Genomic DNA, 131,676 nt, shown 5'->3' with positions numbered 1-131,676 from the left:
GTTCGACCCCGTAGTCAATAGAGGTGTTCGGTTGAACAAATTCGGTGTAGTAGATGTCAACGGTGGCCGGAGGTACAACAAATTCGAGCCATTCATCTTAGCTTCACAAGCAGACCAAGTTAGCTTCCTTCCATACCCACGGATGAGAGAGTCGGGTATAAATTGGTTAGCCGTGATCAAAGTTACACCTCGAGGACGAATCATCGTAGGAGAAGAACCACCATTGCAAGAAGAACAAATAAATGAAGTTCATGAACCTGAACAAGAAATTGATGACATCCTTCTCATTGATCCGCATAATCACGAGTATGAAGATCTTACCGAAGATCCCACGGAGGAAGCTGTTGAAGACGAGTTTCATGTAAATGATGATGTTTCAAGTGATGACGAGAATGTCGATGAATCCGATTAATGTATTTCATATTTGTATGAGTTTGATTTATTATATATAATTAAAGATAATGGGAGTTTATTTATAAATAAGATATCAACATTAATTATAAGTAAAGGAATTGTGTTTTTATAATTTTCGGTTTGGATTAGAATGAATTGCTTGAGGTTAAAGGATAGAAGTGTTTGATATATGAAGTAGAAGATAAAGAAGATGTGGTTTGGGATTTGGGGTTTCGTTTTAGGGGTTTAGAGACATTCGTCGTACTTTCCACGTTATCTCACGGGTTTGAGGTTTGGAGATAAGAAAGACAGGGTTTGAGGTTTGGGGTTTAAGATTTTAGGGGTTAGCAAAAAAAAGCCTCGCTATTTGCACGTAATGTCGATGATAAAAACAAAAATCGTCGTAATATCCTCGTTAAATTAAAGAAGCGGACCTCGCTTATTCCACGTAAGACCAAAACGTCGTAAGAGACTCGTTAACTTACGTGGAATGAGCGAGGTTCGCTTTTTTATTTTACTTTTCGTCGTTAATTCGTCGGTAAATATAAACTCTAAACTAAAATGAAACCCAAATCCCTAAACCCCAAATGTGCAAACCCTAAAACTCCCCATCCTACTTCATATAAACTAAAAAAAAATTAATTTTCAGTTTTATATAAACTTAAACCTTTCAAATTCAAAAAAATATATATATTGAAGTTAAAGGGTTAGAAATATATGAAGTATAAGATAAGAAATATAAGAAAGATAGGGTTTGAGGTTTGGAGATAAGAAAGATAGGGTTTGAGGTTTGGGGTTTAAGATTTTAGGGGTTAGCAAAAAAAACCTCGCTATTTGGAAACACATATGACGAGATACGTAACTGTAGCCCACATAAATCTACATCATTTGTATTCAAATATCTTCTTCTCTTTTTTTTTTTTGTTTTTAAACTTTTCATATATGATTTGTAGAGTGTGTTTGATTTGTTGTGTGATATCTCAAATTCAAAATTTGTAAAATTGTTTTCCAACGTATTAAACCTTTCAAATTCAAAAAAATATATATATTGAAGTTAAAGGGTTAGAAATATATGAAGTATAAGATAAGAAATATAAGAAAGATAGGGTTTGAGGTTTGGAGATAAGAAAGATAGGGTTTGAGGTTTGGGGTTTAACATTTTAGGGGTTAGCAAAAAAAGCCTCGCTATTTGCACGTAATGTCGATGATAAAAACAAAAATCGTCGTAATATCCTCGTTAAATTAAAGAAGCGGACCTCGCTTATTCCACGTAAGACCAAAACGTCGTAAGAGACTCGTTAACTTACGTGGAATGAGCGAGGTTCGCTTTTTTATTTTACTTTTCGTCGTTAATTCGTCGGTAAATATAAACCCTAAACTAAAATGAAACCCAAATCCCTAAACCCCAAATGTGCAAACCCTAAAACTCCCCATCCTACTTCATATAAACTAAAAAAAAATTAATTTTCAATTTTATATAAACTTAAACCTTTCAAATTCAAAAAAATATATATATTGAAGTTAAAGGGTTAGAAATATATGAAGTATAAGATAAGAAATATAAGAAAGATAGGGTTTGAGGTTTGGAGATAAGAAATATAGGGTTTGAGGTTTGGGGTTTAAGATTTTAGGGGTTAGCAAAAAAAGCCTCGCTATTTGCACGTAAAATCGATGATAAAAACAAAAATCGTCGCAAGAACGACGTTAAATAAAAGACGGGCCTCTGTATATCCTCGTTAATTTGCTTGGGCCTTGCGACGAAACGAAAGACGGGCCCACGTAAAATCGATGATAAAACAAAAATCGTCGCAAGAACGACGTTAAATAAAAGACGGGCCTCTGTATATCCTTGTTAATTTGCTTGGGCCTTGCGACAAAACGAAAGACGGGCCTCTGTCTTTCCTCGTTATTTTGCGACGAATTTTCGACGAACACTAATCCTATATATAGGCGAAACCGCAGCCCTCTTCATTTCCTCTCTAATTCCTCTCTACAGCCTCTCCATTTCCTCTCAACATGGTAACTCTCTTTCCTCTCTAAGTAGTTTAGGGAATTTAGATTAGGTGGTTAGTTTAGGGAATTTAGATTACAAAATTAGTTTACAAAATTTAGGTTTCCTCATTTTATTAATTACGTAGTTAATACTGTTCATAATTTTTTATTTACTCTTGACTTTAATTTAGAAATTTAAATTTTGCAGACTATTCGTAGGCACCAGCGTAGTGCTCACTACTCGCAGATGTTCGGTCCACTGGGTAGTCGGTTAGACCCGCCTTCACTTCCCGGTTCTTCTTCAGCTCCCGGTTCTTCGGGTCAGCAGGAGACCGTCCCCGAGACTCAATCTTCTCGGAGAGTCTCGCCTTCTTCTACGGCATCGCCATCAGTTCCTCATGTGCCTCCTCCGGTAGCTCCTCCTCCGATGCCAGCTCCTCATGTGCCTCCTCAGATGCCCGCCCATCAGGTTCATGCTGATTTGATGGTGCCAGCGAGTTGTCCTTACTCTCAGTACACTGTTGAGGACATTCTCGGTTTGCCAGGCAGAGAAGGCTTACCGATGATAGACCCCGACCGACCTGAAGGAACTCTTTGGTATGTATGTTACATTTATTTTTTAAAATTCATTTGTGACTTTAATAAATATTTAAAACTTTGAATTTGTTTTTTTTTTCCAGGTTTGGGGTTGATAACTGCCTTGCAACAGAAGTAACCGAGACGATTAAAGGTTACTTCTCCATGGCACATCCCAACTGGAAATCCACTCCGATCTACATCAGAAGGACGTGGTTCAAGATTTACGCTGTAAGTTTTTACAATTTATTCCTGATTTATATTTTTTTAATTTTATTTTTCTAAACTAATTATTAATATATTTTTTTTTTGCAGCAAAAATTTAATTGGTCCATGGGGGTCACTGAGAAGGTGCGGAAAGAGTTTATCGACAAGGCGAAGAAACGTTTGTTGGACACGGTCTCCAACTAGAAGGGTGACTGGATCGTGAAGGGCTATGAGCGGGGCAAACCCTCAACCATCACCACGGACGTGTGGGATGGCCTCATCCGTTACTGGAGGGATCCTGATGCCATGAGAGTCGCCCAGTCTTGCTCCGCCTCCCGTAACTCGGTAGATGAGCACGGCCACAGGGCGATGCAACATAGTACGGGCCAAAAGCCACACGCCCGCGCCCGTTTGGAAATGGTACGTAATTTAAATATTTAACTTTTTGATTTTTAATATATATATATATATATATATATAATAAAAACTTTCTTAACTATTTTTAGGCCAAGGAGTTGGGACGTTTACCGACTCTTATGGAGCTTTTCGATCGGACCCACAAGAACAAGGCGGGCGCATTTGTAGATGAGAGGTCTGAGAAGATCTACAATGATGTGGCAGCTCGTATTGACGAGCGTGAGACCCAGCTGGCGCAGGAGTCCGCCGACGGATCACCCGTCGTCTTATCCACAATAGAAGTGGATAGAATTTACGAGGAGGTAAATTTTATATAAATTTTTTATTAATTCCATTTTACTTTAAAATTTAAATTTTAATATATATTTTATTGTTTTTTAAGGTCGCTCCTAAGAAAAAGGGACGTGTGTTGGGGATTGGTTCCGTCAACGATGTTCCGAGAGCGACTTCCTCTTATGGCCAGAGACGGGATGATGAAGTCTCTCAGCTGCGCGACGTGTTGGAGACGACACAACATCAGCTGTCGTCGACACAAAACGAGATGGCCTCGACAAAATCGTCGTTCACAGCTCGTATGACTGGTCTCGAGAACTTCTTGGACGTCATAGCGGCCACAAATCCGGAATGGGAGGCCATGTTCAGGACCATGAGACAACAAAACCCCATTCCAGGCGAGACATCCGTGCAAGTCAACGAGGAAGATCTCTCGAGAAGGAGCGAGGAATTCTACGACGCGGCAATGCAGCATTAGTTTTTTTTTTTGTTATTGTATTTTAAAATTCAAAACTTATTTATATATTATATAATTTCATTTTAATTCGGCCAAAAAAAAATTTTCTATTCGATTTAATTTCAATTAAAATTTTATTAATAAATTAAATAAATATAATTTTTATTTATAAATTCAGTAAATAGAAAACAAAGTAATTTCGTCGCTAATTCCCGATGTATTAACGAGGAAAATTAACGACGAAATATCGAGGAATAATTAACGAGGATTTTACGTGGATTTAGTTACGATTCTATTACGACGAATTTTTTTCGTGTTCCTTACGTTTTTATTACGACGAATTTATTTAGAGGTTTTTACGGGTCTTTTACGACGAATCATTTACGAGTTTCTTACGAGGAAGCACAACGACCGCGTTACGTGGAAACCCCACGTGGTCTTTACGACGAAAACTTAATTCTTCTTTACGAGGAAAATATAACCTCGCTAATTAACGAGGAAATGGCGACGAATCTTCTCTTACGACAATCATATAACGACGAAACGCCTTTCATCGCCATTTCCTCGTAAGCCTTCTGTTCCGAGGAAATAACGACGATTTTGGCCGTCGTTAAATTTGTGTTTTCTTGTAGTGCATGCGATTAGCTAAATTTTATAGTTTAATTGTTGGAAAGTTGGAAAAGTGTAAATATGTATTTTTATTTTTATATTACTTATTGGTATTGAATTTATGCTTAAAGATTTATTTTCTTGAATTCATGATGTAATGTTTTACAACATGTTTTCGTAGGCACGTGTTATCACTAGGATGATTATTAGAATCTTTAGAAAAATAAGTTGATCCATATAAATATATATTATGATTTTTATTAAACTAACTATCAAATTACTTAGTAGTGTACAAAAGAATTTTATCATTTTTTTTCTTTAAATAAAAGCTACGGAATAACATAATATGATTAACATATATATGACAATTAATGATTATGAATAATGCATATTTGATAACAACTTTTGTATCATCTCTCATTTTTGTTTAATTTTATATTATTAAAAGAAATTAAACAACCACATTAAGTATATAATAAAAAAAATTAGATTTTCTGTTATATATTATATTCTGAATTTTTTAAACGACTATAAATTACTAAAAAGGTAAAAGTCCACACTGAAAATTTTATGATCAATAGTTTAATTTTTTGTTCAAGCAAAATATAAATGATCATAAACCGTATGAATATGAAGTCTCATTAATAGATATTTATATTATATATATATCATTTGAATTAAATTATATACTATATAAAAATATGTTAATTTAAAATTTTGTATTGAAAAATTATTGAGATCTTAATATTATATTTTTAAATTTATATTGAAAAATCTCACATTAAAAGTTTTGTGATTAACGGTTTAAATTTTGGTTACATCAAATATAAAAATGATAATAAAATTATATGAGTAGGAAGTGTCAATAATAAATATTTATATTAAAATATACTATATATATATTTATGTCAATATTATAAAAGTTTAATTATATACCAAATAAAGTAAATAAAATGATAGTTTTATTTATTTACCAAAAACATGATTGTAAATAAATTAAAGTAATTGGTTTTGACTTATTTGCTTACTCTAACGTATATACTTGTATGTATACAAATTATTTTTTATTAGGTGTTTTGTAATATGTTTTTTGATCCTAACAATCCCAGAAATACACTTCTTCAAATCAAAGTGATTTTTTTATATTGGAAGTACTATATATATATATATATATTATTTCATTCAAATTAAATAATTTAGTCTTGATTTTTGTTCCTAAAAAGATTTTAATGAAATATCATGACAAGATTCTAATCACCTCTTTTTGAGTTTATTCGAAGAATGAGAGATTTGATCATTCATCTAATATTTGTTTCTCTTTAATACCCTATCTAGCTATTATAATTGTAAGAATGAGATATTTAAATTATTTATTATAAGTTTTTTGATTTATCATTTAATAAATCTAAGAGTTCTTAGTTTATACATAGTTTACATATACTAAAATGGTAAAATATTATATTTTTTTATCATCGGTATACTCTTAAGTAACTAAACCTCAAAAACGTAAGTTAATAAAATAAGTAATTTGTTTTGTTGTTCTAGAATAAGATGATTTTTAGACCGAACTGGTGAATATATACTAGACAAACATTTATATTTCGAGTCTGCACTTATATTCTATAACAGCTTGATATATTAGATTTAAACACTAACCTGTGAATAGAGTTTCCCGGTGATTTTCTTCAAAAAATTGATTCTTAGATATGTATCTGGAGTGGTACTAATTTTTATAGATGTACATCTTTTTTAATAGACACTTATGTAATTCACTGAATTCATATAAGAAGTTAAAAAAAAAAAAAGAAACATAACTTATATCAGTGAAACATAAACGATAACGAAAGCACAATTTTATAGAGGTAGAAAACGAAATCACTTATGGAGAGTCAATAGTAAACACATCGAGAATAGAAAACCTAATCCGCTTTCGTCATTTTACAATCGATGTTGCCTATCTGGTTTTGGTGGTTTGTGTCGGACGCAAAACATAATTTTCTTTTGTGCATTTGAAGTCTTAAAAATAACTAAAATGGGCTATAATTTTAAGAGACCAACATTTTTATTCTTCATTTTATAGTTGGTAAAGATTGTAGAGTTGCAAAATATTAAAACTATTTAATAAACAAACAATATTATAAAAATCTCACTTCATCTAGTTGTACATTTATTTGGATACACTAAACTTAAATTTAAAAATGATTTAAATTGGTATTTCTATATGCGTTGTAATCCGCAAAAAAAAAATCTATTTTTGCAAAATTCGATTGCATAGGGAAATTCCCGAGTTCATTGGGATCTTCGATAGTGCCCAAAATTGAATCCCTGGGGGAAAATCACATTATCACGCCACTCGCAGCGGATATCAACGATCCTGAGACAGTAAGATGACAGCTCTTCCGTGCCGAAAACCCTACAACTAAAGGAGTCACTCAAACAACAAACCATTAGATTGAGAACCAGCAAATCGTCGATCTCCAGAACTCAGTACAAGATATTACCTCAAAGATCCATAAAGTAACTAGTTCAGCCCCCGAGGTCAAACGTGTTCTCGCTGCAACTTTAAAAACTCCTTTCACAAAGAAAATCACTGACATCAAAATTCATCAGACGAACAAACTACATGTTCTGTCCTTCTCAGGCCACTCCGATCCTACGGATCACATAACCAAATTTAACATAGCCATGGAACGAGCGTACTTTACCGACGAAGAGAAAGACGCTGGATACTGTCAACTGTTTGTGGAAAGACTCAGTGGACATGCATTGATCTGGTTTTTTCATCCTAACAAAGATTCCACCATCAACTAATGTGAAATGCAGTGTGCAAGATGTGGATCTGATGAGGAAACAACAAATAATGGAAAGCGTTGAGGACATCAAGACGGTTTTTGGTTGTTTTGTTGGCTTTGTGTTGAGTAAAATGGTCCATTGTGCTTTTCATCATCTCCTTCATGTTAGTGGCATCCGTTGCTGGCAAGTTCCCTCCTGTGTTGGTTAAATCATCGGCAGTCATAATGATTGATCTTTTTTCTTGGCGTTACTTTCAAATTTTCCCACAGATGACACCAACTGTTTAATCTGAATTCGGAAAGTATCAGGGGTATGCTTGAATTCGATTGTAGGTTATTTGAAAGATGCTTTATTTAAGATTGAAAAGACGATTACAAGGAGATTTGATCGAGTTTGTACAAGAGATGAGTATTTCGGCAAGAACAAAAAGATTAATGTAAACCCTACCTCTTATGGCGAAAAAATTAGAAATTTTCGAATGAATCTATCTCGGTCCTAAAAGTCTTTCTTTTATATGTATCCTCTTTCTTTTTTCTCATAAGTCGGCCTAACTTTGTGCTGAATGCCTAATTGGGTCGACATCTCTTGACCTGGGCCCGATTATGTCTATTTGATAACCGTTATTAGAGGGATGTGATTCATTTCGAACAAACCTCCATTGTCAATATATAATGGTAAACAAGCTGTCTTCATATAGAGTGCCACCTTATCCAATCTAACAATACTAAAAGCACAATATACTCAATGGTAAGGGTGTACACGTCAGCCAAATATTCAGCACCAATCAAATTGACACATCAGAAAAACAATTGATTCTTACAACCTTTATTGACTTAAATTTTTCTTATCCCCACGAATCTCTTCGGTTCATACCTGCAATTTTACAACGGTTTCTTCCTCATTTAGTTGCATTAATAAATTCAACGCTATGACCTTACGATTCCCTTTTTCAACTCATTCCCTATTTGATATAAATATAGAGTGATGGCGGTGAAGTTCAATCCCTAATCATAACTGTTGGGTATCACCTATTTAGATTTTAAATGTTTTTGTTTTCTTTTGATCTTTTGAATAAATTTGTAGTTTTTGACACAAAATTCCACTGTCTTTTTTCACTCAGGTACTAGCGCCGTAAGAAGTTGGTGGGTTCAACGAAAGCTTCACCCTTTCTGAATAAATGGCGACTCCTTTAGGCTCACTGCAGGAAATTGGTTTGAAGGGCGTATGAATCAGAAACCGTGAAATAATAAATATGCTATCAATCAAAATCTTTACATCGCCTTGGTGAGACTTTTTCTTTTATTTGCTTCAAGGATTTGAAATTGCGAAAGCATGTTTCGTGAAGCGTTGGACTCTCTTTTACATGATGTCTCTTCCATTTGCTCATAACTCTACATCTATTGTATTCTTGGGAACAACGAAGGTCAAATATTGGTGAATGTGGAAGTTTGATAAAAGGAAAGTTAGTTACATCGTATAGTTTGTGACCTTCTTTTTGATCTGACATTTGTTGGTCAAACTCTTTCATGGAAGCTCTTATGTCTTTGGGGAAGATAAAGGCACTGGAGGAGTCTTTCGCTGGATGTTTAGCGGAAAGATCCGGGAAAAGTCGTATCTTCAACATTCTTTGCAATCAATTATGTATTTTTAAATCCTTAGCAGATTTGACATGCTTGTGTTTTGGGTTACTCTTACTTTTTTTGAGAGCCATTAATATAAGCTTCTTACTCTGTTTTGTATCTGCTTGGGTTCAGGGCATAGTTGGATTTGATATTTATCTGGCAGCGACGGTGTGTTCCTGGCTGCGATAAATTTCTGGTTGTTTCTGTTGTACACTGAATTTTACACCTGTGACTCTGAGTGTTTTGATCTTGACAGGAAAATTGAGAAAGTGTAGAAATTCAGTTTGTGGATTACATCCGGTTAGTGTTTCCTTCTCTTCAGTTTATCAGTCGACGTGATCTACATCTAAGTCATGTATCAAATTCATGTTTTCCTCTTCTCATGTATTGAGTGTTGAGGTTAGGATGATGAGCTACACCAATCAAATCAGAAGGAGAGCTGAGGAGGCAGGTCATCTGTTCTGAAAAAATTTAGCATCACTTTAGGATTGTAGAATAGTCACCGCTTTGTTTTTAGTATCTCAAATCTGACCTAGATTCTATGATTTTTCTTTTGAAGTTATTCTATGACATATATATCTATCATATTTTTTTAACTGTTTACTAAGCCCTCAAAAGTTTCCTACCACAAAATTTAAAATTGTCCCCTAATTTCCAGGTAAAGTAACTTACAAAATCTTAACTTCCTTTGAATTCTATGTATGTTTAATGTTCGACGGATATTTTTTTTGCAGTTGAGGGCTCTCCTACAACAAAATCCGACATTGTATAGACTCTCAAGAAGCGCTACTGCAGCTTAACAAGACAAAGGAAGAGGTCATCCTACTCAAATTGTTCCTCCACCTTTGCCCCAAATGTTTTGAATGTCTGTAGAACTCTTCCGAGTCCCTGACACTTTGATTCTTGTGACTTTGTTTTATTGATGTGTTTTGTAAGAATGTTATCACGATTCTGCGAACGACACTGCTCTTACTGATAAACAAGAACTCGATGTTTCATTAATAGTACAGTTCCCGAACCAAATTAAGTTTGAAATATCTTATATATATATATAAAGTAGAGTTGTGCTCTGTACACAGCCCTCCACATCATCAAGAAGCATGAGGTTTTTTCTGCCACGTGTCATCATATTTTTAATCTTCTAAAGTTGCTTTCCGGCAAAATTAATGGGCTGTGTTTGTAATTTTTAATATTATGGCCTCAGGCCTCTTATACGAAACCCAAATCCACTTTTCCTCACCTTGTCTCTATCGTTATCCTTCTAGATTCATTTTTGCCTTTATCGTTTCAAGATTCCATGTTACCACAAGATCTTTGTAACAGACGAAGTAAATTAGAGCATTCCCTCCCCAGCGATTAATTGTTAGACGTTAATGATGGCATTCAATCGTAGAAATCCACAGCATCGTCATCCTTACAACGTCCCTACCTTTTTCATTATTTTAGGTACACTATATATGGAATTAGGGGGGTGTGCGCGGAATATTGTTTTATTATTGCTAAGAGCATGATTTTTTTTTTGGATAATGTAATTATGTTATCGTTTTTATTTGTTAAGATCATTATTTGATGTTTTTAGTTTGTTATGTAGTAGGTGATAAGTTAATATATTTTGCGTTTTTTTTTTTTGAATAATGTGTTGTTGTGTATATAGTACTTGTTAGTAGTCAAATGAGCCTCTAATGTAAACTAATATTGAATTTCAATAACTTTGCATCTACGCATTTGTTGATTCTAAGATTAACGGTTTCATCGTCAAAATTGTATTATATTTTTTTCATACTTTTGAAAATTATAATTTTTAAGATATTTTTTGCCCTCTCCCCATATTTTAAACTTGAGCCCTCACCGTCTATGTATTTCGTTACAAATCTGGTGTGCGGTGCTTCTCACCATCACCGGAAAAAGACTCACATTTTTCTCTTGTTCTTCTTGTCTTCTTCACCTATGAGATTATATGGTATTTGTTGCAGAACGGGTTTATGAGTTTTCAGTTGTTCGGTTGCTTCCCACGGCATTGTAGGCTGTTCCAGTCAATATTGATTGCTCCTCTTCTTCCTTAGATTTCAGCTGATGTTAGGAACTGCATCTCCTTGGTTGGGTCAGAGTTTATTCGTCTTTGATTTTGTATTCCTCGTCGTTGGCTTACCGTCAATAGTCTCTGCTCGTTTTGGTTTTCAAGATCCAGTTTTTGGTGTTCTGACTTCTATGCTCTCTTTCATATATAGCTCGAGGACGGCTCCATAGTTTTCTGATTTCGCTCTGTCTCCCTTTCCCTCTCTATTCTTGCATCTCTTTGCAGTTTTCATCGCATCTCTGGTAGCTCTCCCTTTCACCATGTTTGCCAGTCGAGATTTGGATAATGTTTTCGTTCGTGTATGCTATGTGGGCTTGGAAGGTTATTTCTGGTCTCAAGTTTAGTCTCTGATTTTTGGTGGTTGTCTTCCATTCTCCCTCTCTCAAGTTGCTTCTTTTCTTTCTATGTTTTCCTTAGTATATGTGTGCGGAGTTAGTCTCTTGGAGCTTTGGTCCCTTCTACCCAGAGCTTTGTGGTTTTTCAGTTGCATGCCGTATCGTATGTTCTTTTTTAGTCTGTGAGGTGTTTCTTTCTTTTTAGCTACTTGTTGTGATTCCGGTGTTTTAGGCATATATTTTCCTGCTTTTTGGTGGCTTTGGCCTTTCGATTATTATTCTTCCTTTGGCCCGCTTTTTTAGTTTATGTGCTGGTTGTCTAGTTTCTTATTCTTAATTTGATTATCTTATGATACTAATATTGAAATTAATATAATTTGTAAATGAAATAATAAAAATTAGTAAAAATAATAAAATGATGAAAAGTCTTGCTATTTTTAGGTGTGAATAAATTAAATATTTAAAATATATTTATATTATTTTATTTATTTCTTGAATTTTAGAGACCAATAAGTGTGAGAAGGATTAGATAATACACAATTAGAAATTGATGGAGAAAATTGCAATAATTTAAAAGAAAAAGAATTTAAATACAAAAAAAAAAAACATGAGGACACATGTCAACAAACCCCCCCTTTCCACATGTCATAAGAAAGGAAAAAGCCATTTTTATATATAAAGATTGAAAAGGAGGGCTCTGGTCGACTAATCGTCATGCTATCTCCAATGAATAATGTGAATCCTCAACTGCTTCTGTCTGAGTTAAAGGCTGGTCGGTATAAGAAATTTGTTGTTGCCCTTCTCCTCAGTTTTTGGGACGCAGAAAGTTGGAGAGAGCTTATGGTTCTGGTTGATTAGAAGGTATGTTATCTTTACTGAATCAGTTGTTTCGAAAACTCATTGTTGGAAAAGTGATTTGTAACGTTTGATTGTCAGAGTATTGCTCTATTTTTCAAGTGATTTTGAGTTTCAATTTTAGCGTCTATTTCTAGGACTCTAATGTGGGTTTGCTGTTTGATTTGCTTCCAATTTTAGGGGGAAACTCTGGCGTTCTTGAAGGCAAAAGTGTAAGGAAAGACTGATAATATTAGTTGCTCCAAAAGTGTATTCTAAGTATCGATGTTAATCATGTCTTTTTTTTATAAAGGGCGGCTGTATTCCTTGGTTACTGAAGCTAATGGTCAGCATCACGTGTACATGATTTTTATATCTTTTGTCCACTGAAATTTAGTTTGTAGATTATTAACCAACACTTTTTCTTCTTCGATCAGACAAATGAACTCTATCAATTAGCCGCTGTTGCGTTTTGTCTACTCCTAACTTGGGTGAGTCCTACTTAGCCTTCCTCTTTTCATGTTTTTCCTGATTAGTATTTGTTCATTCCTTTTTCATATATTTTTTTAAGAAAACAAGAACTCTGCTGTTAACATATTTGTTTGACTTGGCTTTTATGATTTCAGTTTAGTGATAAGCTATGGTTAAGTCTAGAACTATTTTCTTTTGCCGCAGGGGTCATGATATCAACTAGGGATCTCGATAAACATACATTGGGCAAGTAAGTTGTGATCATGTATTACCAAAAAGACTGCTTGCATCTACTTGTCTCTTTTTTCATCTCTCAGAACTGTTTTCTGTGTTCTCTCTGATTTAATTTGATCATAGTCGAGGTTCTCATAGCAAGGTGAATGTTATGTCTAGCCTAGAAAGTAATCAGTTGACAAGTATGTAATGTTATACCCTTAAAGAGTCCATAGACTGACCCATGTGCTTTATATTTTGATTCAGATCGAACCATCCTAATATGTTGTATTAAACACTATCGCAGACATTTCCGAAAGAATTTATGTTTATGTGTCATGGGGCTGGTTGATTCTTTATTTGGAAAAGTTCCAAGGACGATGCTTGCCGTATGAGAGTGATGTTGTGTTTGTGGTTGTCCTTATGCTAATTTTCTTCTTAAGTTTTGTACACCGAGTGACTGTTGAAGTTATGTATACGAATGAACTTTAGTGAGTATGATCAACCAAGAAAACAAAGTCGAAGATGGTGGTGATGAGAAACCCAAATCTGAAGTAAAAGAGACTAGAAACTCAAGGCATAGAAGAGACGAAGACGAGGATGGTCGATGATCTAAGCCGCCGAGGTCGCACTATCGTTCACGATCTAGAGATAGAGAGGGATATGCATAGAAGTATCCGGGAGCAAAGAGACAAGAGAGTTGATAGAGATCGCAAGAAGGGTAGACATATAGAAGAATTAAACTTCTTGGTTTTTTTTTTTACACTGCAGAATTAGGTAAATAAATCATTCTTATCTCCATTTCTTTCCTTCCCCATTCATTTCAACAAAATTCCATGAAATGCAGAGATTTCACTTTATACACAAATGCTGCTATACCCTCTTCACATTGTCTCTATTAATCAATTGTTCAGTTACATGGGGTTGAGTGGATCATCAAGGATTATCAGATGTTTGATGAATTTCTTTGGAAGAAAATGACCTGACTCCTGTTTGTTTTGTATTTTATATGGTTTTCTGGTTTATAAGGATGAACTGAGGAAAAAGCTCAACTCTCTATTCAGTGAGCTTAAAACGTCAGGAGCCAAAATGGCAACAAACATTTTTTGCGCTGTTGTTAATATGTCATTCAACCTTGTGTCCCATCAGCCATCAATGAAATTGTATCTGGTTCGGTTCGGACAATGCAAAATTGTTTTCAGACTGATTCATACTAGGTTTGAGTCAAACATAATACACCACTGCTCTGTAAAGCAAAATCAGTTGCTGTTTACTGAAGTAACACATGCAAAATTCGTGTCCCGGTTGTTAACGTAGTGGAACGCAAAAACTAACTAAAAGTTTGCTTTTCTCATATATGCCTTCAACAACAAAACTACAACATAAATGTGAATTTATTAGAAATGTCTAAATTATAATTAATATGTCATTTTTGTTCCAAAAAAAATTAATATGTTATTTTTCTATTCTGTATTTTAAATCCAAAATGAAGAAAACCAATTTAGAACAATAGAACGTCTTGGTTATGTAGTAATTCAATTAAATTTGTATCAAAGGTGAATGCAATTTTAAAGTAGATGTTATAGGGTAAAAATGTAAAGTAAATTTTAAAGGTATCATTTAATTTCTAAAGATCGTCACTTGCTTGAAATAATGGACGTCAATCCATTAAAGTGAAAGGCCTTGGAAATCTTCCGAAGACCCGTGAGGCATCTCAATCTCATCAGATATGAAAGGTGCAACCACAACTATGGTTGCAATGAACAAGGTAGTGATCACATTTAGCTTCACTTACTATTTTGATATGTCCTCTCACTTCTTTTTGACAAGTCTTGCTGTGTTTTCACATCTTCAACAAATGTCACCCATGAAATAAGCTAAAATAATAATCATTCCAAAAACATTTTGCACAATTGAATATAACTGTAAAAAAAACTCTATTCAATTTTAAGAGCATAATATTCATAAATTCTTGTGTAGCCTCATCAAATATTGGTTGTGTCATGTTTCTTTTTATGCATATATTTTAATTTTCGCTAATTTAAAAAAAAAGTTCAAAAACTGATGGACAAAGTAAATAAATTTTAAATATCTTCATATTTGCTTTATTTTTCTAAATATCTTCATATTTGCTTTTTGTACTGTCATTAACCACTATTAAATGGATAAAAAACATTTTTCAACTCATTAGACAATAAAATATACAAACCCGGCGCGTAGTGCCGGAATACCACTAGTTGTAAATAATAGATACAAGTCTGTTTCGAAAAGTCAGAAACAATTTGTCGTAGTTACTGTGTAATGTGTTTTCTACTAATTCACGAACCTTGGAAAAGCATTTTAAGGATGATGGTTGCACGTACAATCAAATAATTCACTATGCATAGTAAAAACTTTAAGTTAAGATTATTGAAAAAGCAAAGGAAATGTTACTCACATCACAGAAAATAACAATCTGCAAGTGGTTCCAGATGTAGCAAATCATAGAGGATTCCGAAAATATAAAGGAGTTAGAGCACAATGTCTAAGACACACGTTGCTTCTAACATCATTGCTTTCTAAAAATGCAGTTTGTGATATATACATAATAGCAAAGTGTCATCTAGAAAAGAGACAATGCTACTTCAAATACACAGCTTCAAAGTGAACTAATTTCTTGAACAAGTTTCAGGAAAATTGAAAAACTACTCCAAATACAAGACACATTTATAAAAAAACACTAGAATTTATTGACTCTATAAGTAGCAAACAGACAATGTGATTTGCAACAGGATCCCAAGAGAATGCTTTTTTCCAACAGAGAGAAAAAAAATTTTACTTATCTCTGAATCAAATTTGATAAATCCACAGATATTATTAAAAATCAGAAAATATGAAATCAGAAGTAAAAAAAAATACTAAACGATCCTACATGATAACTAAATGGACATCAACATTATAAGAATATACTAAAATATAAATCGAATCTAGAGATAGCTTTCTCTCATTCGTTATGTTTTTTTTTTTTGGAAAAACATTCATTATGTTTGTTGCACTATTCTTCTTTTATGGCCAAATATAATACACTTAAAAAAGTTAGGAAAATTGCCAAAATTACCATTTTCAAAGTACCATTTTTCATGTTTACACTAACCACTTTTACCCTCATCTTTAATGAAGGGTAAAAGACATTTATAACCTTTTGATTACCTTTGACAAAAAAAAAATGGTTAATTAATCTAAACATAAAACATCAACTCTAAACCCTAAATCATCAACTCTAAACCCTAAACCATGAAATACATCAACTCTAAACCCTAAACTCCGAAACATCAACTCTAACCCTAAACCCTAAAACTTCAAATCTAAACCCTAAAACATCAACTCTAAACCCTAAACTTAAACCCTAAACCCTAAATCTAAACTCTAAATGATCAACTCTAAACCCTAAATCATCAATTCTAAATCCTAAACCATGAAACATCAACTCTAAATTCTAAACCCCGAAACATCAACTCTAAACCCTAAACCCTAAACCTTCAAATCAAAATCCTAAAACATCAACTCTAAACTCTAAACGTAAACACTAAACCCTAAACCTTATATTTTTTCTGAAATACGAACCCTAAACCCTAAAACCCTAAACCTTCAAATCTAAACCCTAATACATCAACTCTAAACCCTAAACGTAAACCCTAAACCCTAAATCTTCAAATCTAAACCCTAAAACATCAACTCTAGGGTTTTAGGGTTTAGGGTTTAGGGATTAGAGTTGAAGGTTTAGGGTTTAGTGTTTAGAGCTGATGTTTTAGGGTTTAGGGTTAACTTTTTAGGGTTTAGGGTTTAGAGGTTAGTTTTTAGGGTTTAGGGTTTAGTGTTGATAGTTTAGGGTTTAGTGTTCAAGGTTTAGGGTTCAGAGTTGAAGTTTAGGGTTTAGGGTTTAGAGTTGATGTTTTAGGGTTTAGAATTGAAGGTTTAGGGTTTAGGGTTTAGAGTTGATGTTTCGGGGTTTAAGGTTTATTTAAAAAAAAATAGGGTTTAGGATTGATCGTTTACGGTTTAGGGTTCATATTTCAAAAAAATAGGATTTAGGATTGATGGTTTAGGGTTTAGAGTTGAGTTTCAGGGTTTAGGGTTTGAATTTCGAAATAGTATAATTCAGAAGAAAATTAAAAAAATTATTTTTTTATTTTTTTAAATTTTTATTTATTTAAATATTTATATATTATATATATAAAGAACATAGATATAAGAGTCTTTTGCCACTTAGTGAAGAAGGTATTTTTGAAAATGTTCATTTAGTGGTGGTAAAAATGAAAAGTGATAACATGAAAGTGGTAAACATGTAATTTCCCCAAAAAAACATGCCTACATGTAGTAACATTACACTCTCAATATTAATAAACTAATTAACATTTACATGCAAAAACACTTATGAATATAATAAATTATTAAGTTAATGTTACAGAAAAGAGAAACAAAGAGGAACATTAAATTAAAAAAAAAAAGAACATATATAATATATTTGCAACAAATTAAAATATATAAGTTAGTTGTAGCGCATAAAAATCTCTACTATTTAAGCTAATTTTAGCATTCTTAGAATGTATTTCATATAATAATTTTCAGATAAACAACATAAAACGTTAACTATCTGAATGAAAATATTATCTTAAATTCGTTCAAAGTTTTAAAGAATCATATTTATAAATTTAAAACTAAAATTCAGTAAAGTATTTAACTAAAAATTATCTCAAAAAGAATTTTGATTTCTTCTCTAAATGTATTATAAATTTCTATCAAAATAAATTAGCATTTATGTCCAAAATTCTGTCAAAACTTAGAAACTTTGTATACACTAAATAAAATAATTAATGAAACTTTGTAGCTTGCGAGGTGTACTATTGAAACAGATTATCATATACTATTAAACTAAAAAGATTAAAATATGTTTGTCGCTTTTGATTACGCTCAGTAAAACGCATTACAAATAACTTTTTAAAACTATTACCTCCAGTCTATATATATATATATGATTATATATGATTATATATGATTATGTTATTGTAATATTGTACCAAAACGTTTGTGTAAAGATTAGTTTAAGTTAAAGCATCACCAATCAATGCATTTTCAGAACGTTATGCAAATTTTAGAAAACTTCTAATTTGATTTCTGCTATTCCAACTCCATCTTGAGTTGTTTAATAATTAACTTAAAAGTTTAAAATAATAATGGAAGTATGTTTCTACTCTAACATACAAACAATATTACGAGGTTATATATTTCGACGCAATACCAATGACTAATATATCTGCATATGTGAAATGCATGTATCTATCCAGAGTACTTTTATATAGTATTAAATATGGAATTGTTTACATATTGAAATCTCCTACACATATCACATTTCATACAATAAATATTTATTTTCAAAATAATAAATACCAAACAAAATTTAGTATTGAAAGTAAACTATAGTTTCAAAAATGATTACATATTTAAGAATATATATATGTGTGTGTGTGTGTATGTATATGAAATGAAGGTTATTTACCTATCCTTCAAATAATAGTTTAAAATTAAAATCAGATGATGTATAAACAGATATATGATACATAAAAATAATATAAAATGTTAAAAAATGATTCCTACAATATTAATATAAAATTTAACTATGTTTACATCTAAAATATATATTAAAATAAAAATTAATGATATTTTAAACAAAAGTTTATAATCTTTCAAAACATTCATTCTACTTTGTTAAAATTATATCAAAATAAATAAATGTTAATTAAATCTTGATGTTTAAATTTACAATTAAAGAAATAATAAGTTTTATAAACAACCAAACCGCGCGCGTAGCGCGGTAAAATCTCTAGTCTCATTTAAAAAACAAATCATTTTCCACAGTTAATATTTAATACATAGTTTTCGTATTATCTACATTTATTATTGTGAAATTAAGGTGTTCATTGTTTGAACTAGTTTTTGGTTTTTAAATTTTGGCTTTAGAATGAAAGAATGAATGTGGCTGATTTAATTCTCCCACATAACTAGTTGAATGAAGGGATGCTTGTTTGTGAGAAAAAAAAAATTTGGTTTTGGATTTAAGATTTTAGTTTTTGGTTTTCATATTTTTATTTTTGATTTTTCAGCTTTTTGTTTTAGTTTTTAGTTTTTAGTTTTCAGATTTTGATTTTTGAGTTTTGGTTTTTTCGTTTTTTAGTTTTAAAAAGGAACTAATACATTTTGTAAAAGAAATACAACAAAAATAGCAATAAAATATTTAGAAATTACCATTAAATTTATCAAAATATAGTGATTTTTAAAAAAAAAAATACATTAAGATATTTTTAATTATTATATTTTTAAGAAACTTATAGTATACAAATATATAAATTATAAAATATCTATAAATTATAAAACATTTAAAAATATTTTAAATTATAAAATATTTATAAATTTATATATAAATATTATTTTATTTTACACATATGAAGAAGCACAAATAATGTTTTCACATTATTGTTAAAATGATATTTTATGAACAAAAACTTGTATAGGTATTTTTATCTTTATGAAAATATTATTTATTTGATTATTAATTATTTAAAATATAGTACTTTTTACAAAATGAAACCAATTTTCGTTTTTGGTTTTCCAAAAAGAAACCAATTTTCTACAGTCAAGTTTTAACTTTTAATTTTTTTTTTTCTAGAAACCATTTAATTTGCCAATCAAAATTTTTAACAAATAGTTTCCCTCAAATATAGGAAAACTAGTTTTTCAAAGTTTTAACTAATTTATGAAGAAAAACCACCAACTTTTATGGGGTTTTAGTTTTAGTAAGAAACACGAATATGATTTCTTTTTGTCGAAAAATTAAATTTTAATTAATTTATAATAAAATAAATAAAATTTTGGTAAAAATAAAACTTTCATAGAAGTTTTTTTACATAAACTATCATTTAAAAAATAATCTAAAATAATTGTTTGTTTTTCATTTCTGTAAAATGAATTTAGATATTTATATATAATATTAATTAATTATAAAAACATTTATTTATTAATTTCTATAAATCAAACTATTGAAGAATTATAATAACTATTAGATACATTTAAAATAACTTAAATTAATAAAAATATAGAAATTATTATTAAATATATTGTATTAAATTTAAAAATAAAATAGAAGTTTAAGTTTTATAAATAAAAATAATTTATATAACAAAATTTACAAATTGTGTCAAATTTTAGTATATATAATTTATAAATATTTTTACTTAATATTTAATATAATACTTAAAAATATAATACTTTTAGAACATGTTAATGTATTTTTTTTAGTTTATATAAAAATTTCTATGTTTTTATATATTTTAATGGGAACTTCTACATAGGTTATTGCTATTTTTGTTTAAAGTATCAGTTATTTTTTTTTAAACAAACACTACAACAAAACCAAAATCTAAATCTAAAAATTAAAAACTAGAACCAAAAGCAGAAACCCAAAAACCAAAATCTAAAAACCAAAAACTAAAATCTAAAACCTAAAAACAAAAATCTAAAAACCAAAAAATTAGACTAGTTCAAACACTCAATACCAAATTCGTATTTTTTTAAATTCACAAAAATTGGTTTTTGGTTTTTCTTCATAAGTTGTTTAAAAAATCTTGATTGGCAAATCAAATAGTTTTACAAAAACAAAAGAGAAATTTCCTGTGATAATCATTTTTAAGTTTTTGTCACAAAAATAGTTTTCAAATAGAAAAATGACCAGAAGAAGTTTTATTAAAGCGTAAAAATACATTTATAACATAAAGTTAACTAATCTATATTTAGGGTTTAGAGTTAAGCAGTGAGATTTTGAGGATAGAGTTTCAAATTTTAAAAAATAAAAAAATTAAAATTAAAATTTTTAAAATAAGAAGAAACTATTTTGGTTATTTTCCTTCTTAGGACTATTTATGTGACAAAAACTTAAAAATGAGTATTTGGTGCCCAAAACAAAAACCAAAATCTAAATCTTGAATGGATGATAAATGGTTCTTGGAAAAACAAAAATAAAAAGACTATTTCAAAAACTACAAGAAATCATCACCTAAAGCATGTTGAACATTGTATTATCTTAACTATGTTTTTGGAAAACCAAACCCAATGGTTGACTGACCAATATTTATTTGGTTTTGAAAACCATTTCGTAACTTTGAAAATCCAAATTTGAATTTTGGAACATTCGTCAACCCTAATTATAACCCTAGCAAAGAAAACAAACCCCAACTACACGAATATCTTTTAATTGTAAATATGAAAGTTGATCCGCGCGCCAGCGCGGATATGAATTTTCAGTTTTTAATTATTTATTTTATTAAATTATGTATTTGAAATATTCGTTCATATTATATTCATTAAGTAAATATTTTTTTTTTGCATCTTAAACTATCTATTTTTTTTACGAATGTGTGATATCATATAAAAAATATAAAAAATGATTATAGAGTTAATTAGATAATTTTAAAAACAGTAATTTTTCTTTTGTGTGCGATATCATATAAATAATGATCCGCCTAGTTAACAAAAATCAAGATTATTTTATGTGTAATTTTTTTTATTTTGACCATTTCCTTAAAACTATATTAAATTTTACATATTTTAATTAGAATATTTTTAATATCTTTACCTTTTTATTTGAAATGCAACTCTATATTTTTTTAACAATTATAACAAAATATTTTAAAAAGTATTTTTAGAATTTGTTTGAAAAATATGAAAATTACATTTTAAATTAAAATTATTCTAAAATATGATAAGTTTTGATGTAAACGAAAACTCAAATTATGTCAAAAATAATTATATTCAATGATAATAACAATTTTAATTGATTATTTTAAAAAATATATATTTATAAAAATATTGTTTGAAAGAAAATTCATTTATCTTTCAAATATAAAATTAAAATATTATAATTAAATAATAAAAAATATAAATAAAAACCATAAATTTAGCAAATGACAACTAAGTTATATTATGCTAAAATTTTCTTTCTAACAATTTATCAAATGACAAATGAGTTATGAGCAAATAATACCATATAATTTTTAAAAACATGGCCATTCTTAAATATTTTTTGAATAAATAATTATTTTTAAATTTAATCAACTGAAAATAATACCCGTACGATTGTGTGAGCCAAATTCTAGTTTTATTGATGCATGTCATATATTAGTGCTGCATATTTTAGGTAACATTTTTAAAATTACGCACGTAAGGATAACTCATGAGTTTTTTTGGTTGATTAAATGACATTATGTCTAAATTTATTTAAAGATATTTCATTAAGGTAACTGAAAAAGAAAAACAATAAAATAAGAAGTTTAAATTTATTTAAGCATATTTCATTAATGTAACTGAAAAGACAACTAATAAATTAGGCAGTTTTATTCGTTTTAGGATATTTCATAAATGCAACTGAAAAAGACAAGCAGAAAAAAAAGAGATTAATTAATGAAGTAAGAATATTTTTAAATGGGTACTTTTCTTTTAATGATATAGATAAGAAAGTTGACCTAAACAACCAGTTTAATACGGTACGTACTATGACTATCAAAAACGTCGATTGACGTTAATTAAATTATATACTACATCATTCAATACTTTCACAATTGTCAATAGTATGGTTCCTTTTTTCTTTGCTTGTTCCGACTAGTACACAAAAATATTTATTAAAGTTGGATAATATCCATGTTCTAAAAATCGACCGCCTAGCCGCCTAGGCAGGGCGGCCGTCTAGGCGCTAAGCGTCACTCTTCTGCTTCTATTTATGCCAAATCGGTTTAAAAAATCGGATATCCGATTTTTTTCGCCTAGACCGTCTAGCCGCCTAGGCGGCCACCTAATCTATTTTTTTTATTTTATTATTTTTTTTATTTTATTTTAAATAATATTTTTATTTGTTTATTTGATCTAAAATTTTATAAATATCATTTATATTCATAATTTTAATGAAAATTACACTATATTAAGTTTATATATTCTATTTGTGTGTGTTTATACAATTTTAAACATGAAAATGTATTAATGTTATACACAATTAAAGATTAACATGTTTTATAACATAGTAAACCATCTAAAAATTCCGCCCTGCATAATTTCTGATTAATCTCCGATTTTCTCTTTAGGCGCTAGGCCCAACTCGACTGCTCGACTAGCGCCTAGCACGTTCCCTGAACAGGGGATAATATGATCAAGTTTCTTGAGAAATCGACAATTGTCAACTTTTTATTTTGTGGTAAAAGACAATATCAACTTAAACAAGTTAGAGATGATACTGACGTTTCTAGTTTTGATGTCAAAGAAAAACGACGTCTCTAGTCAATGTCATATGGACAACAAAAATAACAATTTTATTGATCTTTATAATCATTGTAATCTAGCATATGGTGATGCCACGTCCACCATCTTGACTAGGCATGGACATTCAGGGTCCCAATCGGATTTCGGTTTAGTCTAATCGGATTTCGTTTTTTCGGGTTTATCAAAATCAGCCCGTTCGGGTTATATGAAAATTCGGTTCGGGACCGGTTTGGATTCTATCGGGTTCGGATCGGAGTTAGTAAATCTTCAAAGAACCGATACAACTCGATGTACTTTCGGATTCGGGTCCCAATCGGTTCTTCGGTTTAAATGTACCTGATTTATATCTATTTTGTAACAAAAAAATAAGTAAAATCGGTTCTTCGATTTTAAAATATATGATTTGTACCTATTTTGTAACCAAAACATAAATAAAACCAGTTCGAAAAAAAAAAAAGAACATCAAATGTGATCATTCAAAATCAAATGAAAGGTAAATATAGTTATTGATCGAAAGAAAACCAAATAAATAAAAATATAAAACGAAAACCAAGTTCTCATGAAATGAAAAACATTATTCAATGAAAACAAAACCAAAATTTAAAAACTTCAACCTTCAACAGCTACCTTCAACTATCAATCTTCGTATAATAGATAACTAGATTTTGACCCGCGCTTTCAAAGCGCGGATTTATTATTATTATTTTTTTCAATTGACAAATATTTAGTAAATGTCACGATTTATTATTATTTTTTTTTTCAATTGACAAATATTTAGTAAATGTCACATTTTCATATATTTGTGTTTTATTTTATAAAAGACTTAAAAATTTTATCTTTATTTATCGTATTTCATTTTAAATGACTATTTATGTTAAAAAAAAATAAACTTTATTTTTTTAATGAATTAAGTTGGTATAACTCTGATAAATTAATTGAATTATGGGGTTAATATTTTAATTAAAAAATTATATACTTTTAATAAAGATTTATACTTTTCAATAAAAAAATTCAATTATTTTTATGAATGCTTAAATTATATTAAGAAAAGAAAAAAATAATAATTAAGAATAGTTGAAAAAAAATTATTTGAACTTGGACTCAATGGTCCAAAGGAAAAAAAAAGGGTGAGAATTGAATCTGATTTTTTAATAGGCCCAAATGGCCCAAAAGAGATTTGATTTGGGCTGGATCCAAAAATAATGACCCAATATAGATTTGTTATTAATATTACTTAATTGCCCTTAATGAAACATGCAATGTTAGTGAAGGAAACATGCCCCTAAGGTAATTATGACAATAGGATCCTGCTTTAATAGTATAGATTATTTTAGATGTTCAATATATTTGGAATACATATTAGGAATTGAGATTATGTTTGGTACAACGAGTTCTTTTTGGGAATTTTGAATGTTTCGGGTTCTATCGGGTATCCATTTAGGTTCGGGTTCGGTGCAGATAATACCCATAACCCAAAATACCATAAAACAAGATCCATTCGGTATTTATGCTGAGTTCGGATCGGTTCGGATTCATTTTTATCGGATCGGGTTCGGTTTGGTTCAGGTTTACGGTTTCGGTTTATTTGCCCAGCCCTAATCTCGGCTATAAATATGTTACTCTGGTTCTGAGTTCTCTCATCTCATAACCCATATTAAGAAATAGTTAATAGATATGGATATGTATCTTACGCACGTTTGTTTATGGACGACGCTGCTCTCCGTCGTTGTGACTTGGGCAATATCCCACGTCAGTAACCGGAGGAAGAAGACAACAAAGCTGACGGATACGACGGCAGGCCAGGAGAGAAGATACGGTGGTCCAGACGTCATCATCGTCGGAGCTGGTGTCGGCGGCTCAGCTCTCGCCTATGCTCTTGCTAAGGTAACTAAAATTGGTGTGACAACAGTGCCATGCCTAGGTATATATAAAGGCATGCATGTTATAGATTAAATTAACTAGCACAAATACTTGTGATAAATTAAGTAGCACTAACAAATCTATAATAAATTACCCTTTAGATTTGAATCTAATAGAGATTTATATACAAAGTTTTACTAATTAAACAACGACAAAAAGTCAAAGTTGAGGCCCTAAAATATACGATATAAATTGGGGGCCTAGAGCATCATTAACCCGGGATTCTTAGGATAGGGTTCTTAGCGGAAGTTAAGAAACTGTTTCTTAATTTTTAACTAAAAAAGCTAAGAACCGGTTCTTAAATAAGGACTTTAAGAATCGGTTCTTAGCTTTTTTAGTTAAAAGTTAAGAAACAGTTTCTTAACTTCCGCTAAGAACCCCACTCTAAGAACCTCGGGTTAATCATGGTCTTAAGGCGGTAGCCTTTTCCGTTACATGTTGTGCACGGCCCTGCGTGACAGTTAAGCGTCCAAGTATTGTATCGGCATCGCACTTTCGTTAATTATTTTCTTATTCTATTTGTTCGTGAACAGTTGATTAATTTCTTACACCGTATATATATTTGCGGTCGGAATATATATATTGATTTCGAAAGTTAGCAAAAAAGAAAAAAGAAAAAAAGAATATATATATTGATTTGTCAGGACGGACGCAGAGTGCATGTGATAGAGAGAGACATGAGCGAACCAGTGAGAATGATGGGTGAGTTTATGCAACCTGGAGGACGACTCATGCTAGCTAAGCTTGGCCTTCAAGGTCTGTCTCTGCTTCACTTTCATCTACATGTGCTTAAATTAAGACATATCGTCTCTTAATTTCTTAATTAAATTTTTGCGTCTATATATAGATTGTTTGGAGGAAATCGATGCACAGAAATCCACATGCTTGTCACTTTATAAGGACGGGAAAAAAGCCGTCGTACCTTTTCCGGTGGAGGACAACAACTTTCCTTATGAACCTACTGGTCGAACTTTTCACAATGGCCGTTTTGTCCAGCGACTGCGCCAAAAGGCCTCTTCTCTCCCCAAGTACGTATCTCTTTATGGCAGTCTCTTAAAATTGGGTATAGACGTACTAGGCGGTGTTTAGGTGCTCTGGGATGGGGTAGTCCACCGTACCATTTTCATTTGTATAATTCTTTATCCAGATTTATATAGTTCGACTGTATAATAACGTAGACATTATGCGGTTAGGTGTTCATCAAGACGGATTTTATAAGCACTAATATTCAGAAAACCTAAATTATTAATATTATTATATATTTTATTAATGTTATTGTTTATATTAATTATTACTTAATATATTTATATGATTATAGTTATTAGTTTAATTGTTTGCAAAATAATTTAAAATTTAAAATTTATCATCTTTATATAATTACGATGTTTTAAATTATTTATAATTCAAAACTATCTATATACGTTAAAATATATTTTATACATATAAATTATATTTCAAGTATATTTTATGTTAGCTTTATATAACTAATGTATATATATATATTAACCTTACATATATATTTTATGTAAAAATACATATCTGTTTAGGCTTCGTTTATGAGTCCTGCGTATACAGTTAGATGCTAGAAATTGTATACACAAATCTTTTACTACGTATTATGTTACAAATTACATAGAAAACTACAAAAGTGTAACTGAATTCAATCGATCGTATAAGAAACATGACCCATTTAAGTTTCAAAAAAAAAAACATGACCCGTTCCATACATTAATAATTTTGAGATAAGAGATCATATGAATATTTTGTGAGAACTAGACCCAAATAAGTATTGAATTGTAACTGATCTAATCCTCGAATATATATAAAACCGAATCATAATCCTTTCCCATGCTAATAATCCTGAGAAAGTTACTAATAAACGTTTCCAAATGTTTGTTCTATGAAATTAAAATTCGCGAGAAACAAACTAATTTGTTTGTGATATTTTGATTCATTATCTTGGTGAACCAAAATTAAGGTTGTTATCTCGCTATGCTATAACAACAATAGCTATTTAATTTGTATTTAGGAAATTTGCATGTATTCTATATAGTCAGTTTTTGAGGGCTGAGTTTGGCCCAACAAATTTACAAGACATAATTTAATAGTGCTAAATTTGTTTTTGGGCGGAAGAAATTGACTACTTATGGCTATTGCCTTCAGAATAACGTATTACTAGTCAGTTCATGGTAGATCTATATATTACTATACTTTTCAATAGCAATGTTCTTCCTTATAACATTGATTTATTCACCAAACATTGATTGGCAGTGTGCGGCTGGAAGAAGGAACGGTAAAATCTTTGATAGAAGAAAAAGGAGTGATCAAAGGAGTGACATACAAGAACAGTTCTGGCGAAGAAACGACGGCCTTTGCACCTCTCACTGTGGTATGCGACGGTTGCTTCTCGAACCTTCGTCGGTCTCTTAACAATAATGATGTGAGTGTTTGACTTTAAACCGACTAACTTCAATCTTATGCTAAAAAGTTAATCGCATAGAACTGATCATGTTATTCACTTTGATTTATATCCAGCTAGTTCATAAGCATCACTACTAATTTAATTTAATTTATTTTTAATTATAGGCGGAGGTTATGTCGTACCAAGTTGGTTACATATCAAAGAACTGTCAGCTCGAAGAACCTGAATACTTACACTTGGTAATGGCTAAACCGTCCTTCACCATGATGTATCAACTAAGCAGCACTGAGGTTCGTTGTGGTGTGGAGCTTTTCCCCGGACAAATTCCTTCTATTGCTAATGGTGACATGACCAACTTTTTGAGAAACACTATGGCTCCTCAGGTATGCATCAGGCTGATGATTAATATCTGCTCGTTTTAAAAGAACAAAATATATCAACTAACTTCATGTACTGTTATGTAGATATGCCATATATACTCACAATCTGATATTTAAAAGCGGTACATGCATGGGCCCATGGCTCCAGAATATGTAGTAACATCTCTCTTAACACGTACTATTTATCAGGTACCTCCAAAACTCCGCAAAATATTTTTGAAAGGGATCGACGAGGGAGCACAAATAAAAGTGATGCCAACAAAGCGCATGGCAGCTACTTTGAGCGATAAGAAAGGTGCGATTGTGCTGGGAGATGCATTCAACATGCGTCATCCATCAATCGCGTCTGGAATGATGGTTTTACTGTCTGACATTCTCATCCTACGTTGCCTTCTCCAGCCATTGGATTACCTCGGTGATACAAACAAAGTCTCAGAAGTTATCAAGTCCTTTTATGTTATCAGAAAGGTTAGCATAGGCCACGCACTAATCTTAACTCTATTTATAACAACCTCAACAAATATTGAAAATATATATTACACATGATTTTGTATGGTGAAGCCAATGTCAGCGACGGTGAACACACTAGGGACTGCATTTTCTCAAGTACTAATTGCATCGACCGACAAAGCAAAAGAGGCAATGCGACAAGGCTGTTATGATTACCTCTCTAGTGGCGGATTTGGCGCGTCTGGATTGATGGCTCTACTGGGCGGCATGAACCCTCGTCCGCTTTCTCTCATCTTTCATCTATTCGTTGTTACTCTGTCCGCCACTGTTCAACTGCTCTCTCCATTTCCCTCCCCTCTTGGCATTTGGCATAGCCTCAGACTTCTTGGTGTAAGTCATTATATCTTTACTTATATATATATTGCATATTTTTGTAGAAATGGGTTTTTACCGAAGTTTCCATCAATCTTTTTAGTTTACCTTTGCAGTTTGACCTTTTTTTGGGTGCAAGTCATCGTTTATTTCCTATATAACATTTTTTTTTTTTGAAAAATTTTTTTTTTTTTTTTTTTTTTTTTTTTTTTTTTTTGAAAAAAAAACTATATAACATTTTTATAAGTTGTTTTCCGACGTAAAGTTGTGAGTTGGTATATTTTAATTAGTTTTACACATAATAATTTGACATTGATTTTTCCTTTTTTCTCTTATTTTAGTTGTCTATGAAGATGTTGGTTCCTCATCTCAAGGCGGAAGGGGTTAGCCAGATGTTGTTTCCAGCATACGCAGCCGTGTATCGCAAAACCTATATGACAGCAACCACTATCTAAGCATCGTTACTCTGAAGCGCGAATAGTGCTAGTAGTAACGTATTTGTTAAAAATTGTATTGTAGTGTGTTTACTATTACGTATTAATATATACCTGGAAAATACCTGTCCGTATATTCTAGGCCAAAAAAGGATTGTAATAATAAAGAGACTTCGGCCTGAGGGCGGTTTAGTAAAGTTTCAATAAATAGTACTTATATGTCGCAGCTGACAGAATTCTGTGAAGTGTAAAGAGTCGCAATACCACCAATACTTGGGGCTGAGCAACCACCGAATCTATTTTAGCAGCTCTATGCACAAACTTGTGAGCTATGTTGGTCTACACTTATATTGATTACTTAAACTCTTACCGATGATGATTAGTACTTTCTCGCGGGTTAGTTCAATAGATTGCTAAACCGATATGCTTACACTACAAGGAAACACTATATATTCCAATGAAAAAATTGTCGTATCCCGATTTTTGGTATATAGTAGTGTATATTGAAATGCTTATAAAAACTGATTTGACTATTTTTGTTGAATATGCATTTATTTTTTCGTCACACTTCTAGAAAGAACTCTAGAATTAAGCGTGTTTGAGCTAAAGAAGTGGAAGTAGAAGCAGGCCCGGCCCTGAGGGGAAGCTATAGAAGCATGGGCTTCGGGCCCTAAAATATATATTTTTATTTAAGCTGTTTTTTCCAAAAGATGCTTTAGTATAGTGGCTTAAGTTATGTGTTAATATACTCCGCAACCTGAGTTTGATAGCCAATGTTGGCCTCTAGCGGCCCTTTTATTTTAATTAGCTTGTAGTCCCTTATAGGTCAGGGCCGCTACTGAGTAGAAGGATAGTGACCGTGATTAAAAATTTTGTATGAGTGAGGCCAAAATACATAAAAAGTCATGTAGTGATTATATGGTCAATAAACAAGTATTTGGAGCCTCCAAAACTAACCACATCGACTGTCGGTGAGGGCGGTCGGGCATTATAAGTGATATCAGAGCCGAACCCAGTTGAGTGTGGATTTATGTGTGGGCTTATACTAACATGGGTAACGATTCTAGAGCGAAACAAGACTTCCCGTTATGTGAGGAGGGGTGATTGTAATATCCTGGTTTGTAGTATATAGCAGTGTGTGTCGAAAGGATTATAAGAATTTATTTGGCTACATGTTTCACCAAAGTGAACTTATCGTTTTGGTCACACAATCATAAAGAACTTTAGAGTTATGCGCGTTTGAGCTGGAGTACTAAACGAATGGATAACCTATCAGAAGTGATTCACGATATCGTGCAAGTCGGGTGTTACACAAATACCGATAATTTCTTTCATCAGAAAATTTGGGTTACATTTACTAAGTATTTTCGAGAACATGCAGCTTTCATCGGAATATTCTTGGAACTTTTGATCATATCTTGGAACATATTGTCTGTATCTTTTCAAAAATAAAACTATTTATGATAAACATGATTGTCTGTAAGGCCTCAGAAAGGTGGACTCTATTCTTGTTTATACCGTGAAATATCTTTGAAGTTCTCATGGTTAGACTAACTGGGAGCTGAATCATTTCCGAGGAAATAACAATCAATACACTCATGGGAACATCATTTGTTTTCTCTTGCAGATTACAGACGGTGGCTGAAAGAATTCATAAGCTATGACAGGAGTCCTTAGAGTTAAAAGATAAAACAAAGTGAAATGTAGGAGACTCTCAAAACAATCTAATGTTGCGATAAAAAAATATGGCAATTTTCATGAACTCATCTAGTTGCAACTAGAAAAACAAAACATAGAAAATTAGGAGTTTGTCCAGGATGGAAAGGATTGATCGATCCCTAATCCTATGATCGACGATCCTGTGTCAATCGGAGTAAAATGCCAAAAGGAATGAATAGCTCGATTGAAGACTCTCACATAAATCTTGATCACGAAATCGATCAATCTCGAAGCCAATGATCGAGAGATCATGTGCATTTAACGAATTAATTTCTCAGATCAGATCAGATCCGAACCCACCAAGAGAATACCATTTTGATAGAAATACATATAAACCCAAGAAGAATCGTGTTTTAGTGCTGGCCACCCATTTTATGAGATATATACATAACTTTTAAAGATATATATCTTAAACTCTGTTTTTTTGTATATTGATATGCTCAAATTATCCTGAGAGAACTCTCAAAAATAAGAGATCAATTGTAATACTTGGTGATCGAATAAGAGAACTCTCTCAAATAAGAGATCAATAAATTACCCTAGCAGATCTATCAATCACAAGTTCATCAAAACCTTATTAAATCTCTAAATATAACAAGTGAATTACTCAAACACGATAGAGGAAACACAAATCATAATCTGAAATAATTGCATAAAAATTATGGGTAAGAAATACTAGAGTCCCAATCAATCTCTGAAGGATTTCTGATCCTTTTTCTAAAAACTCTCCAAGAATAATAAAGCGTAGCCTAAACAGTGGGTAGAAAATAAATATAAATATGTTAAACACGTCCAAGGGTTTCTTTGAGAATAAATAAATTTCTGGGGAAAATGCAATTTTGAAAGTCACGTGGGCCTCGTCAATCCACAACAGCGTCAATCGACACCATTGAAGCGTTGGTCGACGCTCACATTGTATCTCGACTTTACTTTCTGCACAGCAACGGTTTTCTTCCTTTTAAACTCCATTTTTTTTTCCATAATCCCCAAAGTACTCCAAAACTCACCTAGACATGTTAATGACCTAAAACAGATTCGAAATACATAATAAAGACTCTAAATGGCCTAAAAGTGATCGATCCTATATAATCATGCATTCCTCTTCTTCTTTCTCTTTTCTTATGTAATGTTTGAGTAGTTGCACAATTGAATTCTATGGTACTTAAAAGGACTTCAAGGGTTGTTGATTTAGGGTTGTGAGGTTAGGGATTTATCATGTGGTAATTCATCTATGGTTGTTATTAATGCTGAAACATGATCGATAACCTAGTTTTTGAGGCTAGGTTGTTTAACGCACAAAGTATATTTGATTAAATACCTAAAAGAATTGTATATTACTAAAATGTCCTTAACTAACATAAGTTGATGTTATTGCGTTTTGTGAACATATCAAACTTGATCATTTAATCCATATCTGAAATCTAAAATTCAACGAAAGTTAGTATTGAGGATTTTATAGCATAGGGAGTTAGTGCTACAAAAGTAGAACAAAGGGTGATGTTAGATGAGCTTCTCAAAGAGAATCCAATAATCACAAGGAGATCCTTAGAAGCAATGCTCTGGCGAACCTTGTGGCGCATCGAGCATCACTTAAAAAGAAGTGAGCAAAATGCATGAGATAATGGTTACTCATTAGCTTAAAGAAGTAATATATTGTGTTACACCAATCCAATAAGAAGGTATATGCGACTTGATTTTGAAATTCATGCTTTTGAGGAGTCATTTGCCTTATGTTGAAGGTATTACCATCATTTTTTTTGTTTTTTTGGTGCTCATTGATGAATGCTATGATATGATATGATATGATATGAAATGGTATGATATGATATGATATGATATGATATGATATGATATGATATGATATGATATGATATGTGGGACTAATATGCTAGATATCTTGAAGTAGAAAGTTCACTAGAGATTATCATGAACTATGTTTTGATATGAATTACATGTGTGCTTCAGATGATCTTGAGTTTGAATTTTTGATGTTTGAGAAATATAAACCTCTTTTCGAACTAGATGAACCATGGATGAATTTTTTGTAGACGAAATCTGAAATGAGATTGAAAACCCTGAAGTCGAAAACAATCACATGAGAATGATAAATATTGTGTTTTATTTGATTGATGGAGATGAAATTGACTATTTTGTGACAATCTTGTTTGAATTTGTAGTTGACTTTGTTTTTCTCCCAAATTCATTTGATTATCATGAACATCTGACCATTAGTGTGCATTTCATGACTCATTATACATTTGTAATGAATTTCTTGGATGAGAAATCTTTCTATTTCCTACGGAGAATAGTCTGATCCTTTGCACACTTTTTTTTTAGCAGGAAAATGACCAAGGTGTATCGGTTCAGCCTTTCAATTCTTAAAACTAACAAGCACATGTAAGTCAATCTGAAAAATATAAACAATCATCTTCATCAACATCAACTTATCACTCCTACTTGGGAACAACACTCAGAACGTCTAAATTGTCACTAAGAGGTAAACTCAAATTGCCATTAAAATGAACTACGAATGACTTGATCTCTCTTATTATAATTATTACATAGAAAATATTTATAAGGTGCAACTACAACTACCAAACACCACTAGTATTTTTGTTATCGCCAAGTTTTACATTTTATTGATCGAATGTAAATTATTTTGTTTGTTGATTGAATACGGTTTGCTCTGTTCAACATTTTTTTTGTACGAGAAACATGTATTTTAGGTACTTGAAAGTGCTTTTACGAATGGCAAAGTTTACAAAAGGGAAGCTTTATAGATCAAATGTATCTTGTTCTCTAAATAAGAAGATGAGCAAGTACATGAACCCAAATTTTTATTGTCGTCAGTCATCACATATGTCAGCCTTGGGAAGAAAATAGTAGAAGTGTCTGGAGAAAGACTAAATGGTCTTTGAATCGTTTATGTTTTCATGAATTAGAAGCTCACATTTGCTTTGTGTTATATACTACTCATTTTTCTCTCTGATTATGTAAACATTCTTCCATTATGAGCTTCATCTTTATCAAAATCTTTTGAATCGACTTGTTATATAAGTTTTAAACCAATTTATGAAATTTAACAACAACCAATCAAAGTATATAGTGTGTTGTTTCGGTCCATGTTCAGCTTTGACTTGTCGTCTGTGTTGCAGTTGGATATGATGCTAGAGGTCAATTCGAAAGCAAGAAAGAATTATGGTTTTAGGTTGAAGACGATGCACATTTTCTGCTTGTAAATAGATTACATAATGTTTCATTTTATAGTAAATGAAAACAATAAAACTCTAAATACACTCTTTAAATTTTCTGAACTAGATCTGGTTGTACCATAGATTGATGCCAAGTTGTTGCTAACCTGATAGAAATCTCCCAAGGAGTCGAGTCTCTAAAAGGGTAGAGGGGATAAGCCAAGACAACTTAGTGGACTTACAACTTTTACCACATGTATGTCAAACATGTCCCTCAATTTCTCTAAACGTTCACCAAGATTAATTCAAGGTGGTGGAACCACAAACAACTATTGGATGCCGTGAAGCATTAACCACAAGTATATTAAACCTAGGAGTTACGGCTCCCTTGAAACGTTGACTAGAGGAATTGGCTGGTCGAATGGCGCCACAAGTGAGGATGAGATTCTTTTGGTAAGCCGGCTGATCTTTAGAATCACACTAAAGATCAAAAGTTCCCAAAGGAAAAAAACATGAGAAACACTCTCAAAAGGTTTCCAAAAATAATAAGCAAAATTCTGTTTTATTTCAGTGGATATTTCAACTTATTTATAGTATTATTTGTACTAATTCTTCGACAAAATATGGTAAAAGCAGGCATAATAGATTCCTTGTAAATAAGCAATTACAATACTAAATCCAATGAAAATAAATGTGTTGTGGCTGCAGGCTGGCTCTTTTGACTCATTTTTGTCACTTCTTTTTACCTCCAAAATATGGCAAGCATTTTGGGTCATTTTTGGACTAGCAACATTTTTCAAAATGAGCTGGACTTGATAATATCCAGTGAGTTTTTTTGCTCTCCGTGTCCAAAACTTCATAAGATAAGCCAAAATGACCAAATCAATAGTTTTGAATGATTAATGGTGGACATGCAGATGTATTGATAACTCAATAGGTAGATAACTTAACTCCAAACTAGCAATGCTTTCTTTGATACCAAAATCCTCCAAAACCATTATATTCAACTCTTCTAAGGTGGAACCCGATTCCACAACTAGTAACCTTCCCCCTTTCTCTTCATCAACAGAGAATATCCATGATGTAGTTGCACCTAATTCCCATACACCACATGTCACATAGATATCCATCATAGAAGAAGAAGAGTTTGTGAAAACCAATAGAAAATTTTGATGAAAACCAAGGATAGAATGAAGAACAAGGGACTAGTTTCAATTCCCATTTTGGTTTTTTTTTGTAAAGAATATCGATTTTAGTCATATATAGAAATAAAAAAGATTCCCATATATTTTCAAAATATTTGGTAACTGTATTTCCATATATTTGACGATTTGTTCATGATTATTCGTTGGCTATAGATTCTACTCTATGTAGAAATAAGCCAAGTGGTTCGAAAGAAATTTCTATTAATCATAGGGTCCAACTGGTGATCACTTTAGGAATGGTAGGAACTACTGAAAATATAATCTAAAGGAATTACGAGAAAAACATTGAATGAATAATTATTCCTTATCTAATTTGACATGGAATATATTTGTGCTATAAAAATTAGAAAAAAGGAACGATGAGGAATTATTTAGGTCCTATATATTAGTTTCTATAAGTAATAAACGTTCCTTGTAAATGGTAAAATAATTTGAGAATGAAGTGCAAAGTAGTATTCATTGTCACTACTTTCCTCAACTATAGTCACCAGTAGTCACCAGTTGGACCCTTAGTATTTTGAGTTGTTTCTAGATTGCGTATTCACACAATTTTAAAGGAATGTGTTAAGATTAGAAGATGCATACATAACAAATTTAGGAAACTTTGAAATCTGTAGATATTGTATTCCCGAATGTAGAATACATATTGTAAGTTAGATTACTGATTTTTTATTAAATTAGATTTCCAAACAAATATGGAATTCAACTTCTACTATGCATTTTTGTAGAATATGAAATCTGCTATTCCTAAAAAGTTGAAATATTTACTTAAAAAGTTTAAGAATCCCAAAAATTACTACTAAATTGATATGAGTAATTTTTTTCATTGTTTATATATTTCATAATATGTTTGGTCTATAAAACTATTTATTTCAGTGGAAGCTCCATTAATTGAGGGTTCATTAATGTTTCTACGTTAGGAGGTCCAGGTTTCAATTTCCGGAAAAAAAAACAATATATTAAACAATTATACAGACTAAGGAGTAAATACTTACAAAGGATATTTAATGGAGTGCAAGTAAACCTAGTCATACGCGGATTTTCATAAGACGGCTCAAATGATGCAGACTTAGACATAAATTCTCATTTGGTTATAAAATCGTCTATGTATTCTTTTTATAATTGTAGTATCATAATAAATCAACGATAAAAACTTATTGACTCATTAATTTTGATAAATGGAAAAGGTAATTAAAATAAAAACATGACAAAAATGGTTTATCCCATTAGAACAATCATTGTGAATTTATGTTTTACATTTCTAATATTCCAAAAAATAAAATTGTGCTTTAAACAAAAAAACGGAAACCCTAAACATATTTGCAAATCATAGAACAATAGTTAGCATGGCGGATTGGCTAGGGAGACGTCGCCAGCGACAACGTCGTAAAAAAACTAGACACCGCAAAACCAAACGAGCAAAGGATGTTCGTGGAGATTTCATCAGCTCCATGCCAGATGAGATCCTTCACCATATTCTCTCCTTTATCGTCACCATCTCAGCCATCAGAACTTCTGCCTTGTCGAGACGATGGAGGCATTTATGGCGCGAGTTAACTTCTCTCTACATCCATGACTTTGGACCACAGGCTCGAGGGATAAACCAAATCCTTACTCACTACACAGCTCCCAAAATCATGTGCTTCCATCTTGGTATCTACAATGATAATCACTCTACTGCTCAGATTAATAGCTGGATCGAGTTCGCTATGTCTCGCAGAGTCCAGGATCTTTCTTTGACCTTCTTTAATCACAGGAAGTATACTTTTCCAGATTTTTTTAATCTTAGTTCTTCTATAGAACAACTAAGCGTAAAATTAAGGGATAGACATATGATTCCGGGAGCCACAGTGTCTTGGGAATCGCTAAGGAACTTGTCACTGCGCAGATGTCGTATTCGAGATGAATCCATTGTAAAGATTATTTCTGGCTGTCCAAAGCTTGAATTCTTGGCATTGTATTACTGCGGTGTATTTAATTGTCTTGACCTGAGTAAGTCACTGAGTCTAACAAGATTGGAAATGAAGCACCACCGTTGGGGTTCACGACCAACTAAAATTATAGCTCCAAACATCCATTATTTGAGATTGGAAACCTCGGACACATGTAATTTAGTGGACGTCTCTTCTTTGACTGAGGCTTACCTTGATATTGGCATTGATGGAAACTTTTCTTTCCGGGTTGATTTTCTTCTGACCATGGTGTTAAAGATGATAGCAAAAGTGCAGAATGTAGAGAGACTTACTGTTAGTAAAACAGTTCTTCAGGTTTGTCAGTTTTCTTTGACTTACGAACTTGCTAATTAGTTTTTGACGAATAGTTCTTGCTATGCTTTTTTTGATATTTAACTTTTGTGTGATTTTTTTCCCAATGGATTTGTTAGATTCTATCTGTTGCTGAGATCCGACGTTTTCCTTTCCGAGTGCTCAGAGACCAAACTTTGATTGTTAAAATAAAGTTTGTTCGATCTGTTATTCCTGGTATTGCATGGTTACTCCAAAATTCACCCGGCTTAAAGAAGCTTATAGTACACACAACGGACAAAGGCAGCATGATGGTAATATATCTTTACTAGAAACCTCTTTCATCTTTTTCTCTATAACAGAACTATGCAAACTAATAATAAGTAAAAAGAACATAAGAGCCATGTCTTTCTTTTTTGCTGAGCTAGTTTGCTACAAGATTCAGGCCTGACAAGATTAGTACGTATTTTGTAGCTCAAGAAAAAAAAAAGTGAAAATAATTTATAGTGCGCTTTTGGATTTACTTTTGATGTACTACAGGATGATGAATATGTTGACAGCTATCTGGATTCACAAGGCTTGAAATTGGATAAATACTGGAGATTGAAATACGGTGCTTTTCCTACCTCATGTGAGACGCATTCGATGTTGCGTTCTAAAGATTCAACGTGGAAACTATTGGCATCGTTCATAGAATGTCTGCTGAGAAACACAAAGACGCTAGAGGCACTGGTTGTATGGTTGGGAGGTTCTGACTTCAATGTAAAATGGTTTAAAGGGCTGCTCCGGATGGTTCCAACACTTTCTGACAACACTAATGTCTCCATTATGCTGAAACTAAGCAATTGCTAAGTATTTGCATCCGTGTTATATTTAACCGGTTATCTTTTACAGCACTTTGTAATGAAAGTATTTTTATTGTATATAAATTTCTGAGTGAAAGTTTCACAGTTGACTCTTCGGATGTTCTATCGTTTGTTTTTTTTTTGAATTTCATGTGTATTATACTTTTCTTTCTAAAAGCATTTTCAATATAAACTCCATTAATTCTTCCTTCATAATTAAATTATTTTTGCTCTCTTGTGAAATCTGTTTTTCATTCTTTATTTTTGACCAATTGATAAATGTTACGTCCAGTTATATATTCCCACGTTTTACTAACTAATTGTCATTAAAATACATATAAATATAGAGTTATTCTTCGGTTCACGAACTGAACCTGAAAAACACGAACCGGAACCGACCTAAAAATATCCGACCCGAAACCGAAGCAAAAATTTACAAGTATCATTTGGATCCAAAATTCTTTTACCCGAAAGAGCTGGAACCGAAATCAACTAACCGAACAGACCCAAGCCCAAAAAGAACCAACCCGAATAGACCCAACCCAATAAGAACCTATTTGTACCCTACTTAAAAATATGTATATCCAAACTATGATTTTTTTGTTTGTATTATATATATATTATTTTATGATTTAGTTGAAATATCTTTTGTTAACAATATTTATTATTGTTTTGTAACATTTTTAAGAAATATAAAGGTTTAAAATGTAAAATTTAGAGTATAAAAATGTTTTATTTTAATTATTAATAGTTTAATTTAAGTTATTTTGTAAAACTTTAGATATATGTGATAAATATCGACTAAATCTGAATGAGTTCGGGTATTGCGTGTCCTTTTCAGATCCTAAATATCCGAACCCGAACCGGACCAGATACAGATATCCGTGTCAAAAAAATGGAAGTATGGAATCATTTATATCTGAAAGAGTTTACACGTGGTTATAAGATTTGGTATCTTCATGGAGAAAGATTTGAGTATGGTAGTAGTAGCGAACCTCAAACTGTCGATAGGTTATATGAACCTAGCACGGATGCAGATTTTGGGATAGGAACTGTTCAGATGGTATATGATGCATATAGAGAAAATTTACTGTCGGGTGAAGAGGAAGGAGATAGACGAGAACAACCCAGTTTAGAAAATTTCTCGGGTGAAGAGGAAGGAGATAGACGAGAACAACCCAATCTAGAAGCCATGAGATTTTTTGAAATGTTAGATGCAGCTAAGCAGCCATTGTATCAAGGATGTAAAGATGGGCATTCACCTTTATCATCCGCAAGTCGATTGATGGCGCTAAAGACTGACTATAATTTGGCTGAAGAATGTGTGGATGCGATTGCAGATTTTGTTAGAGATGTTCTACCTGAAGATAATCTTGCACCTGGTTCATATTATGAGGTACAAAAATTGGTCGCTGGTTTTGGCTTACCATATCAGGTGATAGATATATGCATCAATAACTGCATGATTTACTGGAGAGCAGATGAGAATCGGGAGAATTGTAAATTCTGTCGGAAACCTCGTTATCAGGATACGAATGGAAGAGTTTCGGTGCCATACAAACGAATGTGGTATTTGCCGTTGACTGAAAGATTAAAGAGGTTATATCAGTCAGAACGAACAGCAGAACCAATGAGATGGCATGCAGAGCACTTAACAATTGGTGAGATAACACATCCTTCCGATGCAGAGGCGTGGAAGCATTTTCAATCAACATATCCAGAATTTGCATCTGAGGTAAGAAATGTGTATCTTGCACTATGCACAGATGGTTTCAGCCCATTTGGAAAGCATGGAAGACAATATTCATTGTGGCCGGTAATGCGACGAGAGTTTTTGTTCCTCTCAATTCTCGTTCCCGGGCTAGATCATCCTAAGAGATCACTGGATGTGTTTCTTCAGCCATTGATATATGAGCTGCAATTATTATGGGAGCACGGTGTTCATACATACGATGTTTCGCGGAAAGAAAATTTTCAGATGCGAGCAGTACTTATGTGGACAATAAGTGATTTTCCAGCATATGGTATGTTATCTGGATGGACCACGCATGGGAGGCTCTCATGTCCTTATTGCCAAGACAACACAGATGCTTTCCAACTAAAAAATGGTCGGAAAACTTGTTGGTTTGACTGTCATAGGAGATTTCTACCACACGATCATCCATATCGTAAGAGTAAGACATTGTTTACAAAGAACAAGAAGGTGTTTGACAGTCCACCTGAAAAAGTAAGTGGCAAAAAGTTGAAGGAACAATTAAGAGATTTTAGTGCAGATAGAACGCCAGACGTGGGTGGAAACGGACATGAACCGATTTATGGTGTAGGGGAACATCATAATTGGCATAAGAAGAGTATCTTATGGGATTTGCCCTATTGGGAGACTCATTTGTTGCGGCATTGTTTAGATGTCATGCATATCGAGAAGAACTTTTTCGACAATTTGATGAACACTATCCTTGATGTCCAAGCAAGACGAAGGATAACTTGAAGTCAAGACTGGATTTAGTTGATATTTGTGCTCGTCCCGAACTTCATGTTGATGAGCACAGTAAAGGTCCTATTCCCATGTATCGACTGGATGCAACTGCAAAAGAAGAGTTTTTTGATTGGATAAAACACAGTGTTAAATTTCCAGACGGTTACGCATCAAGTTTGCGTAATTGTGTTGACAAAAGTGATGGGAAGTTTACTGGCTTGAAGAGCCACGATTGTCATGTAATGATGCAGCGCCTCCTTCCTTTTGCGTTTTCCGCAATATTTCCACGAAATGTCCATGAAGCAATCGCAGATACTTTAAAATTTAACATAGTTAATTAATTGTCATATTATTTTTTAATGCTTATATATGCGCTTATGGAATTTGTTTTCTTTGTGTATGTAGGGATAAGTGATTTCTTCCGTGATTTATGCTCGAGATCACTCACATCAGATGGTATTCGCAATTTGGAAGTTAAAATACCGGTGATCATTTGCAACCTCGAGAAGATATTTCCTCCATCATTTTTTGATGTTATGGAGCATCTTGCTATTCATCTTGCGAGAGAAGCGGCACTCGGTGGTCCCGTGCAGTACAGATGGATGTATTTGTACGAACGGTATATGTTTCATCTGAAGAAGAAGGTCAAGAATTTAAGCAAGGTAGAGGGATCAATAGTGGCTCAGTGCATCAATGAAGAAACCTCAAACTTTGCTGAATACTACTTTCCATCAGAAGTTCGAACAAAAAGTCGAAAACCTGCACGGCATGATGATAGAGGTGAAAGGGCAACTTATTATGTTTACGTGCCAAACATGTTTACACAAATTGGACGACATAGTGGAAAGTCAACGGATCGGATCAGATACTTACCGTGGCTGAGTATGCTCATTTGCACACATATTTGCTTACAAACTGCGAAGACGTTCTTGAATAAGAGAGGTACATAGATTTAAAACTATGAATTATTTGCAATATTTTTGACACATATCTAACATTTTGTGTTTTTTACAGTATTTACTTGGCAGAGATGCGCTTAAAGTACCCGGATGCGACCGAAGAACAACTAGAACAACTCAAGCAAAACAACTTTGCAACATGGCTTTCTGATTATGTAAGTGTCTAATCAGTAATTAGTAGTAACAAATCATTTTACTTATTATCTTTAATGAATGATAACATTTTTCTTGTTTTTATAGGTAAGCCATTGTTTAGCTATTGGGCACCCACCTAAATATTGGTTACGTGAGATAGTTTGTGGTCCAAAATTTGTTGCGAAGTCATATCCGAGATATTGCACTCGAGGATATGCATTCAGAGTTCTTAAGGAAAATACTGCGAGGAGAACAGTTGATTGTGGGGTTTCTTCGTCATCCGGAGACGATGTGTACTACGGTAACGTACGCGAGATTTTGAAAATTCAGTACCCGGGAATGATTGGCATGAGATGTACTGTCTTCTACCGGGAGTGGTACGACAACGTTGTTGGTCGCGGAGTAAGCACTGACGCATTCGGTGTTATATCTGTACATTCGCGACGACGACTGGATTATTATGATCCATTCATTTTTGCTTCACAAGCTGACCAGGTATGTATTTTGAAATATATTTTCCATCTAAAGTAATCATATATAATTACTTCGACTTATATAATTTATAATATTTCAGGTTTGTTATATTCTTTATCCGCGGATTAGGCAAAGGAACGATCCTTGGATCGTTGTCATGTCAATAAATCCCAGAATCCGAGTACAAGGAGTATTTGATCCACTACAACAACGATTAACCGAAGAGGATGGCGAGATTGGAGAGTTTGACGAAGACGATTCAGATTCATCATGTTCATCATCAGATAATTCCTCAGATGCAGAGTAGATATCTCTTTTATGAATGTATTTGCAAATTACTTTTAAACGTTGTAGATTTCTTCTAAAAACAAATTATATGGGTTTGAAACGTTCTATATTTTTAATTTAAAAAAAAACAAATTAAATGGAATTGAGGTCATAAAAGTTGTAGATTTATTTTAAAAACAAATAAAGTTAATGTTACAGATTTTTAAAAATATATATATATATATATATATATAACAAAAGCATATATCAATAGTCAGAAACCACAAAATTAAGGTTTCAGGAGGTTTAACCTCAGGATTTCGACGGAAAACAGATGGAACCCTGGAATTTGAGGTTTCCGTCGGTATTCCGTCGGTAATTACCTACGCATTTCCGACGCATTTCCGACGAAACCCTCGAATTAGAGGGTTTCGTAGGAAATGTGTCGGTAATTGCCGACGGAATACCGACGGAAATTATCAATTTAGGGTTTTCGGTTTGTTACAGGTATGTTTTTTGTTTTATAGATGGATTAGATATCATATATAAGATAAGACAACAAATCTAACCATTATATTCTGACAATTTTAAAACTTTGAACATGACATATAATCAATCAATAAAAACCGTTCGAAAAACATCATACACTTTTAAGTTAGCTTGTGCCAGATCTCAGAAGTTGTAGTACTCAAATTAATTTTAAACATTTTTTGAGAATGTTTTATGATTATATAACATAATATATCGGTTGTAGAAAGGCGTATAACAAATATAAATCATTTCGATACCCTGTGTAAACTCTAAACCGTAATCCGTCGGTATTTCGTCGGAATATTCCGACGACAAACCGACGGAGTAGACTATACCGACGAAGTACAGACGGATAAGGTCTTCGGTATTAAGAAAATTTCCCGGGTTTGTTACAGGTATGTTTTTTGTTTTATAGATGGATTAGATATCATATATAAGATCAGATAATAAATCTAACCATTGTATTCTGACAGTTTTAAAACTTTGAACATGACATATAATCATTCAATCAAAACCGTTTGAACAACGTCATACACTTTTAAGTTGGCTTGTACCAGATCTCAGAAGTTGTAGTACTCAAATTAATTTTAAACATTTTTCGAGAATGTTTTATGATTATATAACATAATATATCGGTTGTAGAAAGGCGTATAACAAATATAAATAATTTCGATACCCTGTGTCAACTCTAAACCGTTATCCGTCGGTATTTCGTCGGAATATTCTGACGGCAAACCGACGGAGTAGACTATACCGACGAAGTACAGACGGATAAGGTCGTCGGTATTAAGAAAATTTCCCGGGTGAAACTGTACCGCGCAAAATTTCACTAAACTGCCAAAACTAAAATATCGACGGATTTCCGACGGTTAGATGAATACCGACGGAAAAACCCGTCGGGAGTCCGTCGGTTTTTTCGATGAATACATAAGAGAAAATCTCTTCTTCTTCCTCATTTCTTCCCCTTTTTTCTCTCTCTCCGCCCAACCTCTCCTCCTCCCTTGCGATTTTCGGCGATTCCCTCCTCCTCCCTCCCGATTTCCGGCGAAATCCTCCAAATTCGACCTCCTCTTTCACCCAATCATGTAAGATTTTCAATTCCTTTAAGTTTGCTCAAGGGATTTCAATGGTTACAAAGGGCTGGGCAAAAAACCCGAATCCGAAGAACCGAACCGAACCCGATCCGAAAAAGTAGTACCGAACCCGAACCGAATCCGAACCAAAATTGATTAAATATCCGAACGGGTTCAAAATTTTGGTATTCAGAGAACCGAAACCGAAACCGACCCGAACCGAAGTATTTTGGGTACCCGAATGTATCTGAAATAGATTTATATATCTAAATATATTAATTATTTTTAGATTTCATGTATATTAAAAACATCCAAAATATATAAGATACTTCTAAGTTGTCTAAAATACTTGAAAATATATACAAATAGCCAAAAGTAAATTTCTAAAATAGCTAAAATATACTCTAAGCACCAAAAATAGTTGGAATATCTACTGATTCTCTATCAAAATATTCAAACCAAACCAATTTATATGTTTTTTTTGTTTTTTTTTTTTTGACAACACCAATTTATATGTTAAGTTTAGGTATTCTGACATATGATATTCAAATTTATATGTAATATAGTATTTTATTTACAGATTTTGAGAAATGTAAACTATATATTGAATTTTAAAATTTTAAAAATCATTTAAATGGGTTATCCGAACCCGAACCGAACCCGCAAAGATCTGAACCAAACCCGAACCAAAATTTAGAAATACCCGAATGGGGCTGAAATCTTTAACTCCGAAAACCCAAAACCCGAACCGAACCCGAATGGGTACCCGAACGCCCACCCCTAGTACTTACAATGTTAGTTTTAGGGTTTATGTGATTTTGAGATTGATTAGGGATCTGGAAGTTAGTTTAGGGCCGGGATTGAAGTTTTGATTTAGGATTTGTGTGATTGAAGTTATAGATTTAGGGTTTCTGTAATTTGTATAAGGTTTTGATTTTTTTTAATTAAACGTTTTTAATTATATAAAAATCGTTTTTATTTATAAAAAATCATTTTACTTATAAAAAATATTTTTTCATTATAAAAATTCGTTTTTAATAGCTGAAAAAAAATTAGGCTATTTAAATTAATTAAAAAACACATTTTAATTATTATAAAACTATTTTAATTATAATAAAACATTATTTAATCATAAAACGTTTTTAAATAATAAAAAAACTTAATAATGTTTTTTTCTAGGGATGGACCACCTCCTCTTACACTTAGACGTTATTCTCGGCGTACTTCTTCACTCACTCAGAGTACTCAGAGTACGTCACCCGCTAGTAGCCCAGTTGCAGCTACCACTCCTCCAGCAGCCCGCACCCGTCCAGCAGCCCGCACCCCCCCCTTCGGTAGCTTCCGACCCTTCTCAAAGTTCAAGAGGAGGAGGATTGCCTACTACGATGACTGTTGAGGAGTTGGTTAGGCAACCTGGCCGAGAATCGCTTCAGCGCCTTGATCCAAATTATCTTTTTGTCCCAAACACCACTTGGTAAGTATTTGTTTTAAAAGGTTCTTTCATTTTATATTCATCTTTTACATTTAATTGTGTTTGGTTTTATTTTGTAGGTTTGATTTGTCTGGCAATGGTATCACCAACAGCCTTCTTAGGATGGAGTACACGATGATGCTAAAGCGTGGTTATCCAACTTTCTATGACATGCCTGACGAAGATCAAGAACTTTGGTTTCGGCAATTTGCGGTATATGTTCTCAATTTTTAATATTATAAAAAAATTTCTACAATTGTAACTTTCTAAAATTTGTTTGTATTTATTTTGCAGCAAGAGTTCAATTGGGAATCAGGGATTACAGAACAAGTGAAAATTGCTTTCCGCCGCAAAGCAGCTTCGCACTACACCAAGCAGATCAATGAGTGGAAGCAAAAATTCGATGTTGGTGAGGTCCCGAAGCACATCAACCCAGACGTTTGGCGGGATTTGTGTGGTCATTGGACGAAAGATGAGACAAAGTCTTTGTCGACAATCAACTCGCAAAATCGGTGTAGCGTGCGTGGTGGGAAAGAGATATTTGTCCACAACTTAGGGGCAACGAGTTTACAGACACGAGCACTTCAGCTAGTAAGTTTCTAATCTGATTTTCTTATTCACTTTTAAATATGTGATACTAAATATATTGTTTTTAGATGAAGGAAAACGGTGGGGTTCCCGTAGATGATTTTGCCCTGATGAAGAACGCCTATACCAACAAGAAGACTGGCGAGATTCAGGATGGACTTATTAAGGACGTAATCCAGCTCGTGGAAACTCGAAAAGAGAATCTCCTCGCGACTCAAGCTTCTATGTGTGAAGAAGGCGATCCTGCTTCTTCCAACTCCTTAACCGTAGAGCAACTCAACAACCTTGTTCTCAAGGTACATTCTAATTTCTTTTTGCTATGTATGTGTGATATGTATTCGTTATTTCTCATTCAGGCTGTTCCAAGGAAAAAGGGTCGTTATGTTGGATTGGCTCGTCCAACCGGAGGGGCTTCTTCTTCTTCTTCAGCTCACTATCCACCCGTTGATGAGCTTATGGAGCAGATTAAGACCAAGGATATGGAGATTGGGTTCCTGAAGAAGGGCAATGCTGAAATCTGGGTTGAGCTGCAGCAAAACTGAACGGCGATGGAGCAAAACAATGTTCTCACCCAGACCTTGTTGGAGAGGTTTAGGACCCGCTTCGGTGACGACTTTTAGTTGTTTTTTTTAATTTTCAAGAACTTTTTATTACTTTTTATAACTTCAATGTATAATAATGTTGAAGTTATTACTATAATGTTTTTAAATTCTAAATTATCAATTTTTTCTGAAATTAAATTAAGAATTATAAAAAATATTTTTTTTTAAATTAAAAAAGGAATACCGACGGATACAATTAGCCGTTGGAATTTCTATAAAACCGACGAACAGGATCTGTCAGTATTTTCAAGATATTCCGACGGACTAAAGTTGTCGGTTATGTTTTCAATTACCGACGGACATACTTCGTCGGTTTTTCTAGCAATACCGACAGATTTACTTCGTCGGTATTTTCTAAGTATTTTCTAGAAATACCGACGGATATTTGTCGTCAGAAGTTTTAGAAAAAACCGACGAAATACGTCCATCGGTATATCCCGACGAAATCCCGATGAATTTCCGGATACCGACGAGATGAAACCGACGAACATACTTCGTCGGTTTTTCTAGCAATACCGACGGATTTACATCGTCGGTATTTTCTAAGTATTTTCTAGAAATACCGACGGATATCTGTCGTCAGAAGTTTTAGAAAAAAACCGACAAAATACGTCCGTCGGTATATCCCGACGAAATCCCGACGAATTTCCGGATACCGACGAGATGAAACCGACGAACATGCTTCGTCGGGATTCCATCGGGATGAGCCTTTTCCGACAAGATTCTGACGGAGTTGTCCGTCAGTATCACGCAGTTTTATTGTAGTGATTTTTTCCTTCATAATTAAATTATTTTTGCTTTCTCTTGTGAAATCTGTTTTTCATTCTTTATTTTTGACCAATTGATAAATGTTACGTCCAATTATATATTCCCACGTTTTACTAACTAATTGTCATTAAAATACATATAAATATAGAGTTATTCTTCGGTTCACGAACTGAACCTGAAAACACGAACCGGAACCGACCTAAAAATATCCGACCCGAAACCGAACCAAAAATTTACAAGTACCATTTAGATCCAAAATTCTTTTACCCGAAAGAACTGGAACCGAAATCAACTAACCCGAATAGACCCAGACCCAAAAAGAACCAACCCGAATAGACCCAACCCAATAAGAACCTAATTGTACCCTACTTAAAAATATGTATATCCAAACTATGATTTTTTTGTTTGTATTATATATATATATATATATATATATATATATATATATTATTTTATGATTTAGTTGAAATATCTTTTGTTAACAATATTTATTATTGTTTTGTAACATTTTTAATAAATATAAAGGTTTAAAATGTAGAATTTAGAGTATGAAAATGTTTTATTTTAATTATTAATAGTTTAATTTAAGTTATTTTGTAAAATTTTAGATATATATGATAAATATCGACTAAATCTGAATGAGTTTGGGTATTGCGTGTCCTTTGCATATCCTAAATACCCGAACCCGAACCGGACCAGATACAGACCCAAAAATTACATGTATTTTACAGGTATTTTAATCATATATAGATCTTAACCTATCCGGACCAGAGAAGAACCGACTCGAACCCGGAGTGAAAATTTACAAGTATCTATTGGATCAAAATGTGTAGGATCCAAAGGACCCAGACCCGAAAGAAACCGACCCGGACCCGAAAGAAACCGGCCCGAACCCGACCCGAAGACCCGAACGCCCCGACCTAGGTTCACCACTTAAATTAACTAATAAAAAGCTGACATGTCATATCTTGTTTATGAAAATAAAATTAGAAAGTACAATTAATTGCCAAAAAAATTGAAATAGCAAAATTCTAAACCCTAAACTTTATAGCTCAAATTCTAAACACTAAACCCTAAATCCTATGATTAACACTAAACCCTATAACTCAAACTCTGAACACTAAACCCTAAACTGTATGATTAACCCTATATCCTAGGGTTAACCTAAATCCTATAGGTTTAATGATAAATCCTAGGTTTAATCATAAACCCTAGGAATTTAGTGTTTAGGGTTTATAGTTTTTAGGTTTTAGGATTTTTCTGACCGTGTTTTGGGTTTAGAGTTTGCTTCTCCTGCTCCCCCTTCTACGGAAAAATAGTTAACTCTAAACCTTAAACGCTATCAACAAATCTCTAAACCATATTAACAAAACCGTAGACCCTAAACTCTAAATCCAAGGGTTTAGAGTTAATCCTAGATTTAGGGTTACTCCCAGAGTTTAGAATTTAGAGTTTCGGATTTAGTGTTTAAATTTTGAGCTATAGGATTTAGTGTTAACCCTAAGATTTAAGATTTAGCGTTTAGAATTTGAGTTATATTGTTTAGGGTTTAGAGTTTTATAATGTTAAATTTTTTTTGGCAAATTTTTTATTTATTAGGAAGATATGACAAGGAATTTTCTATTGGTTATTACTTAAGTGGTGAACGCTAAGGGGTGAACACAAGACTAATTCATAAATATAGCTATTATGTAATTTTCAATTTATTATAACTTCGCCTCTACTTCCTATATTCCAGGGACCCATTACTTTCATTTATACTAAATATTTCATGTATACAATGTATACATTATATATGAGCAAAGAAAGAATATGACCATGAACTGTTCCACTAAAATATATATTACAACTACATCTAGTTAATCACATTATTCATGACAAAATCAGTGACGTCAAGCATTTCACTATTAGCTTGTTGTTTTCTTCGTGCCCGATACCACTATCTATACTATACTAAAAGAGGGATATAAACTCCTCTTAGAGTGTCCACATAAGCACAAAAAATCGTCCAATCAGATAGTCCGAAGTTGCCACGTCATCTCATTTATTTTTTCGTAAAAAATGAAAAAACATTACAAAGGAAAGGATCGAACCCGGGTTAGTATGACATAAATATAGGGCAGATACCACTAAGCCATTGAAACTTTCTTGGACACATATACAAGAATCACTAAATATGTAATCATACTCTTATGTACATTTACCAATGTTTTTAAACCCGACCCGGACACCAAACCGGACGACTTACCGGCTCACTGGGTCACTGGATCGACCGGGGATGAACCGCGGGTTAATAAATAAATTAATTTTATTAAATAATAATATATTAGCTATAAATATATAAAAACTAAACTTTGGATATGTATACATTTTATGTTTAAAAAGTATTTAAAAATATTTATGAATATATATATAATATTCATAAATATTTAAATAAGTGAATATAATCATTCAGTCTTTAAACTTTTAAAAGAAAAAAAAAATATTTTGAATGAAGATCTTAAAAAGTTGGAACTTGAGATTGAAAATCTTAATGTCTAATGTGAATAATAAATAAAACTTCAAATTCAAAATAAACTAAAAATAAAAGATCATTGTAATAAATTGTCAATAACAGAAATAAACTAACACCAAATCACATCAACTAATTTTGGTTCTCTCTACCATCGTTCAATTTCATTTTCTTCTGGTTGCATAATGAAATCTTGATCAAAATTTAAAAATCAAAAATATAAAACCGAAAAGGAAAATCTAACTTTTTTCGTCAGCACCTAACTTCTTAATTGGAAACTTAGAATATAAAACATAATTTAAAAACTAAAAAAAAAGTAAAAGTTATTTATTGGTCCAACCGGTATCGGATTCTGGGTTTTAGTGGGTTTTTGTGGGTTTTTGCGGGTTTCTAAATATTGGGTTTCGTGTTATATAATAAATATATATTATTTACTGATAATAAAAATATAGTTATTCATCTATCACAAATATCTATGCAAATATGTGAATCAAGTACAACAATCAAACAACATAATGATTTTCACAAAGAAAATTTAAAAATATATTTATGTTATGTAGTCTTATTTTATATTCTTTAAATAATGTAATATAATATTATACATTATTTTTTAGAATTGAAAAATACATATATATCAGTTAGACAAATTAAGCGATAATTAGACAAATTTGATTTTTTTTGCGAGCCAAAAGTTTATTATTAAATTAGCATCAGTTATTTCAAGATGTTTAAGAAAGGATGGACAAAAAAATAGGATGAACATAAATGATATATGAACTATAAATAGTACTTTGTAAAGCTGACTTAGATAACACATCTGCAAATCCATTTCCAGTGCTTTTTGATGCCTAAATTCAGTTTCTTCAGAGCAGTTGTTCCACAAAGAGATCGTATGAGATATTGTTTTGATATTCAGATTTGTTTCTTGACTGTTAAGAAGATTGATAACTGTAAAAATGTCTCATTCGAATATGATATGTCTATAACCGAATCCCCAACATCAGACAAGTTTATTTTAAAATTAAATAATTTTATTTTTCTTATATTATATAATAAATATATATTATTTACTGATAATAAAAATGTAATTATTCATCTATCACAAATAACTATGCAAATATGTGAATCAAGTAGAACAATCAAACCACATAATGATTTTCACAAAGAAAATTTAAAAAATATATTTATGTTATGTAGTCTTATTTTATATTATTTAAATAATATAATACAATATTATGCATTATTTTTTAGAATTGAGAAATACATATAGTATCTTATCCGCGCGTAGCGCGGTTAAAAAATCTAGTACTATATAAAATAACACCTATATAATAATACAAGTCTGTGTATATACAGCAGAAATTCTATAAACTATACTCGATAAATTAATAAACACTATAAATTAATAAATTCTCCAGGTCTCGAATTAGGTCAGTTCAAAAAATTACACAAATCAAGAAAATAATAAAATAATATTTTTTTTAGAAAAATATGTGTAAATATATGGTTCCATTAAAAGTATAAATTAATAATTTATATATATACATATTTTATATAAGTACAAACAAACATTGTATTGTTTTTATATGCAAAATGAAACTATATAAAACATATTTCATATACACAAAAATATAAAAAATGATATGAAAGTCAAATTTCAAAAAAAAATAATTAATGTATATAGGTAAAATTAATTATTTTCTTATTTTATATAAACGATATACTCTAAAATAGAAAAATCAAAAAAAGAAACATTTTATAAATTAAGAACTCTATAAAATATCATAGTCCCAACATAATTAATTTATAGAGCTTATACTGTAATATCAATTTAAAAATTTAGGATTCAAAACTATGACATTCTAAAATACAACTATATCATTCGGGTCTAACCATTCATCTATTTTAACTAAAATATAATTTATTTACCTATAAATATATATTTAATTAAAACAAAATAGCAATAATATATATATATATATGATATAATATATATATATATGATATATATATATATATATGAAACATATATTATATATTAACTATTATATATTATAATATAGTTAAAAAGTTTAAAATTAGTTAAATATATTTATATTTCTTTCCTCCCAGTCTAAATAATTTCTACATTAGCTACTGCCTACATATATTAATATATACAATACTGTTATCTATATTTTCCAGTATAAAAATTAATGGGAGCTTGACTTTATTGACTCTTTTATCTGAGAAAAGACGAAGCTAGATAGTTTTTTTGACAAGAAAAAATATGAGAGAGTAGAGAAAAAAAAAGAAAAAAAAATTAGTGTAAAATAGATTTTTAGTAATCCAGATTGTTCCTTATTTATTGGGCCAATAAATTGTTGTGGTGTTTAGCACAATGAATTAATTAGTTACTTAAAAAATAAAACCAAAGTGGGTTATATATATATTTTTAGTGGGTTATATAATATACTAGGGGCATGTCCGCGCTTCGCGCAGAATATTGTTTTATTGTTGTTAATTATTATTTTTCGGATGATATAGCTAGTTAACTATGTGATCGTCTTTATTTGCTAAGAACATTATTTGGTATTTTTATTATGTTATGTAGTAATAGGTGATATGCTAACATATTATGTGTTTGTTTTTTTAATAGTGTGTTGGTGTGGGTATAATAGTACCTTATTAGTGGTGGAGTGAGTTTGTGATGTAATGCATATTGAATTTCAATAATTTTACATTAAGGCATTTGTTGAATTTAAGGCTAATAGTTTCAGGGTAAAAATTAATATTTTTTCTAATTATTTGAACATTACTTTTTAAAGATGTTTTGTGTTCTCTCCCTATATTTTTACATTGAGCCGTAACCATCTATGCATTTCGTTTACCTTTCCGTTATGTTGTGATTCTCGCCATCACCGAAAAAGACTCACATATGTGCTCTTGTTTTTCCTCACCTTTTTCTCCTCTTTTTCCTTAGATTTCGGCTCATGTTAGGTACTGAATCTCTTTGGGTTGGGTCAGAGTTTAGTCGTCTTTGAAGTTGTTTTCCTCGTCGTTGGCTTACCATCGATAGTCCCTTCTCGTCTTAGTTTTCAAGATATGGTTTTTGGTGATCTGACTTCTATAGCTCGAGGACGGCTCCGCGATTGAATGATTTTGTTTTGTCTACCCTTCCATCTATGTTCCCTCATCTCGTTGCAACTTTCATGGCTGCTTGCGTCTCTGTGACTCTCCCTTTCACCATGTTTGCCACTCCAGATTTGGATAGTTTTCTCCTCCGAATATGCTCTGTAGATTTTGAAGATTGTTTCTGGTCTCAAGTCTGGGCTCTGGTTTCTCGGGGGTTGGCTTCCGTTCTCTTCTTCCCTTGCTTCCCTTGGTATAAGTGTGTGGTATTAGTCTCTTGGAGCTTTGGTCTCTTCTATCCAGAGTTTTGTGGTTCTTCACTTGCATAGACGTCTTGTTTGTGCTTGTTTAGTTTGTGAGGTGATTCTTACCGTTCGTTATGTATGTCTCTTCCTGCTTCGTGGTGATTTTAGCCTTCTGTTGATTATTTTTCCTCTAACCCGCTTTCTTGGTTCTTTGCATTGGTCTTTGATCACGCTCCTTTGTGTTCAAGCGATTGCTTTATCTCAAGATTACATTTCTACATTTTTCTGACTTTTGATTGTTCTGGCCAAGACACTCAATGATAATGTGGGGTAAGTTAATTTTCGTTCTTGATCGCCTTTGAGCTCTGGACCTTTATTGAGTTAGTGTTACTTTGGAATTTTTTTTCTTTATGATTATGGAGGTTTTATGTTTAGATTATGTGTTTTGCTTTAGTTTGGTTAATATTAAGATAAATATATAGTTTAAATGAAATAATATAAAACAGTAAAAAATAATAAAATAGCGAAAGTTTATGTTATGTTTAGCAGTGAATAAATTAAATATTAAAATACATTTATATTTTTTTTACTTATTTCTTTATTCGTTTTGCAATTTTTTGAACAATAAAATAGATTATCAAACTTCAAATGATGATAGTTAGTGTGAGAAGGATTAGATAGTGCATAATTAGAAAATAATGAACCAAATTGCAATAGTCTAAAAGAAGAAAGATCTAAAATGTAAAAAGACAAAAAAAGAGGACACATGTCAACAAACTCTCCTTCCACATGTCATAAGAAGAGAGAAAAGTCTACTTTATATATATAGATATAGTGTATTTATACTTTTGTTAAATGGGAGTCTATAATCTGGTATATCTGGAAGGCCCGAAATGATAAACTCTTTAGAGGAATAGACAGACACCCTATGGAACTAATTAGATATGCTGAAAGTGAATGCCAGGCTTGGTTTAATGCCAATGAGAGGATACCGGATAACCCACGTGAGCTGCACAATGAGGAACTCCAAGCCATAAGCTTGGATAATATATGTATGGTGGATGGATCATGGACTTCCATGGCACAGTTTAGTGGCTGCGGATGGGTCTGGAAGGATAGTCTGGGACAGACACAGCTTATGGGAATGCGCAACTTAAGTAGGAGAGAGACTTCTATGCATTCGGAAGTGGAGGCACTAAGGTGGGCAATGGAGAGCATGCTTCTACATTCTTCGTGTCAGAGCTTTGGAACAGATTGCAAATACCTAATAGCAATGATACGAGAACCTCAAGCTTGGCCAAGTTTCGCGACTGAATTAGAGGCAATAAAGACGCTCCAGCTATGTTTTCCAGAATTCAAGATCTCTCACATCCCACGAGCACAAAATAGAATATCTGATTCGTTAGCTAAATCTGCTAGATCCTTTTATAGGAAGCTTTGTTACATTGGTTGTTCTATTCCGGTCTGGTTACCCAGACCATCTCAAGTTCTTTGAGTTATAGAATGGCCGTTCGTTGTCAAAAAAAAAAAAAAAATGGAAGTCTATAAAAATAGGGGTACGTAGCAAATATTTCATTGGCTTGATCCAAGCCGATTGAAGATTTTCCACAGTTCGTCTTGAAATTTTGGAGGCTTAAAGCAAAAAATAAATGGAGACATATATACTACATTACTAAATTTAATTTTGTAGACTTTATACCACTAGGGACATTGCCTTCGCGCAAGCGCGGAGTTGTGGATAGAGTTCTTGTTTCATCTCAATATTTGCTAGGGTTATTGTAGTTTTGAATTTTGTGTTTTGAGTTGTTTTTCAATTTTTTTTAATTGTTATAGAGTTATAATTGTGATGATGAACTGTGTATGCATTGTTCTCCACTTATATAGGACTAAACTGTGTTAGTAATGTGATTGATATAGTTCGTGTTGTTGTTTGCTGTGTCACTGAGACTTATTGTTTGTTTGTCTTTTTAATTTGTTTCTTGTACTGTTGAGAGTACATAAATTATATTAAAGTTGTTGAGAGTACCTTTTGTTTTTGGATATTTTTTCTCCAGTTTAGTTGTGTAAGTTGTGTGTATTAAGTAATAATTTTTATTATCCTTATTATGTTTGTTATATGTTTTTATTTTATTTTTAAATTTGTTGCTCTTACCAAACATTTAAAACAAATACATGAAGACTTGTAGAAATAACTATAAAATGAGTGACAGTTCTGAGTATTTGGGCTTTAATGAGTTTTAAACAAAATTATGTATTTCTCATAAGAAGACAGTAGCATTGGCCAGTTGACATTGGACATGTATGCTATTTTTATAAGACAAGTGAGCATGTGGAAATGTTGTTACGCCTTTGTGTCTGTCGGGATTGGCCATTATATCTCCTGTTGTGGCTGTGTTTGTTTATCTTTTATTTGATGGGTAATATGTAAACAAAAATTATTGTTAGTTGTATTTATCAGAGTTCATAACTTACTCTGTCTTTTTTGTTTAGGTAATTTCATTGATCTTGGTTGTCGTCTTCGTTTTCTTCGTTGCGAAAGTAAGTCTGTAAATTGTTAAATAGCTGGCCGTGTAGTTTGTATTTGTTTAGCTGACTCGATGTATGTGTCGTTGCGAAAGTAAGTTTGTAAATTGTTAAATAGCTTGTCGTGTAGTTTGTATTTGTTTAGATGACTCGATGTATGTGTCGTTGAGTTTTAGTTGAGGTGATTGGTTTGGTATATTTGTTTTGAAGTTTATTTCTAAGATTAGACAAAAAAAAGAGGTGATCATTAATGATTCGTCTTTTTGGAATTCTAGTTTTTGGTGTTTTGATTGTTTGGGTTGTTGTGGTTTCTTTTAAGCTGTAAAATAAAGGTTTGTGTAAAATTAGTTTGATAAGTAAGGGAGATAAATAGACGACCACAGAATTTGGGTAAGAAATATTTTTGATTATTGATGTTAGCACAATATAAATAATAATATAAAAGGAATAGTGTGTTGATTGTTTTGTACGGATCAATGAGGAGACGGATAACGACTCGAGTTGTTTCTTTGCTAAGGTCAGAGCCTTGGACAGAACAGATTTGCCCAACCACATCTGCGAGTTTAAATATCAGTTATAATAATGAAACATATTATAAACCCAGATGCAATATGATAATATACCTGGGAGTTCTAGATTTGTGTTCGCAATCACTTGAAAATTGTCAAACAGTCTAATTATGATTGGAGATTGATCTCAGGAACACCCGTGATGACTTCATTAATAATAGTTGGTGAGATGAAACAAATAAGGAATGGGTGATCAATTATCTTGTACATGCTTGAGCACATAGCAACCTCAAAACGATCGACTTTCACAATGGAACCGGCTTTCAAAGATGGCATGTAATGATTAGCACGTCCGGCGGGAATAAACCCATGAATCACGAAATCTGCAAATAATATTATTTTACAAAGAATCAGAAAATCAGTTATATTAAATAAGTGTGATAAATCGAAGATTAACTTACCTTTTCATCAAGGAGGTTAGAAGCTATGCTCTGACTACTACGACCAACACGGAGAGACTCGAAGGTTGAGTGACGGATGCCGGGAACGCCGGTTTGAGGAACTGGAGAGACAGAAAGACATTTTCTAGAAGATCGTTAAAGCTAAGAGGAATCAATGAGTTTTGTGGAGATGCAGATTGGGTTCATCAAAGATGAGAATCATATATATAGGGTTTACAGAAAGGCTACAAATCATGAACATTTAAGATCAAGCGATTTAAGATGGGGAGATGAAGAGTTCACCAGTGAAAAAAATAGATTACGAACATTCATACGGCGCAACTCTGTAACTCAGACTTGTCTGAGACAATGATGAAAAGAACCTAAACTCATGTTAAACGAAGACAGTTTACAATATGGAAAAACTATAATTGTTGTTTTTTTCATATAACGTGATGAACCTCATTTAAAAATGAAACTCATAATACACTTGTAGGCCTGGCCCACAGAGAAAAGCGAAGAAGCAAAGGTTTCCGACCTTCATAAATATATATTAGTTTCGGCCATCAATGTACAAAGTATACTTTAGTTTAGTGGTATAAATGTTAGTGTTTATATCTCAATAACCCGGGTTCGAACCACATGCTTGACACTTTTTCACACTCTTAAAAATGGAACCCACCAAAATGCTGACGTGGCGGCTCAGGAATAAGGCAACTGTCTCATTATATTATAGATCTCTAGCTGAGAAAAGACAAAGCCAGATAGTCTTTTGACAAGAAAAAATATGAGAATTGAGAAGAAAAAAAAACGAGTGTAAAATACAATTTTTTTTAGTATTATAAATGTATCATTGGTTTTAGAACATGGTCGGCTCAAGAGTTTCCAAAACCTTGGCATAAAGAATGAATTAGAGACTTGTCTTTGAGACAGCATCTGAGCTTGAGAACTTTGATATATTCTCTGGCACGTTTGGCTTATCACGCCATTGTTTAACAATCAATGAATCATTGGAGAAGCAATGCGGTTATTGAGTCTAAGAGCTTACAGGAAACAAAAATTTAAAGATATTAACTTTGTCTCAAGCCCGAGTTGTCTTGAATACATTATCTTCGCTCATCATAGAATGTTTTGATCAAATGGTCCATATTGCTCTGTTTTCCTGGAAATGTGAGGAGAAAACATGCAACTACTTTGTAAATGTTCACAGAAATAGGAAATGTTCACAGAAATAAGAGTAATGATCAAAATACATGTAAGATGATTATCTCGTTGCATGTTCATAACAAGAAGATAAAAGACCTTTTCAGCGGTAATGCTGCGGTTAGTCTCCCCACCATATCTGATTCTCATAGTCACATATCATCAGCTCTCATGGCCGAAGCCATTGCTGTTCACCGAGCGGTTGCTCTTGCGTTTTATTCAAACGTCCGATCCCTGGCGGTTCTATCTGATTCCTTATCTCTGATCAAACTATTGAAGACGAGAGGGTGCCAACCTGAATTGTTCGGTATCACGATATCTATCACTTTATGTCCTATTTTGATGTCATTTCTTTTGCTTTCATTTCTCGCAACTTTAATTCGGAAGCTGATTTTGTGGCAAAATCAGCTCTCGCTCAGTTTGTAAGAAACCCCCTTCATGGTGGGTAGAACCCTTCTAGTTAATGCATTGCTTGTTTGATAAGAAAAAAGACATTTTGGTCTAACCAGCAACAAGATGTAAGCTTAAGAATTTGGAGTTTTATAGGTTGATGCAGTGGTGGAGCTTTGATTCGATCGTGTACATGTACTACACATGGAGAATGATGTGTGGCACATGATTCGGAGAATAAAAAGAGAACATCAAGATGCGATGATTTGGAATATTTTCATATGTTTGGTTGACGATATAAGCATCAAAGAATATCATTAGATCATAAATTAAAAAGAAATACAAAAGGTTTTGGGATTTCGTAGTTGAGTGAATTGGTAGACTCGATCAACATATGTTGAGTTAAGCAAGTTGGGTGTGTTAGGAATCGGTTCGTGTCGAGTCGTGTAATTCAGATCAAACGAGTCTATAAGAAATTGTGTAAAAAAATTCTAATAAAAGATACACGTTTTTAGAATTATTTTGTGGCTTGTCTTTTTGCTGAATCTCGATTCTACACGAGAGATGATTTTTTTCTTGTCAAGTAACATTAAATGGAAAAAAACATATAAAATCATAATCAGAAGATAACTTGACGTGACAAACCTTTAAACACTTAAAGCTTTGCTTTCTAATTTACCCAAACCAAAACACATCTTTATGATATTATCTACTTTTGAAGAAATTGAGATCCCACCGGCGTAATAACCCGTCTAAGACGTTTCCTGATGTGCTACTACGTCCAACCACAGTCACTGTTGCCTTTGTACGTGATGACAAGTCAATGGCGTCATCTGTGTCCTGACTACCATTTACGGGTCCTGGCAGAGAATCCGATGTAGCATTGGGTTCAGAAGATGATGGTGCATCATGGTTACTTAGACCGGAAGCAGAAAATGTCTCAGGATGTGCTGATTCTGGTTCTGTAGTAGAACAAGCATTACCTTCTTTTTCTACAGTGTTCTCTGTATCGGTGGTCTTGGAAGGTTCTTTATTCTGATGAATTTCAACCTCCACGTCCTTGAGCGATTTCATCACCGCTTCCATCAGCATCTGAAGAAGCCATTTAAGATATGTGAGGACAAATGAATATCGAGCAAAGTCATAAGGAGGGGTGAGGGGTCAAAGGTGAAACAAATCCAATTTTTTAATAATTCTCACCCTCTCTTCTTCATCTGGATTAGATGGAAAATCTGCTAATTCCTCTACTTGAAACTCCACATATTGATCATCATCTAAGGCTACAGCGAGATGAGGAGGATATGGATCCCCATTAGACAAATCAAAGCTGATCATATCAGAAGATGAACTACTGGAGACTTCGTAATTCTCTTTTTCCTGAAATAAAAACATATCAGTCAATGATTTTATATGTACAGAAGTTGGTCACCCAAGCACTAGTGTCTACTATTGTTGATCGTAAAGCCATCATATACATGAATTAAACTGATTAGTCAATGGCCAATGACCATAAACATGAACAGATAGAGATAAAATTAAAGGAAGAGAAGCTGATCGTATACCTTGGTTTCTGACGTTGATTGATTAGATGGCACGTTCGAAGGAACCTGAAAGTAAGTAATAAAGGACCATCAGCACGGAGATGGAGAAGCTTATAATTATACCACGGAGAGGCAAGCAAGCAAACTTGCAGAAAGTAGTCGCGAACTACCAACCTCTGTGCGACTCATAGGTCTTTTCATTCGGACCTCACTGATTGCATCGGAGGTACTGCCTGTAGCTAAACCTAAAACCAATGAGTAAAGATGTTGCCATATGGTTATATAAAACCTAGATGGCTTACTTTTCTGTGCGGAGGATGGTTGAGAACTTAGTTCTTGCATGGTACTCCAGCAACTGCCCTGAACATAGAACAGATAACATCATTGACCTTTCTCACACTAAAAGAGACAAAAAAACACTCCAAAAGAAACTAAACAGTCTGATGCAACACTGCAAGTTTCATTACCTTGACAAAATAATCATCCAGCGGGTCAAACAATCTGGTCCCAACCACCTCTGGAGGTTGAAGAACGTTATGGAAAAAGATGTTTATCGAATCAAAGTAGAATTGTGGCCGCGGTGAATTGTGGTCTCCCTCGAATTTGATGATGTTTTTGTCTCCCTGCCATAATCAAAAAGGCTACATGGTCAAGGGTAGGCTCAGAGGAAGTAAAGGATAATATGGAATAACTTACTATGTATGCTTCATATATACGCTCTGAGTGATGAGGGCGAATAAAGTCATCGTCTATGGCATGTCCAAACAAAACTGGCACAAAACATGACTTCGCTACCTTAATGGTGTTGAGATCCGTTATGTCAAACTTGGCTCTCTTCTGAACAGCTCTCCGCATATATTGTATTGCAAATTTTATCTGAATACAAAAAAAAAACAGCTTAGATTAAATAATGTGGAAACAAAACTCACAAGAGGCAGAAGCTACAAGTTTACTTTTAACTTACAGTAAACTTGGGTAATGGGAACTTATATGTATCTACAAGTTCCATCATCAAATCGACCAAATTAGAGAATGGACTGTCTAGAACCATCGCTGCAATAGAGGGATCCTCAGCTCCATACATCAAGCTAGAATATAAGTGTAAGCAGTTCCAACCAGTTACTTGAAGCTTCATGCAAGACTTGAAAAGTAAATCAACAAATGAAAGGCTTAAAAGGAACCTCGTGACGGCACCCATTGAACGACCCCATAAGCCAATCAGGGACACATTTCCATCTGTGCGCAAGTACTCAACCACCGCTTTCAGATCATCTTTCTGCAGACACCCACATCACGTTTATCAATAATTAAAGAAGTGAGTACTCTCAGACTAAATATTTAACTGTCGACAACCTAATCAAGGACACCTACAATCCCATGTGATCTTCCCACTTGTCACTCTAACATGAACTAGATAACAGAAAGTTACCTCTACAGACCAAACCAAGTAGCATAGGCACGTTGATTTTAATTGGATATGAAAAGAAACAGAAAACGCAAGAGGAGAAATATAACCTAACAAATATCAATCGACAAGCAGATATATGACTTTGGACTACTTGTTTCCTCCAGACAGCTGTAGAGGAGAAGAAAAAAATTTAAAGGAAGAATCAGAGGGGCACATACTTCGTTCCATCCCAATGTGACATAGTCCCCGCCAGAGAGACCAGATCCCGAGAAGTCAAGCGTGAAAATGGTGATGTTTGAAGGAAGTAATACGATGGCAGCTTCACTGGCATCAGCTCTACATCCACTGAGAATAATCAAAGGGTCATTAAAGAAAACAACAACAACAACCAAGGAGTAGTGTTGGAATCTCTGGACAATAAACAATCAATTATAACAACTGAAGTACAAATATCATTACAGATATTGCAGGATGAGTTATTAATCTTATCTCACCAGTTGAGATCAGATTGAAATTCTAATAAGATTAAAATTTAAAGATTACCTGTTGCCATGGCAGTATATTACACAAGGTAGAGGCCTATCTTCGGGACGCTCAAGTGGCATGTAATGACTACACTTAAGGACATCTCCCCTGATGTTTTTCACCTGTCAGATACAAAGATCCCCCTATAAACCTTAGGTGAATAAAAGATAAAGCTAAACACTGAGTTGAGGTTCAAAAACTAAATGCGTAAGATATTTTGCCAGATAGAGATGTAGAGGTATTTTAAAATAAGATGAAGGTAGAGCCTCCATATGAAAGACTCTTGTTGAGTCTAAAGGCTGAAAAAAACTAGAGCCTCAAAGGGATTCTATATATATATATATACCTCTAAATCTTTCCGCTGGTACCATCTCCCTTTGAGCAAGAACTCCTGTTCCAAGAGATCATGTTCCGGTTTGTATTCAGCTCTGCATCCAAAACAAAAGAACAAATCTTGTAATGGAACTGGATGATGAAAAGGGTTTTCTTGAGTGATTTAACCTTGTCCAATTGAACTAGTCTGGTGTAAAGGAGATTATAATCATAAAAATAAAGTTACTAAAATAAGTTCAAATCTGAAACTCTTAACTTGATGCAAAAAGCCAATTGTAAAAATAGTAAAAGAGGAAACTAAAATTCGAACTTCCCAAAATAAGTAAGTTTTATAAGTTGTACAAAATAAAGAGCTTCTTCACCTTGGAGGTCGAATGATGAAGTTAACAAGCTGCTCCATTTAAAAAATCAAACTAAAAAATCAACACCTTCTTCTCAGTCTTCTATCTTTCTCAAGATTTGTCAAATCGATTGAGAAAACGAACACGATGCATACAGAAGAAGAATTATAGCAATAAAAACCCCAAAAGAAAGACGAAGATCGAGACGCAGTGAGAAGGAAGGGGGACACACACAGAGAAAGAGAAATAAAGAAGCAATAGAAACGGCTTTTTTGCCTAAGCTCAACTGTTTTTTTCTTTTCAATTTTCCTTTTTATTATATAAAAACTTGTAAACTAGTCCCCACATTTTTGTCACTTTTGATATTAACGTCCCAATATTTAATTTTTTTTTTGAAAAGTCCCAATATTTAATTTTTAGGTTTTGAATTTACCCAGTTTTGAAGAGTAATTACGAAATTGGTGATACATAATCATTAACCATTATTGTTTTTCAGAAGGTTTTCAGTGAAAGCTGACAAAGCGACAATTCAAATCAAAGCCTCTTTTGTTTTATTTTTCCTAAAAATAAATCTTAATGATAAATTAAGGATTTTACTCGAGAACACGTATTTGTCGTTATAGGTGGGCTTAGGACTGTCTCATTTAAAAAGAAAATGAATAATACGAGGTCGAATTAATAAACATATGAGGTTAATTATTACAAGTACTAAAGCTGTAGGAGGGGTGACTTGGAAATTCCGACACCTAAGAGCACTGGCACAAAGCCTATCACAGCACTTGAAAGATTTTCTTCTTGTTGTGGATATGCTGGCACCATGTATGGAATTGAAACGCACCAATGAATTATCTGTGTGTGCGCGCTTTCTCATGTTAAGAATTACGAATATTCCGTATCTGATCCAAATTCTTACTTCTTTTTTTGTAACACGATCCAAACTAGGTATTTTACCCGCACACGCGGACATAATCATCTTACAAATACTTCTTATTTTATGTCTTATTAATCCAAAAATCAGCATAATAAAACTCTAATTGGTGAACATGTTGAAGAAAAAAATTATGGTGAATTATTTGTTCATCAAAATTTATATCGGTTATATTGAAATTTTAATCAAATTATTGAAAGCTAGATCCCACTTTTTTCTTCTAAATTTCCCATGTAAGAATGAATTTATAAGAAAAAAATTTCCCTATGCAATTTTGATAAGGAACAAATTGAACAAAAATTCATATTTTTTTTTCAATTCCTCAAATGAAATTTTATTTTTTATTTTGTTCATTTTTTTCATTCTTCTAGTGGTCACCAACTGAAGCTATAGTGTTTCACATATTAAACTTAAACTGTTTAAAATAAAAGCAAAAAAATTTGTTTTGAACTTATGCACAAGTTAAGTTATTATTTATGATTTTAAATAGTTAAATTTAAACATCAAATTATTTATATATGTCAAAAAAACGTTCATCAAACTATGTACTTATTATTGTGTTAAAAGTTCTAAAACACTCGTATATTAGAAATAGTTTAGAAAATATATTTATATAAATATTTTTGTTTCACTGATATTTAATTATAAATTGTTTTATATCTTAATTTTTTAACTTTATAATAAAAAAAATATTATTTTCAGATAGCAACACAATATATATAAGAATTCTCTTAATTTTTAAATATATTTTCACAATTTTATTATATTATTTTATAATTAATTATTTAATATAACATATAAATTTAATATTATTAAAATAAAATTCGTGACTTATTATATATAAAATTCATTACGGGTTTTGTGAAAATTAATAAATACTCAGTTAAAAATTAATAATAAATAAATGATCTATATAAAAACTTAAAACCTAATAAAATATGACAAATAAGAAAATATGAATTTTAATATAACATATAGATTTAAATATTATTAAATCAAAATTCGTTTTTAATTATATATAAATTCATTATGGATATTTTTAAAAAATTAATAAATTAGTGATTCAACTAAAAATTATTAATAAATCAAGGACTAAGGTAAAACCTAATAAAAACATGATACATAAGCAAAATTGACTAAAATCATAGAAAACATGACAAATAAGAAAAATAAAAATAATTATATATCTAATTACATATTTTATAGTTATATTATTTAAATTAATAAATTATGGATTAAACTAAAAACTATTAATAAATTAATGACTCAGCTTAAATCTAATTAAAACATGACAAATAAAAAAAATTACTTAAAATCATGGAAATCGTGACAAATAAGTTAAATCACTTCATAAATAATAGTATAAATTCTTACAATACGAACTTTTTGTATGGATTGAAAACAAATGATGTCAATAAGTAACAATACATGTCGACTCATCATTTTAATAACTGTGTTGTGGTTAATTCTCAGCCAAAACTTGTTTTACTCCTAAATTAATTGAAATTTTATTGGCTGCTTTTCTCGACTCTTTGAAATCAAGTGTATTTTTGAGTAAATGTACAACATAATATATATATATATATATATATATATATATATATATTGCAGTATTTTCTAATACGATAAATCTAGTATCTAAATTGTATCTCGAAGATATTACTAATATAGTCCCTTCGTTTCGAAAAGATCCACGTTTTAGAAAAAAAAATTCAAAAAGATATTTTCTAAACATTTTCAACGTATTAATTAATGGTAAATTATAAAAAAAACTTCAAAAAAACTTGGTTGCGTGTATTAAAATACTATTGGTAATCAAATTTTTATATGTTTTCTTAATATATATAAAAAAAAATTAAAACATACATCTCATTGAAACAGAGAGAGTATATTAAGATCTTAATCCCAGTATCCCTACTTAAGTTAGTGGTATGCACATTGGTGATCTTTTAGCAACTGAAGCGAATGTTTCACTGAGATATGTACCTTCTTTCCGGTGATTTCAACGAACCACTAAACGAGTTTTGTGGCGCTCAAGTATTCCATCAGAATTGAATTTAAGTTTTCTACTAATAGCTTTCTTTCCAGGAGGAAGACCAGTGATGTCACATCTGTAGTTTTCCTCTAGAGCCTTGATCTGTGTTGCATTGCTGCGCACCATTCTGTGATGAGGGCAACATCCTTGAAATGCATTGGTAAAATTGCTTCTTAGAGCGATATCCATGGACCAAAGGTTCTGGTAAAATGGGTGTAGAAGATTCTACAAGAGCAGACAAAACAAAAGAACTGTAATATCAATGATGTGAGTCAGCCTGATTCGGTAATAACTCCACGGGATGTGTATTAGAGGAGACTCCACTGAGTGTAATCTGGAAAAACTTTTGCTAGTAACATTCAATATGTATCAACAATCTCAGCTGAATATAAACACCTTTGAAATATTCTACAATTGAGTTTTGTTCACTTCCTTTGAGCCGACCAAACTCAGATTCAACAATCTCCATTAATTTTGACGGTCTAAGGTTCCTAATTCATGTCTCCTCTGCCGTATCCTCTTTCTTACTACTACTAGTTGTTAACATCATATTTAGTTCTTATTTTCTCTTGACATATAATAAACCAAAACAGTCTTTACTTTAAGCAATCAACGAGTGGCTTCTTCTCTTGTTGTATACTTAGAGGGCTAGAGAATTGTTTTTTTGGAAAAAGAGGAATTGCATTTGAATATACATAACATACATGCTTGTGTTCTTCCAGATTAAGGTTTCTATGCGTTCTTGATCACTGCAGATCGCGCTTTCAGGTTCAAGAAAATGCTCCTAAATGTATATATCCAAGAGATTAGGATGTTATAGGAAAATCAGTTTGGCATGAAAGTTAATAGCAAAACGTGAAAGAAAGATTAGAGATTTGTTTACCAGCAGGAGGCGATGAAGCTCCCGAACAAGACGCGGAATTGCAGAGGTACATACTGATAATTAATCCATCCCACAATAGGCCAGAACTTTGTGTTACATACAAAATGTTTAAAAAAAATCAGAACTACCAAATTGAACAGCAATGTCAAAATGCAACATTAATGTATATGTTTTCAGGTTTTGTAACTGAAATATAAAAGTTACTATGTTTTCTTTTACCTTCCAGGCTGTAAACTGTATGGTAGAGAAGTCTTTCCCAACTTTATGCTTCACTAGCTTCCATGGCCTCCCTGTTAAAAAACATTGCAAGGATTTTACTCCCACTATAAAGAGAAAAACAAAAAGGGATTGAATTGTAACTGTACCTTCAACTACTAAACCATAGTAAGACATGAAAAGAAAGTTGTTCCAAGGAGAGGATGTAAGTTGTTCCAGCAAAACCTGCTCCAACAATTGTTTCTTAAGAAATGATAAAGTTCATGAGATGCAAGTGGTACTCTTAGAATACAAGTAAGTTTTAACTAAAAGAGGTGACTTTCTAGCTCTAATTCAGAGTTCCAAGCACATTCAACTTCATAATGCAGCAAAAAAGGTTTCAGAACATCCACATATATCTCAACATCAACTAAGGAAGAAGCATTGAAGAATAACATTTACATAAACTTTGTGCCCATATGATCAGATTCATCCAAAGGAAGGTATGTTACCACACCATTTATTAATGAAAAGAAATGCATTGAAGAAGAGGAGGCTTGTTTGGTACTGAAGGAGAACAAAACATTTGAAAGCGAAAGGAAAAACCTTTTTGGCTACAGTTGTGTTGTCCTTCTTGCCTTTGAAAAGAGCATCCATCAATTTGTGGAAGTAGTGAGCAAATGGCCCACCATAACATAACCCATACAACTACACAGATGATGATCATCACTTTCAGAAACAAGAAAAAGGTGTTGAAATCATAGGAGGAGAAGAGAGTAGGAACGAACCATAAGGAGAAGCAATCTACGGAACTGAATCTTTTTAACTCCAGCGATCTTCTGAGCTATGGCATCACTGCAACCTGCCAAAACTCCAGCTGTGATCGCCTGACCCACAAAAAACCAAACAAACAAGGAGTTGAAAAGCTAAAAACACAAAACTTTATCTTTGATTGTTTTTTAAAAGTGAGGACCTTGGTTCGTAAAGGGTGAGCTTGGAGCTGAATCAGATACTTCCGCCATGCGTCTTTGGCATAATCAGACATGGCCCGAAGATTATTGTCAAAACGCAAAAAAGAGGTAGAAGAAGATAGCTAGGAAAAGCTGAGGAACAAGAAGACTAGGAGGAGATCCAGATTTGATTACAAGAAATTAATCATGTTTTAGTTGCCTTCATTTAAACAAAAACAAATATATTTAAGGGTTAGGTGGAGATTCACTTATGGGATATCAAAACAAATAAACTAACACCTAAATCAGGAATATTTTTTGGCACATGCATCTCTCATATTTCTTGTGTTAGTCCACAAGTTGTCATGTAGTTATCTGATTGCCTGTTTTGTTCTTACAGACAAGTTAGATTGGATGACATATACTTAACAGAACTATTGTCTGTCTATTCATAAAACATGCGTCATTGTCGTTCATGTCTATTTGAAGATTTTGTTATTATTGTACACTCCAAAATAATTGATCTACCTAATTATGAGATTATGGTGCGACTTGCCTACTTGCTTTTTGATGCATCTCTCTCACTACTCACTAGGCCATCCTGGTCATATCTTTGACTTCATCGGATCTTATTAACCTACAAATCATCTGACTAACCAGAAACCTGTGACATTTATCAAAACACCACAACATATATGTAGAAACTCAAGTCCAGTAAGAAGAAAGCAAACAACAAGAGAATTCAGAAGAGCCGTAGTTTTGTAGATTTTTGTCTTTAACACAGCATAAGGTTAATTGGCCATACCAGATTTTTTTTGCTGTTGCAAGGTCTCTTCTTTAACAGTATCAAACACGAAAAGTCCCATACCAGAAGTAGCCATGACAAAGTTTGAATTTCACCAGGCTTGGGTTTTATTGCAGAATGGTGCCAGTGAGTGTTTGATTCAGGTAAACTGTACAAGACACTGCTTCCATGAGGAGAATTGCTGTACTTGGTGATTGGTCCCTTGCCAAGAGATCTCAATGTTGATCAATAATAATAAGAAAACAAGTTGTTTTTGGGTAGAAAGTTTATCTCTTTTTGTCTTTTTCATTTCTTTAAATAGAGATTACAAGAAGCAAATAACAGAAGCAAACACATGAAAGGAAAGTGGAGTCATTGACTCCTACATTGCTGGAAAATGGGAAAGGTGGAGAACATAGTGCTTTGACTTGTTCTCTTATCGAAATTTAAATAACTTACTTAAAATCTAATTGTGCAGATATTTTCGGTTGAGCTTATGTGGCCTTGACGTCCTTCTTGGTGCCACCTCAGCATCGACTTGTACTCCTCCATCTTGTATCATATCATCACTCTCCTCCTCGGAAAGAACCTTGTCCTCAAGGTTCAGCTGAAACATTGGAAAGCTGGCGATGAACTGGTCTTGCTCCTCCCAAGTTGCTTCCTCAACAGGCAAGTCTGTCCAATGAACTAGTAGCTCGATTAGAGTGGCTGCGTCTTTGCGGACCTCACGCTTTTTCAGTATCTTGAACGGAACAAGGCGTAGTGTACCAGACTCCTTCAATGGCGGTAGCTGAATGGAGACAGGATCATCGTTTCCAACTCTCTTCTTCAACAAGGAAACTTGAAAGACTGGGTGAATTCTTGCGGTTGCTGGTAACGTAAGCTTGTAGGCTACCTTACCCACTCGTGACTCGATCTGAAAGGGGCCGTTACTAGTAATGATTGGCCAGTTTCTGGGAAGAACATCGGAGAACTGTCATCTGGTGGTAAGGTTGGAGGCGTAGGTAGACCCAATCACCTACATTGTATTCCACATCTCGGCGACTCGTATCTGCCTGCTGCTTCATGCGATTGTTTGATGTCTCCAGGTGCTGTTTGAGTTCGTTGAATAGCTCGTCTCTGTTGTGTAACTGCTCATCAAGCTCACCAACTAGTGTAGAACCAATTTCATACCTTGGAATTGCAGGCGGAGTGCGTCCATAGAGAGCTTGAAATGGGGTTGTGTTTGTGCTGGAATGGAATGTGGTGTTGTACCAATATTGAGCCCAAGGAAGAAAAGAACTCCATTGCTTCGGTCGTTGCTGTACAAAACAACGGAGGAACTGCTCAATGCATATGTTGACGACCTCTGTCTGGCCGTCTGTTTGTGGATGGTAGGTGGTGGACATACGTAAAGTGGTTCCTGAAAGTCGCCACAACTCCTTCCAGAAGTGGCTGAGGAAGATCGGATCGCGGTAACTAAGGATGGAACGAGGCAGACCATGGAGTTTGACCACTGTCTCGATGAACTTGGCGGAAACGGTGGAGGCTGTGTACGGGTGAGACAAAGCGACAAGGTGAGAAAATTTGCTGAGACGATCGACAATGACCAAGATTGACGTGAAAGCACCGGACCGAGGTAACCCATCGACAAAGTCCATGGAGATATCTTCCCAAACCTGCTCAGGAATAGGCAAGGGTTGAAGTAGACCGGCCGGAGACATGGTCTGAGACTTGGCCCGTTGGCAAGTATCACAACGCGAGATATAGTCGGCGACTGATCTGTGCATCAACGGCCAATAGAAGTGGTGAGATAGGCGTTTAAAGGTTCGAAGAACACCTGAGTGGCCTCCCAACGTTGTGTCGTGATGCTCGTGAAGCAGTTGCTGGACAAGAGGTGATGTTGGTGGAATCACAACGTGATTATTGTAGCAGACGAGCCCATCACGCCAGGAGTAAGGGCGGCCAGGGTTCGCTGTTGCTGCGACTCCTATGCGTTGGAGGTAGGGGTCCTTTGAAGCCAAGTCGCGGAGGTCAGTCCACAAGGAGGAGTGGGGAACTGAGATTGTTGCGAGAAGAGAACTCTCAGGGACCCGTGAAAGAGCATCAGCTGCGGAGTTGGTTTTTCCTGGTTTGTAAACGATATCATAATCATACCCAACAAGTTTTGCCATCCATTTTTGTTGCTCGGGGGTGAGGATTCTTTGCTCCAACATATAACGCAAGCTGTGTTGGTCGGTTTGAATGGTGAACTTGCGCCCCAGTAGATAAGGACGCCATGTGCGGATAGCCACTATTATTGCAAGCATCTCACGTGCATATGTCGACCAAGCCTTCTTCAGTGCTCCAAGAGACCGGCTCATGAAGGCAATAGGTTGGCCCTTCTGGGATAGGACTGCTCCAATGCCATCACCTGAAGCGTCAGTTTCAATGACAAAGGGCTTGGAGAAGTCAGGCAATGCGAGCGTTGGTGTTGACGTCATGGCGGTTTTGAGGTTGTTGAAGGCCTGATCTGCAGCACAATCCCAAACAAATTTCCCTTTGCGTAATAGGTTAGTCAAAGGCCTAGCGATCAAACTGTAATTGTGGACGAACTTGCGATAGTATCCAGTGAGGCCGAGGAAACCGCGAAGCTCGGTGACTGTAGTGGGGACCGGCCATGCTGTCATTGCGCTCACTTTGGACTGATCGACAATAACACCAGTGTTGGAGATGATGTGGCCCAAGTACTCAAGCTCCCTTTTACCAAATTCACACTTTTTGAACTTCACAGACTGTTGATGATGCTGTATCGTGGTGAAGACTTCTCGGACATGTTGTAAGTGTAGCTCCCAAGTTGGACTGTAGATGAGTATGTCGTCGAAGAATACGAGCACAAACGTTCGCATAAACGGCCTGAAGATATCGTTCATGAGGGCCTGGAACGTCGAGGGTGCATTGCAAAGACCAAATGGCATGACGAGATACTCGAAATGTCGGTGATGTGTCCTGAAAGCGGTTTTGTGAATATCAGAAGGGTGCATCCTGACATGAAGGAACCCAGCGGTAAGGTCGAGTTTGGTGAAGAATGCAGAGCCGTGTAGTTCATCGAGCATATCCTCGACGGTGGGGATCGGAAAACGATCTTTGATGGTGGCTGAGTTGAGTGCCCTGTAGTCAGTGCAGAATCGCCACGATCCATCTTTCTTTTTCACGAGCAGTACCGGAGAAGAGAAAGGGCTAGAGCTCGTCTGTATGATTCCGGCATTGAGCATTTCTGTGACCTGTTTCTCGATCTCATCTTTCTGAAAGTAAGCGTAACGATAAGGACGAACATTAACCGGGTTCGTACCTTCCTTAAGCGTGATGTGGTGTTCAATCTCGCGTTGCAGAGGAAGACCATCCGGTGGTGAAAAGATCCCATCGAATTCAGTGAGGAGGAGACGGATGTCGTCGTTCAGCTCCTTCAAGTCTGGTGTCGCCTCCGGTGAGAAAATCGCAAGAAGGAAATTGCCTTGTCGTAATTGCTTTGCGACATCCTCTTTCGTGGTGGGCTGAATTTTTGATTTGGTAAGCCCAGTAAGAACATGTGTGTGGCCTGCCCAGTCGAATTGCAGAGTTTGGGCCTTCCAATCGGTGAGTATTGGGCCGAGGTTTTGTAACCATTGAATGCCCAAGACCAAATCGAGGCCCACAAAAGGAAGGGAGTACAAATTGATTTGAAAATGAGCTCCGCCGAGCTGAATGTTGACGTCAGTGAACTGTCGACGGCACCGTAATGGTTCTCTGTTGGCCACACGAACAGTAAAAGATTTTGTCGGCGTTTCGACTAACCGGAGTGCACGAGCCACCTTCTCGCTGATGAAGTTGTGAGTGGAGCCACTATCGACGAGTGCGTGGAGGCTCTGACGGTTGATGACGGTGAAGACGCATCGTTGTGGGTGAATCCCAACCGGTAAGGGCATTGAGGGTGATTTCGGGTGTATCGTCCTCCTCATCAATTTCGTCTTCCTCGCCATCATCTTTGGTGCTCTCCATGATGAAGATTTGTGGGTTGACGCATTTGTTTCCGGGAGTGTATTTGTCGTCGCAACTGAAGCAGAGACCAAGACTCCGCTTCCTCTTCATCTCCTCTCAAGTGAGCTTTTTTGGAGTCTGTGTAGGGCGCTGTTGTTGTGGCGTTGGAGTCATGGCCCTAGACTGGGAATTGGAGTTGCTCAAGTAGTTGCGAGGTGTGAAGCTCCGTTTTTGTTTTTGTAGTTGGTCATCTTTCATTCTGGCAAGATTGATGATCTCCTGTAATGTCTTTGGCTGAAACATCCGGACATCATCGGCAATACTGGAGTGTAACCCCCCGAGGAAAGTCCCAACGAGTGCCTCCTCTGACCAATTCGAGACTTTGTTGCGTAACCTCTTGAAAGCTCGTTGGTACTCGCGGAATGTACCTGTCTGACGGATTTTAGATAACTCCTCATGGAAGTTTGTACTTCGGGTGGGACCAAATCGAGTCAATATTTCGCTCTCGAATGTCTCCCATGTAATGAGATGCAGGTCGACTCCTAGAGCTTTGACTGTTGCCTGCCACCACTCATTGGCTTCCTCCGTTAGGTGGTAAGCGGCAAAGCTCACACGTTGATTACCGGTGATATCATGATATGCGAAGTACTGTATGGCTTTTGTGATCCACTCCGTTGGGTCACCATCACTGAACCTCGGAAGTTCAAGTTTCAAGTTGCGGCGAGGATTGGGTGTTAGAGCGAAAGGGTTAATGTCGTCTCGTCGTGGGTGTGGGTCCTCGTCACGGCGTGGGTTTCCTTGAGGTGCGCTGGAGCCTGTTTCACGGTTGCCAAGGACAAGCTCCCTCATTTCCTTGAGTGAATCAGCAATGGTTCGGTGAATGGAGTCTTCGAATCCCCGAAACTTGTCGTTGATACCGGTCGTCAGTTTCAGGAGTTCGTCTTGGACCATTCCCATGCTTGATTCGAGATCCTCAAGGCGTTCGCGGTTGTTGGCCATGGTCTCGTTCCGAAGATTTTGAGCCACGACCTTGGTTTTTGTAGAGTTTTTGGTGGTGTGGGGCGGAATTGTGGAGGAAGGGTGATGAACAAAAGAAAGAAAAGTTGAAGTTTCTGTTGAGCGTTGATTCTAAAGAATACCCGTCAACGAGAAAAAAAAGTTACGAGCTCTGAAACCACTGATAGGTCCCTTGCCAAGAGATCTCAATGTTGATCAATAATAATAAGAACACAAGTTGTTTTTGGGTGGAAAGTCTACCTCTTTTTGTCTTTTTCATTTCTTTAAATAGAGATTACAAGAAGCAAATAACAGAAGCAAACACTTGAAAAGAAAGTGGAGTCATTGACTCCTACATTGAAGGAAAATGGGAAAGGTGGAGAACATAGTGCTTTGACTTGTTTTCTTATTGAAATTCAAATAACTTACTTAAAATCTAATTGCGCAGATATTTTCGGTTGAGCTTATGTGGCCTTGACGTCCTTCTTGGTGCCACCTCAGCATCGACTTGTACTCCTCCATCCTGTATCCTATCATTGAGATGAATCAGACGTTATTTCTTAGCAGATGATGTTGGAGGAGAGTTATACTCCCCAGTCAAGGTCCAATAGATATTGATTCCCGGTCCAACTCAGGAAAAAGAAGACACCTCGGCCATAGTATCTCGCCCAAACCATCTTCAGCCAGCCGAACTAGGTTAAGTCCGAGAAGCATTTTGGGACACCGGGTATAAAGAGAGACGAGGAGCACAAAGAGCAGCATCTGAAATCAAGCACGCAGCACTAAAGCGGCTAGAACTAGGATTTAGCTTCCCGGTCATCTGTTCCGACCAAAGTATTAATTTTTTCTTCCCGTTTTCAGACCTAAACTCTTGCAACTCGTCCAATAATTCTAATAAAACGTCTTCTAGAAACACTCACCAAACATACTCTTATTAAATACTCCCTCTGTTCCCGAAAGTAAAATTTTTTAGAGTATGCACGCTTATTAAGAATTTAATAAATATTTATAATTTAATTTATTTTTTACTTTATTATACACTATCCAATAACTTTTCACCAATTAAATTTAATCAATTCAAATATTCTCAATTAATGTTCCTCAAAAGTATAAAAAAGTACCTTAACAATATAGAAAATCTATCTTTGTGGAACAAGAAAAAAATATAAAAAATCTTAATTTCGAGAACGGAGGGAGTAATTGTTTGACCGAACTTAGATTAAACAGAAGGATTTCAGATCGGTACATCCCATAAATACTCTATCTCCTCAAGATGATACACATTGTACATTAAGGCCGGTGCCAGATGGGTTAACTGAATCACTAATGCATAAAACTTCATCGTTGCCATAATATTTATAAATTTAAATTTTCATCCAGGGCAGTATTAAAATTCTGAGCTGAGCCCTCCCTTTATTTTGCACCTCCAGTCTCATACGTCAAAAACCTTGACTATGCTTTGGAAACTGGTGGTTGACGCTATAAGAGGACTGCATGGTCTGTACCACCATTGTTGAGCTTCTTGTAACAATGAACAAGCCAAAGTGCCCTACCACGGGATGTATTATTGTATGGAGGAGTAAGTGTTGTAATGCCTTGAATCTGCGTTTCACCTACAGCATTGAAGTGCCCACTTCAGAAACATGTTTTCAGCACTTTGGAGTTGTAGGGAAGTCTGAGTTACCTAGAGCGTTGAAGTGCCCAGTTCAGAAAAGCTGCATCCTGCACTTTGATGCTCTAGGTAATCTGAATCTGTTTGAGCCTTAGTGTTTGAGGCCCATCAGTGCTAGGGTTCCTAGGAGACAAGAGACCACTACATATATTTTGTGCCTCCTCTAAACCTAAGTAGCAGCTTAAACAGTGAGTAATCTGATTTGTTCTTCTTGTAGACAGATATCTATAAAACCTCCATCAATAAAATCTCTTTTGCCCGTGGACGTAGCCGTTTGGGGTGAACCACGTTAAATCTGTGTGTCTATCTTTATCATTTATCAATTTGTTAATATGTTTCTTCTCACATTCGTCACAACAAACTGGTATCAGAGCCTCAGGTTGAATCTGGTGAGAAGATGTTTGGGATGAATATGAAGATCGACAAGTTTACTGGAAGGAACCGTTTCAGTCTCTGGCAAATCAAGATGAAGGCGTTGCTGAAGCAACAAGGTCTTTGGGCATCGTTGTCAGGGAAGAAGGTTGAACTTGTTACTACTGAGATGGAGGTTATTGAAGAGAAGGCGTATTCAACAATTTTGTTGTGTCTGGCATATGAGATAATCATTTAAGTTTCCGGTGTTGATGCTGCAGCTGATTTGTGGTTGAAGTTAGAGAGTCTATACATGACAAAGTCTCTGACTAAGAAGCTACTTCTGAAACAGCGCCTTTTCGCTCTGAGGATGCAGGAAGGTACACAACTTCAAGATCATCTTGACAGTCTAAATTCTATTTTGTTGGATCTGAGGAATATTGATGTTAAGGAGGAGGATGAGGATGCGACACTGATTTTGTTGGTGTCACTGCCTAATTCCTATGAGAAATTTTTTCAGTCATTCATAGGTAGTAAGGATACAGTGAGTCTGGAGGAAGTCAGGTCGGCACTTCACAGCAGGGAGTTGCGACACAAGGCATATGGTTCTGGTACAGACGACCAAGCTTTTGGGTTGTTTGTAGGTGGTGGAAATAATTTTGGAAAGGGCAAGAAGTCGAAAGACAAAAAGTCGTTTTCAAAGGGTCCTAAACCAACCGATATTTGCAATTACTGCAAAGAGAAAGGACATTGGAAATCTGATTGTCCTAAGAAGAAGAAGCAGACTGGTTCCGCTGCGGTAGCCGAGAATGAGGCTAAATCTGATGAAGATATTGCGCTGGTTGCTCATGAAAAAACACATCCTAGAGATGGGTGGGTCCTAGACACAGGCACTTCATATCATATGTGTCCAAGGAGAGAATGGTTCTCAGAGTATGAGGCAGTGACTGATGGCAAGATCTAGATGGCGAATGATTTTGCTTGCGGTATTGCAGGAATCGGTTCCATTAAGCTCAGGACGCATGATGGTAGAGTATGCACGTTGACTGGAGTTAGACATGTTCCATCTATGTCCAAGAACTTGATCTCAGTTAGTCTTTTGGATAGCAGAGGTTTCAAGTATTCAGGTGGAGATGGAGTTATGAGTGTCTACAGGGGTTCATATGTGATTTTCGGAGCTTTCATTCATGGTACTCTGTATTTGCTGGAAGGTTCTACGGTTTCAGGTTTAGCAAATGTCGCATCTCCAGAGGTTCGCAAGGAAGATATGGACAAGCTGTGACATATGAGGTTTTGGACATATGGGTGAGCGTGGGATGCAGATTCTGTCGAAGCAGGACCTTCTTTGTGGTCATAAGACTAAGAGTCTTGATTTTTGTGAGCATTGTGTGTTTGGGAAGCTGCATAGAAAGAAGTTTCCTCAGGTTGTTCATAAGACAAAAGGCACGCTGGATTACATCCATTCAGATTGTTGCGGTCCCTCCAAGGTGGAGTCGCTGAAGGGTCACATGTATCTTGTGTCGATGATTGATGACTATTCGTGGAAGACTTGGATAACATTCATAAAGCACAAAAGTGAAGCTTTCAACAGCTTTAAGGAGTGGAAGATACTGGTGGAGAATCAAAATGGGAAGAAGATTAAGAGGCTTCGTACTGATAATGGTATGGAATTTTGTTCATCGGAGTTCAATCAGTTTTGTAAGGATGCATGGATTGCTAGGCATCTTACATTCAGAGATACACCACAACAGAATGGTGTAGCAGAGAGAATGAACCACACATTGCTAAAGAGAGCGAGGTGCATGCTTTCAAATGCTAGTTTGGAAAAGAGGTTTTGGGCTAGGGCAGTGAATACGGTTTGTTATCTGATCAATATGGGACCGGATACAGGGATCGAGTGTCGAATACTTAATGAGATCTGGTCAGGCAGGTCTGCTGATTACTCTATTATGAGAGTCTTTGGTTGCACGGTTTACTATCATGTTGATGAAGTAAAGCTGGAACCAAGAGCAAAGAAAGGAGTGTTTATGGGCTATGGAGATGGTGTCAAGGGATACAAAGTTTGATCTCTATATGAGAAAAGGGTTGTAATGAGCAGGAACGTTTTGTTCGATGAGAGTTCCATGTTCAAAGTTTTAGCTGAGTCCATTTCAGAAGCAGAGCAGGAGAAATTTGACAAGCAGGTGGAGCTGCAGGAAGTGCAGTCGGAATATCCAGGATTGACCGATCCAGTGTCAGGGAGCGATCAAGCCACGTCAGACACAAGATCAAGCGATCGCATAGATCGTTCAATTGATCCTCAAGAAGAGATCACGCGATCGACGTCTGATGAGCAGCCTGAGTCTTCTAATTCAAGGAATCAACGTGTTGGGTCTGAAAAACGCAGTATTTCTAGAGACAGGCCAAGGAGAGTTGATTTCAGACCACCAGAAAGATATCGGTTTGAAGATATGGTGGGTTATGCACTACAGGTTGCAGAGGAAGTGGATACTTACGAGCCATCCACTTACAGAGAAGCTATTTCAATCTAAGTGTCTAAGAAATGGTTTGTTGCAATGGGAGATGAGATGGAATCTCATGAAAAGAATCACACATGGGATCTGGTCACACTACCACCTGGGAGAAAGATTGTGACTTGCAAGTGGATTTACAAGATAAAAGATGGTCAGTCACCAGAAGAAGGAGTTAAGTATTAATCTTGAGTTGTTTCTAGAGGTTTCAGTCAAAGAGAAGGCGTGGACTACAATGAGATCTTCTCACCTGTGGTCAGACACACTTCTATCAGAGTGTTATTAGCGATAGTAGCACGTCAGGATCTGGAGCTGGAGCAACTTGATGTGAAGACTGCTTTTCTTCATGGAGAGCTTGAGGGGGAGATCTATATGACTCAGCCTGAGGGTTTTCTTGTTCCTGGTAAAGAAGATCATGTGTGCAAGTTGAGGAAGTCGTTGTATGGACTTAAGCAGTCTCCTAGACAGTGGTACAGGAGGTTTGACAGCTATATGGTCAAGTTGGGCTATGACAGGAGTCCTTATGACTGTTGGGTCTACATGAGCAAGATGGAGGATGGGTCGTATATCTACGTGGTGTTTTATGTAGACGACATGCTGATAGCTGCTGAAAATAAGTGTGATGTTCAGAAGCCGAAAGAGCTACTGAGTTCTGAATTTGAGATGAAATATTTGGGTGCTGCGAGGAAGATTTTAGGAATGGAAATATTTAGGGATAGGACGAATAAAAAGTTGTCCTTCTCACAAAAGGCCTACATTGACAAGGTTTTTGACGAGATTTCAGATTTCACGAAAGGCCTACATGTGCTGCAAATTTTCATCCTACCATGAGTGATGAAATGTCTGAAGGGGAAATCGATTATATGTCACGAGTTCCTTATGCTAGCGTTGTAGGAAGTCTGATGTATGCTATGGTTTGTACAAGACCAGATCTTGCACATGCAGTCAGTGTTGTGAGTAGGTTCATGGTTCAGCCGCGAAAGGAGCACTGGATCGCTGTGAAGAGGATTTTCCGGTACCTTAAGGGTACATCTGATGTTGGTCTTGTCTATGGAGACAAGGATCCAAGACTGGTTATTGGGTATTCTGATTCGGATTATGCAGGAGATGTGGACAGCAGAAGATCTATAATTGGTTACGTATTTACTTTGGGTGGTTTTGTTGTGAGCTGGAAGGCGACTTTGCAGTCGACAGTGACTTTGTCTACTACTAAGGCTGAGTATATGGCATTGATTGAAGCTGCTAAAGAGGCGATATGGTTGAGAGGATTGGTCAGTGATCTTGGTATTCATCATGATCAGGCTACTGTGTTATGTGATAGCTTGAGTGCTATCTATTTAGCCAAGGATCAGGTTCATCATGAGAGAACCAAACATATCGATGTAAGATACCATTTTCTGAGAGATGAGAAGAGGATTGAAGTGAAGAAGGTAGGAACAACTGATAATCCTACAGATATGTTCAATAAGCCAGTTCCTCATCGCAAGTTCAAGCATTGTCTTGATTTGCTGAATATCTCAAGCTGTTAAAGGGGCATCTGGCCCAAGAGAGGGCATCTGCCTAAGGGGTGTCTGGCTCGGGAGAGCATCTGGCCCAAGAGAGGGCATCTGGCTCGGGAGAGCATCTGGTTCTGAGGAGCATCTGGTCCGACGGGACATCTGACATCTGAGTTCGACGGAATATCTGAGGCAAAAAGAGAGTCTGGTACATATGTATTCTGAGCACAAGGAAGTGCATTATGGTACATCTAATTATGGAGGATTCAAGTCAAGGTGGAGATTTTTTGTAATGCCTTGAATCTGCGTTTCACCAACAACGCTGAAGTGCCCACTTCAGAAACCTGTTTTCAACACTTTGGAGTTGTAGGGAAGTCTGAGTTACCTAGAGCACTGAAGTGCCAACTTCAGAAAAGCTGCATCCTGCACTCTGATGCTCTAGGTAATCCGAATCTGTTTGGGCCTTAGTGTTTGAGGCCCATCAGTGCTAGGGATTCTAGGAGACGAGACCATTATATATATTTTGTGTTTCCCCTAAACCTAAGTAGCAGCTGAAACAGAGATTAATCTGATATGTTTTTTTTGTAGACAGATTTATGTAAAACTTCCATCAATAAAATATATTTTTGCCCGTGGACGTAACCGTTAACCACGTTAAATTTATGTGTCTATCTTTATCATTTATCAATCTGTTAATCTCTTTCTTCTCACATCCGTCACAACAGCAAGAGCAGTCTTTGAACCTCTCAAAGATCCGTCCTGTATGTGGAGCGCATTTTTTTCTTTCATGAACAAAATCGAGACTCTAGCGTATTCCCGGCAGAAGCAGCTACAACATATCTGCCTGAGTTGCCATCTACACCCGGTGCACGAACCACCCAGCAATCTCTCAAAGTATTTAGAGAGATATCATATCTGAACGATGGTGCAAAAATTTGACCTGAGAAAAGAAGAAAAAAAATTCAGGTCATTGATGTAAAAGATAAGACTGCACCAAATTTTCAGTCACCCAATACATTCATTCTCTGGCCTAGAGTATTGCATACAATATGTAAGCTAGAAAATACAGTTTTAGTTATAAAGTATTTCCGCAAGTTTAAGATGAAAACCAATCTAAATCAAGAAAAAAAAGTTTGAGCATCATCAATGTGGCAACTTAAGAATTGTTGTGTTCAATGTGAGAGTTTAATATCAATGTTCCACGGCAGAACATGTGTTTCATAAACAAAGTTAAAGCGTTGAAAATGAAAGCAGAGTACCTCACAATTAGCAACATCGTAATACTAATCATCATGAGCGAGAATAACTGCCTCGCCCTCTTATACAAACCATCCCCCAGTAGATGTTTGGATCCAATGTCATTGAGTTTTTCTTTTACTTTTTTGACTGAAAACTCTTATTTACAGGGAAGCGATCAATGTCATTGAGTTGATACATGCATTCATTCTCCATCATCTCATCCCTTTTCTCTTCCTAATAAATTTCCTCGAGGTCTTCGTCCGCCCTGAGAATTTCAACTAAGTTGGAAGTAAGATTGACGTCTTTTGAAGAATCATTTACCTTTGACGACGATTCCTCCTGTCACATTCTGACCACTTCCTTGTCAAGTGACGCAAAGAATAGAGCTATTTTGCATTCTCCTCAACAGGAACCGAGGGCTTCACTTCAACCTTTCCTGCTTTCAGCTTTGTTAGACTCAACAGAAACATGTCCTTCTGAGACTTGTGACACTGTTTTCAAATGTGTTCTGATCCTTAGCAACCTCTGGTAAGAAAAGAGTTTGCTTTCCAGATCTTCCTTATTTAGCCCTTTAACCATAGTTCTTACTTTCGCCACTCAAGTAGTTTTTTTTTTAGTTTTGTTCTTCTCTTCATCTGAACCTCCAACAACATGACTTAGAGACTTTTCAATGCTTGTGATCTTCCGATGTATGTTATAGACTATAACATGAGATGAGTCTTGGTTATTCAACTCCAGCATGTCCTTTGTCTTCTTGATATCCGACGATTTCTTAACCTTCACTTCAAGAAAAGCAAGCTTCTTGTGCAGCTTGCTTTGGTATATAGTAGTATTAATATTGCTACTTCCTTCGTTCCCTCTCATCTTGATTGCCTGCCCAGCATTATCCAAAGTATTTTCCCAATCTTCTCAATTTTACAATCAGATTTGGAATCAAGAGATCAAGTTTATCTATTTTCTTGATAATGATTTCTGGAGAATGGGATTTGGATTTTCCGAGAGATCGAAAATGAAGTAACAGACCTCTAGGATTTATTTCCATAAGATGTATCCTGTCTCCAGCGCCAGGTTTATTTATTTCCGCCTGCGGCGAGTCGATGAAGTCGACATTATCAACAAAATAATTTATGAATTTTGGAAAAAAGGCCTTTTGATTTTTGATTGTGAAGAAAAGAAACAACTTAGTAACGAAGGGAGTAACTTAATGTAAATGTCACCTCAAGAACACAAAATGGGTTTAGACTTTAGATTAGGCCTGGGCATAAAATCAGGAACCCGAAATCCGAACCGAACCCGGACCGAAAAACCCGACCCGTTATTCGATCTGAAACGTAAAAATACCCGAAAGGGTATTGTAGGGTGGTACAAAAAATATCCGAACCCGAAGTGTTATTAACCGAACCCGAACGGGTAACCCGAGAAATCCGAAATTAATAGTCAATATAAATATTTTGAAATATATATAAGTATTCCAATTATTAAATTTAATATTTGTGGTAATATTATATAAAATAATAAATATTAAAATTCTAATAAATATTTTAAGTACACAATTAGTTATAAATAAGCATTTTATAATTTGTTTATTGTTATTTTATCAATTTTATATGTGATAGATTAATTTTTATTTAATTTAGATGTTTTTTTTTATGTTTTACTTCAAAAAATTTGTTTTTTACTTTGGTTATATCCGAACCGAACCGATATAACCGAATCCGTACGATATATGATTACTTTATGGGTTTTATGATGCAATACAATTTTGAACCGAACCCGACCCGTACTAATAAAATTTTAGTATGGGACCTAGAAGCGTAAACCCGAAAATCCGAAAACCCGAAAATTCCGACCCGAATACCATCGGGTACCCGAACGGCCAGGCCTACTTTAGATTGTCTTCGATTTGGTAGTTTAAGCGGGGAATATCATTTGAGATTTCCATTTCCACATCAATTGCGACGCAAAACGCTGCGTTTTCAAATAAACGCATGGCGGCAGCAAACAACAAAGACAAAAACGCATCATTTTGAAGCTTGTGGTGGTTATTTTTAACGTGCATACGGCTTTGTTCTCATGCGATGCAACGATACGCGAAACATTGTGTCTCGTTTTTGGTCAAATGACACAAGTGTTAATAGATGTCTGAACATCTTTATAAATAGTCCAACAAACAAACGAACACACTTACACAAGACAAATTACAACATACCGAATCAGAAGACAAAAAATGGCGAATGAATATGGAATCGGAATGGGTTCGATTATGGCTGTTGTGGTCGTTGCGATAATATTGTTGTTCGTTCCGCTAATGATGGGACCAGTGGCTCCACCATCTCCTCCACTTATCTTGGTGTTTCCTCTTGTCTTGCTCTTTGTGTTTCTCTATCTCCATTTTACGTGCAAGTGAGAATCTCTTTGTGGTGATTACCATATGTAAGATGTAACGTAGTATGTATTTATCAGATAAATATTAATATATGTTTATGTCTCTACATTTATTAAAAAAAAAAAAATCGATTTGCAGTTTGTTAATATATAATTTTCTGTTCTACTCTTTTCTCCTACTTATTTTTCCAATATTACTATTTGATACTTCTAAACGTCTAGTTCTAACTTAAAATATATTTGGATGTGCATAATCAATTTTTTATACCATATATGAAGTCTATGTTTATTAATTTGTGAACTGTGGACCTTTTTAAGAAAAAAAATCGGAGCTTTGAGACTTTAAAATATAAAGAAAAACTGAAAAAGAGTAGGATTCTGTGCCAAAAGGCATAATTGGGTTTACCTGTAGAGAGCCGGCTGTGGTTTATGTTGCATTTTTTTCATCGCTCGGTTTTATCTCAATATGTCACACACTAAAAAGAATAAAATAAACTAAAGTTGGAGTGAGAGTAACATCAGCATGGGTATTTTTTTTATCCAAAGATCTCAAAAATATTATTTTAGTTATATAATGACTTTATTTATTTTGTTTTTATTTGTGACCAATCAAAATGAGACAAATAAGAAAGAGGTGTTCTTAAAACATGACAACATGTTTTTAAATGAGAGTATGTTATAAACTTTGTCTTCCCTCTCTCTATTTATCATTTTTCTATTAGTATTTTTCATTTGCTGATGCTCTAAGAATATCATTACTGGCCACAATTCTGAGAATACCCCATGAATAATTTTACCCGTTATTAGATATGTATCTAAATGAAAAGTTATAAAAGAAAATTTGAAGCAATTACAAAGTGAGTATATTAATGAGTATCATCCCATTATGAAAATCCTCTCTTGTTCTTTTACCAATTTTTGATACTATTTAAAAATGAGCTACCTAATGAAACTTTTGATGTAGATGTTTTTAGACTTGTGTCTTTTTTATGTCGTCTAAATATTATATTATAATGTGTAATGTCATAATTACGTAAGCCAGCAAAGAGCACTTTCTTTCCGAAACCAGAAGCTGACAAAGATCACAATAGAGTCAGAAGATAGTTCTAAACGAAAATTAAAAAAGGATGAAAAGAAATATTGGAACATAAACCGAGAGCTAAGTCCCAAGTTTTTTTTTTCAACGCTAAGTAACCACTATGTGAGTAGCTTTGTTGATTACAATCCGTAGGGAAGGACATATCGATTACCAAAAGAGAGTCAGAAACAAGTCGCATAGTCTTCAAAGAAAGTGAGTTGAACCTGAATTAGATTTTTATTCAAAGAACCAAGACATAAAAGTGGAGGATCCTCAAAGTTCAAGCAGCAACGTGTTGATACTTACATCAGTCCAACAATATAATAGCACAAGGGAGCCAGATGGATCTTCAAGAGAGACTGGAAGAGATCATGATAAACGTACTAAAGCGGCAACCATCCCACAGAATCTTCTTTGTTCTTGCCAACTCAGCAACCAAGCCACAAACCATTTTTCATCCAATTAAGTTTTTGGTTTTTGTTTTTGTTTTTGTAAAAACCATTTGAGTTGTCAATCAAGATTTTCAATAAATAGATTCCCTAAAATTTAGAAAAACTAGTTTTTGAAAAGTTTAACCAATTTATGAAGAAAAACCAACTTTTGTGAGCTTTTATGAAGAAAAACGAATTTTGATTTTTTTTGTAGAGACTACTACATTTTAATTCATTAATAATTAATATTTTCATAAAAATAAAAGTATCATAAAATATTTTGTACATTAGATATCATTTAAACAATAATGTGAAATATTTTAATTTGTGTTTCATATCTGTAAATAAATTTATATATTTTATAAATAATATATTTAATTTTAAAACTTAGTTATTAGTTTCTATAACTAAAACAATTGAATTATTTTAATAATTATTAGTCACATTAAAAATAAAAAAAATTATAAAAACATAATATGTTTTATTAATAAAATGTGTTGTATAATACTGAAATATAAAAATTACCATTCAACTTTAAGAAAATATAAATAATTTATATAAGAAATTTATAATTAGTTTCAAAATTCTATGTACTTAATTTTTGTATAATTTATAATATTTATATAAGAAAAACTATTGCTTTTGAAGTTTTAAAAATTAAAATAATTTATATAAGAAAAATTTCTAAGTAGTTTCGAAATTTAATATTTTTATTTTTTCATAATTTATATATATTATATTTTTCATAAAAATATAATAATTTAAATATGTTATAGTATTTAATTTTAAAATAATAATCACAATATTTTGATAAATTTTAATTGTAAAATCTAAATATTTATTGTTATTTTGTTGTATTACTTTAAAGTAATATATTGATTAATTTTTGAAAATAAGAAAATACAGCAAAACCAAAAATCAAAATCAAAATCAAAATCTAAAAATCAAAAACCAAAAGTAAAAGCTAAAAACCAAAAACCAAAATCTAAAAACTAGAAACTAAAATCTAAAAACCAAAAACTAAAACTAAAAACTACTGAAACAATCATCACCTTAATATCTATCATCGACCAGACACAATCACACACTGGAAAACGGATCACAATCATCATCACTTGCAAGTTTGGTTATTGTAGGAGCTTTCGTAACTTATGATTCAGACTTTTTTCTTTCGTTTGGTTGGCGTTTAGTGTTTGTTTGATTAGGTGTTCCAAGTTTGAATCTTAAGATACTAAGCTGTTAGAAACTATTTGTGGATTGGAATAACGTATGCACTGCAAAAAATATAACACAGAACACAGTCTTACCATTAATCCAAAACTGAAGGTGAGCTGTTTGAGTCTGATCAATTCCCTACCGATATGGAAAACTGATGAGAGATCAAACAAGACCCTTCATTTGTTACATACATCAGTGTGAAACACAATAAAAAAAGTAAGTATACAAAGAAGTTAACTAATAAACCATATACTGTTGTTATTGCAGAAACTGAGTGAGAAAATCAGAGAAGTTGATGTCATCTTCATTGAAAGCAGAGGAGGCATCATCACAAGCTACAGAGTTCAAAGCAATAGTAGTCTCCTGAAGCTGCTCTTGAGTAGAAATAGTCTCCACAAAGCCATCAACAGAAGCAACGCAGTTCATTGCAGACTCCAAAAGAGAATCATCAACGAAGACTGAACTGGTATCAATCCCGTAATCTAAGCTCATCTCTCCAGTTGAATAGGTGTTGTTGTTGTTGTTGTCTGGAGCGCCACAAATATCGGATGGGAGAATGAGAGGTTGATCCAAGGGCTCTGTCATCTTCATCGCCTCGTTATTGTCAGAATCGAAATCAAAATCTAAATCCAGATCAATTAGTTGATCAAAATCAATCTCCTCCAAGGAGTTATTGTTGTTGTTGTGTGGAAGACCAAAACTATCACAAGTAGACATGATCTGATCAAGCTCCTCATCTCTCATAACATTATTGTTGTTGTAATCTAGGGTTTTGTCACTGGAACCGGACGGGAGAACTAGGGTTTGTTGCACCGTGGGTTCTGTTTTCTGCGTTGTCTCTTCGTTCTTCTTCTTCTGTTTCTTCAGAGGAGGCTCTGCCTCTGCGTCTTGAGCACGCAACTCATTGATTTTTGACAACAACCTAGACATGGAGTTGATGGCATGGGACAGTTCTTGGGGATTCTTAGATTTGAGAAGAGAATCGTCCTCCAACCACTGAGGCAACCCTAACTCTTTTCTTGCGAGACAAATCCCAAGGTCCTCCTCGTGATCATCTATTTCTTCTCGGACAGCAGGTCTCTCTCCCGTGAGAAAAGCGTTAACGATGGAGTCAACCGAAGAGTGACCGAAGGAGAAGAAGCTTACGTTGGAGTTGGCAGAAGGAGGTGTTGCCAACACGGCGATCTGTGCGCCGGTGAGAAGACAGAGCTGTGAGACTTTGCTATGGAGACCGAAGCTTCGTTTCGTGAAAGTCGTTGCCGCAGATTCGCGTTTCGTGATCTTCTCCATCGTAGCTTTCCTCTTTGTGCCTTTCACCATTCTCGTTCGTGAAAAAATAGACTCAGCAAAGTGATTTTTTTGTTTTGTTTAGCGTGTGGACAAAGCAAAGTGATCGGTGGACTCTGATCTCTCTCTCAGTATATATATATATAAGTCAACAAATTAGTGATGGATTGGATTCTACGTAAACGGTAATAAAATAAGAAAAATCTTATTTCGATTCTGTTGTCCAAAAAAAATGGAAAATCTTACTAAATGTCGGCGATCCGGTTTAGTTAAACCAATTATAGCCTTTTGTTTTCTTTTTTTTCCCCGCGTTATTAGTAGAGTCTAAGCCGATGCCGGTTTACTGGTGATCCAATTCCAAACCTATTCAAGAAGAAAACCTCTTAACCGGTTTTGTAATATCTTAAATCGAACTCAACGTAAACCGACCGTGTAGGTCAAAGTGGTGCCGTTTTTCAATTTAGAGAACGGAGTAATTTGTCTACTCGCACTAGTTTGTTGCTATTCTTTACGTCACATAGAATACAAGACCACCTGAACTCAATATGTTCAGACTACAAGTAGTGTTTCCAGGTTTCCCAATTAGACCAACCTGCAAGCTTGTAAATACTAAAAGGGAATCAGAATGGTTAGAAGTTACCTTGTTTATGAGAAAAAAAAAACACTTGAGGAGGTAACGAGAATGCTGGAGGACCCTTTGATCAAAGCTTCATCAACGACAGTGTAGATTATGGTACAAATTCAGTTAGCTGGTTTTGTTAAACCAATTTATAGCTTTTAGTTTTCATTTTTCCCGAGTTTCAAAATTACCAGAGTCTAATTACAAACCGAATCAATAGTTTAAAACCTCTTTAACTGGTTTGTAAATCGTGCAGGTCGTTTTCTTCCATCGAGGTATATACTTTGATGATTTATTCATAAGGCCGATGCCCTGGGAGAGATGCTATATGTGATCTAACGAGCAACGATAACAGGAAACGTATCAAATAAGTTTTTATTAAACAAGAGATATGCTCGTTGGGATATTTCGTCGAACACCTTCAGGGACTCTCTTTTAACAAAGGCTAGACATAAACGACGCATTAACTAACACATGAAAGTTAAAACCGAGAAGCAGATCGCATAACTCTTCAAGCTCTTTCACCACGGATTCTCCTAGCCAGCTGGATATCCTTAGGCATGATAGTGACTCTCTTCGCATGAATCGCACAGAGATTGGTGTCCTCAAATAACCCAACAAGGTAAGCCTCGGCTGCTTCCTGTAGAGCCGCCACTGCGCTGCTCTGAAACCTTAGATCCGTCTTGAAATCCTGAGCGATCTCACGAACCAGACGCTGGAAAGGAAGCTTACGGATCAGAAGCTCAGTGCTCTTCTGGTACTTCCTGATCTCTCTCAAGGCCACCGTTCCTGGACGGAATCTGTGTGGCTTCTTCACGCCGCCGGTCGCCGGAGCGGATTTTCTGGCTGCTTTCGTTGCCAGCTGCTTTCTTGGGGCTTTGCCGCCGGTGGATTTCCTTGCGGTTTGCTTGGTACGAGCCATTTCGAAATCAAACAGAGTCGCTACGAACAATCTAGAGAATGGGAAGGTTTGTATGTGAAGAGTTACGACGAAGATGTGTTTGCTTTTATAAAAAAATAAATTTATTCCGGAGGAAAATCTATTTTCTTGTCCGTTGGATTAAAGTACTATCGACGGTTAAGATTTCATGATGCCATCAATCCGCGTGGTTCCATTTATCAACCAATTAAAACACTCCTATCGCCCATTTGAGATTTGACCTATCCGTGTGATGTACTAATACTAAAATCATTTTTTTTTCAGACCAAGACATCTTTCGCGCGACTTTTTACTAAAAAAGTTCGTTGCGCCACTTTGAAAATGTTCGGCATGAACGAATTTCAAAAATATAGGTAAAAGAGTTTTGATTCATCAGTAAACAAGAAGTAATAGATGGTATACAACAACAAAAAAAAAAAAAAGTAATAGGTTATACTACTTTTTGTGCATCAAGAGAATCGAATGTGATACATTGTTGTCAAATGCCAATGCTTGAAGCTTATTTGAAAAGATGGAGGATACGTATAGGACTCGATGGCTTGGGTGTCTGACCCCTCTTGTGAGTCGAAAAGTTTTGGAAGAAGAAACTATGAAAAAATGTTTTAGATTTCCTTCATGTCTTTCGATCTTAATATCATCAAAAATGTCATCATAGAATAGAATACAGACTTGAGTGATTTCAGGTAACTCGATGAACACACAGTGCCGGCTCTAAGGGGTGGCAAACATGGCATATGCCATGGGTCCATCTTAAAATTAACTAAATTTAGTGATAAAAATGGTCAATATTTTATGTTTGTTTTTTAGAACAAGGGTCCAAAATATTATGTTTAACCAATTATAATACATTAAAAAAAATGTGTCCATGGATCCAATATAGTTTTAAGCCGGCACTCTGAACACAGATCAGTTCTAATGTTAATATGCTCAGATAAACCAATGAACAACTCCAACAGACAATAAGAGGCTATGAGCTTAATTGTGGCAGTGCCCCAAGAAAATTTGACAATCAGCTGCTTAGGTAGGATTTATTAGTGGGAACAAATTCCAGAAGCCACCTCGAGCCTGATACTGAGTTAGTATTGGACCCTTGGAGCCAAGCTACATCAACCACACTATTAATTGTTGAAACTAAATAAGCATTCAACACAAAACTTCTGTAAGCTTCCACAAGTGGAGCAAGCAATGAAAGAATGTCTCGCAAGCTCATTATTGTGTTGAATTCGTATTCGAGCTAACATCATTCTCTTGCTCTCCCTTCTCTGCTTTTGTTTGCCATCCCCGTAAACATTGTGAAGTACTTTGTTACTTCGTTCGTTTCCAACTAAGTTGTTCAGGGAAAATCTTTTGGATATATATAGCAAGTTAAAACTTTTACTAATATTCTCTTCCGTTGAAAAAGCTATTCCAGGAATTTTAGAATGAATATCAATGAAACCAAAGTCCCACCAGATACCCGGTATCTCTTGTTTGTGAAAGGTTGATTGCAGTTAGCTGAAAACTTGCCTGATGCTAATGAGATTTGGTTCTTATCAACGCCAATCATTAATGTTCATCAGTAATGTGTACGAATATACAAGAAGTTCGGTTGACGTTTCTTCTGGCAAATCAACAGGGTGCATATCAATCTAAAGTTTTGCTGCAAAAATGAATTTAACTTTGCAAAATCGGTACAAGAGTAAACAATTTCTCTACTTAGATGGTTTGTTTGTAATAATAAGATATCGTGAAAATTAAAACATCGAACGCGTGTAGAAAGAAAGGTTCACGGAACTAAAAGATACTTCATACGACAAAGTCATCTAAATTGAACACCATAAGCATTTCTGGAAGATTCAAAGTGTATTCAAGTATCGAAGCAAGACAGTACCAACAGAAAGAGAGTAGATAAGAGGAAATAACTTAAAAGAGAGATGTTCCTTTTCCCTTCTTGTCTCCACCAATCTCAAAGTGCTTGCACCTCTGCAAAAACCCATACAAATGTAAGAAACACATCTCAAGACTCAAAAGAGTGTAACCAAAATAACTATAAAATGTCTCATTACCTTAATTGAGTGCTGAGAGAAATGCTTGCATGTTTGGCACTGGAGCCTCAAGACAATCTTCTTGGTTGTCTTGGCCTGTTCCAAAAAAAAAAATGAGCACATACGAATTAACCGATCATTTGATTCTTAGCGATGGGGTTTTGGTTACCTTCTTGTGGAAGACGGGCTTGGTCTGACCACCGTAACCGGATTGCTTGCGGTCATAACGACGTTTACCCTGGGCAGCAAGACTGTCTTTACCCTTCTTGTACTGGGTCACCTTGTGTAAGGTATGCTTCTTACATTCCTTGTTCTTGCAGTAAGTCTTCTTAGTCTTGGGAATGTTCACCTACCAATTCACCATACAACAACAACAACTTTGAGTTAACTTCCGCAGTGAAAACAGTTTTCAACAACATACATATTGATAGGAATCATAAGATCACTATTCAAACGTCTGCTACTCACAGTAATCATCAGAACATACTTGATATAGCAATAAATAATAAAATCTCAAACAGAAATGGTTGCTAATACACTAGACTACTCAATTTATTAAGACTGATAGTGGCCTCTTACTATTGGTGATGTGATCATTTTCTAAACTACGAATTAAACTCTAATTCACGAATGTAGAGGAAGAATCAGAAACAAACCGATCAAGGAAAAAGATAAAATCAAACAACATATCTATAAACAATAGTTTCCTTTTCTTAAAAACTCTTTCTCTAAGTGTCCCCGGGATCAAACAGAGCTCTACAAAACACCAGGTGTCCTCCTAAACTATGAGAAACTCAACAGGGAAGAAAGAAGAAAAGAGAGTCTCACCATTTTCGCTCTTCGGTGAAAGCTCCCGCCGTCGTCGTCCTCCGCTGCCCAAAAAAAACACAAACAATCTAGAAGAACAAAGTTTATAAGAGAACCTCGTGAAACCCTAGTGCCTTGTCAAACATACATTGGGCCTCTATTAATATTAAAGCCCAGTTATCTAACCAACTATAAGCCCATTATCTCACTTCTTTCTTTTCAAGAGCCGAGAAAAATAAATAATATTATATACTTTCGCTGGCACGTGACCAAAAACTAGCCGTTAAAGTTTACAACGGTTATGTTTCTTTAGTTCAAACTTGAAACCTCGAGAATCTCAAACCCTAAATCCCCATTTCACTCTCTCTCTCTCAATCTCTGAGATCCGAAAATTGAACCTTCTCAAATCTTGAAACTTTTTTGTAACATGGCTCCGACGCCGTCCTCCGCGAGATCGAATCAAACGCAATTCACCTTAATCAGAACCCCACAAACCAAACAACGACTCAATTTCCACCCGAAAACCCCAAACCCAGACTCCTCCAAAGACCATCATCTCCCACCGGAGCATCCAGTCGAAGTCGTCGGCCGGATCCGAGACTACCCCGACCGCAAGGAGAAACCAGCTTCGATCTTGCAGGTCAACCCAGACAACCAAACGGTCCGGGTCAGAGCCGAAGTCGGGTACAGAGACTTCACCCTCGACGGGGTTTCTTTCTCGGAGCAAGAAGGCATCGAATCTTTTTACAAGAAGTTTATAGAGGAGAGGATTAAAGGCGTGAGGGTTGGTAATAAATGTACAATCATGATGTATGGACCCACCGGTGCTGGGAAGAGCCATACCATGTTTGGTTGCGGGAAGGAGCCTGGGATTGTGTATCGATCTTTGAGGGATATTCTGGGAGATTCGGATCAAGATGGTGTTACCTTTGTTCAGGTCTCTGTTCTTGAGGTTTATAACGAGGAGATTTATGATCTTCTTTCCACTAATAGTAGCAACAACTTAGGGATTGGTTGGCCCAAAGGAGGAAGCACTAAGGTAACCTTTCTTCCTTTCTTTGTAGCTGTTCACTAACTGTAGTTGTATCTCAGGATCTTTGTGTTCATAATGTTAAAATCTTGGGCTTTGTTGTTTTTGACAGGTCAGGCTTGAAGTAATGGGGAAGAAGGCCAAAAACGCAACCTTTATTTCAGGGACAGAAGCTGGAAAAATCTCTAAAGAGATTGTCAAAGTGGAGAAACGGAGGATTGTTAAAAGCACACTCTGCAATGAAAGAAGTTCCCGGAGTCACTGCATGGTTTGTTTTAATGACTGAAGCATGTTTACGTTTCTGTTTGTTAACAACTTATATAAAGTGATTGTTTATATGTTTAGATCATACTTGATGTGCCTACTGTTGGGGGAAGGTTGATGCTTGTTGACATGGCTGGTTCTGAGAATATAGACCAGGCTGGGCAGACTGGATTTGAAGCAAAGATGCAAGTAATGTTTGCTTTTCTCTAGCCTCTCTCAATATATTCTGATTCTGATAAAAGTATAACTGACCTGTATCTTTATTTAATATTAGACTGCTAAGATCAACCAGGGAAATATTGCACTAAAGCGAGTTGTGGAATCTATAGCAAATGGAGACTCTCACGTGCCCTTTAGAGACAGCAAGCTCACTATGCTGCTTCAGGTGAACTTCTTGTTCTATTGTTGTATCATCTGGAAGGTGTTCTCTGTGGCTGCTATAAGATATTTAAGTCTTGTTTCTGTTTTCTTGATGCAGGACTCTTTTGAAGATGACAAGTCAAAGATTCTAATGATTCTATGTGCGAGCCCGGATCCAAAGGAAATGCACAAGACTCTTTGCACTCTAGAGTATGGGGCAAAAGCAAAGTGCATAGTTCGTGGGTCACATACTCCGAACAAGGATAAGAATGGGGGTGATGAGTCTTCTTCTTCTGCTGTGATTTTGGGAACAAGAATAGCAGCGATGGATGAGTTTATTTCTAAACTCCAGTCTGAGAAGAAACAGCAAGAGAAAGAAAGGAACGATGCACAAAAGCAGCTGAAGAAGAAGGAAGAGGAAGTTGCTGCTTTGCGATCTCTTTTAATACAGAAGGAAGCGTGTGCTACCAATGAAGAGGCGATCAAAGAGAAAGTAAACGAGAGAACACAGCTTCTGAAAGCGGAACTTGAGAAGAAACTTGAGGAATGCAGAAGAATGGCCGAGGAGTTTGTTGAGATGGAGAGAAGGAGGATGGAAGAAAGGATAGTGCAGCAGCAGGAAGAACTGGAGATGATGAGAAGAAGGTTGGAGGAAATTGAGGTTGAGTTCAGGCGCTCAAGGGATGGAGGAGATGCGGTGAAGTCAGTGGATGAAACCAGTGGGTTTGCCAAGAGACTCAGGGGTCTCTACTCCGATGATGATATGGTGAAGTCGATGGATCTTGACATGGGTGATCCAGAACCAGTCAAGCAAGTCTGGGGTCAATCTGCTGTTTCATACCAACCAAGCAACACTATCAGTAGCAATTTGTCTGATGTCTTGCAACCAAAGCCTTCTGAGAGTATGTCTTGCAATCAAATGTACCCTGACCGTGTATGCCTGAGCACTGTCTTTGAAGAAGAGGAGGTCGAAGAAGATGAGGAGAAAGTGATAATCGAGGACAAAAGCATCTGCTCGATAACAACAACACCAGTGCCTAGTTTGAACTTTGGAGGTATGGGTGGTGAAGAGAATAGCTTCAACATCACAGACGACAAAGAATCAGCAATGTCTAGAAAGATGAGAATTCAAAACATATTCACCCTTTGTGGCAATCAGAGAGAGATGTCTCAACACACTGGCCAAGAGGATGTTCCTCAAGCCAAGAATGATCAGTTGCTGCTTCCTGTGACGAATAAGGGCGAAGCTCTACTAGCAGTAGAAGACGCAAAGGAAAACAATATCTCAGTTGACGAAGGTAACAACGGACAGATAGATATCTACGTTAAGTGGGAAGCAACTACTACTGATAACCCTCGGAAGCAGCTCATAACAACACTAAGAGTTGCGAAGGACGCAACACTGGCTGACTTGAGGAAGCTTATTGAGATCTACCTTGGATCTGATAACCAAGCTTTCACGTTTCTCAAGCTCGGGGTAACAAGTTCAAAACGCTTTTCATTTATCTGTTTGTTATATGCTGGTTGTTCTAAATGCAGTTCAATGTTTTGAAGGAACCATGTGGAGCTCAAGTGGCAAAGGAGAAAGAATCAACAGTTGAAGCCACGAGTCTGCCTTTCTGTAACGGACACGCTTACCTGGCTACACTGAGACCGGGAAAGAGCTCATCTCAACTTCGAAGTCTTACACAAGCGAGTCCACTTCCACTAACTCCCATAGAAAACAAGATGCAATTTACTACGCCCATCTCAAAAGTGACACAGAAGCACCAAGTTGATGAACTTTCATCACCCATAGCAGCTCATCTCAGCTCCACTCCTTTCATCACTCTTCGCAGACATTAGCCGCTATGTCTATTTCTTTTGTTTGTTCAAAGGCAGCCTTAGAGAGATGTAACCTTTGTCTTGTTTTCAGTGTTGGAAAAGAACTTATATATGTACTACGTCCACATCTTCATCACATATATTCTATTTCGGCAGAAGCAGAGCATTGCCTTAATCTAGTGTACAACATTTGTCATTAATGTTTGACAACTTCAAAATGATTCCATATTATAGTTCAAATTTCAACAAGGTAGGTTTCATATTTTCATCTCTACTATGAAGTTTTAGAAAACAGAAAAGCAAAAACCTGTAGCCATTACAAATTACACTTTTAAGGATATGAAAAATTTTTCTTCAACACAAACAATGCGAGGGAGAGGCAGATTAGGCATCTCTTTCAATCCCTCTCATCTTTGTACACAGGATGCGAATCCCGAAACATTTACATGTCCTTTCATTCTTAACAACTTCTTCGTCCCTATCTTCATTTCTTGTTCTTCGCAGAGCCGATGGTAAGGAGCTCAAAGCTTCTAATTCCAGATGCAGATGATGGCTTAGACTCATAGTTCTGTTGAGTTGTGGCCAGCCGTGATCCACTTGAAAATAATCGGCTTGAGCGGTTCTCGATTGACATCACACCTCTCTTTGAAGAAGGGTTTCTATCAGACTCGTGCTGCAAGTGAAGCCCATGAATTCACAACTTACAAACTTTCTCACGTTTTCTTTGGGGAATCTTACTTTGGATCGCTCTAAGTAGAGAGAAACTGGAGATGATAGATTTACAGCCAGCGAAAGAAGGAGCAACAAAAACTAACCACTTCTTTGGAAGAAGAGGGTACATCATCAGAAGATCTTTGTCTAGAGCGGTCACCATGAGCTCCTTGGCTTGAAACATTTCGTCTGGTGAATGCCTCAATTGCCCCTGAAAATCTTCCTCTGAGGTCCTGTCCCACTGAGGTAATCAAGTTCTCAGTTCTGGATCATTCTTTCAGAGTGTTTGTCATATTAAATTCAAAATTCTTCCAAGACAGACATGTTTCAATATATCTCTTTTAATTTAACCCCACAACATATATAAAGACAGAGAACAATGTACCTGTAGGTTTTTCAGATATTTCTGCAGGTGGTCCTGGAGGAGGGTCCAAGGGAGTCAGCTGTTGTGAACGATAGACAAAACAACAGCAGGATAAGATTTTGGATTTGTTATGGAAAATTTGGATCTCCACAACACTTGAAATCAGTAATAGAACTAACCCTTGGTCTCGAAGTAGAGCCAGTCTGAGGATATTTCAAGGTTGTCCAATCAAACAAGTAGTCCAGCTGGTAACCTACAAGCATAGTTCATTTCATCAAAACAAACAAAAGAGCTATGTATAAGTTCCACGAAGCTCCAAGAAACACAGCAAGAAGATTCATTTCTCACCTTCACGAATGAAAAGGTCTCTGAAAAGTCTTCTCAGATATGAATAATCTGGTTTGTCCTCAAATCTCAGTGATCGACAGTAATGGAAATACGAGGTGAACTCTGATGGATGTGACTTGCACAGAATCTCCAAAAAGAAAAAAGAAAGAGTAAAACCAAGCTAAGTCAAAATCTATAGGATATTTGAAAACATTATATCAATGGTGTACCTCTACAGGAGTAAGCATCTTCTTTTCACTAATCTTGTCATACTTCTGCTTCTTTGTACCACCTTTTAAACCTTGCCACGGAAGACTGAGGCACAAGGAGGCATGAGCTCAAGTTTAAGGTTTAATTTTTTTAATTAAGTTATAAGAAAGTTTCATTACCTTCCTCGTAGAAAATACATCAACACATAACCAAGTGACTCCAGATCATCTCTTCTACTTTGCTCTGTAAGTATGCATACAAAATGCGTTGCGTCAGCAAAGAAGAAAGAGTTTTCAAATGCTTCAGACAAGAAAGCCACGGATGTTATTAGATGAAAGCAGTTCTTACCAATCCCAAGGTGCGTGTTGACACTTGCATACCGTGCAGTTCCTGTTAGATTCTTGTTTTCTCTGTCAATTTACAATGAACACTAGTAAAGCAAGCCGGAAGAAGGAAAGCATCAAACACAGGTCCTGGAATTAGCTAGACATTATAAGAGGCATAAGAATTTGCAGATCTCACCTGTATGGTATATGTTTTTGTGTCTGAAGATCCTTGTATTTTTTAGCAAGGCCATAATCGATGATATAAACCTGAGGAGGTTCAAAATTAATTTGATTAACCAGACAGCTTTAGCACTAGTCCTATCCTAAGAATCAGACCAAGATATATTATGCTTAAGGACACACCTTCAGAGCCATACAACAAACTCATGATGCAAAAGTAGGATTACCTGGTTTGCTTTGCGCCCAAGACCCATCAAAAAGTTGTCTGGTTTAATATCGCGGTGAAGAAAACCCCGGGAATGCATGTACTCAACTCTGCATATCTGCATCCATAAAGGAACAGATTAGCATAAGTCATAACGTAAAAGGGCATATCATAATTCATAATACTCAGTAACTTACCAACTGATCTGCAAGCATTAAAACAGATTTCAAAGTAAACTTTCGAATGCAGTAATTGAATAAGTCCTCCAAGCTGGGGCCAAGAAGGTCGATAACCATGCAACTGTAGTCACCCTCGACTCCGAACCATTTGAGATGGGGAACACCAGCTAATATTCACAACGGCAGAGTGAGAGTGGGGGGTTTGGAACTTATAAACAAGTATCCTAGAAGAAACCAAACTCACTTCCTCCTTGGAGATGCATATATATCTTCGACTCATACTGCAGTTGAGGATGCCTCGTCTTCACAGGCTCCTGTGTGTCAAAAGAGAAGCAATTTTTAAAACAGAAATGTAGCAAAAATCAATTCACAAAAGACTAAAACAGAGAGGATCCGTTATTCAATTTTGAATGAGGAAACTAAAATTTAAAGTGGTAAGTGTTACCAGCTTAACTGCGACTTCTTCTCCAGTCTGAATATTGATCCCTAAAAATAAAAGATCAAAATTAAAACACGTAAACAAAGAAGTAAAAAAAGCAAAGCAGAAATGTCATACCTAAATAAAGTTCACCGAACGATCCGCTACCGAGTTTCCTACCCAACTTAAACTTTCCGCCGATGACGTGATCCATCTTCTTCTGATTCCGTTCCATCGATTCAAAATCACGACTTTCGCAAAGCTGATTCTAGTGGTGAAATTAGAAGAGAACCCACCCCCAAGCAACAGTGGTTGAAGCTGGTTTTGATGGTGAAAGTTGCAAGAAAGAGAAGAGAGTGTTTTCTTCTTTAGCTCCAGGAGAAAAAGGATAGGATAGGAAGCAAGAAGAGGAATATAGCAAAAGAATTTGAAAGGAAAGGGAATTTAGTAGGATTCGGATCTGAGTTCTGAGGAAAAAGTTTTGGTTTTGGGGAGAGTCAATAGTGTGGGAAGAAAATAGAAGGAATAATCTGAGAATAGGAGAACTGAAAAAGTACCGAGCCATATGGGGAGTATTGTATAATCATGTTCCACCAATCAGAGACTATCTTTGTTTTTGTTGGGCCACGTTAAAAATGAAACTTTAGAAAACAGTCACCAACCCAAATATTTTCTCTTCTTCTCTAATTATTCGTTGGCGCAACAGTTAAAATGATATACTCGTACAGTTTCATCCACTGTTTCGAAAATCGATCCGGATCCGCTGTTGAATCGGTAAACCCGCTGACCCGATGCATAATTCGATTTGGATTTTAGGAAAAAATCATTATTTAAAATATAACAAAACCCACGAAAAACCATTAAAACTCAGAACCAAACTACTGGTTGAACCATTAGTTGAACCAGTATATACATTGGAACCTCTATAAATTAATACTTGATAAATTAATAATATCTATAAATTAATAAATTTCGTCGGTTCCAACTTGAACCGGTTCAAAATTTGACAAAATCGATAAAATAATAAGATAATAATTTTTTGAAAATTATATGTAAATATATGGTCCCATTAAAATTATAAATTAATATTTTATATGTATACAAACTTTAACACTTAACATATTTTTGATGAAATTTAGTAATATTATATCTAAATCCACGTTTAAGTTCTATGCAATATATATTATATACACTGAATAATATATTCAAACTAATATAAATGTCAAATTTCAAAACGTAACAATTAATGTCTATACAGTAAAATCAAATATTTTTCTTATTTTAGAATAAATATATCTTAAAATAAGAAATCTAAATAAGAAAACTTTTGTAAATTAAATATCTCTATAAATTAATAAAATTTCAAAGTCTCAACGTTATTAATTTATAGAAGTTCTACTGTATTTTTTACTTATTTTTTCTTAGACTTCTTTAACTATGTTATTAGAATCTGTTTTATATTTATTTTTGTTATCAATAATATATTACAATTTGATGTTTTACTTTCGTTTATTTTTGGATTTAAAGTTTAATTTTATTGTTCACGCATTAGACATTTAAATACTTATAAATTTTAAGTGTTGCTACTTTTTTACTAGATGTCATAACTCCTAACTTGTTACAAAATTTGTTAAATAGTCTAAATTAATTTTTAATTTTTTTGTATGTCAAAGGAGGATAAAAATAAACAAAACTAAAACTAAGTGTTTTTAAAAAATGTTTTTAAGCACACAAAATATCACATATATTTTTAATAGCTATTTTATTACTATCTAACAAAATAAATTTATTTACTAATCCGTGGTTTGTTCGCGTCGATCCAATAAACTCGGTGATCCGACAATCTGGTTCAGTGTCCGGGTAGGTTTAAAAACATTATTCATCAGCACCTATTAGCTTCTTCTCAGTGTTGTCCTGTATATTTTGGTGGCATAAAGCATTTTCAAAAATATTCCCCCCATAAAATAATATTAAAAATTTCAAGAATAACAAACACTATAATATAACAATTATTTTTTTGTGAAAAAACATATTTTCTAACTTTTCTTCCAGCAAAGTCGTACATAATCGTTTCATAATCAAGTTTATCAACCATATCTTTTTCAATAGATATCATTGATAATCCATTCAACCTCTCTTGTGACATAGTAGATTGCATATAATTTTTTTTATCAACTTCAACTTAGAAAAACTTCTGTCAACAGAGGCAACAGAAACCATAATTGTCAACAATATTCGATAAGAAATCTATGAATTTGGAAAAAAAAATGATCTATTCCTTTCAAAGAGTTTAATACCTCAGCAACTCTTTTAACTTTTGGTGGTAGTGTCATTCTTAGAAGTTTAAGCTCTGAACATAAATCTTCCCAGTTTATATCTGAATGTTCACCATGCCTTAAAAAATCTCCATGTCTAACGCAAGATTCCATCAGCTCTTCATCACTAACTGATTTCAGCTTATTTAAGTCAAACAAAATTCAAAAGTTTTATCATAACTTGGAATTGTTCAAAAAGTTCATAACTTGGAATTGTTCAAAAAGTTTTTTAAATATAAACAATAGCTTGATCCATGATGTTTATGAAGTAGTCCACCCTAAATCCTTCCTCCCAAATTAACACCATACTTCATCGATATTTTCGATACCTTCATCAAAATGTATTTTCCTTTTGCTAGAACGCTTTGGCTTCACACAAAATGTAGCTTAAATCTCCATCTCATTTGCAATTCGTGTAGCTTCAGCTTTTGGTCGCTCAAAATTTGTCTCTCTATATTCTTTCAGAAATGACACAAACCCATTTAGTTGTGAAATAGCAACATCCATATCCATATCCTCTGATGTAGGATCTTGCTTATTATGTTAAAATCAGAAAGAAGCTCGTGCCAAATGATCATTCCAAATAAGAATTCAAAGAATCAAATTCCATGTGATTCACTCTCAACAAGAGACTTAGCTTGAATTTTTAGCATTGGATTATTACTACTTTCAGCCAAGTAATACAAAGCCTCTCGTATTTGCGGAGTCTGAAATATTGTAGTCTTCACACTATCTTTTCGACTCTCCCATCGAGTTTGTGCTAATGGTTTGAGTGTTAAGCCATTAACCTTCTCTCTGAATATCTTCTAGTTCCTAGTTGAAGATGGGAACAAACAATAGATACGTTGAACAATCCCAAATAATGGAACTTCTTTTGTAGATGAAAAAGCCATATTGATATACTATGGATTTTACCATTTTTTATGCCAAAGTATATGTTTTATTTAGAGTCTTTATGTTATGTATGGAGTCTATTTTAGAGTCTTTACATGTTTAAGTACGTTCTGGCACATTATGGAGCTAAATAGAGCTTAAAGTAAATAAGACCCGTAGCTGAGCAAATGAGAGGAAACAGAGGAGGTGTCGGTCGACACTCACCCCTGATGCTGATCGACACTCGAGCGTGAATGGCTTACCAGATCAAGATCGAGAATTGGGCCCAAAAATTTTCACAAAATTACAAGAATTCCCCTGGCGATTTTTGACCTAAAATATATATGTTATGTCATGTTTATGCAGAGGGAGAGACATATTAGATTTTATACTTAAAAGCTTTTTAAGGTTTGGAGAGAAGGTTCAAGAACTCCTTCAGAGTATTGTATTGGAACTCCGGTTTTTCTATCTCTAATCTATCATGCAATTCATTCAGTTTATCTATGTGTCTTGCTTGAATCAAGTATGAGTAGAAATCATTGATTTTGAACTGCTAAGGTGATTAATTGAAATCCTTCACATAATTATATCTTATTGTTTGCATTCTAGAGTAGCTAACTAGAATCTTGATCTTAGGAATTGACAACTGCGAGAGTAGGTTCATACCTGAATATAATCCTGATGAGCTAGTTATTAGGTGTAGTGAAACGCTGGTCTATTGTCGACTAGTGAACTTACGGATCCGATCATTAAGCGTGTTTGGAAGCGTATCGATGAACATCTTTGTGTTTTCTTTGGACTATCACGCATATCATGAACATCTTTGTGTTTTATTCTCAAATCATTCCACACCAGCTTTTCTTTAAACAAGAGTGATGAGAGTTTTAGGATTTGGGGTTTCCATTTGTCCCGGATAATCATCATTAAGAATAGATGCAACTAATTGTGGTGTGTCTTTCCTTTCTGAACTTGAAGGGTTCTGAGAGCGTGTATGCATCTTTATGTATGTTCTAATAGAGAACAAATCAGAGTTACTAACATTTATAGCTCTTAGTTACCATTGACAATCTTCTTTTGCTCTTCGACATTTCACCACATATCGAGACTTATCAGAGTTCAAAACAACAATCCAAAAGCAGTTCTTTTGTGATGCTTTGTCAACTAAATCTTTCACCGCTTCTTTACTTGAAAATTCATGACCAGTGTCAATACCCATACCATCCCCCCATTCCACTACACGTCGAATTTCTTCTACAACACGTGGAAGCTCAACATATTCACAAATAGCACGACTACCGACAGGGATATCCATGTTCTCCATGTTTTCCAAACCAATACACACATCGTCTCCATCTCGAATTTCTACTTTTTCCACCGGCTCAATCAACTCGAGATGTTGTTCTTCTTCTTCGATGGCAGTATATAGACTGACTGCACCAGAATTGACTTCAACTTCGGGTAATCAATTTGAAGGCTCACTATAATTCCCGCCATATGAACTTTCTTTCTCAATTCTTGAAATTTGCTCACTCATTGGAATTATTTCCAGTTCCGTGCTATCCTTTACTTGCAGAATACTTTTTTCTCAGGTCTTTATCCAGTGATGTTAGATAAACAAACACATCTTCATCATCCAAGATATATGATTGTCTCTTAAGCTTACTACCAATGGAGTGTAACTCAAATTCATCATCTTCTTACATGGATATATGGCCATTTTTATGCATATCCTATCAACCAATACTGAATAAGTGATCCCCTCCCTTGATGATGTCTTAACGATATAATCAACCATCATTTGGAATCCATTCATAATCATCTCTGGTCTTTAAATAGTTTCTTTTTTAGTTAAAGTGTATCTTTGTGGTAGAACAACTCATCGTCTCCTGTAAAAATTGCAATGATAACAATCAAAGTTATCATGTTATATAGTTTCATCAATAAAGTTATACCAAATTATACTAAGTTTTACATTTTTACCAACAAATTTATACCAAGTTTTACATTTTTACCAACAAAGTTATATCAGTTGTACGGTTATAGTCATATTTAGTTTTACAAGTCAGACGATTTTAGTTTCACAGAGTTATACTAAGTTCTACTAGTTCAACCATCTTCTTCTTCCTCTTCGTCTTCGTAACAAAATTGAAACGATTTCTTTTACTTCACCCAGTATTTGACTAACTATCAATCTAATTCTTTAATGGATCCACTAAACGCAGTTCCCAAATGCTCAAGTACTTAATTACTAACATCTATATGAAATTGATTTCAATTCCAATTAACAAACCGGAAACCCAATATCAACGGAAGTTGGATTAAAAGTTAAGATTCAATAATACAACCATAACGTACCTAAAGTTGAAGATTACACTTCTTAATCCTCGACAATGGCTTCAATATACTGCTGAGTTTGAATTAAAATCAAAGAAAACCTTCAACGGAAGGTCGGGTTTCGGGATTGGAGAGTCGATGACGCGGAGGGAGAAAGGAAAGAGAAGAAGAAATCATGTGAGTGATTGAATTAAGTGGATGTATTTTTGACTTTAATATTTCATCTTAAGAGTATCTAATAAAGAGTATGTCATATTCATTAAGAAAATAAAAAATCATATTTTCGTCGTCAAGAAACATATCAGACTTTTGTCCTTTTGGATATCATAGATATTGACCAGACGATTTAAGCATGTTCCCTTTTATATCATTACTTCTAAACCAGAGAAAGTTTGCACGGAAAGATTCAATTTGTTTTATCCAACTCTCTTGGCAAAATAAAAGTGGGAGTTAACTACATCGTAGATGACATACGCTATATAAGTTGAGTTCGTCCTACATGAGACATGAATTTCGCAGCCCAAGCTCTGAATCTAGAGGTGAATGTATCCAGCATATATTTTCAAGTTCATATTACGAAATTAAGAACCTTTGTTGCATGGTTTGGAGAGAAGGTCGATTATGCAATATATTCCCCAGAAAGGTGTGATGTCTACTTCTAAATCCACACAGGTGTTTTTGTACGGTTCGATAAATGTTGGGGGCCAAACATAGAGATAGACATAAGAAACCCATTCACTTTTCTTTCATCCTGTAAAACCGGTGGCGAACCATTTATTTTGGAGACTTTATCATCTATGCTAAAAAGACAAGCAACGTGCTGTTATTATAACAGAACACCAAATTTGACAGTTTTATCACTCTCTGAATCCAAACTAAACATTTCCAACACAAGCCAGAACATCAAATCCTCCTAATCGTCTTCTTTCTCTGGAGGAAGGCCGCACGGTAACAGCATTTTCTGCAAATCACAAAAGAGATCCCTGAATTATTCCAAAGATTATTTTATGTATTTAAAAGAGGAAACATGGTTCTTATGAGAAACAAACATATGCTAAGAGTCTGTTATATCAGTATTTGTTCTTCATTTCTACGTTATTAAGCTAACCTCTTTATGATTATTCCAAAATAAAACCATATACAAATATATACTAGTTCACTATCACATAACCAAATGCTTGCGAGGCATCTCGTCTTCCATTATTTTCGAGTGAGACCATAAAACATAATGATTTCTGATCAAAATACCACGACGACAACACAAGTACGACATCAATAAGTCTTCAAACTAAAAGAAAAGGAAAGAGATAAACCAAATGATACATTCCTAATCAAAATGGCCACAGAATCATAAATCCAAATATTGAATCACTAAGAGAATGAAAACAGGGAAATGAGCAAAATAAAACACAAAACTTTTAGGGATATATGATTCCTAGCAACAAGGAGCAAACCTGCATGAAGTTGTAGCGTTCGCGTCCAATGGACTCGTTCTCAGCGATAGCAAAGTAAGCAAGCATTGGGTAGTGGCCAATGTATGAAGCATAGCTATCACGCTGAATGTTCACAGCCCACTCACTGCCCACAATTTAAAAAACATTTTAGATTCTACAGAACACCCAGAAAAAAAAAATCTTTAAAAAACAAAAGCGAAGATTGAAGAAACTCACAATCTGCTCAAATCAGCATGACCAGTGCCAACATATTTAGCTTGAAGATGCTCAAGCTGAGAATTGATGTTAAATCTATCACTTGCCTGCACAAAAAAAAAAACAATCTTTTAACAAGATCTAGAATTCAAAGAAAGTCTGGATATATGATATATCCATAGAATAAACAAATCATAAACATATTCAGAAGATCTCATAACGAAAGCCTTAAGCTAAAGGAAGCTGTTCGCGATTTCATTTGAAGCCATGTTTAAGAAAGTAACAGTAGATGAAGCTAATAATAAGGAGATGAGAGGCTTAAGAGTGATGTGAAAGTTAGGGTTTCCGATCCAGAAATCGTACCTGCATCGTTTCAGAGTTGGTAGCAGCCGACGAAGAAACGAAGGAGTCTCTTCCTTCAAAGTCTCCAGCAAAATCCTATTAGAAACTGAAAGGCGAAGGTGAATATTTTTTTCCAAAAAAAAACTTAATTGACTTGGTTATTTTATGTTTCCTTTTGTTTATTGGTTTGCAGTTTGTACCTTAATGTTTTGGCCCATTGATTTTAATTTTTTTCCTTCAAAAATCTTGTGTTATTACACATTAGTCCTAACTATTAATTGTAATCCAATCTATTTTCACTAAATAATATTCATTAAATTATTTTATGGGATTTAAAGATATTTGCAAAACTACATTTTTGGAACATAATTATTTTTAAAAAATAATAATTAGAAAACTCGCCTCAAAATATACTTCATGTTCCAAAATAATTGATGTTTTGGATGAAAGCATAAGAATTAAAACACACGCATTTTCCTAAACAGTAACACTTTTTTTTTTTTTTGTCATCAGCATTACAGACTCATGTTGACTCTGTGAACCAAACCGGGTGAGCCGAATCCATGTGAACGACAAAAGACGATTGCTTCCTAGCACTGCGTGCCAGACTATCCGCCTTTGAATTTTGCGTCCGTGGTACATAGATAAAGTCTGCTCTTATGAAGCTCTCCTTCAGGATCGTGATGTCTTCTAAATAATTTGCAAAAGCTGGCCATTCTTCTGGTTCCGAACCATCTTCACCAATTGAGAACAATCTGTTGCAAACGTAACCTGAAATTGACGTAAATTCCTCATGCATTCCATTGCCCAGAGTAACGCTTCTATTTCCGCATGAAGAGGCGAAAGACTAGCCCTGACATTTCTCGCCCCCAACAAACCATCAAACCCTTCCAAAGTACTAAGCCAACCTTGTCCTGAGAAACTAACACCCTCTTTCCATGAGCCATCTGTAAAACACCATCTACCTGGTATCGACGGTAATATCGGATCTATTATTGATGTTATCATCCTCTGATCGATTGCTATTTGTGCTTCCGCCCACAGTATCGATTCTGTTTCAGCCAGTTTAAGCGTATCCATAGGGTCCATATCCAAATTACTAAAAACTTTATTATTCCTAGCTTTCCAAATGTACCAAAGTATCCATGCAAACTGATGATCTTCCATCGACGGGAGAATTCTCCAGAATAGATAATCCATGTTTGTAAAGAGGGAATTTGTTGGAAAAATAGTTGGATTTGATGGTATCTTCGAAAGAGCCCAAACCTGAAGAGCTGGCGGACATTCAAAAAAAACATGATTCCTCCACAGCTCCACATCTTACACAACATATATCTCCTTTAATCCCCCTTGCTTGTAAATTCTTCCGCACTGCAATGCATCCTGTCATTAATTGCCATAGAAAATGTTTTAATTTCGGTGGGCACCGTATTTTCCAGCAGTGAGCCTTTAAAACATCCACTGTAGGACCAATCAGTAACGGTGGTCTATCTCTATCTGGGTAGATACGTTCTACCTGATATCCTGATTTAACCGAAAATTTTCCATTTTTTGTAAAGTGCCATCCATCTCTATCTACCCGTTGAGTCCTGCCCAGTGGTATACTTTCTATAAGTTTTGCATCCTGAGGATCCACCAACGCACGAATTACCTCTAAATTCCAAGTACGCGATGTAGAATCAATGAGGGATTCTACAGTAAGTTCTGGATATAAATTGTGTTGATTTTTATTAGCTGGTCTCGGGCGAGTGGTTGGGAGCCAAGGATCGTTCCATACAGATATTGAAGACCCTGATCCCACCCTTTTGATTAGTCCTTTGCTAACCAGAGATCTAGCAGAAACAATACTCCGCCAGCCATATGACGGAGAATATGAACGAATCGGTTCCAAAGGCGAAGCATTCCTATAATACCGACCTTTGAAAACTCGAGAGAATAAAGTATTTGGCTTTTCTATCAGGCGCCATAACTGTTTACCAAGCATTGCCGTATTAAAATCTGTGATGTCTTTAAACCCCAAACCTCCTTCTTCTTTGTCTGCACACACCTTATCCCATGATTTCCAATGCATGCCTCTTGTGCTTCCCCCTGGACTCCACCAGAATTGTGAGACCGCACTCGTCAGTTTCTTTACAGTTGCTTTCGGCAAACGATAGCAGGACATCGTATGATTTGGTAATGCAGTGATCACTGATTTAATTATCACTTCTTTTCCTCCTTTTGTGAAGAACCTAAAAGTCCACCCATTGACTCTATTATTTAAACGATCTTGGACGAAACTAAAAACTTGAATCTTTGAGCCCCCCATATTTTCCGGTAAACCCAAGTATGATCCCATGCCTCCAAGGTTCTGGATGCCCAAAATATCCCTTAAATCTTGTTTGACAGAATCTTCAATCCTATGTCCAAATTGAATTGAAGACTTCTCAAAATTTATTAATTGTCCTGAAACTGCCTCATACTCCTTCAAAATCCTAAGGATAGTTTGACACTCATCCCTTTGAGCTTTACAAAAGAATAGACTATCATCCGCAAATAGCAAATGTGATATCGACGGGCAAGCTCTCGCTACCTTCATCCCCGTTAAGTGATGCCCTCTCTCTGCCTTTTTTATATTTGCAATTAAGGCCTCTGTGCATAGAATAAATAAATAAGGCGATAAAGTAAAAATATTAACACTAAAAATATAAAATAAATCTAATTCAGTCAGCCATCAAAAATATTAAAAAAAATATCAAACATCATGCATTTTGAAATATCAATAACTCTTCAAAACATCATCTATTATGAAACGGATAGAGTAATAAGGAGACAATAAAAACATTATAAAAAATCTTATTTTCTGAAAACATCCCGTATATTAAAGATGTTAAGAAATTCTAAACACTTTTGAATCTTTACATCACAGTAAATCAGATTATTGCCTACAAATATAAATGATAAAAATTAGGTACGGGCGTATAAACTGAGGATCAAAAACAAAACGAAAAAAAATTTAGAACTAAAAAACCAAACCGAAAACTGAATATGTATCCAAATATTTTAAATACAGTTAATATACCTAAAAATTAATTATATTTAGTTTTAAATTAACAAAAAATTAAAATACTATTTATAAAGCAAAATATCCAAAAAATAAAAAATACCGAATTGATTTTATCTAAAATATTAAAAATTATTTGAATTATCCGAAAGAACCAGATTTCCAAATAGTTTATGTATAAAATATATAGATTTATCCTAATCATATGATATTTGACACGAAAGACTAAATCTGATTTTTTACCTGAATTATCAAAAAATAAACGGAAGAATCAGAACCAAAATGTTATCAAATATTAGATGGTTCTTATACTTGTTATTTGAACTGAAATAACTAAATTGACGATCGAAATAATCGAACCAAAACTAAACCAAAATTCATAAATAATTTATACTTTTAAAACAAAAAGCCGGACAAAAGCCTAATAGAAACTATGCGGCTAAATTCTACTAGTTTGAGTCAAATAACTCAAAGTTTAAGCCCATAATTTTGAAATGCGCTTGTTTTCTTATTGGATATTTACATTATTTTGATTAAAACATTAGAGTTCCCCTGGATTCTTTGGCACTTATGGAAAGCTAGGAACAATTTTTGTTTTAATCAGAAAAGAGTTTCGGCTGTTAACATCTTCTCCAAAGCAGTAGAAGAATCTTCCATTTGGTTTAATCTCATTTAGAAGGATCAGGAAAAAAAAAAGTTTATCTAGAGGAGTTGATAATGGGCAGGCCTGGCAGAAACCTCCCATGGGTTTCATAAAATATAATGTAGGCTGCTCCTGGTCAGCTAGATCTCAGCATACTGAAGCTTCTTGGGTGATCCGGGATTTTCGAGGTCAGCCAATGGAACATAGTAGGAGATCCCTCGCGGGGGTTAGCTCGAATTTGGAAGCAGATCTCACAACAATATGTTGGGCGGCAAAAGATCGTCATACTCTGCACAGGAACATAGTTCTCATTGAAATCTCATCAGCTCAAGCGCTTGAAGCCCTGAACAATCCGCATTGGTTCCCTGGTTTGTCCAATACCATTGAACATACTCTACAAGCTCTAAATTTCTTCCAAAACTGCTATGTGGAAGTAGTGAATGTTGATACAAATAGAGGAGCTCAGAAGATCGCTGTCAGTGTGACTAAGGATAGACGGTTTCAATCTTATATAGCTCGTGGAGGTCCAAGTTGGCTCACTGATACCATTCTTGTCGATGCTGCCAATTCTCCATCTACATACTCAAGATGAGACTGCAATAGTCTCTCTTAAGGGAGTATGAAGTCATGGTTGTTTCACATCTTCCCTTTATAGGGTATTACTTGTCTTTCAAGCACCTAGTGGTGTATGGTTTTTTTTTTTTTATCTTTCATTTTTGGTTTTTACTTCTACTCCGAACGTTATGTTGGAGATCAAACCTTTGAAGTTATTTCAAAGACAGAAAGAAAAAACAATAAAAATTGTTTAAGCAAATCTTAAAATGAAGAGAGAACAGACTTGGGTCATAATATTAGTGGGTTTTGATTTCATCTTGAGATGTTATGTAGTACAATCAAGTTTTGATCAACCAAATAAAGTTAATGAAGAAAATACTTAAATAAAACCAATTCTCTCCATTTCCTTGTGTGAAAACAATAACAAACAAACCAATTCCGAAAAGAATATTTACTTCTTTTTTCTTTCTTGGTTGGCATAAATCAAACAACCCTATGTTGAAACAATTAAACATAATAATCCATCTTTCACTCCTTGAGGGAGAGCCTTCGCTTCCAAAGGAGACTGTACGTTTGTTTGAAACCCCATCATCATTTGCTACTACTCTCTTTTGGAGGAAAACAAAAAATAAAGGCTTTCAACGAAATCAAAAACACACGCATAAGTTATATAAGAAGTGTCTCTGATTCAGGCTGTGCAAATGTGTCAGTCAAATCACCCGGATGAGCTGCACTTACTACCTTCTTTCTCCGGTTCTTCCATCTGCGTCGGTAATAGATTCAAGAAGCTTCCTTGGTTTGTTGTTGCGCCACCAGATGATTCATCCTCTATTCATGTTTTCCAACAATATCGTCAAGAGAAAATCAACGTGGATTGTATAATAATACTGCCACTTGCTACAAAACACATGATAAAAGGGAAAAGCATTTACCAAAGAGGGATTTAATCGACGGCCGCTTTGGCTTATTGCTCTTCTTCTTAATCTCAGCTGCACATCACAATGCAGCAAGACAAGCAATGTAAATCACAAGGCAATCTAGTTATGTTGTTTCTTCTTCAAATACAGAAACGTTAAATACCTATCCCTGGTAATTGGTCATCGTTTACGATTTCAACGTTCTTGTAAGTATAACCCACAAAGTTAATGTCCTTGGACGAGAGCATCTGGAGAAGATACAAGAAACACAACCTCATGTTAAGAAGTTCCTTTTGGTTCATGACACATTCTACTGACAGGTTCTTATTCATCTCATGTTGGTACCAAAAGATATCACATGTCACATGCACAATTGACAGATTAGCAAAACATCGTTCGATAGCATTCCAGCAGCTCTTTCAAATCAACACAAGTATTTTTTTTAATCATTCTGAGCTTTTTGTTGCATACTAATCTACTAGAAAACTTGATAATGCACATAAGTCAATGCCTATGTCATACCTTTCTCCATGGACCTGACTTTGACGACTTTGGAACTTGCTTGTCAGTCTGTTCCAGAAAGAATTAAAGAAGAGTACACAATTACTTCCATTATCAGGAGCATATATATCGTCTGTGGCACCAATTCTCCAGTATAACTACAAATATTTTAATATATATACATACATGAGCTGATAGTATGAGTGTATTACCTCTTCAAATTTCTCAAAGTTTTGGGTGTCCAACTCATCATTGACTTGAGGAATAAAGGCAGCCTTCATTTGATACAACTTTCCCCATTCCGTACCTCTGAACCAAGGGTGACCCTATACGAAAACAAGTCAAAGCGTTCGTTTTACAAGTTTCTTATTAAGATAAGGGAACTTCGAATCTCAGAGCTGAACAATGCACACAACACCTTAATTTCATCAGCTCCTTTAGTCCCAAGCCTTTGTTCAACATTGCATAAAAGCCTACAAATAAGATCCTTGGCTTCTGGTGATAGTCTAACCTCTTCTGGGAATTTCAAGTAATTTCTCCAATTTACAATCTGCGTACGCAAATGAATAGAGAAAATGTACGTTTCCCACATTAGAAATCACTAAAGAAAAAAAATACAAAAATGAAATGTAAGACTTGAGATGGCAAAAGCAATGGATTAGTTACCTTCCTACAAGTTGTCATTGGATCATCTGAATAAAATGGTGGAAACCCCACAAGCATTTCATACATAATGGCGCCAAGGGACCACCTATAAAGATAATCTCAAGATTAATTATCTGCACCAAATAGAATAAATCACAATAGTTGGTTGCACCTACCAATCACATTCCATTCCATATCCTTTTTTAAGCAGAACTTCTGGGGCAATATAGTCAGGAGTTCCAACAGTGGAATACGCCTGAAACCAATACCCTTAGCCTAATCAGTTATTCTAATACATGTTTCTATTTCAATGGATAGAACGAAACATAACTAAGACTTACAAGCATCCTTCTATTACGCTGCCAGTTAAGAAGCTGCTCCTGTTGGGTGCGTCTTGTGGCCACAGGACGGCCATCACTTTGTAAGGCCCCACTAACGTTTCGTGCAACTGTGAAATCTTTTTCCTGGAGATTACTACAATCTAATGGTTTACATAATCCAAAATCTGACAGTTTCATGTGGCCCTCTCTGTCAAGTAGCAAATTATCAGGCTTGATATCTCTGTATCACATTGAAACCAAAAAGTATGATGTTACGAACGTAATAACATGGGAGATACAATAAAGTCAAATGTCCTGCTTCACTGACCTGTGGATGTAGTTGTGCTTATGAATGGACTCAATAGCCAGGACAGTTTCCCCAATATAAAACCTGGCCTCATCTTCAGTAAGAGTGTCTTTCCTCATAAGTAAAGTCATCATATCCCCACCAGGTAGATACTCCATTATGAGGTAAAGATACTCCTCGTCTTGGAAAGAACAATACAGTTTGACAATACAGTTACTGTCAACTTCTGCAAGTAAATTTCTCTCTGCTTTTACATGCTCCACCTGAAAGTCAGATTTCACAACACACATGAACCAACAAAACAAACGTCAAGCAGGAAACGGCTTGGAAGAATCTAAAAGTACCTGGCCTCTGCGAAGCATCTCGGATTTCTTAAGCTTCTTCATTGCATAGACATTGCCTGTTCCCTTCTCCCTACAGATCCTAACCTGCAAGAAGAATGCAAAGAGTATACAGGTTATATATTTGAGAAGGCATATCAAAGGTGTTCAAATAAACGTTACTCATGTTCAGGAAGATGCAACACAGAGTACTCAAGATATGTCAATAGAAGCTACCTCTCCGAATGCACCCTTCCCAATCATTGTCAATGGCTCGAAATCATCAGCTCCCATCTTATGCCTCTGACGGCGCATGTACTCAGTTTCCTTCAGCTCCAAATCCTTTATCAAGTTGTTTTGCTCTTCCTCAGACACTTCTGCAGCAGCTAACTTTTTCTCCAGCAATTTGCGTCTGCAAAACAATATGTAAACAAATAAATAAAAAGGTAAAGGCACGATTTTAAAAGCATTACACAGTAAAATATATATATGTAGCGAAACCCATACCGCTCCTTTCTTTCCTGCAGACTCTGCATTTGCATTTTGTAATGGTTTTCAATATATAGTTTGGCAGCAGCAGCCTTCTCCTTGGTTACATTTGAAAGCGCTTCTTCGCCTCCAGGTGTCCTCGGTCCTTCTTTTGCATTACTCGTTGCTTCCTTCTTTTTTGAAGACTTGCCTTTGTCTTTAGATTTTAACTTACTGAGCCAAGCTTTGGCAGTCTCCATTCCTCTCCCCCTTTCTTTAGATTTCGATTCTAAACCAGGTATTTAGAGTCAAATGCTTAATGTACAAGTGAGCAGAGAATGAGTTCCACTCCAAGTATACATCTACTGACTGCTTCACACACCTACAACAAGATGACACAAACATAAGCATGCTAGTAAGAAAGGTTGTATCAACTAACATAAACGAACTCAAAGTTGAAAACTTTCTCCCACAACCGAACTTTACATACTCAAATCAAAAACATAGCTGAGTCTTAAATTGCAAAATTCTCCATGATTGTTTCAAAGTAGAACAGAACCTAATAGATCTGAAATATCAAATGTACATTACGAATTGGGGGAAAACCAAAATCAAACAGGAAACCCTAAACTTGGGTCAGAGAACCAAACCTCAAATCATACAATTCTAAAAAAACAGAAGCTCGATCTCAACGAAGCAGGAACAGAGGACACAGATGTAATGAAACCTCAAGAACAAGGGTTAGATTAGAGGGGAAGAAACAAAAGATGGAGACAAGACAGAGACAGAGACCCGCAGTTTGTGGTGAAAGAAAGAAAGGAGCTTGCTTGATTCCTGGGGATTCGATTCTTCAGTTCTTTGCCTCTTCTTTGTTTCTTCGATTCTTGAGGATCCAATTCTGAAATTTGAAACAAGTAAAAGGAGAAAGAAAAAGTTGGAAGCTTTTTTATTATTTAACGCTTTCGATGTTGTGTGAATTGCACTAACTGTTCTTCCCCTCCATCTCTCTCTCTCTCAGTTGTTTTTTTTTGTTTTCTCTCTCTCTTCTTTTTTTCTTTATTAGCAATAATATATCGTCGGGGAAAAACATTAATTTCTTTTTAGTTACTAAAGTTGATTACCGTAAATTAAGGGTTTAATTTGTTTTCCTTAAAACCAGAATAACTAATAGTCAGGAAAAGCTGGAAACTAGTAGTAGTAAACTAGTAATTGATTTTGGAGATTTTAATACCAAAATTGAATATGTTGTTGGTAAAGTAAATATATTATTGTTAAGATTGAGCGGCTTTATTATACCGCGTGGACCCCCCCACGGGAAGTATGTTTGATGGCAATGTCAAAAGCTAAGAATAAATATCAAAGTTATTGAAATTGTTTTGTTTATACTCCCTCCGTTTCATATTAAGTGTCGTTTTAGAGAATTTTTTTCGTTATAAAATAAATATCGTTTTCGATTTTCAATGCAAAATTTATTAATTTTATGAAAAATTATTTTTCTATTAGTTGAAATATGGTTAGGTGTATAGGTAATAGTGTTTTTTTATAGGAAATGTACAAAATTAATTGTTTCATTAATCCGTGTGCCGAAACCTAAAACGACACTTATAATGAAACACTAGGTTAAGATTCACGCCTTGCGCGGGATCAACATTATATATATATATATATAAATTATTTTATGTATTAAATATTTTTACATATTATGAAATAATTAATATATATTAAATAATTAAAGTTCAGTAAATATTAAATATATAATTAAATTGGTGCGAACATATAAATTAATTTTATTAATCCAATTTTTTTTATATTTGATAGGATATCTAATTAAATTTAGATGATACTAACATAGATAATATATTTTAGTATATTTTTAATATTAATATCTATTAAATGATGATTTCTACTCATATAATTTTTTCGATCATTTATATCTTTTATAGAAAAAAATTTAAATTACTGATAACAACATTTTCATTGTGGGATTAATAGTTTTAGTAATTTATAATTTAAAAAAATAAGTTGTCAATGATCGTTCAAAACTTTTATCAAAAAAATTGTTCAAAGTAAATTTTGAAACTAAAATATTATATTTTATATAGTTTATAGTTTAATTTAAAATGATATATATATTAATCTTAATAATTAATTAAATTAGACTTTTTACTTATATAATTTTTGTAATCATTTGTATTTTGTCATAAAAAAAATTTTAAACCATGGATCATAAAATGGGCTTTTTGCAAAATTGACCTACAACTTAAAGTCAAACACAAAACTAACCTCCTTTTTTTTTGAAAATTGGTTTTGCCCTATTCACCCCACAAGTTCATATAATTTACGAAAATGCCGTCAATTTTTTTCTTTTTTTTTTCGAAAATGACATCTTTACTCTCTCACCCTCATCATCTTCAAGTAATTACAAGATTGCCATTGTCATCAATACCACAACCACCATGAACAACCAATTTGAAGCTCTTAATGCTCCAAAATCGATTTACCCTTCTTCTTTTTCCATTCTTGTGAACTAAACACAACATATCTCTCACTTTCTCTCCACAATGAGCTAAAAAACCCAAGATTTTGATTCTAAAATTTTTATGGTTCATAGAGTCATAGAAGCTAACGATTCTGGGTGGGTTACTTTCGTTTGTGATTCTGTGTGCTTGGAGAAGCCTTATGTATGCTAAGGAACTTATCTCACCAATTTAAGGTATGACATAGAGTTTTTTTCCAGATCTGTTCGTCAGACGACTTACTTGGTAAGTCGTCTGGCTGTAGACGACTTAACTGGAAGTCGTCTGGCTGTAGACGACTTACCTGGAAGTCGTCTGGTCAACGCAAATGTTATTTTTGCAATTGACTTTAAAATCTGTAACCTAAGACGACTGAAAGTTAAGTCGTCTACTATTGTTTGGTTTCAAAAAAATTTCCAAAGAACCTAGACGACTTACATTTCAGTCGTCATAGGTTAGTTTTGCATTTGACTGGATAATTACAGAAGTTTGACTTCCCCAGACGACTTACATTTCAGTCGTCTGTCGAAAATTAAAATAATAATATTTTTTTAAAAGTAAACGACTTACAATTAAGTAGTCATAGGTTAGTTTTGCAATTGAAAAAAAAACTTCAAGATTTAATTATACACAGACGACTTATAATTCAGTCATCCACCAGACGACTTACTTGTAAGTCGTCGAGGATTTTTTTCCGAGATTCTGGTCAAACCTCGTAAATCCTGGACGACTTACATTTCAGTCGTCTCGTGGACGACTGAATTATAAGTCGTCTGTATATAATTAAATCTTGAAGTTTTTTTTTCAATTGCAAAACTAACCTATGACGACTTAACTGTAAGTCATCTACTTTAAAAAAAATATTATTATTTATATTTTCACTAGACGACTGAAATGTAAGTCGTCCAGAAAAGTCAAACTTCTGAAATAATCCAGTCAAATGCAAAACTAACCTATGACGACTGAAATGTAAGTCGTCTAGCTTTTTTGGAGTTTTTTTTTTAACCAAACAATAGTAGACGACTTATTTTTCAGTCGTCCGAAATAACAGATTTCAAAGTCAATTGCAAAAATAACCTCTGCGTTGACCAGACGATGTATAGTTTAGTCGTCTGGACAACTTAGATTGAAGTCGTCCGCGTCTTCTCCGCTAGTTTTTAAGTCTTCTACGTTAGTTTTTGAATAACTTGTATTTTTAAGAGTGATAAGTAACTTCAAGATATGTAAAACTCATATTTACAAAATATGTTCTCTCCCTTAGTTTTACTAAATTTGACTAAGTTTTTCAACGCAAACTTATAAAAAAATATGATATGTTTTGGAAAACATTATTACTGATTTTACAAAAAATTCACAACTAAAAGAGTAGACATGCAATTCACAAAACAGACCACAAACAAAACTATTATAGATCATTCCTCTACAAAGACAAGCTTGGATTCCACTTGAGTAGACAAGACCAGACGACTTCTAAGAAGTCCAGACGACTTCCAGGAAGTTCAGACGACTTTGTCAGAAGACTTTTAGGAAGTTCAGACGACTTCCAGACGACTTTACAGGAAGTCCAGACGACTTTTAGGAAGTCCAGACGACTTTCAGACGACTTCCAGACGACTTCCAGACGACTTCCAGACGACTTCCAGATGTCTTTCAGATGACTTCCAGACGACTTCCAGACGACTAACAAGTAAGTCGTCCCAGAAGTCTTCCAGATCTGAAAAACCTGCATATTAAATCCAGATCTAAAAAACCTGCATACTCAAAAACGTTCAAATGGCTTAAAAATAGAAAAAAAATGAGTGGAAGATTAGATAAATCTACCTTTACAGAACACACAAAAATACATATCTAAAAATAATAGATCTACCTTTAAATTAGTGGAAGATGAGTACCATCTAATTAAAAACCTGCAAAAAGATAGATTAGTAAGAAAGACATGAGACAAAACTGAAAAATTCATATAAAGTTTGGTGTTTTCAAGTCAAAGAGATTAGAGTGGGTTTGGAGAGTTTTAGTTTGGGAAAAAAGTAAGAACTTTATACAACAAGAAGTTACCAAATGAAGAAAAATCAGACAAAAGAACTTACCAAAACGCTCAGAAAAATCCAGATGACTTCCTGGAAGTCCAGACGACTTCCTGGAAGTCCAGACGACTTTGTCAGAAGACTTCCAAGAAGTCCAGATGACTAACAAGTAAGTCGTCTCAAAAGTCTTCCAGATCTGAAAAACCTGCATATCAAATCCAGATCTAAAAAACCTGCATATCCAAAAACGTTCAAATGACTTAAAAATAGAGAAAATGAGTGGAAAATTAGATAAATCTACATTTATAGAACACACAAAAATACATATCTAAAATTAATAGATCTACCTTTAAATTAGTGGAAGGTGAGTACCATTTGATTAAAAACCTGCAAAAGAGATAGATTAGTAAGAAATACATGAGACAAAACTGAAAAATTCATATAAAGTTTGGTGTTTTCAAGTCAAAGAGATTAGAGAGAGGTTAGAGAGTTTTAGAATGATGAACATTACATTTTTGTTGCAGCCATTTGAGAGGAGGAGAGAGAATGTGTAAATTTTTCTTTATATAGGGAGACAAAAAATCCAATTAGGTTAAATATTTTTGACTCAGACGACTTCCTAGACGACTTACATTTCAGTCGTCTGTTGAAGAAATTAAAACAGACGACTTACATGTAAGTCGTCCAGAAGAGTTTAATATTTTTAGTGGGAAATTAAATATTTTTAGCGGGAAACTAAAATAGAAGACTTTCCAAACGACTTACAAGTAAGTCGTCTGGTTTAAATTATTTAAGCGGGAAAATAAATTTTTTTTTTAAATTTAGGCGGGAATATTTGGACGACTTACATGTAAGTAGTCTGTTTTAATTTCTTCACCAGATGACTGAAATGTAAGTCATCCGAGTAAAATGATCCGGTTAGGTTAAAACGTACATTGGTAAAATTAAAGGTTCGGTACGATGTGGACGACTGAAATATACGTCGTCCGGGTAAATTATTCAACAGACGACTGAAATATAAGTCGTCCACACCCTAAACATAACCCCTAAACTTATTTATCTAATTAAACACTTCATAAAACCAAATCAAACTTGAAAAGTGTTTACTATACACAGAAATAAACGCATATAGGTGAAAACTAATTTTTGAAAAAAATATTTTAGTTTTCCAAAATCTAACCCTAACAATACATACAATACTACAACATATGTTTGCCAAACTCCTAAACCAAAGTATTTCATGATTCACTACTTCCACTCATCTATCTTCAAAACAAATCAATTTTATCATATCTTAATTTATATCACTTAAAACTGTTTATAATTACTTGATTTTTATTTTTTACGCATCAAAATATTTTTTTACAAGATTTATAAATTATTTTTAAAATAAACTGGTACCAGACGACTTACACTTCAGTCGTCCAGACGACTTCCAACATCTCAGACGACTCAGACGATTTACTGGGGCTATATTCGTAAAAATGGCTTCTGTTTTTTTGTTTGGTCACAAGGGGTTGAGCTGTAATTTCACTAGGCTTTTAGGTTAGTTTTGCATTTGATTCAAGTTTGGGTATAGGTTTGGGATTAAAATCAAGTTGTGGGTTAGTTTTGGCAAAAACCCCTCATAAAATTTGAATGTGAGACTCTTAACAGTTTTAGTAATTTATATCCGTTTGTAAAAATTCAAAATATAACATATACATAAAAATCTAAATTTTTATTATATGGTTATTGTGGTTGTTTAATTTATTTAATAATTTAAAATTAAACAAATATGATAGAAGATACATTATTTTTTTTATCAAATTTTTATTATTCAAAATCATTAATTGGCATATATACTTTAGCCACATTAGGCAATTCCATAAATTTTATTTAAGGAAATAATAAAGTACATTAATGATGAATTTATTGTTAGTTTAATAAAAAGCTTATCATATAATTAGATGGACCAACATATTTCTTTAATGATTCTAAGGGGGTGGTATTGAATTCAAGAATTTGAAAGAATTCACATGTAATAACTTTTGCAGTATTTTAAATGATTTTATGAGATTTTAATGCAATTGTCTAATTCTTATGTTTACCTTTTGCCATAGAATTTAAGTGGATGTAAATTAATTTGATGGAATTCAAATGGTAATATTAACGCTATGAATGATAACGAAAAAATACACAACTAGTAGTTAACTCTTAGATATTTTTTTATCAAAATAAAACACTTGGGAAAATTTTATTTTTTGTAGATAGAATTTTTTAACTAAAGGAATCTTTTTGGGTGAACTAGCCATGGGCATTCGGGTTGAGTGAAACTGATGACATTTTATTTTATATCAAAGTGTTGAAACTTGTTTTTTCGGATATTCGGGTACCGTTCGGTTCTCGGTTCGGTTCCGTTTCCGATTCGGTTATTCAGATATAGAAATATAGAAACCATTCAGGTATTTGAGGCGGTCCAGTTTTGGTTTCGAATAATTTGGTTTGGTTCTAGTTCAGTTTTTCGGTTCCGGTTTTGGAAGAGGAGAGACATGGAATTGGGCTGGTGTAGGTGATATGTCTTCTAAAGACGTAGTGGGTTACCGTGGGGTCAAGTTGGTTCTAAAAATAACAAATCCCTTCGTAAAAGCAAGGAATTGATCATTTGCATTTTACATTACATTTTCCATTAAATTCCTTTCAAATAACATTCCTATTAAATCTAGCAAATATTGAATAACACTAGAATTTAAATGAATTGGTAAAATACGCAATTGAATAACACATGAATTTAAAAGAATTGATAAAATACACAATTGAATAACACTAGAATTTAATGGAAACCATAATTCCTTCAAATTCTATCAAATTTCTAAATCCAATACCCCCACCTAAGAATCATCTTAGTGATTTTTTGGCTTCTCGGGTGATTTTGGCTGTCCGTGGGTGATTTTCGCCCACGAGGACTGTCTGTGGGTGATTTTCGCCCGACATGTGGCTACAAAAAGAAGTTGTAATGCTTCTCAAATAATATATAGGAGATTGGAAAAATATAGCTGAGAGTGGGACGAGAAGTAAAAGCGGACTTTTTATATATATATACAAATATGTTTTATATTTGTTCCAAGACTGTTTGGTGGCATATCTAAATTCCTACTCTATTAGTAGTAGTTGTATACTTGTATATAGTGTTATTCAATATTTTTCCTTAAATTTTTCATTTGCGGAAGTTCTGTTGGTCCAACGGTTTGACTAACATTTCATTAATGCTTCTACACCATGAAGTATGAAGTTCAAATCCAAAAAATACAAATTATGAATAGTATGTAAAAAAGTATGAGAAATAAACCACTTAGGCTAGGTGACGATGGGTTGTACTTGTATGGATCGCCACTCTGACAAATGAAAACAGCTGCGAAACGACGATGTAATCAGGAGGCGTGATGTATAGTAGTTGTATACTTGTATATAGTGTGATTCAATATTTCCCCTAAATTTTTGGTTCGCGAAAGTCTCGTTAGTCCAGCGGTTTGATTAAAGTTTCATTAATGTTTTTAATGGTTTAAACCCCCAAAAATACAAATTATGCGTATTATGGGAAAAAAAGTTACAAGAAATCTTCAGCATGGTGCAAGACATACCATCGACAGAGAGGCCCTGAGCAAAAGACAAGGAAGCTTGGGCTTCCGGCTTTCATTTCCTTTATCAATTTACCTGCCAAAAAATAAACAATCTCCTCAAGTAGCTTGGTGTTAAATGTAATCAAAATTGTAGTAAAGGTGTAGTGTTCGACTCTCTGCAATTCCGTATTTCATTTTCAAGTTGATTTACTTAATATTTTTATTTATTAACAGGCCTTATTTCATAAATAGCTTCCAGCCTTTATATTTTCAAGGCCGGCTTTGACCATCGGACATAGATCTTATAAGGCGGTAGAATTGTCGGTTGTATAATCATCATCGTAATATTCCTCATCGTTGTAATAATATAATTAACCAGACGTTAAAAAAATATCTTTCGTTTTAATTTTCAAGATTCACTAGATTATTACCCGCATAACAACACATTATGATATTTTTTTAAAGAAATCTTAGGCTAAAACATGCGCATTATATATACAAAATATTTTTTTATATTATTTATTTTGTGCTTATTTACATATTATGAAATAATAAATATATTGAATGATTGAAAATAGAGTAAATAATGTATATAACTAAATTAGAGTAATCACATTAATCAAAACAATCACTTTTTGATTTAAAATCATTTTTCTTGCTAAATAAATGAAAACAATAATTTTTATTTATTTATATAGTATATAATTAAATTTAAATGATATTGACATAGATATAGTATATTTTAATATGAATATCTATTAATTGAGATTTCCTCTCGTTTATAACATTTTTATATTTACTGTAAGAAAAATTAAACCATTAATCACAAAAATTTTAATATGAAAATTTAAATATTTTTTAATTTAAATATTTTTTTTAATTTAATGCCAATTTTTAAATTGAAATATTAAGATTTCAATACTTTTCAATGTAAAATTTTAAATTAACATATTTATGTATCTTTATATGGTTAATATATATATATATAAATATATAATCTAAATATCTATTAAATAGACTGCATATCCCTTATGTCCCTTATATATTAAAAGAGATGCATAATGCATTCACATTACCTTCGTTACGTGGTGCTCTCACAATCAATTTACAAAAATGAACGTTGACGTGTCGCTTAGATAGAGCTCCTAAAATTTTTGTTTCCTTATTTTTTTAAATGCTAGAACACACGAGAGATGTGAAAAAAAACTCAACACCGGCGAGTTTTTGTTTACCCCCCAGCCACATAGTTTATAGTTCTTACGTTTTAGATTCTTTAGCTTGAGCTTTTGCAAGCAAGACTTCTCTAGGAACATGTTGACGAAACTCCGTCTCTGTCAACTTATCGTCACGAGAGAAGGAACAAGATTTGTATTAATATGGCTTTGTCGACAACCTGCGAGCGCTCCAACTGCATCTATGTCTTCTTCGTCAACAACCTTTGTTTGTTCGTGTTTCTTTACGTCAAGACATTGGGAGTTCGAACTGCATATCTGTCTTCCTCTCCAGTTTATTCACGAAGCTCCCATCAACTCCCAATAACAAAGTAAGACGAGGAAGACATGGCATGAACTTGCAGAATGATCTTCTTCTCTTTTCATGGAGAGGACTCACAATGGTTTCAAGCAAGTCAGTCTGATCAACATTTTTATCGATGAAGGAGTTCATATATATATGGCTTCGTCGAGACGTTGCGATCTCCAATTGCATCCATGTTGGATAGATGCTATGTTATATTGTGAGTATCCTAAGGAGCTTGGTACCAAGGCGATTCGTTGTTACATTGTGTATACAATTCATTCTCATGCTTTGCAAGTATCAAAAGTCGACTTGGACGTAGACAATTTTATCACTCAAGCTCGTCCACCAGTTCTCATCCACACGGTACTCTATGTTTTTGTTTGTTCCAGAATAGAGTGTTTCTTTACGTCAAGACGTTGCGAGCTCGAACTGCATATATGTCCACCTCTCAAGTTTATTCACGGAGCTCTGATGTGTAGTGTTTTTACATGTTTTTAGCTATTGATTTTGGTCATTTTAGAGTCTAAAGATTGCATTTAGGAGTCATTAGGTGTTGTATTTGTACATATTGCATATACAGGGGGCTGGAATGCACAATCAAAAGTTATGGGGCTAAATAGAGGATAAAAGTGCACAAAATGGAAGTTATGGGGCCAAAGTCGAAGAGGAAGAAGAAGAAACACAGTTTCACCTACAGCTCTGAAGTGCTCACTTCAGAGACTTGTCTTCAGCATTTTGTTGATGTAGGGAAATCTGCAAAGTTTCCTAGAGCCCTGAAGTGACCACTTTAGGAAAGTTGCATCTTGCACATTGATGCTCTAGGGAATCTGTTTTCTTTGAGACTTTGTATTTTGAAGTCCATTAGGGTTTTGCCTATATATATATATTGTTAAAGGTGATAAAAACCCTAAGCTACCTCAGCCACATTTTCTCTCTTTTTAGATCTGAAAACTCTTATTAGTTCTTGCTATTAATCTAAGTACTTATCTTGTTTATATCTTCCTACTCTTCTCTAAACATGATTCTTCAAGGATCGGTGACAGAATCTTGGGTTTCTATGGCTTATAGTGAGTAAATTTTTAGACTTCTTTGGTGGGTAGATTAGAGTGAAAGATGGAAGATTGATGATGCTTATGATTAGATTAACATTGTTCTAAGCTTGTTAGGTGTTCTTAATGCTAGATTGGACTTGATCTCTCTAGTTTAGCCTTAAGCTATTTTACGCCCGGAAGGTGTATATTGAAATGCTTGAACCAACCTAATATTGTCCTTTACGGATTTGGCAAACGGAAGTTGATGCCCGAGATGTTAAGTGGTTAGTAGACTTGTGATTCATGCATGCTTGATTGCGTTAGGCCAACGAAAGTTGTTGTTTAATTCATGATAAGCATAGGGATTTCTGTCACGGAAGTGGATTAATCTATCTGAATAAGATCTAGACCTTTAGAGCATATGTTAGTCGATGATGTCTGGTATCTAAATCTGAAGTCAATCATCTTTGATCGATTACCTTACCCAAGAGCTTGTCTTTCTTAGGGTATGAATGGTGACCGGGAAATGATGGGGAATAATGCATTCTCTAACGTTCCTATAAAAAATCACCATTCGCAAGGAATAATAATTCCTTCTCATTCCCTCTCGTTCCTGTTTTTGTAGAGAATTAAAGGATAAAATTATTCCTTGTTAAATTTGAGAAGGAACAACCATTCATTTTCATTTCTGCTATTTTTTCCCGTATATTCCTTTTCTGTTTGTTCCTCTTGTTTCCCGAATGGTCACCAGTCAGACCCTTAGTTTATTTCTAGTAGTAGTTATTAGTTGTCTTTATATTTCATTAGCTTAGAATTCACTTCACCTTCCTATTTGCTTAGATTAAGGAGATTTGTGTATTCTTAGTGTTATAGATCACTAGTTCTCTGTGGATTCGATCCTAAAGTGATGCATCGATATACCATTCGATTGTGGTAGCGTGCACATTAGGTTAATTGGCATGTGGTAAAACGCAGAACATCAATTTGGCGCCGTTGCCGGGGAACTTGTTCGATTTGTCATTAGGATTTCATATTTCATTGAGACTAAGCTTTTTATGTTTTGTATAGTTTTAACTTTTATTCTGTTACTAATCCCCTTTCAAGTATTTTCTCTTTTGCAAGGTACAACCACAAGAAAGGAAGATCATGCCTCTTGATTTAGAATCAATGTTGAAAACTCTTTTGGAAAGCTCAAAGAGGATCTCAGAAAGCCAAGAGAAGATGCTGGAGAGCCAAGAGAGAACCTTGGAGAGCCAACAGAGAACTATTTTTGAGAATCAACAGTGGATGATATCAAGAAGCTCCACATTCTCTGCAAGAGCTTACGAACCACCCCCCCCCCCACAAGCTGTCATGAAGCTTATGAGTCGTCCACCTCAAACCGGTATCAATCTGATGGAGACTTTGGTCAGGAAAACCATTGGGAGTATGGTGAGAGATACCAACCTTGGAATGCTGAATATGGCTAGAAGAATCTCATACTTCCCCATCCTATAATGAAGAGAATGTTCACAACTTGTTTAAGTTGATGTTGGAAAGGTCAGAAAGGATGACTGAAGGGATAGAAGCCATGGCCCATGCGAACAACAAAATGGCTGAAAGGTATGGAGAACCTCTTTGCAACAACAGTCTCACTCAAGAAACTGAAGAACAAGAAGAAGAGAGCATCCCTTCCTAGGACAACAACTCGTGTGAAGCACATACCACATACATGGAATGTGATTTTGAAAGGGATGCTCAGTTGAGGATGATTTTCAACAAGAAGCCGAAGAGCCTATATACGAGTTTGAATCACTATCTGAATGCACAGTAGATGAGAATCATATTCTAAGATCCGAGGAACAAGCAGAGACTGTGACATTCATGAGTTATTACACAAACTTTGATGAAGATGAAGTACATCTTGTTGAGAATACTCTTGAAGATCTGGGTGATGACATTTTGGTTGTTGAATGCGTTGAAGAGACAAGAAAGAGCTTGGTCTTTATAAACAAGCTCACACCTGAAGAAAAAACGCATGTGCTCCCTGCAGCCAAGGAAGAAGCAAAAGGTGACGAGTCTACGGAGAATCGAGCAATCTGCACTGAAGAATCCTCTAAGGAGGTAGAAGAAGAAGAGTCTTCAGTGGATAAGTCCTTTGAGAATAATTCTGGTATTCTCTCCACCAAAGAGCTGAAGGCTGATGATCCGAAGGTGATACCATTTGAGGAAATCAGGATGAACGAATTCAGGGGATGGTTCTACGATGAGTATGATCCTGGTGATCGGGGTTGTAGCAATAAGGCTTTCTATGGGCCATCTCTTGCCTCCTGTTATCTTTCAAAGGTCAATCAAAATCGCTAGAGGTCAAAAGAAGATGCTTTCTCTGTCTATCCTCCTTTGAACCAGCCAAGCTTCAAGTTAGTGTTATTCCAACTATGTTCATACTTAGATTTTGTTTTATTCTTTCTCTTTTGGTCTTTTCTTCACCTTTACTCTCTCACAAGGGACTGTGTGAAGTAAGTTTGGGGGAGAGACCAACTATCTCACCTTGTGTTCTGTTTTGTTTTCTTGAGTCTCATGCATTGCATTGTTCATACATTTTTGCATTAAAAAAAACCTAAAATTTTTGAAAATTTTCGAATTTTTCAAAAACCAAAAACAATCATATAGCTCATTTTGTATCATTTTCATGTTAGGATCGAGATTAGAGCATATATGAATGTATTCATTTGCATTGGGGATTATGAATTTGTATGAGTTCACATTTAAGATTGAGATAATGCCCTTTGAAGTAGTTGTTGGTTGCTTTATCTTTTTTTTCGAATCTGAAATACTCTTTCTTGAAGAAACCTTCTTTTGTGAAACATGCATGATCTTGAAGCAACTCTAAGACTATTGGACTTAAAAATGAATCTATTATTCTTGCTTAGGGGTTTGAAATGCATTCTCATGGCTTAAGCTCGGGTTTTCTTTACCCATTTTTGCCAATCTTCTGCTAACCCGAGCATCTCTTCCCACCATTTGACCCTGGCCTTCATTTTAAACCTATCATATGTTTGCTTGAGTGAGGCATTTTCTTGATAGCTTTTGACATGTGCAAAATCTTGAGAGTATTGGGAACGACAATGGTTGTTTCTCATTACGGCTAGCTATTAGAACCTCATTATGGCTAGCATATAGGATTGAGAGTGGGATTGGGAAGACTTTTAAGTCTAAGCTTGTTGGAAAAGAATAAAGAAAAAATGAATTGGAGAGTGTAGAAAGAGAAGAAAAGTTGCTAGGGATTTAAGTAAAAAGAAAGAGCTCTAAGTTTTAGAAAATAAACCTCCATTGATGCATAGAAAAGAAAAAGAAAAAAAAAAAATAAGAGTAGGGGCAAAAAAAAAAGAAAAGGGCCAAAGTGAAAAAGATTTCCCTAGAAAACTAGCAAAAGAAAAACCAAGTTCATTTGAGTGTGAAAATAAAGAAAGATTTTTGAGTTTGGGGTGAGAGATTGAAAGTTTGGCATTAAGCAAAAGGGTAGAACTTGCATATATCTTAGGATTGAGTAGAACAATGAGAATCAATTGTTGTATGCATGAATTGTTCCCTTTCTTAGATAAATTTTGTGTAATGTCAATTGCTCCTTGTTTGAGAGAAAGTCACCAAAAACCATGAACCACCCACAAAAGCCTTTGAACCTAACCAAATGAGAATGATTGATAATCCCTTTGCAAGACTGCACTTAATATCTAAATGAATGTAGGGAGTTGCTTTGAGGTTATTGCTTGAGTTCATTCTGGTCCTGGTTTCTAGAGTAAAGTTTGAGTTGTGTTGCCAAGATAAATCATATTTGATAGATTGTTTAGGTGATGCAATTTATAACTACGTTGAAGGACATTGGGTTGAATCTTGAATGTGAATTTTGTTGTTCTATATCCTCTATTTTCAACCTCTTCCTCTTACTCTTCTTGAAAGTTTACTTGAGGACAAGTATAGAATCAAGTTTGGGGGAGTTGATGTATAGTGTTTTTACATGTTTTAAGCTATTGATTTTGGTCATTTTAGAGTCTAAAGATTGCATTTAGGAGTCATTAGGTGTTGTATTTGTACATATTGCATATACAGGGGGTTGGAATGCACAATCAAAAGTTATGGGGCTAAATGGACGATAAAAGTGCACAAAATGGAAGTTATGGAGCCAAAGTCGAAGAGGAAGAAGAAGAAACACAGTTTCACCTACAGCTCTGAAGTGCTCATTTCAGAAACTTGTCTTCAACATTTTGTTGATGTAGGGAAATCTGCAAAGTTACATAGAGCCCTGAAGTGACCACTTTAGGAAAGCTGCATCTTGCACATTGATGCTCTAGGGAATATGTTTTGTTTGGGACTTTGTATTTTGAAGTCCATTAGGGTTTTGCCTATATATATGTTGTTAAAGGTGATAAAAACCCTAAGCTACCTCAGCCACATTTTCTCTCTTTTTAGATCTGAAAACTCTTATTAGTTCTTGCTATTAATCTAAGTACTTATCTTGTTTATATCTTCCTACTCTTCTCTAAACATGATTCTTCAAGAATCGGTGACAGATTCTTGGGTTTCTATGGCTTATAATGAGTAAATTTTTAGAGTTCTTGGGTGGATAGATTAGAGTGAAAGATGGAAGATTGATGATGCTTATGATCATATTAACATTGTTCTAAGCTTGTTAGGTGTTCTTAATGCTAGATTGGACTTGATCTCTCTAGTTTAGATCTTAAGCTATTTCACGCTCGGAAGGTGTATGTTGAAATGCTTGAACCAACCTAATATTGTCCTTTACGGATTTGGCCAACGGAAGTTGATGCCCGAGATGTTAAATGGTTAGTAGACTTGTGATTCATGCATGCTTGATTGCGTTAGGCCAACAGAAGTTGTTGTTTAATTCTTGATAAGCATATGGATTTATGTCACGGAAGTGGATTAATCTATCTGAATAAGATCTAGACCTTTAGAGCATATGTTAGTCGATGATGTCTGGTATCTAAATCTGAAGTCAATCATCTCTGATCGATTACCTTACCCAAGAGCTTGTCTTTCTTAGTTTATTTCTAGTAGTAGTTATTAGTTGTCTTTATATTTCGTTAGCTTAGAATTCACTTCACCTTCCTATTTGCTTAGATTAAGGAGATTTGTGTATTTTTAGTGTTATAGATCACTAGTTCTCTGTGGATACGATCCTAAAGTGCTGCATCGATATACCATTCGATTGTGGTAGCATGCATATTAGGTTAATTGACATGTGGTAAAACACAGAACATCAAGCTCCCACCAACTCCCAATAACAAAGCAAGACGAGGAAGACATAGCATGAACTTGCAAAATGATCTTTTTCTCTTTTCATGGAGAAGACTCGCAATGGTTTCAAACAAGTTAGTCTGATCAACATTTTTATCGACGAAGGAGCTCATATAATGGACCACATTCTTAGGTTCGAAATATTAAGGAAATTGCTTATAATATTTCGCAAGGTGGTCCATTACATCGTAGATACAAAGAGAGCTATAACCCGTGAGAGATGAACCATTCTTATGTTCGAAATTTTAATTCATCCTCCATTACTTAAAACAAGATTAATAATCTCATCCCGCGCAAAGCGCAGGTTATCACCTAGTTCATATAATTTTAACAATTTTAGTAATTTATTGCTTACAAAGTGTAAAATTTTAACAATTTTAGTAATTTATAGCCGTTTTAAGAAATTCAAAATATAAGATATAAGAAAAACTAAATTTTTATTATACGGTTAATGTGATTGTTTAATTTATTTTAATAATATAAAAATTGAACAAAAATTATGGAGGATACAAAAATTATTATCAAATATTTATTATTCAAAATTATTATATATATATATATATATATATATATATATATATATATATGTGTGTTACTCATATTAGGTAATTCTGTAACTACAAGAAAACATAAGCTTAACGAGGGCAGTTTTCCTCGTGAGTTCATCGTAAAAGAGGCTTTACGACGAATTAGCGAGGAAACACGTTTTCTCGTTACTCATCGTCGTAACACATATTTCCTCGCCAATTCGTCGTAACTTAGCGAGGAAAATATTTCGTCGTAAAGATGAAGTACATCATTTTGTCGTAAAGACCACGTAAATATTCTACGTAAGGAGGTCGCTATATTTCCTCGTATATACCTCGAAACGTGTTCCTCGTAAACTACACGTAAATACCTTGAAAGTGTTTCCTCGCAAAATACACGTAACTACCACGAAAGTATTTCCTCGTAAAATACTCGTTTATCTTTCCTCGTCATTTCCTCGTAAATGTTTTCACGTAAAATACTCGTTTATTTTTTCTCGTCATTTCCTCGTAAAGTTTCCACGTAAATAGGTCGTACATTAGCTACGAATTTACTTCGTTTTCTTATTTTACAGAATTTAAAAATATAATTAAAAAATAATAAAAATTATTTAATTTATTAATAAAATTATAATTTAAAATAAAAAAATCAATGCGAAAATATTTTATATATAAATAAGTTTTGAATTTATAATACAACAACCGGAAGAAAAAGAACTAAGGGTCGTTCATCGCCTGGTAGAATTCATCACTCCTCCTCGCAACATCTGCCTCGTTATGTGTGTCGGATGACTCGCCTCGAATGGGATGTTGTTGTCGCATGTTCCTCAACATGGACTCCCATTCCGGATTTGTGGCCGCTATAACGTCCAAGAAGCCCTCGACTCCATCCATACGAGATTTTGTCGCGGCCAACTCGTTACGCAGCTCAGTGACTTCATCATCCCATCGCTGACCATAAGACGATGTCGCTCTCGGAACATCGTTGACGGAACCAATCCCCAACGCCCGTCCCTTTTTTTTTTAGGGACAACCTTAAAAACAAAAAAATAAATATTGTTAGTAAAAATTTAAAGTTAAATTAAATGAATAATAAAAAATTAAAATTTTAGAAAATTTACCTCCTCGTAAATCTTATCCACTTCAAGTGTGGATAAGGTGACGGGTAATCCGTCGGTAGACTGATGGGTCAGCTGGTTCTGGCGGTCTTCAACCCGAGCAACCACGTCGTTGTAGATTTGCTCGGACTTGTCATCTACAAATACGCCCGCCTTGTTCTTGTGGGTCCTCTTGTAAAGTTCCATAAGAGACGGGAGATGTCCCGTCTCTTTGGCCTAAAAAACATTTAAGAAAGTTAGAATAAAAATATATATATTAAAAAAATTATTTAATAAAATATTTAATTACCATTTCCAAACGGACACCGGCGTGGGTTTTTTGGCCCATAGTGTGAAGCATCGGCCCGTTTCCGTGCTCATCGACCGTGTTACGGGAGTTAGAGCAAGACTGGGCGATTC

General features: G+C 34.6%; 15 protein-coding genes and 1 long non-coding RNA gene across 23 annotated transcripts; 8 read left to right on the top strand and 8 right to left on the bottom strand.

Annotated features, from left to right (window-relative positions):
- The first annotated feature begins 12,355 nt into the window (after positions 1-12,355).
- Positions 12,356-14,476, top strand: LOC106395270. 2 transcript variants are annotated; one of them, XR_001279177.3, is made up of 4 exons: positions 12,356-12,612; positions 12,787-12,931; positions 13,023-13,076; positions 13,261-14,476. It is a non-coding gene; the product is annotated as an uncharacterized LOC106395270 (long non-coding RNA). The 2 variants fall into 2 exon arrangements; XR_007322268.1 differs by having other exon boundaries at positions 12,356-12,931.
- A 10,758-nt stretch (positions 14,477-25,234) lies between these two features.
- On the top strand, positions 25,235-29,830 carry LOC106392394 (squalene monooxygenase 1,1-like). Its single transcript, XM_013833207.3, has 8 exons — positions 25,235-25,491; positions 26,172-26,283; positions 26,375-26,555; positions 27,799-27,967; positions 28,114-28,332; positions 28,519-28,797; positions 28,891-29,169; positions 29,493-29,830. Exons 1-8 carry the CDS (start codon positions 25,282-25,284, stop codon positions 29,604-29,606), a joined length of 1,563 nt encoding a protein of 520 aa, XP_013688661.1. The 5' UTR covers positions 25,235-25,281; the 3' UTR covers positions 29,607-29,830.
- A 6,164-nt stretch (positions 29,831-35,994) lies between these two features.
- LOC106395891 (putative F-box/LRR-repeat protein At5g02700) lies at positions 35,995-39,338 on the top strand. The gene is made up of 3 exons (XM_013836216.3): positions 35,995-37,967; positions 38,084-38,257; positions 38,484-39,338. The coding sequence occupies exons 1-3, from the start codon at positions 37,047-37,049 to the stop codon at positions 38,793-38,795; spliced, it is 1,407 nt and encodes a 468-aa protein (XP_013691670.2). The 5' UTR covers positions 35,995-37,046; the 3' UTR covers positions 38,796-39,338.
- A 345-nt stretch (positions 39,339-39,683) lies between these two features.
- Positions 39,684-41,675, top strand: LOC125586068. The gene is made up of 2 exons (XM_048755865.1): positions 39,684-40,523; positions 41,670-41,675. Exons 1-2 carry the CDS (start codon positions 39,684-39,686, stop codon positions 41,673-41,675), a joined length of 846 nt encoding a protein of 281 aa, XP_048611822.1.
- Positions 41,676-54,928: 13,253 nt separating this feature from the next.
- On the top strand, positions 54,929-55,495 carry LOC106393744. Its single transcript, XM_013834413.2, has one exon. The coding sequence runs from the start codon at positions 54,929-54,931 to the stop codon at positions 55,493-55,495; it is 567 nt and encodes a 188-aa protein (XP_013689867.2).
- Positions 55,496-59,659: 4,164 nt separating this feature from the next.
- Positions 59,660-63,514, bottom strand: BNAC04G28890D. 6 transcript variants are annotated; one of them, XM_048754254.1, is made up of 14 exons: positions 63,235-63,514; positions 62,886-62,967; positions 62,558-62,661; positions 62,233-62,359; positions 61,788-61,882; positions 61,571-61,694; positions 61,303-61,482; positions 61,074-61,229; positions 60,909-60,966; positions 60,781-60,839; positions 60,628-60,672; positions 60,266-60,442; positions 60,049-60,157; positions 59,660-59,925 (listed from the first exon to the last, which is right to left on the bottom strand). In XM_048754254.1, the coding sequence occupies exons 1-14, from the start codon at positions 63,270-63,272 to the stop codon at positions 59,771-59,773; spliced, it is 1,509 nt and encodes a 502-aa protein (XP_048610211.1). In that variant the 5' UTR covers positions 63,273-63,514; the 3' UTR covers positions 59,660-59,770. The 6 variants fall into 6 exon arrangements, with proteins under 6 accessions (XP_048610211.1, XP_048610210.1, XP_013687093.1 ...); XM_048754253.1 differs by having other exon boundaries at positions 60,781-60,966; XM_013831639.3 differs by having other exon boundaries at positions 59,660-60,157; positions 60,781-60,851.
- A 3,227-nt stretch (positions 63,515-66,741) lies between these two features.
- On the bottom strand, positions 66,742-68,447 carry LOC106394913 (peroxisomal membrane protein PMP22). The gene is made up of 7 exons (XM_013835457.3): positions 68,228-68,447; positions 68,043-68,141; positions 67,861-67,962; positions 67,425-67,500; positions 67,279-67,349; positions 67,060-67,145; positions 66,742-66,960 (listed from the first exon to the last, which is right to left on the bottom strand). Exons 1-7 carry the CDS (start codon positions 68,297-68,299, stop codon positions 66,909-66,911), a joined length of 558 nt encoding a protein of 185 aa, XP_013690911.1. The 5' UTR covers positions 68,300-68,447; the 3' UTR covers positions 66,742-66,908.
- A 10,884-nt stretch (positions 68,448-79,331) lies between these two features.
- On the top strand, positions 79,332-80,021 carry LOC125586067 (secreted RxLR effector protein 161-like). The gene has a single exon (XM_048755863.1). The coding sequence runs from the start codon at positions 79,332-79,334 to the stop codon at positions 80,019-80,021; it is 690 nt and encodes a 229-aa protein (XP_048611820.1).
- Positions 80,022-82,959: 2,938 nt separating this feature from the next.
- BNACNNG17190D lies at positions 82,960-83,759 on the top strand. The gene has a single exon (XM_013836341.2). The coding sequence runs from the start codon at positions 83,455-83,457 to the stop codon at positions 83,632-83,634; it is 180 nt and encodes a 59-aa protein (XP_013691795.2). The 5' UTR covers positions 82,960-83,454; the 3' UTR covers positions 83,635-83,759.
- Positions 83,760-86,413: 2,654 nt separating this feature from the next.
- LOC106393741 (agamous-like MADS-box protein AGL97) lies at positions 86,414-88,364 on the bottom strand. The gene has a single exon (XM_013834411.3). The coding sequence runs from the start codon at positions 87,657-87,659 to the stop codon at positions 86,598-86,600; it is 1,062 nt and encodes a 353-aa protein (XP_013689865.1). The 5' UTR covers positions 87,660-88,364; the 3' UTR covers positions 86,414-86,597.
- A 242-nt stretch (positions 88,365-88,606) lies between these two features.
- Positions 88,607-89,243, bottom strand: LOC106390758 (histone H3.2). The gene has a single exon (XM_013831288.3). It carries the CDS (start codon positions 89,165-89,167, stop codon positions 88,757-88,759), a length of 411 nt encoding a protein of 136 aa, XP_013686742.1. The 5' UTR covers positions 89,168-89,243; the 3' UTR covers positions 88,607-88,756.
- A 1,706-nt stretch (positions 89,244-90,949) lies between these two features.
- Positions 90,950-92,162, bottom strand: LOC106390760 (60S ribosomal protein L36a). Its single transcript, XM_013831290.3, is given in 6 exon segments — positions 90,950-91,147; positions 91,231-91,305; positions 91,379-91,558; positions 92,038-92,086; positions 92,088-92,129; positions 92,131-92,162. Coding segments are annotated over 6 exon segments (438 nt in total). The 3' UTR covers positions 90,950-91,087.
- A 162-nt stretch (positions 92,163-92,324) lies between these two features.
- Positions 92,325-95,669, top strand: LOC106390754 (kinesin-like protein KIN-10A). Its single transcript, XM_013831283.3, has 6 exons — positions 92,325-93,055; positions 93,159-93,314; positions 93,392-93,499; positions 93,585-93,695; positions 93,789-95,147; positions 95,225-95,669. Exons 1-6 carry the CDS (start codon positions 92,444-92,446, stop codon positions 95,513-95,515), a joined length of 2,637 nt encoding a protein of 878 aa, XP_013686737.1. The 5' UTR covers positions 92,325-92,443; the 3' UTR covers positions 95,516-95,669.
- Positions 95,670-95,690: 21 nt separating this feature from the next.
- On the bottom strand, positions 95,691-99,314 carry LOC106390756 (casein kinase 1-like protein 11). The gene is made up of 14 exons (XM_013831286.3): positions 98,553-99,314; positions 98,442-98,482; positions 98,241-98,310; positions 98,015-98,163; positions 97,840-97,935; positions 97,629-97,699; positions 97,455-97,516; positions 97,286-97,349; positions 97,127-97,211; positions 96,918-97,044; positions 96,749-96,822; positions 96,591-96,648; positions 96,310-96,446; positions 95,691-96,167 (listed from the first exon to the last, which is right to left on the bottom strand). The coding sequence occupies exons 1-14, from the start codon at positions 98,647-98,649 to the stop codon at positions 95,979-95,981; spliced, it is 1,320 nt and encodes a 439-aa protein (XP_013686740.2). The 5' UTR covers positions 98,650-99,314; the 3' UTR covers positions 95,691-95,978.
- A 5,339-nt stretch (positions 99,315-104,653) lies between these two features.
- On the bottom strand, positions 104,654-106,108 carry LOC106390762 (uncharacterized protein At4g14342-like). Its single transcript, XM_013831292.3, has 4 exons — positions 105,949-106,108; positions 105,607-105,692; positions 105,391-105,514; positions 104,654-104,897 (listed from the first exon to the last, which is right to left on the bottom strand). Exons 1-4 carry the CDS (start codon positions 105,952-105,954, stop codon positions 104,850-104,852), a joined length of 264 nt encoding a protein of 87 aa, XP_013686746.1. The 5' UTR covers positions 105,955-106,108; the 3' UTR covers positions 104,654-104,849.
- A 4,439-nt stretch (positions 106,109-110,547) lies between these two features.
- LOC106390752 (serine/threonine-protein kinase tricornered-like) lies at positions 110,548-114,695 on the bottom strand. Of its 2 annotated transcripts, none has more exons than XM_013831281.3 (14): positions 114,439-114,695; positions 113,686-114,028; positions 113,416-113,590; positions 113,203-113,286; positions 112,880-113,121; positions 112,573-112,792; positions 112,408-112,487; positions 112,253-112,337; positions 112,005-112,136; positions 111,799-111,912; positions 111,608-111,655; positions 111,249-111,333; positions 111,101-111,157; positions 110,548-110,996 (listed from the first exon to the last, which is right to left on the bottom strand). In XM_013831281.3, the coding sequence occupies exons 2-14, from the start codon at positions 113,904-113,906 to the stop codon at positions 110,884-110,886; spliced, it is 1,656 nt and encodes a 551-aa protein (XP_013686735.1). In that variant the 5' UTR covers positions 113,907-114,028; positions 114,439-114,695; the 3' UTR covers positions 110,548-110,883. The 2 variants fall into 2 exon arrangements, with proteins under 2 accessions (XP_013686735.1, XP_013686736.1); XM_013831282.3 differs by having other exon boundaries at positions 114,297-114,684.
- Positions 114,696-131,676: the final 16,981 nt, after the last annotated feature.

This window comes from Brassica napus, chromosome C4 (assembly GCF_020379485.1).
Source record: "Brassica napus cultivar Da-Ae chromosome C4, Da-Ae, whole genome shotgun sequence".
Lineage (NCBI taxonomy): Eukaryota > Viridiplantae > Streptophyta > Magnoliopsida > Brassicales > Brassicaceae > Brassica > Brassica napus.
This window is presented reverse-complemented; position numbering and strand designations above follow the sequence as displayed.

What these genes read in the sequence shown, in the direction of transcription:
- LOC106390754 (XM_013831283.3), top strand. Translation starts at nt 92,444, where the DNA reads ATGGCTCCGACGCCGTCCTCCGCGAGATCGAATCAAACGCAATTCACC. An exon ending in GTTCCCGGAGTCACTGCATG is followed by an intron (nt 93,315 to 93,391) that starts GTTTGTTTTAAT and finishes TTATATGTTTAG; the next exon opens with ATCATACTTGATGTGCCTAC. An exon ending in TCACGTTTCTCAAGCTCGGG is followed by an intron (nt 95,148 to 95,224) that starts GTAACAAGTTCA and finishes AATGTTTTGAAG; the next exon opens with GAACCATGTGGAGCTCAAGT.
- LOC106390752 (XM_013831281.3), bottom strand. Translation starts at nt 113,906, where the DNA reads ATGGAGACTGCCAAAGCTTGGCTCAGTAAGTTAAAATCTAAAGACAAA. An exon ending in AAGGAGCTGATGAAATTAAG is followed by an intron (nt 111,913 to 112,004) that starts GTGTTGTGTGCA and finishes GTTTTCGTATAG; the next exon opens with GGTCACCCTTGGTTCAGAGG. An exon ending in ACTTTGAGAAATTTGAAGAG is followed by an intron (nt 111,656 to 111,798) that starts GTAATACACTCA and finishes TTTCTGGAACAG; the next exon opens with ACTGACAAGCAAGTTCCAAA.
- LOC106395891 (XM_013836216.3), top strand. Translation starts at nt 37,047, where the DNA reads ATGGCGGATTGGCTAGGGAGACGTCGCCAGCGACAACGTCGTAAAAAA. An exon ending in TTAGTAAAACAGTTCTTCAG is followed by an intron (nt 37,968 to 38,083) that starts GTTTGTCAGTTT and finishes TGGATTTGTTAG; the next exon opens with ATTCTATCTGTTGCTGAGAT. An exon ending in CGGACAAAGGCAGCATGATG is followed by an intron (nt 38,258 to 38,483) that starts GTAATATATCTT and finishes GATGTACTACAG; the next exon opens with GATGATGAATATGTTGACAG.
- LOC106390762 (XM_013831292.3), bottom strand. An exon ending in CATGCTGATTTGAGCAGATT is followed by an intron (nt 105,515 to 105,606) that starts GTGAGTTTCTTC and finishes AATTGTGGGCAG; the next exon opens with TGAGTGGGCTGTGAACATTC. An exon ending in AACGCTACAACTTCATGCAG is followed by an intron (nt 104,898 to 105,390) that starts GTTTGCTCCTTG and finishes TGTGATTTGCAG; the next exon opens with AAAATGCTGTTACCGTGCGG.
- LOC106390758 (XM_013831288.3), bottom strand. Translation starts at nt 89,167, where the DNA reads ATGGCTCGTACCAAGCAAACCGCAAGGAAATCCACCGGCGGCAAAGCC.
- LOC125586067 (XM_048755863.1), top strand. Translation starts at nt 79,332, where the DNA reads ATGTCTGAAGGGGAAATCGATTATATGTCACGAGTTCCTTATGCTAGC.
- LOC106393744 (XM_013834413.2), top strand. Translation starts at nt 54,929, where the DNA reads ATGGAACTAATTAGATATGCTGAAAGTGAATGCCAGGCTTGGTTTAAT.
- LOC106392394 (XM_013833207.3), top strand. Translation starts at nt 25,282, where the DNA reads ATGGATATGTATCTTACGCACGTTTGTTTATGGACGACGCTGCTCTCC. An exon ending in GAAACACTATGGCTCCTCAG is followed by an intron (nt 28,333 to 28,518) that starts GTATGCATCAGG and finishes ACTATTTATCAG; the next exon opens with GTACCTCCAAAACTCCGCAA. An exon ending in ATAGCCTCAGACTTCTTGGT is followed by an intron (nt 29,170 to 29,492) that starts GTAAGTCATTAT and finishes CTCTTATTTTAG; the next exon opens with TTGTCTATGAAGATGTTGGT.
- BNACNNG17190D (XM_013836341.2), top strand. Translation starts at nt 83,455, where the DNA reads ATGGCGAATGAATATGGAATCGGAATGGGTTCGATTATGGCTGTTGTG.
- BNAC04G28890D (XM_048754252.1), bottom strand. Translation starts at nt 63,272, where the DNA reads ATGGAGCAGCTTGTTAACTTCATCATTCGACCTCCAAG. An exon ending in ATATACTGCCATGGCAACAG is followed by an intron (nt 62,360 to 62,557) that starts GTAATCTTTAAA and finishes GATTATTCTCAG; the next exon opens with TGGATGTAGAGCTGATGCCA. An exon ending in TCCCATTACCCAAGTTTACT is followed by an intron (nt 61,483 to 61,570) that starts GTAAGTTAAAAG and finishes TTTTGTATTCAG; the next exon opens with ATAAAATTTGCAATACAATA.
- LOC125586068 (XM_048755865.1), top strand. Translation starts at nt 39,684, where the DNA reads ATGGAAGTATGGAATCATTTATATCTGAAAGAGTTTACACGTGGTTAT.
- LOC106390756 (XM_013831286.3), bottom strand. Translation starts at nt 98,649, where the DNA reads ATGGAACGGAATCAGAAGAAGATGGATCACGTCATCGGCGGAAAGTTT. An exon ending in TATGCATCTCCAAGGAGGAA is followed by an intron (nt 98,164 to 98,240) that starts GTGAGTTTGGTT and finishes TGTGAATATTAG; the next exon opens with CTGGTGTTCCCCATCTCAAA. An exon ending in GCTCTACTTCGAGACCAAGG is followed by an intron (nt 96,649 to 96,748) that starts GTTAGTTCTATT and finishes CGTTCACAACAG; the next exon opens with CTGACTCCCTTGGACCCTCC.
- LOC106394913 (XM_013835457.3), bottom strand. Translation starts at nt 68,299, where the DNA reads ATGTCTGATTATGCCAAAGACGCATGGCGGAAGTATCTGATTCAGCTC. An exon ending in CTCACCCTTTACGAACCAAG is followed by an intron (nt 68,142 to 68,227) that starts GTCCTCACTTTT and finishes TTTGTGGGTCAG; the next exon opens with GCGATCACAGCTGGAGTTTT. An exon ending in GTAGATTGCTTCTCCTTATG is followed by an intron (nt 67,963 to 68,042) that starts GTTCGTTCCTAC and finishes TCATCTGTGTAG; the next exon opens with TTGTATGGGTTATGTTATGG.
- LOC106393741 (XM_013834411.3), bottom strand. Translation starts at nt 87,659, where the DNA reads ATGGTGAAAGGCACAAAGAGGAAAGCTACGATGGAGAAGATCACGAAA.